Source organism: Amblyomma americanum, chromosome 1, assembly GCF_052857255.1.
Source record: "Amblyomma americanum isolate KBUSLIRL-KWMA chromosome 1, ASM5285725v1, whole genome shotgun sequence".
Lineage (NCBI taxonomy): Eukaryota > Metazoa > Arthropoda > Arachnida > Ixodida > Ixodidae > Amblyomma > Amblyomma americanum.
The window spans coordinates 79,302,876-79,447,054 of NC_135497.1; the positions used below are offsets into that span (position 1 = coordinate 79,302,876).

At 50.2% G+C, this 144,179-nt stretch overlaps 1 protein-coding gene across 1 annotated transcript; it reads right to left on the reverse strand.

Annotated features, from left to right (window-relative positions):
* Positions 1–911: 911 nt before the first annotated feature.
* fz2 (frizzled 2) lies at positions 912–55,217 on the reverse strand. Its single transcript, XM_077646021.1, has 2 exons — positions 54,964–55,217; positions 912–5,632 (listed from the first exon to the last, which is right to left on the reverse strand). The coding sequence occupies exon 2, from the start codon at positions 5,563–5,565 to the stop codon at positions 3,814–3,816; it is 1,752 nt and encodes a 583-aa protein (XP_077502147.1). The 5' UTR covers positions 5,566–5,632; positions 54,964–55,217; the 3' UTR covers positions 912–3,813.
* Between the last annotated feature and the right edge of the window lie 88,962 nt (positions 55,218–144,179).

Sequence of the window (144,179 nt, forward strand, 5' to 3'; positions counted from 1 at the left end):
TCGAAGCTAAAACACAGCTGCAGACCAGAGGCATCGTCGTATCAAGCGTCATGCTGCAAGGCTCTTACGCGTTTAAAATGGTCGCTGTGATATTGAATCCTTCCGCAGTGCATAAACAAAGGCTTCTGAACGGACTCCGGAAATGCTGCTCTTGAGATTGTGATGAATGTGTCGAGTAATTCAAATCATCGGGGAAAAAATCAGAATTGTTCAGTTCCCAGTCGCACTTGCCATTCACATGGCTCTTGAATAGTAAGCAAATAAGTTGATTTGATATCAGCACAGAAACGAGGGTCATAGCAAATGTGTTTCAAAATACTGCTGGCAATAAAAAAATTGAAGCGAAGAAGCCCGATTTATCGATCATTTTGCCGAAAAACCCGATTTGCACCCACATTTTGTCCAATTTTTACCTTTCGAATTGCGGAAAAAACAAAACGAAGGGCCCTGTTCATAATGCACCAAAACGCATTAGATGCTGTTCAGAGCGTTTTCCTTTTGGTTTCACGTGAAGCGCTCATTCGCCGCACCCTTGGGTCGCCCACAAGCTGCTGCTAAGCAGCGCAAATTAAAATCCCCCTGCAGCGCACACCAGCCAAAACCACCAATCGGGGCGTCAGGTCTGCGGCCGCTGTCTCGCGTTATTCGATACATAAATACCCCCAAGAACAGCGGGGCTCATGCGAAGCCCGCTATCACGGATTACACTTTTCACTATAGCTGGCAGGCGCTGCTGATGACCGGGACATGCGCGCAGCCGAAGAACGACGAACAGGAGCCCCGTAGGAGCCTCCGCGTAAAGTATGCACTTTCCTTGTTGGGTCTTTCCCGCCAGGTGCCGCCAAGAGTCCCTTCAACCGAGGAGCCAGGGGTCGAAGGGACAAGAGGCAGTAAAGAGAGCCACGCACAGCTTATATCAACAATACGTTTCTTTTCTTTAATGGCAATGTACATTAAATTATACACACTCAACGGATGTCCAGCGAACGTTGCGTAATGGCGACGGAAGTGACAACGTCTGGTGATAGTTGATAATAGCAATGACAATAGCAATATTTCATCCATATATACAGAAACAAAATGTACACGATTTATGCTACAGCTAAGCGAACGAAAAGAAAAATGGCGTGACAAATTAACGTGGAACATGAGCATGTATACATACACCATCAACGCACGGAATTGTATTTTTTTTCTTCGTCAGCGTAGACCCTGTGGTTTGTGCAAAGTGGTAGAGAAAGAGAGACACACAGAGAAAGTGTTTGTACAAAGACGCGACTCGTTTCCAATAGAGGTGTAAACTGTTGGCCACTTATGATATGTTCCTTCTTCTGCTGCCGTCCCGATGGCCGGGCCAGCGGAACTGCTTCGAAAGTTGGCCGAGCTTCGAGGGCGTTGCATTCGTGACAAAGTGAATGGGCTGTCGCTGAGGCGGCTCAGCTGCGGCAATACGTATGACGTAACAGGCGCCACCGGCCCAGGGGTCTGCAGGACGGCAGCGCCCCCTGGACCGGCGACCGCGATGACAACTCCCGACGACTGCTCCCTTCTGGGCCACCCCGCGTGAATGACATGTCCCGGCGGCCTCCCGAGGGCGCAACGAGCGTCGTCGTCTCCACAGACAAAGGGGGAGGGTTAACCGAAGCCGGCACCGAGAACAGAAGAAGGAAGCTGGTGTCGCTTTCCTTCCACACAGAGACCACCCGATACACACAACACATGCGGCACGGACGTTGTGGCGACATTTTACAAACGGGGGGGTCTGTGTACAAAGTTTTAACCTATGCACGTGCAACATTTTGGCGCTACGTTTTGAGCAAGTGCACAGAAAATTTCCTTCTTAACTCGCCTCCTGTAGACGCTTGGGCCAGCACAAATTACCAAAAGGGCATCGAAACTGTTTCACGCGTTTGGCCTTTTGGGAATGGATATATGAGGCAAGATATTTGTTTCAGTTGGGACAGCAATGAAAACTCGCATTGACTTTCTTGTCTCCGATTCCTTTCAGGGAGTAGGTCACTAGACGTACAACACTGTTTGCCATACACAGCCGCCGAAACGCACACGCGTGTCCGTGTTCTTTTGATGGTGACATCGGTGTGCACCGTCGCTAGCCAAAACGGAAAAGCAGAGAAAAGCTTTTCTCTAAGCGGCTCCAGTGCACCAGCAGCGAGGTACTCGCAAAGTCGGGGCCTTCCACAAACGACACAGGCTCCGACATCGAGTGCGCGAGCGTCTAGGGGCGAAGCGGTGTCGTGCGGAGGGAGCCGGGACGAAATAGGTCAGCCGAGGTACAGAGCCCGCGCGCCGCATACAAATGGCGGAAGGGCTCCTCGCTCTGACTTGAGGCTTTCCAGAGACACGGCGCGGACAGCTGGAGCCGCGGCGGACATTCCTGCGACCCCGCCGCCCTCGTGGCTTACACCCGGGCAAGGCACACCGCGAGGCGGCCGGCACATCCGGCGGGGCCCCCTTCGACGAGAGGAGCGCTGTCCGCGACCAGCCGCCCCTAGACGCGCGCTCTCGCGACGCACTCAAAAACAACACCAAAACACGCAGTCTGCACCTGAGAGGCTCGCTAGCTGCCCGCTGTACGGGGCAGCGAAGCTCCTCAGGGCTGCTCGACGTATCCCTCTGAACGGCGCGGCAGCTCCGGCCGTGCGCTTCGATTGCGGTAAGCTCCTACTACAGGAGAATCGGGGCATTCCATAGTGGGCGAGCCCTCAGGGACAGGAAGATATGAAGCCTACGTATAACAGACACTCATCGACAAAGTGTACGACAAAGGAGCGTCCGGCGAACAAGCCTTTGCCCTCTACCAAGGATATTCAACAATGCGTAGCGGCGCGCCATAGTATTGCGGAGTAAGCATGCGAAGGACCTACAGTAGGGCGTTTGGGTGTCTAAAAGTCAACAGTAAGGTATGAAGATACGCATGTAATGGAAGCGTTTTGTTCTCGTCAATTTCTACTCTACCCTTGCATACCCACTTCAGAATTAGTTCAACCTGCGACGAACATAAAATAAGCACGAGATGAGATACCTTCTAGAAGCAGTCAAGACGAAGGTATTAATACAACTATGCACAATTGCCAGAGTGAGTTTCTAAATTATTCTCGAATTTTTTATTTTCCTTCTTTTGAATCTAACGCATAAACCACTTTAACTGGTATATTGTTAATGCTCTGCAGTCTGCAATTCTTTCCTTGAGCACGAGGCCTGCTATCGCTTTTCGAAGGCGCCCAAAACGCTTATACCACTCATACACATCACACACATGGTAAAACAAAGGCGCGGTAGGTATTACAGTTATTACAGACGCACTGAAGCAAGCGGCTGCATCGAATGTACCTGTAGTTAACATAAGCTGTTGATCCACAATAGAAATGACGTGAACACGGACACTACAAAACTGGGAGGTCTGGCGGAGCTGGTCATGCAGTCTCCAGCACAGCCATGCGAACAGCTGGATGGAAGGCTCCAGTGACCGCTTCTGTTACGATTGCCGGTTACTTGACCTAGCGCACGTGATTGAAGTGAGTAGACTTACAAGTAACTACCGCATGGCGGACGTACTTGCAAGTAATTTACAGTGTAACCTCTCTCATAGAAAAAAAGAAAACGGAGGGGATCAGCAGTGCACACCTGGCGCACTGTAAAATTATTTCGCTGACCCGCAGCGTCTGCTGACGTCACAGGCGTGATTTCGATGCACAAGTGCTGCTTCCATGTGCAACGAGCATAAGCACGAATCCGGGCGGCGGACTAGACGGAAGATGCTGACGATGCGCCGGTTGCCAGCAGGGAACGTCCTCACACGTGAGACAGCGGTAGCTGCTTACCGCCATGGCTGGATAACTGCCCGATGTGGCTCACCGGACTCATGGACTGTTTGAATGTTCGCACATGGGGATCTGGAAAGTCGCCCACGCCTCCTCCGGCCACGCTGCGGCCTCGCCTTCGACGGCCTCCGCAGAGCCTGGCGTAGAAGTTCCACCAGGAATCGAGCGTTTTGCCGGACCATATCCAGAAGCCAGATGTGATGCCCACGACTAGACACATGAAGTACTTGACCATGAACATGAAGAAGTGCGGCCTGGGGGCCTCGTTGTTGCGCGGGCAAGGGCAGCGCAGGCGGCGCAGCCAGGCATCCCGGTAGTGGTGCTCGTAGAAGTAGCAGGCGATCACCACGGTGGCGGGAACCGTGTAGAGCACCGAGAAGATGCCGATGCGGATCATGAGCTTCTCCAGCTTGTCGGCCTTGGCGCGAGCCTGGGCGCGGATCACGGAGCGGATGCGGAAAAGCGACACGAAGCCCGCGAGCAGGAACGAGGTGCCCACCAGAAGGTAGACGCAGAGCGGCCCGAGGACGAAGGCGCGCAGGTTGGTGAGGTCCTGGTTGCCCACGTAGCAGACGCCGGCCACCGAGTCGCCGTCCACGGCGCTCAGCAGCACGGCCACGATGGTCTTGACGGTGGGCACGGCCCAGGCGACCATGTGGAAGTACTGCGAGTAGCCCGCAATGGCCTCGTTGCCCCACTTGAGGCCCGCGGCCAGCAGCCAGGTGAGCGTGAGGATGACCCACCACATGGAGCTGGCCATGCCGAAGAAGTAGAGCAGGATGAACACGAGCGTGCAGGCGAACGGCCGGCTACTCACATAGTAGCGGACCACGTTGCCGTCGCACGCGATGGGCTCGTGGCCCATGGCCAGGCGCACCAGGTACCCGGCGGAGACCATGAGGTAGCAGAAGGAGAGGAAGATGATGGGCCGCTCGGGGTAGCGGAAGCGCGTCGTGTCGATGAGGAACGTCAGCACCGTGAGGCTGGTGGAGACGCAGCAGAGCACGGCCCACGTGCTCACCCAGTACGTGGCGAAGGTCTGGTCGTAGCCGTTGAAGTACACCATGCGGCAGGGCAGCGCGCACTCGGGTGGCCGTGACGAGAGCCCGCGCGCATAGAAGTGCGGGTCCGACGTGTTGATGAGCGGCGCCTGGCACGGGCAGTCGCAGTCGCCGCTCGCCGTGCCCCGGCCGGGCTGGCGCTCGCGCTGCCGGGGCCGCGAGCCGCCCCGGGGCTTGCTGGGAGGAGGCGCCGGGGGAGCCGCCACAAGGCTCGTGTCGGCGCTGTCCGGCCGCGCGCCTTCCTTGGAGTCCATGCACAGCTGGTCCGGGTCGCCGTACTGCGGCAGCGCGTCGCAGTTCATGCGCTCGGGCCACGCGAACCCATACTGGCGCATGATGGGGGCGCAGCCCGCCCGGGCGCGCTCGCAGACGGAGCGGCAGGCCGGCACGCTGCCCGCGTACTCTTCCATGCAGATGGGCGTGTAGAGCGAGCAGAGGAAGAACTTGAGGTCATCCGAGCACTGGATCTCCACGAGGGGCCAGAACTGGTGCACCTCCATGCCGGCCTCGTCCTGGGTGTCCTGGTTGAACTGGTTCGGCATGGACGTCTGGTTGTAGCCGATGCCCTTGCACATGGGAATGGTGATGTCCTCGCAGCGCTCTCGGGACCAGCCGCCGCCAGCGGACGCCAGCAGCAGCAGGGGAAGCACGTGCGGACGCATGGCTCAGCGTTCACGCATGCCGGCCCCCCACTGTCGGTCGGCCGCGGGGGGCTGCAGCACCTGCCACCTGCGAAGGGAAAGCACAGCACGCTACAGTTACGGGAGAGCGCGTCCAACAGCTGCTGCTGCTGCTTGCGACACCAGTGGAAAATCTGGCCATTCTGTACTTCTATGGCAGAGGATGCCGATTTCTCGGAAGAAAGCGAACTAGCAAGACTACGCAAGTTCGCTAAACTCTAAATTAAGTGACGGAACAGAAAGGCGACGCCGCCGAAGTCGCGGATAGCCTTCTGACTGTCATTTCAATTCCAGGCACGAAAAGACGCCCTTTTGAAAATTCACAGGAAGGATCAAATAGCGAAACGGCTACGGTTAGCTACACCTCCTTTTCTTCTTTCCGCCATGGCCACTAAGTGCCACAGCACTACAAAAAATTAAAAGAAAAAGACAATTGCAGACTTGCCACGTCAAACGTCATTGACAGTCGACGGGAGCTGCTCTGCCATCGTGGGAAGCTATCTACGATGACGTGACGGCCTTTCAGAATTTCTTGGCCGGAGTTTCTCAATGATTTTCCGAACAGGTTAGCCTGATTTAAAAGAAAATCTTAACTACCTAGCTACTTCGCCTTAAAAGAAAACATTGATTAGATTTAATACAGTGCTATTCATGCCTCATGGTTTATATAACACAAAGGCGCCTTGCGCTTGTTTGTAATGCAACCACGACCTGTGGCAACCTGTCACGTTGTGCGACACACCTCGCAGTGACAGGTGACATCAACGCACGTCGCCGCCTTTTCACCGCAAGGCAGGGCAACTGTTCCACACAGCCAGACTTGCCTGGCAAAGCTGTCTTCGAACAGCCAGCATTTGGGTGAATGGCTAAGGAAGGAAGCCCCAAGAAAATACCCGCACAGCGAAAGGAAAAAGGATAGGGGAATGCTCTGGGAGAGAAAGAAACGCTGCGTCATGAGCGCGATTAACGGTCACGTGTGAGGCGAAATGACAGCAGCGAGTTGTTTCGGGCCCAGGATGCGGGGGCAATCGCAGGGGGGGGGGGGGGGGGGGGGGAACTGAGCTGCCATCACCTGAGCCGCTAAGTCCAGGGCCATTAGTGACCCCCAGTGTCTAATCCCAGCTTATCTAAATCCGCACTTCCGCGCGATAGCACCGGTCGGCAAATTCACGCCGCCCGAGGAAGGGAGAGTGGCCGGGGCAGGAAGCGGAAAGACGAGCGCCCGGGCCCCGGGCCCGCCGAGCAGCGGCGCGGGGCCATCAGCACCGCCTCGTGGCACTCCGCCAGGGGCGCCCGGCCTCGCGAATGCGCCACGGTTTCTTCTTTTGATGCACCGGGAAGCGAGGCACTTGACAAATGTGCCACAATGAAAACGAACGACGGGTGAGAAAAAAAAAAAAACAGCGGGAGGTCGGCACCACGGGACGCCTATAGAAACCGCGTTAGCCCTTGACGCTGTACCGAGCGTTTATGTTGGGCAGCGTGCGCAGAAAGTTGTAGCTCCGGGTAATGCAACGCCAAAGTAAAATCCAGCTAATCAGGAATATGCCCGGTTGATTAAAAGTTTCAGCACAGCCGTATTTACAAACGAGTAACGCTTTGCCATTACTGCCATTGCCGCGCTTGCACAGCCGTTTTCCCGTACAACCGTAGTTATCGTAGTTAGCGTATTTACTAAAAGAATCTGCTAAAAGATACGAAAGAGAACATCCGCTTATCGTTCACACGCCGTCTAGAGATCTAATTAGCATGTAGAGCTGCACTGTTCGTTCGTCACCATTCTTGGTAAGGACATCTTCGAATATCAGCGCATTCTCACTAACTTATAATTGCATGTTCCAGGCCACCAGTTTACGCGAGGCTTTCGATAGACACGGGTTCAAGTAGACGCTGGCATTAACGGAAGGCGCAACAGTTCCTTTCTGCCATTACTTAGGGCGAGAATAGCTGAGCGCATCCAGTCCAGGATTAACAGTAAGATTAACAGTTCAAGTATCGAGCGCGCACACATGGTTTCAGTTCATGTACCTATAGAAATACACCCCTGTCACACGCGCTCATGAGCATTCACCGGTTTGGTTGAGCTACACGGTAAGTTATATACGCAAAGTAACGGTTTTATGTTGACACATGCAAATATTAAGAACCGGCGTTTTCAAAGATGGCAGAGGTTACCCTCAAGCTTGGTGCAAGGCCTTTGGCTGCCCGAGTACATCAGAAAAAGCTTTGCATTATATCATCATCAGGACTGTGGGCATCAAAGCCGTGTCCTCTCTGCCCTCATTGGTACGCCTCTAACCCAGAGTTGCTGCGTTATCAACTAACCCGCTCACATTCTGCAACCTGTCGCGGAACTTCGCCACACGCAAAGTAAAAACAGAAACAGCCCACAGGTGTTACGCACGCCGAGGCACCCCATTCGAGGCGCATGCACGTACAGCCCTCGGGCGTGGCCCCTATCTTTACGCCACAGAACCGGTTGAGACAACCGCACAGCAGAGTGGAGACTCCTACTCGGTGAAGCGATAGCAAACCAGCCTCCCTGCTGCGAAATGAGACGACGATTTCCAGGAAGTTGTAACTGCATCCCAAGATCAAACAGCGTCCCTATGGCGACAAGCGCGCCGAATTTGCGTGCGGAGCCATTATTCACTCGCGCGGTCCTGCTGAAACACTGCCGCGCTCCGTGAAGCTGGCACGTATGTCGTCGCAATGCGGCCAGGCGCTTTTTTTCACGCAGGGAGCATCGGCAGCGCCTTCATGATGTCCTTTATTACCGACTGTTGCACCCTCGCGGTAATCGCGGCCGGCGAAAGAGCGGCAGCCGAGGGAGAGTTGGGGAGGCGTCACCCAGGCGCCGGCAGCCAGGCGTGGCGCGGCGTCAGGTGCCCGATCAATGCGGGGGCCCGAGCGGGCGGTCGCAATCCGACGCAACCCCCTCGCTTATTTCGCCGCGCACGCCAGGGACGGGGGGAGGGGGGGGCCGTAAATCCGGGGCTGCGTGATTTTTACGAGCTGTTAACGTCCCGGGCCGTTTTGTCGAGCAGAACCCAACAGCGTGTGATCGCCCGGGCGACGCGGCGGCCGCTTTTGTTATTGGCGCTGGTCACGCTCGCGACCGCGCGCTGCCGGCGATTTATGAGGCGCGAAGCTCAAGTAATAAGTGCTTGCTTAAGGGCACTCACGGCCCCGTGTCGAACAGCGGCGAGCAAACAGCCGAGAGGCAGGTGCGGCCACCGCGGCGACGGGTAGACCGCAGGACGTGCAGAGGGGGAAAACGTCAGGCGCGAGACTCTGACACGGCATCCGCGGTGAAACAATGAAAACCGCGGCACGTCGGTCCGACTATTAACCGTTACGAATGCCAATTAGAAAAAGAGTGCCTACTGTGCGCTGCGTTAGCACCGACAAATGGATTTCCACTGAGCGCAGTTTAAAAACTATCCTATCTGACGGCGTCGTACATGCGGATAAGAATGCGCTTTTAATTTGTATTTTCTTTCTGTAAAGTGCTTCCTCCTAGGACCAAGACAGTGGCTTACAGTACGGTTAAATAAATAAACAAATAAATATCCGTTTACAAGACGTGCTAAACAAGTACAAGAATATGCGCATACGTAAGCGCCTGTGGGCGTTTCCATCATTCATTCAGTCCTGCAAGGACGCGCCAGCACTGGTGGAAGCGCGGTTCGGGCGAGCTGATGCCGCCGACATCAACGCGCGTAGAACAGAAAGAGCGCTGCGATTGCAAAGATCATCCCCCGAGCGGCATAGTTGTGCCGTGAACTGCAAGTTTTTTCGTCGTATACGTTTGCTTGTAGATCGCCATCGATTCCGATGATGCAACGGGACTGCTGTCTTTGTTCAAGGCGATATTAAAGCAACAGCAGAAAAAGCACGGGGCGGGAGCAGCGCACAGCTTTCACGATTCAAGCCCCGCTCACCGGCGCGTCGCTGTCTTATCGCATCAGCGGATGTTCGCCGTGGGAGCAAACAAGACGGCGCGGAGAAAAACATCCGGGGAACGGTCCGTGCCTTTGGAATGGCACAGCCCTTTACTTTTTGCTCCCAGGCTGGGTGCACCATTTCGGCCCGCAGAGTGCTCTGGCCACTGCTCACGCGTTGCGTGTCGTAGTGGCCGCGATAGTACGCCTGCATGTCTGAATCGGGAAAACGTGCATGGGAGCGTGCTTTCTGCACTGAAAAACACGCAGCTGGCATTCAGGCCTTGCGTTTGCTCGTGGCGCCCCTCCATAGATCCCCGCTTGGTCCCACTTTTTGTGTGCTGTTTTCCAAACCTCCGTACTGCAGTCAGTATCTCGTTCTCGCGACGTACGCCAACCGTTTCGATTCACAGCATCTGGAATAAGCCTCGGTCTAACTGAAAGGCCGTAACATGCGAGGAATACAAACTGCTCGTTTTTTTTATTTTCCCAACCCTTTTGTATCTCACTCGAGCTCACAGCGCCATCCGGCGTGCTGAGGCCGACACTGCGTTGGCTGTCCGTTCCACGACGCCGGGTGCATAGCTTCCGACTTCACACCGGCGATAGGAAGGCGCGCGGCCCAAGCAGGGAGACTGACTGCATTTCACACCCGAAGCGGTTCCAGCGAGAAGACGGACGAGTCGGGCCGAAGAGGCCTGCGAGGCAGAAACCGCTTCCCACGACATTTATCACACGCGCTGGCTGTCATCCCGCGATCACTCGCGGAATCCCCACCGGGGCCGGCGCTGCCGAATCTCCCCCCGGTGAGCGATAAGATCTCCAACTTATCCGGGCCGGGGGGGGGCGGGGGGGGGAGGGGGGAAAACGGCTCTGCCTGTGGAGACGACATGCGCTGCTTTTTGGGGCGCCGCCGGTTCGGAGGCCGACGTTTATTCTCGCGTTAAATGCGAAGGCCGAAAACCGTCTGGTCGTTACGCCGGCGGCGCGCGGTCCTCTCCTAGGAGCGAAACGCTGCAAGGACAAAAAAGAAAGCAGGCAAAGCAGAGGGCGCATAGTTGCTTCTGCGAGGCACACGTTGAGCTGCTTACAGTTTTAGCTCCGAGTTTTATCGGAATATGGGGCGCGACAGTCTTTCACTGCAGACGTGCAGGCTTCGTTCGGTGTTGAGTACCGCCTACTGTGCAGGCTGCTGTACCGCTGAGCAAGGAGGTATACTGCGCACGTAGTTACCGCGTTTTAACGCGCGGTCGCTGCTCGGGACACGCACATCGTTATACGGATCCGCGTTTGCGAGGCACCAACACCAACCTGCAGACGCGCCCTTTTGAAGGACGTCGAGCACGCAGACACTGGGGCGTGAGGACTGAAGTGTTTCTCGCCTCCGCGTTCCGGTGCTTGGCTGACGAGGCATGCGGACGTTCAATGATCTTCGACCGAGTAGCAGGGCGGCAGCGGCCAGTGCATCCAGTAGCCTAAAATCACGCACGCACTTCAGCGAGCTTAGCGAAACCAGGACGCCTAAGAAGTATAGCGGCATAGTTAAGTCGTTGCCAGAGGCCACAAGTGCTATAACCTAACTGAAAGCGCAGCTTAGTGGCTTGACTACAACAGCGCTGCTACTGTAATCAAGTCAAACTAAAATTCAAAATTGATGGAACTAAACTAAAACGAGGCTAGCTCTGGCCTAGCAACGCACAAGCTTGGTCAAAAAATGACAAGCCACGAGGTTAGCCATTTAACCGCAGTGCGGTACTTTTGGCACCCCTGCAGCTCTATCATCTCTGCAGGGTGAGTAGAACCACTGCCCTTACCTTTCATGACCGGCTAGTCTTTGGTGGTGCCGTAAGTGCTCTTCTATACGGCTCAGAAGCAGACCAGGTGCGCATAGTGGTTCATGGAGCAGTTTCACCGCGCCATCACGAGCATTCAAGAGGCCGTATGTGGGGCGCGTCCCCCACCGAAACAGCTATGGCATTTCGATACAGCGGTCTCTAATAACAGACAGTTTTAGCTGTGCGTACGCAACGGCTTAGCGTACGCAAGGAGTTTGCGGGGACGGTAGTGCGCAAGCGCAGAACGCAAGCCCTGCGTCTTGCGTGCGTACGCTAGCCAGCGGACGTTGCGTTGCAGCGCTTGCGTACGTTAACGTTCACAAGATGGCGGCGCCCTGCTCGCCCGCTTCGGAATAAATACATGTCGTCGCTGGATTCTCCGACGCAATAGCTCGCTCTAATGGTAGCGGTTCGCTTTTATTTCGCCTACTCTTGCCCACACGTAGCGGTACAAGCGATAACTAGCCCTTGTTTTTCAGATAATTTGGCGATTTTCAAGCTCCTAGGCCTAACTAAATGCAGTGTGTTTTCCTCGTAGCAACGACACCTGACGAAGCAGTTTTCTAGCTTTTAGTCAGTTCTTACATGTTCTTCGGTTTGCATAGTTTTTCTTCTTGGAACAATAAAAGGCTCCCAATGCGCTCACCCTAGTTATCAGTAATCACGGATGAAATTTTCTTCCACCGAGCGTTGATGTGTTTTGACGTCTTGTCACTAGATGGCGCTACGGCTGGGCCAGCTAAAACTATAGACCTCCTTCACCCCGCGACGTCACGAAGATGCGGTGGCGCTGATGTCAGCAGCGACTTTCGCATGATAGGCAAAAGAGGTTCCGCCTGCCCGTGCCTACCGCAGCTACCGGCGGCTGCATCATGCCTGTGCACTGCAGAAGCAGCATGTATTGACCAGCTGCGTCACTGTTGGATCCGCGTAGTAGCATACAAGGAAATTTAAATTAGCCTCGATAATTTTCTCGCAGATAAATACCGCATTAGTAAACTGGCGCGAAGTCTGGGAGTCGGTCGGCACTGCCACTCAATGTACTTAATAGCATGCGAGTTACTGCGTTCATTCACCTGAACATCGGGATAGTAGGCTGATAATTGCACAAGAAAAAAAAAGCGCATATGTAGCTGCACACGTATTTGTCACCTTGAGCCGGTGTGCACGGGGCGCCGGAAGGTACACTCGCCCCCAAGGAATGCGTTCTTTTGTTGATAGCACAGCTTGTTTTGATGGCGCGTTTTGTGGCATTTGATATTTACTTGAAACTGTTTCTTAATGTCACCAACGGGATTATTCGATTCGAGTAGAAAGAAGTCTGGTAAGTTGTGCCAACCTTGCGCGGTCGCGTTGGCGTGCTTAGAATAGCGTACCTTAAGTGTGCTAAACACCACACGCTTTTCCATTGCATCATGCATGAGTCATGTTTTATGAGGTAGTACATGATCGCGAAGCTTGTTTGGAAAGAAGCAGCCGCAGGCGTGCTACTAACAGACACGTGGCGAGATTGAGAGGGGACGCGGAAATGAAAAGTGTTTTCGTTATTTATGCATGCGAAATGCAACTAAACTTGGTGCAGATATGAAATTGTTACGCTAGTTTCAGTAATGCCTTTTATTTTTAGCTATACCTAGTGCAGTTCTGGGTAATTATAATTAACACCCTCTTCAAGTCACCCCAAGGTCTCAAAAAAATTGCGCACTTTCTATTCAATTATTTATGCCTGCATATACATAAAACCCTGTTCTGTATGATCACACGATTAGTTCTTTTTTTAGATTATCAGCACCTATGCATGCATAGTTACATGAAAACGTTTCTTAGAAAAATAACTAACATGGTACTGCACGTGTAGAAAAAAAATCGAGAGATTTATTACGGTCCTCAACGTCTGAGGAATAGTTTGCGACAAATGGAATCATTCTATTTTCATGCGTCACGGAATTACGAAAGTGTGAGTGATGCCAGTCGCAGAAAATGTGAGAGGTCAGAAAACGAACCTTAAAGTTTATTCCCTCGTTTATGGCCTCTTCGCTGTCGCTTTGGTCAAAGAAATTCGGCACTGAAATCGATGAAATTACCTTACAATTTTCGACGACCACACATCTTGAAAGCGCAATTTATTAATTTGTACTGAGTATTTTGCTATAATTCTTCGTCACGAAGCAAGGAAAGAAAATAATTCCAGATATCAAAAATTTTCACCAAATCTACCAGTTTAACAAGGGGAGAAGTCGGCCTGGCTGGTGCGTGATCATACGGCTAAAAACAGCGCTTAAGCGAGACAGAGGAGATCGGGGACACGACGATGTCCCCACTTTTCGCACAGCGCGACACGTACGTCCACAGACGGTGAGCGCACGTCTGCTCCGACGAAGCAACGCCAGCACTTCCCCTCACTACTGTCCCGAAGTAAGATCATTACGGCTAGTGCAGACTGTCAAAACTTATTTTATTCAATGCCTAGCGTATAAATCAACGACAGAAACTCTTGCTACATGTTTACTACTAACCATATATACAATACACAGTGGCGAACTATTTCTCTGAATACGCCGCACGTGGCCAACGCGAGCTCGTGTACTTGGAGAAATTACTAAGTTGGAAGCATTAACCATTGCTGTGATTCGCAGAAACTGGAAACGCGCCTGCAAGCCTTGAAAACCCGCTCTCAACGCCTCTCCGCGACGCCACTCAATCGCCTTTTGCCTACCGCGAGCCCGCTAGCGACTGCAGCGCCGCCTCGTTTGTTTGCAAACATGCAGGGGGTGTATACTTCGGAGCGGACAGCTTAACGCACGCAGCGCCGTAGCGCTTTGCGTACGCACAGCTAAAACTGTCTATTACTTTCTGCGTCGTCTTTTGTCATTTAATCCTTACACACGAGCCCGAAAAACTGACAGCTCACTTTTCGCGTCTCAGAATAATTCAAGCACAGCTATAAAGACGGCACACCTTCACCTTCAGACGCCCTTGACATCAACCGCAGCTTTCATTTCGATTTGTAACCTTAACGACCAAGGGCAGAGATGCCCGAAGAACCGGACGAAGAGGTGTCAGCCGCTGGCCACACAAGGGGAAGCCCGTGGGACGGCCGACCACTCGGCCCGCGGTGTCAATGAGCGCAGCAGCGCCCAAATGGCGGCTCCATCTTCGCCAGGCCTCCTCGGCGTCCATTAGCGCATCGGTCGCCACACCGTGGACGCGCCGCCGCTGCTGTGGCGTCACATCGCGGGCCAGCTTCCCCTTTCATAAGTATCAGTAGCCACCTCGTAAAGATAGGTGGCGCCCGCCGGCCCCTTAAGTGGATTCTCGTGTTTGTCCCCATCTCTGGGGCCGATCGGAGACGCGCGCGGGGGGCGCTCGGCGGTCAATGTCACCGCGGCTATGACGGAGCACTCGGTTTCGAGCAGCGGGCCGGTTTTTATGCGCCGCCGTAAAAGCAAACGGGGGGAAAAAGAAAAGCGCCAGAACGGGCGGGCGGCCGCCTTCTTCGCAGCGGATGCCCCCATTCCGATCTTATCGCCGGGGGTCCGAAAAGTCGCGCCTCCGAGCGCTGTCTCTCAGCCCATTTAGAAACTAATCATGACGCCGATGGACGGGTCGATTTCAACACTTTCTTTTCGCCCCGGAATGGCACCACCACCTGGACGCTCTGCTGCTCGGTGTCAACGTTCAGTGCCGAGCTGAGCGGGGCCACGGATCTTTGGTTTCGACGCGTGCGAGCGTCCTGAACTTCGGAACAACGCACGGCGATATCAGCCTTTATTTACTGCTTCATGGCAGCACATTTACTGCCTTAGGTAAGCCGCAGCCACTTGACGGGTATTCTTTACCGAGGTATAAGGTGTCTGAAAAGGTGGCACCTTGCGATTGCTAAGTAGCTCGATAAGAAAATACTTCACAGGCACAGCTTCATCTCCGATTTAATTTTCGAATAACCGGCTCCTCGGTAGCCAGTCGCCCAACCTGAGCGTCAGTTATGACTACCGCTGTAGTAGCATAGGCTGGATGTCCGCACACCTGCAAGGCTGTCGGTATATTTGGTTTTTACTCCCGACTCTCAAGCACCAAATGCGCAGCCGCTCTCCTCTGCCCTAAGCAATCGGAATAACAAACTGAAGCGTTTCTGAAGCACACAGTTGTGTTGGGCCTGTCGCTTATCCAGGCCGCTTACATTCGTTCCCCCGGATCACGCGTGGCAACGCTCGCGAAGCGAACTTGCGCACAAACAAAACGGCAGACGTTGGGCCCCTCAGGACGGAGCCCGAATCCACTTCGGGGCCCCCGAGGCGCGGGACGGGACCCCGAGGCGGTCGAACCGGGAATGGGCAACGTCACCCCACGAGGCAGCGGCGTCGATGGCGGCCCCCGCCTGACACATTCTTGCCGCCAGCCGATCCATAATGGTCCTCCACTCAGGGTTGCTGCTAATCTCCAAAGCCGCCCGTCCGGGCCTCTCGCGCCGCAAAGCCAGCGCCTGGAGGGGACTCGGGAGAGCTGCCTGCGCGCGGTTTGCGCAACGGCGGGAAAAGGGACCGCGGAGAGCCGGCCAACTCCGTGACGGGAGGGGCCCGCTCAAGGTCGTCGTCTCCGGCCGCCTAGACGGATGCGCGCCTCCAGAGAGGCTGAAGGGGCCGCGGCGCTCAATGACAGCTTTGTGCGCGGCCAAGTGTTTATCTTCGGCCCCGAACCCTCGCCGCCGGCAGCGAGCGTAACGGGGATCGAAGGGGGTGCAAAGCGAGGCCAACAAACGATGCAGCGATACATTCTGGCGTCGACGCCTCGGCACTGAACCGCGGCTCTGCGCCCGCGATGTCGGGGTAAGGACAGGTGGAAAATGCAGCTGCAACGGCCGCACTGTAGGCTGTTCGGACGAAAAACGGCCTCTTGTAAAGAGCGAAGTGACTCAACTCCGAGCGGAGTGCAGTCAACAAAGTAGCGTGAACTTGATTTGCTGGATATACAGCTTAGCCGAGAGAAGAGAAAAAGGAAGCGAAAGCAACGCACGACAACTGGGGAGAAATGACAGGCGGAAGGTTGCTAACGGCGCGGCAGAGAGCACACTGCAGCTGCGACTTTGTTGGAATGCGAGCGGGTCAGTGATGAAATCCCTATTCTGGAGTGAAATCAAGTGCGCTTACACTGTGTCTCGCGAACTGTAGCCACTGCCGTGGAAGGTGCACCTCACGCCAGCAAATCAGGTGCCAGAGCTGTCCGCGTGTTCAAGCGGCGCGTGACAATAGCATTGATAGCTCGGCCCCTGAATCGCTGCATCTTTAATTGACTTGATTCGCTTGATATGCTACTTCGCTCCAGCGCAAGCATTGTCTCTAGAACCGTATACCTGCTTAAAAATTTCGCTCCCTTTGTGCGACAGGGCGGCGTTCGAGCACCCTAGACAGGCCTGCTGACGACTGCACATCGGGTACGTTCAACGTAAGGGTTTTCCGTTATCATCTGAAGAGGGAAGGAGGCCTAATCAATGCCGCCAAAGCGCGCTCAGATAGCGCAAACTTGCTCTCATTTCTTCTGGGGCTATATAGCTCAACGAATCGAAAAGCGTAGGGCACGCTTCCGCTGGCAGCCATACTCACCACTGCAGAACGTCATTCGCAATGTTAGCCCCAGGCATTCTTAGGAATACGTATAAGCGTATACGAAACACTCTGAAAACTGTGCCTCTATAGTAATGCATTAGTTTGCGCCAGGTGAGTGCCCAATAGTGCGCTCATGCGGACACTCGCGGTACTTTCCACGCGAGAGCTGCATGCAAGACAGAAGAGCGACGACGAAAAGCAAATCGAGGATCTGATATCGCGAGCGTACTGAAACAGCTAACTTTTAATATCGACGCTCTCCGCACCTGCTCTGCTGCGGAATATTCGCGGGGCCTCGAAACGAAAGGAAGGGGCTCGAGGGAACGAAAGCTTTGAGCGACGTTTCAGAATGAACCAACCTACGCCTCGCAATTCCGCTCCCTGGTTCTCGCCACTGCCCGGGAAATTACGACCACGGAAGAGAGATAGCAGTGCGAAGCGCTGCTCCGTTCCCCGAAGGACCGCGCGGAAGCGCAGCCGTGAGCGCGCACGTCGCACGCATGCCCGCGTACACAGGTGCCTACGCAAGCGGAATCGCGCAATCCTTGCAGCACCTCGAAGCGCGGGCGGCGAACGCGTCAAAGCGGTGATACCACCCACGCCGACACCCAAAGCATCAACGCGCTCGGAGAAGCGAGTCCCGGCGAAAGGTCAAAGGGCTTCTCTTTCCAGCGCGTGCAAGCCACCCCGAAAGGCTTCGCACGCGCGTCGCTGCGAACAGGCGCAGACATGCGACGCGTGCAAGATAGGCGCAACCTGTTTTCGTTGCACCAGAACAGTCAGCGGTTAAACAAGTTAGCCCCTAATTTTAAACTATCTAAAGAGAAAAAAAAATGATGCGCGGTGCGACAAGCTATCCTGCCGTTGAAAGCTGAGATGTTAAATGCCGTATAAAGTTGAACTAAATGCCCTGCTCATACACCCACCTCACAAAAAAGCGCGACAACAGCAAGCTCATCTCATGGAGTGTCGCGACAGTTAGACAGCCCTCTTTGAACAGCACTGCAGCCATGCTCACGGCAAGTGGCCTGCGGCGCCCGTTGGTCAAGCAGCCGTTCATCTGTCTCTTTTGACACGGTGACCGTTGCTTGAGCGATGGGCGCTGCCGACTGCCTGGATAGAAACTTGGCCATCCGCACAACGCCCCGTGCAGCTTGCGCAACCGCATGTCGACCACTACAGGCGCCCGCCGTTCCATTGCACGCTAGCGCAGACACAGCGCCGCCGCACGGTGAAGACTATCGCCTTGGGCCATAGTTAATCGATGCCGGAAATCAACTCACTCGCCCCTTCACAGCCTTATAAAAGCGACAACAGATTGCTGCACCGCCTCCTATGAGCTCGGCAGCACTGCAGCCATTGTCACGTCGATACGCTGCTCATTGATTTTGCTGGCACTAAGCTGTTGTGTTCATACTGCCCTAGACTGCTCTCAAACAATTACTATATCTGTCAGACGAAGTTGCTCTGAACCCTAAACCTAACACCCACTGCAGTGGCATACTAAGCCTCGCCACTAAATGACAAAATATTTCTGCCCACTCGAGGAAATTGTAAGCTGACTTGCTAAAACTGGAGGAAACAAACTGCTCCTCACTGAATGCAACAAAGAAGAAGATGGGCAATGTGCGATCATTAAACCCAGGCTCGATGGCTCGGAGGACGGAGCACGCCGATCGAACGCGCTATTGAGGACTGCGACTCGCAGTTGAACACTGACGTCGTGCTTTCGGGCAGTTTAAAAAGAAAATCCTACAGTAGGGGAAGTATAAAGCTAACGGAAACAGGTCAATAACTGCTAAATTTGCGCATTTTAAGGTCAAACAAAAAACTTGTCTCGTGCGAATACGTCGAAAGTATAAAGCCTCGGGAGACAACTCACCAACGCTTTCACCCTTAGAAGGCATCCAAAGAATTCGGCAAACCGCAAAAGAAAACAGATTTAGGTGTGGTAAGCCAACTATTGTGAACGCAAAATGCCCGTGCGATCGCAGCAGGTTGTGCTCCACCCTTTTTGCCCACACTTGATGCTCTTGGTAACGTCAATGGCAACAGAATCTTCACGCAACACGAGGAGATACGTGTCGCTGCAACAACTTTTCATGGACACACACACACAGTCTTCTGCTAGGACAGATGCGGATGCGCTTACAACAGAGCAGCATACCTCTTGTATGCTTAATAAAGGAGGATAGAAAAACGGAGAGAGAGAGAGAGAGAGAGAGAACGCGTGTATTTTCATTCCTTAGTGCTTGTTATGAACGGCATGCACACCAGCCGAAAAGGATTAAAGCGATGATTCCATCATCCGGGATGACCACGCGGTAGCGGACAGGTCGTTTGACCCCACGAGGACCCCACCAAAAAAAAAAAAAAGGATGTGCTGGGAACCTGCCTGCGGAATCTTTCCCACGCTCTTCAGGAGGGGGGAGATGACGTTCCCTTTCTCTGCAGTTTCTCGCAAGACGCGACGGACGACTGGGCAATAAGGGAACGGTGAGTTCCAGTAATTAACCGTGACTGACAAGAGCCATCCCGACCGGAGAGAGCCCGCCGAAGTTGTAGCCAGGGCGCCGCACCGGTGTTTTCGATGGACACGTGCAGCTTGCACCAATGCTGCACCACGGTGCGAAAAATCTGTGGACTTTCGTTTCCTCCTCGCCAGTTCCCACGCGTGGACTCTGCAACGAGTGCCTCCGCGTGCTATGTGCAGCGTCACTCTTCCTATATGTGCCTCGTGTTCAACTGCCACCGCCTTGTGAAGGGGCGGAGGCTTAGGGTATTCAACGAGCGTCCTAAGTGAGAACGATCGCTCTGGGCCTTGGCGACAAGGCTCATCCAGTCGCTCGACGCTATGAACTTGACTGTTCTTTCCTTCGTAAAATATGTGAATAAGTTTCTTCAGAATGCCAGTAGACCTGCTTGTTTTATCGCTTTCCCAAATGTCAGCCTCCATGCTTCCTCATCCCTTCTCCGGTCCATCCGCGCTACCCTGCATCACAACAGCCGGCCATGCTACCCGAGCCGTAACAACCGGTGCCATCGGATGGAGAGAAGCGAGCTATAACAAGCTGACAATGGGCTTAAGCCGCCCACAACGCGTGTGCGCGTCGACTATGCTCTGTCAACGTCACTAACGCGATCCCATCCGGCGCGGGAAAAATGATAAGCGACGTCGGCAGGGTCTAGGACGCACGTTTTACCCCTCTGGAGGAAGTGCCAAACATCCAATCGCGGCGTGCCGCAGAAGGACGAAGCCGGGGACCGCATCGCCATCGCGGGGACAGCGCCGGCCGCGGAGCTGCGGAACTTCACTGCTCGAACGAGGAGCGAAGATTGGGGCACGAGTGTCCTTGCAGAGTGCGCAGCCGTTGCCGTGCGCAAAGGAGGCATGCCACCAACTGTAACGGAACAGTAAGGCATTTAGTGCGCTAGCAGCAAGGCCCCCACGCACCGATTTCGCCGATCCTTTGTGCGCAGCCTGCTTGACGTAAAATATTAACAATAATGATAAAAACAATTACTGAAGGCACTTAAATACGTGCTTTAAATGCGAAAGCATTTGTTTTTTTACGCTTTTTATTTTTCCTTTATTTCCAATGACACACCTACGCAGCAAACGTAGTTGGAATTAATATTACTTCATATATGTCCCACTAAATATACCATTACTATAGTGTGCTCACTGCTTCAGAAAACGGCCTTGAAGGTTTGAGAGAAAGAAAAAAAGTGGTTTGTGTGTGAGGTGGTGGAATGAGTGAAACTGCAGTGGTCGACAAAGGACCCTATAATTCTGATTTTGAAATTTTGTGTAGGAGCATGCCGAAAATCGCAGATATTAGTTATTAAACGCTAAGTGGAGAAAATTGCTCTGCGATCGTCGTCGGCATCGTCTCATTCATCATCGCTCAAGCTGAGCCCACTCAGCCAACTTACGTGTGACTGCTACATGGGCGATCGATATTTGATCCCTTATTTGTGTTGCTTTATATACGATTCAGCAGCTCGCAACTTGTGCGTCTGTCCTTGTTGCAGCCACACGAAGCTGCACCATCGGGGACAAAAGACTGCGGGACGTGAGTTCTTGAAAAAAACAATTACTGAAGCTCCACTATGCAGGTATTAAGGGCCTAAATGCTCCTTCTCTGGTAATAATTTCAGGCGACTGGGTAGCGATCCGGAGCTACAATAAACGTTTTTCTAAGAACTCGCGTCCCACAAACTTTTGTCCCCAATAATACATATCCAAACTTTGGTACGGTTATGTGAGCCGCCAGAACATTGCCCTTAGTTTCAAATCGGCACAGTAGATGCCTTCCATCATGAACTAATCGCGCGCGCAATCTGTACACATTTCTTATTGTGTAAATAGTTTGTGTATATTACCTCTCCACCTATCCTCTCTTCCTGTCCCCTCGCCTGTTTAATTTCTCCATTCTGCGTGCTATCCTTTATTTCCGCTGCCCCAGCTCAGGCGCTTCAGTATCGATGGCACATGCCGGGGCTAGCAAAAATCTTCTCCTTCCTTTTTGCTATTATTTTAACAAAATCCACTTACTACTACCACAGTACGCCGAGCAACGCCAGCGCTCACGCTTTGTGACGGGTCCGATCGGAGCAACAGTTCACCCTGGAAGCCGGGCCACGCGCAGCCGAGCGATTCAGTGCATCGAGCGCGGGGAGGGAGAAACGCTTCTTCTTCAGCGACGCCTCCGAGCCAGACGCGCGATTGGACTTGCTCATTAGGGCGCCCCGCAGCTCTCGCAGGCGCGCGCTCTGTTTATTGGCGCGCGAGGATCGGACGCGACTTTTCTCGCTGCCAGCGATCGCCCGGCGTGCGCCCCAGTGTAAACGAAAGGGCCACGCCGGGCACGCGGGGAATGCGTCCGTCCGCGAGCGGTGGTGTAAACAGGGCGCTTGTCACGGGGCGCCGTAAATCACGCGCCGCGCGCAACCCCCGCAATTAACCCCTCATTTGGAGCCCGTGTAAACAGCGATAGGCAGTCGGCGCTGCGACGGCAGCAGCGCCTGCCGTGTAAACAGGCAGACCGCGGCGCGTGCGCGCACGCTCCAGAGATGCGCTCGGGACATGCCGTGGTGCGCTCACTTTGCGCGACGGGGGTCCTTCGGTGCCCGCGCGCGAAGGCGAGCGCTCGGGCCTCGAAGCGGGAACCGTTTCTTTTTTTCCCTCGCCGCCATCGCCCCCTGGCGGCTGGCTGGATCGTCTCGAGACGGGCGCGCGCGCGCTAACGGTCGGACGGTGGTGCGGCGTTCCATTACGCGTTTGTAAATGCTCTCGCCGGCCCGTCCGGCCCATCATGGTTAGCGCGGCCGGCGCTGGCCAAGAAAGCGCCTTGAATATGGAATTAACCTCCGGGCGCTCCCCCGAGGGCGCCCTTGGCAGGCGCCGGAGACGACGCGTTGTTTTGGGTCCAAATGATGATTGTGTTGCCTCGCCGTCGTTCCGAAAATGCCCGCACAGTGTCCCGGAATGAGCGTATAATAACAATAAACTGGATGGGCACTTTTCGTCTTTCTTTTTTGCGCGCCGCGGCTTGGAGCCCTTCTTAATATTCATCCTCATGCTTTCCTTGCTCCTTCGAACCTACAGTGTGCTTCACCCCCCACCGTTTTTTTTTTGTCTGTGCTTTGTTCGAACGTAGTGGAGGGATAGCCCGATTTCCAGTTCACTTGTAGCATTTGAGGGTGGGATGTTGACGAGTACAGTTTCGCGCGGGGCGCCGACTTCCCCCGGCCGCAGTGCATCGCGCACTCTAAGGCACTGTCGCTACGCTCGAATAAGCCGCCGTTAGCTTAGCGCGCTCCCAAGTTCACTCGTTCCCGGTAGCCTTCTGTGATACAAGAACTGCGCCATCTTCGCCCTGAACGTTTCGCCGGGCAGCGCCCGTCGGAGGTGGTATAGGCGCTGCCCCGAAGCATGGTCGAAAGGCTGGTGCCAGCCACGTCGCCCGACGCGCCAGATGCGGCTCCGGCCACGCTGACGCGTCCCCGCCGTCGTTCGGCGGACCCGGCACCATCGCGCAATCGAAGCTGCGGTCGCGCCCAACAGAACCCGCGGGGACCCGTCGTGTGTCGGGCCCAGCGGGGCGGGAAACGCGGTTGTCGCGGTGCATTACCTCAGACGCGACGCGCGCCCCGGCCTCCCTTCGGTGATCTATTGTGCTCAGCCGCGGAACTGATTTTCGCCCGGGCGCCGCATTCGGCGCACGCGGCAGCGGCCGCCGCCTCCCCGCGGCGAGAAGCCCCGCACCTACAGAGCGCGGGATGCGGGCTGGCATGGAACGCACCGGCCTCCTACACGCTGGTGAAGTCTGTTTTCCAGTAGCCAATAGCTGAATGCCGAGTGCGTTGATGCCGTCAGTCCTTGTGCACCTGGCCTGAATACATTGGCACCGCTTTAGTATAGTTAGCCACAAATTAGGCACTATATAGCCAGTCTGAATTTGAGGATGTGCCTTCTGCTGAGTCCAGCTGCGCACTAATGAGAGCCAGCCTTAGTTCTCCGCAACCTCTGTCCACGAAACCTTGCACGTTCTTAAGGGACGGTTCTTTGAATGAAAACGACCGAATGCACGCGGCAGATTCAAATGGCCTGCTGCCACACTGAAGCTTAGGCCTGATGAGAGATTTTAAGAAAGTACGCAAGCAACGTTCCGGACTTGTATTCAGTTCGAGGCAGCGTGCGGTGTTACACGCTCTCTAGTGCCATTGAACCGAACGCCCCCTCACATTTTGCGTTCTGGGGTGCGTTTCCGGGGAAAATGCCGTTCTTGTTCGTTCTTCAAGCCATTATTACTTCCCAGATGCACCTCAATAAGTAAACAAACAAAAACAAAAAGACCAACTGCAGTATTGGTAAAGCTGAAACGTAATTTGGGAAATGGAAGCTATATAAGGCCCTTCACGGTATGGTGTATTCATGATGCAAATAAAGCAGCCGTTACTGTTATTACTACTTCTGCTCGCGGGTGTGCGCTGCGTGCAGAACGGACAAAGAGCGTCGGTTGGTTCCTAACTTTCGCTGCATTCTTTTAACAGCAACAGCGCCAGGGACCCGAACGTGTATTACCTCTTCAAAGCATACCGATCACTGCGTTTCGCTTGGTTGTTTCCCACTTTTCACGCAGCAATTTTGCGCTCTTCCTGCAACTTCATGCTGCACAAAATACACATGTGCTCTGCATAACTGCTAAATGACTGAGAGAGATTTCATAGCGAAAGAAGCCCGCGCGAGGAACGGGATACAGGAAAGCACAAGAGTCGCCTGTCGCCGTTATTTTCCTGTGTCCAGCACATCGCGAGCTTGCGCGAATGGGTTAGTGGCTGTTTCGGCTGTTTTCCCAGAGGACACGGTGTCGAATCCCGGCATTGGTGGGCGCATTTTGATGGCGGCGAAATGCAAAAACGCCCGTGTTCTATGCGTTGCATTGTTCGAAATTATTCCGGTGCCCTCCACTGCGGCGTCTCGCATAGCCCCTGCGCACCTTTGGGACTTTCATCCAGAGCCATTATTTGCGCTACTCGTCGCACCATATTTCTCGGTGGTTATAGTGTAACATCCCCGAAGCTGCAAACGGCCTTACAGAGACGCCGTGTTGAGGGCTTCGGATTGATCTCGACTACCTGGGGTTCCTTCAAAGAGTATAGACATCACATTTTTGTTTTCGTATTTTCTTCTTTGAAATGATGCGTTAGACGTTACTGTATACATACATCACCACGTGGTATTCGCCTACGACCGTTAAATAATTTATTATGTGATTTCCTTCTTGATGTTTTTTCGATTTCGGTTTCATCAGTCCAACGACAGCTGTGACGTGTGTAGTTGATGTTTAGGTCACGTGAGCCATGAAAGAAAAAAAAGGCTATAAAATTGTTCATACGTCGTTTTTTTTGTCATTCAAAACATAGGTATCTGCGATTATATTTCAGTTTTTCAGAGCCTCGCGTGACCCAAACACCAACGGCCCGTCACAGCCATCGTTCAGTTGATGAATCCGAAACAGCATGAGGGAAAAGAAAAATTGAATTCTAAATTATTTAGTGGCCGTAGGCGAATGCCGCGTGCTGAACCATGTATTCTAATGTCTAAAGCATCACTTGAAAGAACAAAACACACAACTAAAATTAGGTGTCGATGGTCGTTTAAAATTACTCGGGTGACTCCGCATTTCGCCTCCATTGAAATGCAGCCACAGCGACCGGGGTCCTACGTCGCTAGCTTAGGCTCGGCATCTGAACGCCATTGCCTCTGAGGCATCGCGTGGAGTGGAAGGTATTGCAAATCTTGAATACTGGCGTGAAAACCTGCGGCCCTTAAACCTCGGAATATGCCGCGCGTCAACGGCGAACGTCGTATTCGCGGTAATAGATGTCTGCTCTGATTCACCCCAGGTTAACAAGGTAATGAAAAGCCAGCGCAGATAGGGCGACCCTCTCCAAAGAGAACAACACAATGGGGCCAGCCGGGAAGGCAGCCGCCAAGACTCGAGGCGCGTCTGAGTGACAGGGCCATTGTGCGCTGTTCGGCCGCACTGGGACGTAGCGCGATTCCTCCACGCGCTCAAGTGCCCCCTCCCCACTACTTGAGCCCGCTTTCAGTGCGGTGGCGCCCTCCAAAACGCGGGGAGACTGCTGCACTCGCGTCCAAGGAGCCAGAGGGGCTCTCTCGTTCAAAACACGCGTGATGTACGGCTGCACTTTACGCAACGTTAAGGAAAAGTGAAAAACTTCAAGGCACCGCAGTGATTCACGCGACAAACGCACACAAGTAGCAAGAAAAGCAGAAGGCGGCTGCCTTTTGAGCGCGGGCGAAGGAGCCACAACGAAGACGGGGACGAAAAAGCGCGGATTGGTGGACGCCGCGGCGGTTATTACCATAACGCATCGAACGCATTCTCGTCCGGGAGTCGGCCACAAACAACGCTTACGGGACGCAAACAATCTTCAGTTTGCCAGGGCACGCGGCTCGCCCGACGTTAAGGCGAGAGGCCAGCCGAAGCACGGAGAAGGGAGGAAGCGAGACCGATTCTTCCTTGACGCGTCCGGCGGAAGTGGACGGCGGGCGACTCGCGCCTGCTGCCAGCGGGAGAGCCTAATCGTCGCGATCATCTCAGCAACGACCGCCCAGGGCGCCGTACGGGACGCCGGCGGACTCCAGTTTGTGTCGCCTCCGGCGCAGCCCTAGCCGTGAAATAAGGCGTCCAACCGCCACAAGCCGGCCACTGCACCCGCGGGGGCCGTAAAGCGCGCGTCGCGAGCGCCGCCGCCTCCTATTTTCACGTCTCGCCGGAGTCCACTGCGCAGCGGCGGCGCGGCTGAGTTATGGTCAGGCCAAGCCGCGCCAGATCAGCGCATCCAATTGCGCGAGCGCACATACGTCAGGGGACAGTATGTGTGTGTGCGGTGTTCCCGGTGCCGGTCATAAACCTGTTGTTGCTCAACGGTTTCCCTCGCGGCCGCTTCTTTACGCGGGCCGCGCGATGCATATCCATAAGTCTCGATTTCCGGCCGAGCTCCGATCGGACTGGTGGGTGCTCTTTCCACTTCCCAGACCGGAGTGGCCACCACCGCGGTCCAAGTGAGGCGACAGTCGTTCCGGTTCCCGAAGCTTGCTCCGAACAGGCTGCGGACGGAATGGTTATGCACCTTGGGCAAACTACAGGACTGGAGCTCAGCTATATTCTGTTCCCACGGGGAGCGCGTTTGGACGCCAGCGGTCCCGGAAGATGGGTCACTTTTCACATTTAGACGCCTCCAGCGGCTTGCGAAGTATGTGATGTGGCGCCCTAGGGGCTGACACGAGCGCTAGCTCTGCTCTGAAAAACCCGCCAGTACAGAAGGAACAATGGATGACGTCGACGACTCACGATCAAGACGCTCGCCAAGAATTATCGCTTCAAGTTGTACCGCGGCAAGTACAATGAGACCTTCTGGACCTAGTCCAACGAGAGAACGTGCTCAGGTTAGACCTTTGGCAGAAAGCTGAAAACTGGAGCGTTATACTGCTACTACTGCAGGTATTAGTAGTGTAATAGTCTACCTTCAGCAAGTCAGGCGTACGGTGACGGCCAGAATCAACCGATCGAGTCATTTGCGCTTCACCAATACGTGCCGTGCAATCTTCAACAGCAGATTAAGCGATACGGTGTGTCGCAAAAGGAAGCGGAGTGAATTCGAGGTCCTAATCGGAAACGCAGAATCACACGTTCAAAGCGATGATAGCGAAATGACAAATCCCATTCAGCTATAGCTGCAAAGCAAGTATGCATTCCGTGTCTAAAGCTCTGTTCAGATTCCCCGCTCATGGGATACACCTGTGCATAGTTCCGACGAGCCCAGAAGACCTGCACAATGGCTTCAAGTTTGCGCAGCGGCAGACTACAAATTATGTCGGACTCTGCAGCGTGTAAGAAGCGTACGTAGGCGATCATTATCAACATCTTCGCGCGCCGTCTCCACAACGCGCTTTAACTCTCTCCAATTATGAATGAAAATACATCGCAGCTGTGGCCTAGCGGTTTGATCATCCACCTCGCAAGCGGGAGCTGAGGGGTTCGATCCCCAGTGGGTACAAGCTTTCCCCTGGCAAGGTGCTCGGCTTCTTTTGGGTCATAATTATAGTAAGGTGGCAGCTTGTGCTTGTTGCTAGCACATCACATAGAAAATAGTGCAACAGCACACAGGGTCAAGAGGAACACACGCGAACGCTAACTTCCAACAGTTTATTATGAACCGCGAGGCGGTTAATATACACGAAGTGGCCATTTACACTTCGCTATTTTGTATGTCAAGTTCTTCTGGGGAGTAATGCCCGGGAAATGGGTCTTCGGCCCTATCTTTAGTCGAAAAACACCTTGCGCCATGGCGCTCCTTGGCCACAGACTGGCATGCGCCATAGAAGTTCATCACCATCATCATCATCAAGTGAAAAAACTCCCGTTCAGTTACGCGGTGTTCGCTACTTACGGCTGACAGATGGCGCTAGTTGGTGATCAGCTGTTTAATCAGCACAGCCGATGGCCTGCGATGCCCAGGAAAGCTGGGCATGGGTAGCGGAAGATGTTTTGGACTCAGTGGAATGCGACCAGCAACGAAGCACGTTATGGATACGAAAGCACAACTCCACCTTTCAACATGACCACGTCCTTGATTCCGAGCTTAGCATGTAATTAGCGAACGCTTGTAGCCATGCGTAGAAGTTCACCGCGCGCCTTTTGTGACCGTGCTCGAGCGGTAACTGCAGGCGTGGAGCTCTCTAGCGATTAAAACACTCTCCAAGAACTCTCTAATATCATTCGCGTCACCAAGACATGTGTGGATTTTTACTTCTGCAGGTTCTTAGTACGAGAGTCACCGCGGCTAGCAAGCACGGCGCTGGCTAGCGTAAATTCACATCTATACGTTTGCTGCAGAGTGTGGTGCGCTCTTGCGTATTAACACTAAGTCCGACACGGTTCCACACGTGACGCAGAATCCTGGCCCATAACACTATCTATGCCAGAAGCCTGCACACAATTTTTCTGGTAAAGCTAGCACCCCAGATCAATATTTTGCTCGATAATTCTGTGGAAGACAGTATAACAGGTGGGGAGCGTTCCTTGTCTTCTCCAGAAGCTGCCATGTTTGACACGCATAATATTTGTAAGAATAGCACCTTGGGCGTGTTGGTTACCCCTTTGTTCCCTCGTGGAGATCGATTCGCGTTCGAAAACAAGCCGTGGCTTGGGCGAATTCAGTGACGACGCAAGGAGAGCGCGCCGTGATCCCTGAGTCGATTCGAATAGGTCTCAAAGTCACGCTCGAGATGCATTCGATAATGTACTGGTTTGGTTTGGTTTATGGGGGTTTAACGTCCCAAAGCGACTCTGTCTATGAGGGACGCTGTAGTGAAGGGCTCCGGGAATTTCGACCACCTGGGTTTCTTTAACGTGCACTGACATCGCACAGTACACGGGCCTGTAGAATTTCGCCTCCACTGAAATTCAAACGCCGCGGCCGGGATCTAACTCAAGTCTTTCAGGTCAGCAGCCTGGTGCCATAACCACTGAGCCACCGCGGCGGCAGATCACTTTTAGTGCCAACACTATTGCTGGATGTCATCAACTCTGATGGCATGCTTGCTGCTTGTTAAATTGTGGCCTTCTGTAATGAAGTCCGCAAGAGTATGCAGCAAATGAAAAAAAAATAATGAGATAAGGTTGTTCATGAACAAGAGAATCGCCGCCGTCCGTGCGGAGGCCAAGAGTGCCGCTTCAAGAAAGCCTTTGTCTCATCGGAGCGTTCGGCCAGTGAGAATGCGGCGCTTGCCGAAACGTGTACGGGGGTGAGTCACGCGGAGCGCGTAAAGGATGTACACAGTTTCATTTCGCTGCTACGAGTGGCAAAGGGCCGGTCGTCATGCCGTGCACTCGGCGGAAAGACGAGACCCCGCACCAGCGGCGTGCGCGAGGGAAGAAGCCCGCAAGAAGCCCGGATACAGCGCCGCCGGGAGGGATCGAATGAACGCCGCCACGATCACGGCAGCGCCGGCTGCGAAGCACCGTTCGTCAATAAACGCACGTTGGATGACATTTTATAACTTATATCGAAGCCTGCTTCAATTTCCTCCGGGAGATTTGATAACAGGCATTTAAAGACAAAACACGCTCTGTGGACAACCGTCAGCAGGCCCATCACATCGGCAAATGTTGAGCACAAAAATTTTCGCGAAAGTGTTACCAAATCGACCGCAATGCGCGACGCGGGATCTCATTGGGCCTTACCAGGCGTGCAGTTTGAGAGGCCGCTCCATTCAAAGTAATGCACATATCGCGCGTTCAATTCTCGAATCGTGCTCCTGCCTGCATGGGCAGCCTGCATGCTGACAAGAGCATGCCGGCCAATAAAATCGTTTGGCGGCTGTAAACAAAGTGTGGCCGAGCTTTTTGCGAAGGTGTTTCCACTACGTAGACACTTTTTTTTTACAGCCGCCTATCGGTTTTAGGCCAATCTTTTCATAGACCTTTGGCCCTGCAGACCACGTGTCTTAGTTCACTTTTTTACCTTTTTTGAAATTCACGTTTTTAGTACATTCACCTTATCATACGTGTCTTTTATCGCTTTTATGGCCCTCTACACAGTGCGACGTTGAATGTCTCAGATTAGCGGAGCCCCTGTACGCCTATATATTGTGTCTTTCCTTCAATAAAAAAAATCAGCAGTCAGTAAGCGCTTGTCCCTGTCACAGTATTGTGTTTGTTCACGTTGGCGCTTTTTCTTTCTGTAATTATCTCACGCACCATTCACATTATCAGAACTGGTACAGTCTATTTATTGTAACAAACAGGCTTGTCGGCATTGCACTGCACAGAACTATGATGATAAAAGGTAAACAATATAAAAAAAATGCAGGAATGCACGCACCTTTCCTCTCCTCATAACCTTGTCCTCCTCTGCTGCTAAGCTCTTCTTTCTTCTCCTCAGTGATTTTACAGAGAACGGCGGGACACGAGGCCCTCAGAACACGCTAAACGCATTCCTGAATAAAAAAAATTATACAATCTGATTACTTTCAAGGGAATAGGTAACAACACTGAATGCGAGTGTTACCAGAGATGAAGTGTGATTGTGAGCGTCTATACGCTGAGAGAGCGAGGGAAGTACTCCCTCTGAAAAAGGATTGCCCTCTATTTTTTTTTTCTTTTTAGAACAGCCTACGAGATCTAGAAAGGTCCTCCGCTCACGCGTACAGCAGCCCCCCTGGCTATCATCGCCGACGCACATGCACGTCTGGGAAAAAAAATTCGGCAGAGACACGTGCTTACGTGTGAGAATGCGACAGCATTAAAGTGCTGAGTCATGCTACGTAGCAGAATGACTATGAGTACGAGACATGACTATGCATACTTTGTAGAAACTCTGTACACCTTACATTACGTTGCTTGTAAAATACTGAGTCATGCTATGTTTCAGGATGAATATGAGTCTTGACTATGATTAACCGTCATGACTATGCATACTTTGTACAAAGTCTATACACTTTACATTGCGTTACTTTCTAAGTGCTGAGTCATGCTGCGTTGCATAATGACTATGAGCACGAGACATGACTATGCACAGTTTGTACAAACTCCATACACTTTACATTACATTACTTTTAAAGTACTGAGTCATGCGTAATGGACTACGCGTCATGACTACGTTACTTGTTAATGGCTTAGTCATGCTACGTTGCAGGATGATTATGGGGCTTCACTAAGACTACGCGTCATGACTACGCATAATTTTTACAAACTCTATACGCCTTACATTACGTTACCTCTAAAGTGCTGAGTCATGATACGTTGCAGAATGGCTATGAGTTATGACTTTCAAAAGTCATAGCACGGCACATTTCATCATTCATGACTATGTTCGCTTACATGTGTTGTGGCGTCTTAAACCACCATACTGCATCATCCGAATTTCGTGCCCTACAGACGGCCGCGAACGGCTTTTGTGCTAATGGGACATACAATGCTTTCGCATTAAAACATTCGTCACCTGATAGACCACGTGGTGCAGCGGGTGTGGCACATGCCGAGGCGGTTCTGATTTCGAGAGAAAGGACGCCGAAGAAACGCGTGAGGACTTGAGCGAGACACGTCGTAGTGGTGATGGTGACAGCAAGAAGGGTCGGATACTCGATTAAAACAAACATCGATGTTCGGCGGATCTGCAGAGCGCGGGAGGACTTTGCTGACGCGTCTCGTTCTGTCGGCTTGGCTCTAGCTCTGGAACCATCGTGCTTGTTCTATTCATCCTGTCCTACGCATCGTTCTGTTCCCACCCTCAGTCGTCGTAGCTCGAACCATGGACATGGAAGCCTCGCGTTCCATGGAACCCATGGAACCGCGTGATTCGTGGAGACTCGGATGGGGGGCGTCTCGTGACCGCCGCGCAGGGACGTTAAGTGTCTTAGGCCCGTGATGAGTCCGCGTGACGTTTAAGTCATACAAATGCGAATGCTGACAGTGGTGGTGGTGGTGGTGGTGGCCTTGGGTTATTCTGGGAGAAGATACAGGACGCTGGTTGTGGTGGCCAGGTGTGGCCACGTTGGGAGCTTTGCCGCATCTTTTGAGCATGGCCGGAGCTTTCTCTTTCAGTGACACCAATCGTCGGCACCGCCAGAAAGATGGCAGGGTGCGTATAGCGTGAGTAAGCGTGACAGCAGGCTCTGCGTGAGAATCCAGACGTCGCCATCCTCAGCGCGTCACAGCGCAAGTATGCGCCTTTCCTTTGTCCGCTAGCTGACCGCCCACCGTTGGCGGTTCCATCTGGCGTTGTCGTCGGAGGACGTCGGAGGAGCGACTTCCGCTCCCACGGCCGATGCCGCGCTTTCTTTCTTTCTTCACGCTTGCATTCCGTTGCATGTGATGAGGATTTCCGTGATGTACAGAATATAGATGAGCCCGAAAGGAGGATGGCTCCCCGCTCCATAAAAGTAACGCGGGTTCCGTGACGTACAGAAGAACCTTGGGAAACCGTGGGAAACGTGATACACGTTTTTCTTTTTTTGGTGCGCTAAAAGAGAACTCTCCAGGTTTTTTCCGCTGGACCGAAGAACACGTGACAAGAGTTTTAGCATAGCGTTACTGTATGCGGCAGCGCTATCTTAACCGCTCTAGCTGCAGCCGAATACGGCACTACACCACTGGTCACCATGAGGTCCTCCAGGGTGCCTCGGCGTCACCGTACAAGGTAAATACCTGTGCAACACTTGGGGCAGAGGCTCAATGTTGCGGAAAACGGCATTTCGGCCATTCATTACTGCTGCTGCAAGGCGTGAAATTGTTATTTCATTTCTGTGACCCGAAATTTCCCCTTGCGATCAAGCAATCGACGTCACTACTCTGAACGGCGGCGCAGGCATCGAGGCATCCCTATAGAACGCACCTGTTACCAGGACTCCACCCGAAGACCAAATGGTTGGCTCACTATATAGGCAACACTCAGAGCCCTTTGATCGTGCCATTTACGAAACTACGCTTTGAAGCCTGGGGGTTAGCAGGTTGTGGTGGCAGCGGTGACAAAACAGCTGCCGTTCGTAGTCATTACTTTCAGACGCGCTGAAATTAATTGCCTCTTTTAACCTTTAATTTATTTCTGTGACTGCGCTAACTTTTCATATCTATTACTGAGTCTGTTTCACTGACTTAGCTGTCAGGCTCTAGTGCAGTCATCAATCATATTTCAGAGTTCGTAACTCGTATACAGTTATACTGCCCAAAGGAGTCGTGACAGGCAGCTGACTTCTCAAGCTTTGTACCTATCAGACAGCCTGATTTCAGTACACGGGCCCCGCAAATGGTATGATCAAAGAACGGTTGGCAACGCTGCCTTCAGGTTGAAAGTGAAGACGGGAATTTTCTGTTCAGAACTCCTGTTCTATCCCTGATAAAGTCCCTCACATAGCCGTAAGGGCGCAAAAAAAAAAAACGGGCCATCCGCTTTTGCACAGCACGCGTGTATGTACGCAGTAAAGTTAGAGCACAGCTGAAGCCTCGACTTCCTTCGGCCGTCCTTGCGTTCGTTATTTTCAAACGAGGAATTCGTTTCGCGCATGTACATTGAGCCTGAGAAGCTTGCGCTAGACATTAACGCGACATTCGCACCTGAAAAGTAGGCCAGAGTAAACTAATACCAACTTTTTGAAAAACTATAGGAGTTATCAATCGTGCAAATAGTACCATTTCCCACATTCCACCCAAAAGCATGCAAAACTATGACGCGCACGGTAGCAAGGCTACTTTTGAAATTCTTAGAGGACACCGGCCTTCTAAAGAGGAGCTAGGTGTTATATTTTGTTTAGACCGTGCAATGACACAGGCTAAGCGATTGCCAGCATTTTCAAGGTAGAGCTAACCCCGCCTGCCTCTCGCCACCGCCACCTCCGGAAAGATTCATGAAATCGAAGACAATGCAAAGTGTTCATCTTTGGCTATACAAGAACCGACTTAAGTTTTCCGTTCGTATGCTTTCCAATGTGAGACACTTCTTGAAATCGTTCGAGCTGCGCCCCACGTTCTCTAGAAGGGCAGAAACGCCTTCGGTGAGGACCGCATCCGTGACGTCCGTGCAGAAACTATAGCCGCTCTGAATGGCTCGAACGCTTTTCCGAAGACTGCATACCCTCATTGACGTCATTATCGACGGGTGATCAAACGCCTGAACTTTCAGATTTCTACAAGTACTACTTTCTGCACTTCGGTAACACCCAGGGTGCGCACGGCCGGTATCGGTCAGTGTCGGTGGCGTCAGTGCCTTCGCAGGGTGTGCCGAGAAGATTTTCGAAAAGCATGAAATGCTCTTAGCTCACGTTATCGGCAAACCCGGGCGAGCATCGTCCGAAGCTAGAAGAAGACATGAACCCGAACCTGGACAAGAGCATGAAGCCGAACTTATTCGAACTTCTCCGTCCGAATGAGAGGGAGCAAAAAAAAAAAACAGCAAACTTCACATGCTGGCTTCTTTCTGCATACGTGGCTTCGCTCGCGACCCAGAGCAGGATTCGAACCCGCAGTGGTGCAAACAGGCCACCTTCTCTTCCCGCTGCCACTTGGCCATCGCCGCAGACTCTCGCGCTGTTTTCGAAATCGTCGCCTTCATCATCGTCCATCAGTTCGGTCTGTGCCACGGACGTTTCCGAAAACCGCTGAGCGAAACTTTGCTTTCGAGGAAAAGAAAGGAAAGGAAAGGAAAGGCGCAGTAATTATCTCACTTCTCAGTGCACACCTCAAAAACGCCGTGAGGAATGGGATGAACCAGCCGCGGTGGCCCAGCGGTTAGGGCGCTCGACGACTGAGCTGGAGTAGCCGTGTTCGAACTCGACCGCGGCGGCCGCGTTTCGATGGAGGCGAAACGCAAAAGGCTCCCATGTGCTGTGCGATGCCAGTGCACGTCAAAGGTCCCCAGACGGTCGAAATTATTGTAGAGCCGCCCACTACGACACCTCTTTCTTTCTATCTTCTTTCACTCCCTCCTTTATCCCTCCCCTCACGGCGCGGTTGAGGCATCCACCAAGAAATGGGTCAGTTACCGCGCCTTTCATTTCCAGATAATCCATTAAAAAAAGGGATGGGATGAAAAAGGAAGCGAAAGAAGAAAAAGAGAAAGAATGAAGGGCCGTAGTGGAGTATTCCGGGTTAAAATTTGGACCACCTGGGGATCTACTGCACGACCGCGACCACATTTCTTGCAGTTGCGACGACATGCTGGTCGACTGAACGGTGGCGACATTCGGCCGAGGCGAATGATGATAATGATGAAAACATTTCAATTGGAACTAATATAAATGGTCGGCCCCCCTATGCCGGGAGGCCACTGGACTCTGCAGCCGCTCTTGCCCTTCCCCGGGTCAGCTCCTGCCGAACATTCGGGTCCGAGCTGGTCAGCATGTCTTCCCATCGCTCAGTCGTCGGTTCTTTTATCCTTTCTATTGCTGCGTTGTTTTGGCAGGCCCGTAACGTCCGCCTGTATGCCACAGTGTGGCTCATAGTTCAACGTCCTAGCGTTCTGCACAGCAAGTGCTCTTCAGCACGCGGCGAGCGCTAGTCAACCTGGTCGCCACGCACTGAAACAGGCGAAGGAGGCCGGGCGCTCGCGAAGAAAAGCTAAGGAAACTAAAGTCGGCGAAAACGGAGGCTCCTCAAAACTCCACTGCGCCTACCACCACTACCTATGAGCCGCCCTAGAAAACGCTACGCCTTCCCTGCAGTGCACTTCATGCTCAATCCACTCTCGAGGACGAGATGGACAGAGTTACTTTCAGGGCGCCTAATCTTCCCATCAAGGATCGCCGTCGTTCCCTCAACTCAACGCGATCACAACTGTCGAACGTAATCAGCTACAGGCGGGTCCGCGTTGTTTAGAGTAGCAGTTGCTCGCTTTTCACAGGCACTTTCGAGAAACAGTAGCATGGCCTCTGGATGCACAGTCAGCCCTCGTTGGGGCCACGGAGGCAGTGCACACAATGGCGGTGCGCACGTTCGCTCCTTTCGCGCCGCGCCCCACCTGGTGGCGGTAATGCGCCTACGCGAGCCCGATCGCCGCGGAAGCTCGGGCGGTGCACGAGGCAGCAGTCCACCCGAACTGCTCAGTATGCGGGGCGGCACATGTGTTGCGCGGCGGCATCGCGTGCGGGGGACAGCGGCCGCTGCCGATCGCGCCTGAAACGACTGGGCGGGGCCGCCAAATTACGGGAAATGAGTCGGCGCTGCGCCGAGTCGCGTGTCGCTTCGACGAGTGGGCCCGATAAATCGGGGCCACCGCGGCGCGTGCCTCTAATCGCGCCGCTTTAATTAGCGCCGCCTTGTCGACGGCACCGGCCGCGTAAATCAGGCGAGGTGGTAGGCGCTGGCCGCCGCGGCGCAAGGCGCTCTCCGCCGAGTTGGGCCGACTGCCTTGCCTCTCGGCCAGTCAGCCGCAGCAGACCAGCGCAATCTCGCTTCCCTAATTGAGCAGCTCTTTTTGCCGTTGCTTACTGTTACTAGCTGGTCCTTAGGATGCGCCGCCGTTAGGCATTTTTAACCAGCTAGTGTGGCCACCCTTTAATCGCATTTCGTGTGGGTCGCGCAGGACCTGTCGTGGTGGTAGGGACGGTTACAAGCACGAGAGGAAAACACTCGAGAGAAGTGCGTATAGCCAAAATATACCCGGTTCAAGGAAGAAGTTGCCCTCAATCAAGTTGCTCGGTCCAGTTTTGTTCATTAGCCATATCTTGATTAGAATCAGGCAGGTTTCAGTCGAGCGGAGAGTCTGGATCTACTAAACGGGTAATGCGTGTTTGGCCAAGTCCAAGTGTTTCTTTCAATTATATATAATTTGTTTTCCGGGGTGAGATGCACGGCAAAGTAGCGCGTCCAGTTTTAGAAACTCTCGTTCATATCGCCGCAAACAGTGTCATGCAAGAGCTAAGAGGTAATAAATAATGATCTCTTGCAAGGTGACAAGCAGGAAACATATGTGGTTAAACTTCCAGGAACGAACTCTTGACAGGAGCACACTTTTCAAAATCCATCACCAAAGACAGCTAGAATGCCACTTAGCCCGACGAGGCAGCGCAAATTATGCTTCAGGTAAGATATCTGCCGGCTCATATTCCGTGTTTCTCGGGATACTGCGAATTCGAAAATCAAAGAAATACTTCCGGAGTCTTGACTATCCCCACCAATAACCTTAAATAATAGACGGGCAGTCATTTTGGTGCAACACGGTATTCGACAACGACACTCGGCACACGCGTCATTTCAGCCAACATTTTGCCCTGCTGTGTTTACTGAGGGAGAATTCCATAGCAAAATGAAGTTTTTGGAAAGTTTAGAATGGTCTGTGAAGAACCAGACACTAAGCAAAACTGAAAAACAAAACATGGTAAGGCGGTGAAAAAAAAATTAATTACTTCAGCCGCGGTTGTTTCGCTCAGCGCTCATTCCTAAATGCTCGAAATCCCACATACGACGCAGTAAAATGTAGACTCGCCACAGTTTCCTTCGCTTCACGAGTAAATGATTGTGAGACGGGGGATTTAGGAAAGATTCTGAAAATGAAATAGGCTGACGCAACGGCCTCTTTTTGTCCCGGAATAATCAAGGAAGAATGTGTTCGTTAATCACCCTCTTTTAATCAGTTCGTACGCAAGCTGATCTCTGTCTTAACTGCATGGGTCAGCGCTCTCTTCTGCCATTATGCCGACTTGAAAGCGCCAGAGGTTGCGCCGATCGGGAAGCTGGAAGTCTCAAACTATTATTGAAACTCGTCCCGCCAGTCACATACATGGAAAACTGAAGTAAAGGCCGTTCCAGTGTGTGCGCTTGTGTTCCGTGTAAAACAGAGCGAATTAATTTAATGTTCGGTGTTTACAACGCGCTTGCGGCGAAGGCAACGTGGCTATGAACGTTGGAGAGGACCACTTCTTTGCTTCGTCGCTTTATTCCCGACTTCAGAAGCATTTGAAAACTATGGAGCGCACTGAGAGCATATGTACGCATGATTTACGATCATCCATCCTTACACTGCGTCGCCTCGCTCCCGGCTGCGTTGTTAAATTTGCTTCCCAGTAACACCTTGCAATCTTGAGCTTTTCACGGTTAGCAAGCCACCTGATCCCTTAATGGTCTCGGATCAGGTGTACCGGGGACCAGCGCCCGTAAACAAGCAAGTACTCAGCACTTTGTTTACAGCATACTGGCATATGGAACGTACAGGGTGAGGCATCAGACACCTTCCGCGTGTCGTGTGCCTCTTGCAGGCGTGGGAGGAGGTTTACGGGAAAGTAAACAGCAGAGAAAACTAGATACTTTTATACGGTTCTTCCACGAAGCTTTTCACCATAAAAGATACTTCTGTGGAAATGTGTGTTTTTAAATACTCAGCATGTAAACTAAAGCCGTCTCTCGTAATTTCTCATATCGAGTCGTGTAACGATTGGTGTTATCATCCTAATTTAATTCATGAAAGCAGTGCCCGGTGCCCAAGATGTGTCGAGATGGACTGTTGTGCGCATCAGTGCTCGCGATCAGCCTTTCATACGAATCAAGTCTGCCCACCTATCAGCACAGGACTCGTCCGCCTTTACTGCGGCAGCGGATCTACGGCGCTACGCTAAACGTTCATCTATAGTCACGGACGGCGGATGGCACCGCCACTTTAAATTCGCGGGCATTAAACGGCAGGCCCGACACAAGCAAACCAAACAATAGAGAGCCCAGCCGGCGGTGTAAAAACAGCCATTCGCTCGACCCGTGCCTGGCACCGGCAGCCGCTGCCGTATACGTTCAGGCGCCTTCCCGCTGAAAACTCGCCCTGCCCACATCGCATTGCCCAGTTTCGCCCCAACCCGCGGTGCTGAGCTTATCTGGGCCCCGAAAAGCAAAAGCCAGCGGCCCGAGGCGGCGGCTGCGTTCGGGAAGAGCGCGCGCGCGCTTTTATCTTTCGCTTAATTCCAGCTTCCCGCATATTTACTCTCGATACGAAAACGAGCCGAAAACGGGAGCCAAAATGTCGTCCGCGGACGGGCCCCAATGGTGCCACCGGGTACCGCGATAGATACAAGGCGCGCAATGGCGGCATTACAGATAATTAAAACCGGGACCCTCCTCCCCCTCCTACGGGTGCCCTCGCCGCGGCGATCGATGGCTCGACGCGGGCCCGAGAACAATCGCGCAGGGAGGAATGCCCGCCGATTTATCATGTCGCCGACGGCGCGCGCCAGGTCCGCCGCCGACGACCGGGGTGCTCCCACACATGCCGGCTACGGGCGCAGTGCGTTGTCCGCACTGCGTTCTCTCTGCACGAGGTGTGCTGTGCGTGGGCGTGCTTTGGATGGCGAGGATCTTGGGCAATACTGCTACTGCGCATGCGCGCACATTAGCCCGAAACACACAAAAAAAAAACAGCTGCGTCAGCACGGTGCCTCACAGCCCATGTCAGGTGCAGGGCTGGAACCGTATAACTGAAGATTCACCGAACCTAGTTTGCAAGGGGACGTCACAATGCAACGGCAGGCAGCAACATACGCTAATCATTAATCAGCTCCGGTTACCGAAGAGCCCTTCCTACCAACAAGTCGAATGACGCATAGCACTAAATAAAGGCATTTGCTTTATCTCGCTGTGGGGAACCTGCGCTGCAATTGCACCATTCGGTGACTCAAAACTGCCTTTGTCAGCGGCGTGGGCCGCTACAAACGCGAGAACACAATCTGCGCGATTAGATACCTGCGTTTGGCTGACAGCATTCATTGCCTAGATTCTCTCGGCGTAGCCCAGATAGCTGACTCAGGGCACGTGCGCCTCCGACAGAGGGCGGAGGCTCACGCCAATAAGCGCCTGAAGGTGGCGCGGAAAAGTACTAATAGTACTACCCAAAACTGCTTGCTCTTCTCGCTAGGCAGTGTGTTATGGCGCTGCAGTCGGCACCGCAAACTTCGGCGCAAGTTCCCCATACAGGTTGTTTCACTTAAGATTTTACACAAATCTTAAAAATAGGCTTTTCGAGTTAGAAGAGCGCTTTTTTGGGCATAGCATTGTCAACGGTGTAATACATCAGAATACACCCAAGACGTGCAGGCCCGTTAACTAATATCGAATAGTTAACTTTCGAAATATTATTGTTAGGCTCCTTAATTATTGAGGTGTGTAGTCCGCCGTAAGTAATATCGCATACATTGCGCCAAAACACATGCACTTTCGAGAAGCTTGCAGGCATAGCAACCTCTTGCACTTAACTCATCGAAAAAGCCAAAATTTGTTGAGCCACACCGCCGAGGGTAACCGCGTTTTCGAAATTCTGTAAACTGATATGGATATTACTTACGGTGGGCTACACGCCTTTCAATAATTAAGGGACGTAACAGTAATAGGCAAAAAGTTAACTGCTCGATATCAGTTAACCAACCTGCTAATTAGCCCGTGTTAGCTTTACTTTGATGCATTACGCAGCTGGTAATGCTATGCCGAAAGCAGCGTTCTTCAAACTCCAAAAGCCTGTTTTTAAAATTTGCGGAAAGTCTTAGGTGAAACACCCTGTATAAGCCACTGGGCATCCGCAGGAGTACAAGTGAACTGCGAGCACAGGGGCGGTGACTTATAGTCCCGAACCGGACTGCAACGGAACCGGATTCTGCCACTCGCTAAATAGGAAGGAAAGGCTGCATTCGTTTCAGCATTCTAAAACCGTCATGTGACTGAAGTTCCTTATGCCAGAAGCATCAACTATCTTCCTCCTACCAGCCGCCACGGTGGCTGAGTGGTTATGGCGCTCGGCTGCTGACCCGAAAGACGCGGGTTCGATCCCGGCCGCGGTGGTCGAATTTCGATGGAGGCGAAATTCTAGAGGCCCGTGTACTGTGCGATGTCAGTGAACGTTGAAGAACCCCAGGTGGTCGAAATTATCCGGAGCACTTCACTACGGCTTCCCCCATAGCCTGAGTCGCCTCGGGACGTTAAACCCTCATAAATCAAATCTAAATATATCACTACATAGAGACATACTGCTAGCGACAACTTGACTCCGTTGTCCATACCGCTTTTCCACAGAGCGCGTCTCCAGCCGCATACAGCGGCGCTAGGTGCATGCAATGGAGGCAGCTAAAACGGCGCCAGCGAAAAGCAGCCTATGATAGGGTTGGGTATTTATTCATCTATTCCTTCTTCCCTCTCTCCCTTTCCTTTCCCTTCCTTCCTTTGTGAACATTTAAACGCTTCTAAGAAGTAACACCACACTTTTGCAAGCTCTCGCTCCAAAAGCACTTTTTCCTTTGTCCCTGCGCTCTTAAAGTAAACACGGCAAGCCAACAGAATGCATTCTGAAGAAGCAGCGATGACGTCAGACGCTTTTCAGCGCATTCAGCCGACTGTAAACACTCTCGTCTTGTGGTCTTTTTTTATTTGTTTTTAGCGCTGCACGCGCATATATACAACTCGGGCAGAAATGTTTCAAACAGGCATCCCGCGTAGTCCGCGCCAGTACTCTTTAGAGGGGACCACCCAAATCATTTTTTTTTCGGCATTTTCGTCTCTTTCTAGGCGCGACAAGCCGACTGATGTTGGCGGGATTTCACAAGTTGCATCTCTTGCATCGATCGCCCAGAAGTTTCAGAAGCAGTGATTACAGTCGGTTAATTGCAGTTTAAGATCAACGCAGAAGACGTGTGTACGCAGCCCCTGAAATACATCCAGAATTAATTGACCTGCACGCAAGCGCGACGTTAGTGCTAGAGCCACGATGCCTGCTTACTCAGTTTTTATGGCGAAAAGAGAAAAGAATACTGCTTCGGAGTGGCGATCATTTCTTGGGTCCCCGTGACAGTACTGATTTCACCGATAGTGGCAGAGTCGTAACGTTGTCACAACTATGAGATTAATCGTTAAATTTGCTTTCGACTGTATGGAGAGCGTTTCTTCGGTTTGTTGGGTGCGGATGTATGCTATGGAATCATTCGTATAAGTAAGGAGACAAGGAGACAGCTCCCACGAGTGAAATAGTTCGTGGCCAAGCGCAACGGCTGAGCGCGACTGAAAGCGCTGAAAGTCGCCCTAAAGTTGCTAGCTCGAGAATGAAGAAGAATCGTACCACGCGGCCACCCGTCATAGCCGCCGCGAGTGGCACCCACTGCGTCGCCGCAGCTCAACCGGCCTGTTCGTCGCCCAAAAGCGCCGGTTGTAACGAATGCGCGCAGTCGCACCGGACGCGAGGCTGGCCGACACGCGCCTCACCCCAGGTGACGCGGGCAGCTGCCGGCGAGCGATGGATGGGGGCGGAGGAGGTCGGGGGAGGCCCGGCGGTCGCCGCAAGTGCCGCCGGCGCGCACAAAGGGGGCCCCCAGTGCTCCATCACGGGACAGAGACCGCCGCCCCCTCTCCCCTCCGGGTTTACGCTCGGGACGCGCGCCCCGGCCCATTTATATGGATCAGGCCGCGCATAGTGCGGGCGCCTCCCGCGGACTCCCCCGCGGCCTGCCTCTCCGAGCACGCGTGGCCGCCGCCGGCCCTGCGAAAGCGACGAAACACAGAGACACGCCGGCCGCGACAAATGCATCACGCCCTGCGAATGAGGCGCGCCGGGACGCTTGACAACAAAACAAAAAGATCTGCCTCGTTGGCGAGTCTGGTGAGACAGTCGCCCTTTTCTTGCACAAGTCTTTCAACTTTCGGTAGCATGACCAATACGGGCGCCTGACGTCAGTGCCGTGGAAGCATGCCAGCATGCAGCTCATCAAGGGAAGTGAGCTCTTGTTACGAATGCTAGCGTTTCAAATTCATTGCGGCCGATGGTTGGGTCACGCAATCTGCGCATATTGTCTCCCTTAACCTCCCCTTTCCCTGGGTGTTCCTTCCTGCCGCAACATTGTTCCGTCTCGCACTTTGGTGTCGCGTAACGGGCGCGCAGCGGTACGGCCGGCTCTCTCCGCGTGGTGCGCAAGCTCAGGTGAGTCAGGGAGCACAAAGGGAAAACCCCATCGCGTCCCATACACAAGCAAGCTATCAAAAGTTTGCCCAATGATGATTAGTAAGAAAAGGCCGATTTGCACTATAAACCACCAACTTGTTTTCACCCGTTGCACTACTAAGGTAGTGTACAGCATTCCACTCACTTGCAATAGAGTGTACATTGGTCAAACGGGACGCTGTTTTAATGAGAGAGCCAGGGAGCATTATAATCTGGTGAAACAAGGGAAAAGTGGCCATCTTGCTATCCACTGCCGGGATTGTAAGTGTAAACCCATATTCCGGAAAGCTAAAATTCTTGGGCGTGGAAGGGATCGGATGGAAAGAGAGATTATTGAAGCATATCACATCAGAAAAGCAGGTGGTCAGTGTGTCAGCACGGCTTCCTTGTCTCTTCTTGATAATGAAATGGCGTTTTTAGATCATTGCGGTTGATTGCCACGAGGCGATAGTAGCGCTGTATGCTTAAGCGTTGGTATTTCTCAATAAAATTCAGTTGGAAGTGCAGCATTCGTCCTGTCGTAGGTGTGTCTTTTTTTGTCCCCGTTTTTTTCGTGCTGCTTCGTGTTCTCAAGATGTCCCATACGGACACATTCAGCCCAAGCACCGACGCAAGTGGCGCGGTACAGACAGGCTTCTAAGCTTCGTAGGAAAGGCACGCCGTTGGGCTTCAACACATCGTTCAACGCATAAACAAGACCAGCTATCGAGCACAGATAGACGTCTCGACCACGCATAGTGGGCGCGCATGCGCGCGCACTATGCGTGGTCGAGTTGACAACTACACAAGGGCAAACAACTGCACCGACGACAGCGCCACAGTGAGAAATACGGTGCCGAGACGCGTGTTTCGACGAAAACGGGACGTCACTCTGTCAGCGTAACGGGGAGCCGCCGAAAGCGTCACCGCCAGAGACAAAGGGAACGACGCTCGCTGAGGCACGGCGGGAGCTCTCCCGGAAAGCGGCGGTGATCTCGTGGCAACTGAATAGCTGCGCTTGACGGATCGGCGCCTGCACCGGCGGTCCTCTCCGGCAGCGTACACGCAAAGGCTGTAAACAGTACGCGCGACAACACAACAATAGGCCCTCTTGGCTGCCTGTCTACTCCGAGAGAGCGGACGAGCAAACCGTGGGAGGATTTTGCGCGGACAATATTTTATTCGGAAGCAAAACAAAAGTGGCAGCGGCGCCTTCGCTGATGACAGCAATGACGGGTAAGAGCGAAATGAAGCGTGCTTAAGCGAGCGTACAAAAAAAAAATCGATGAAAGCGGCAGCAGTTCGCCACACTGAAGCACGAACGCGTGACAGCCTCCTGGAAGCAAGTGTGACTCTTTGCGATGGCACATGTATGAACGGGCTCAACGTGACGTCACCGGCGCCATGACGCTGCATTATGCACTGTTTCCATGTCGCAGACGGCAGTGACCGGAGAAGACAGATTCGCAAGCTTCTGCCGCGCTTTTGGTTCTCCAACGGGCACTACGACGTCAGCGCAGGATATCCATCTACGGGCTTATGAAAAATTGACAGTCTCAACGTTTATACCCTGGTCGACCTTCATGGCTTTCCTAGTTTCGTTTTATCTTCATAAAAAACGCCAACTTGCTTCAACGGTGAGTTTTGAATATATACCTATACGTACGCTTTTCATGCTTCCAAGCGCACGACTGTGCCTCACGGCGCATCAAAGTGGGTGTGTGCGATCGTTGGAGCGATGTGAGTTTTCTGTGTGTGTCTGAGCAGTCTGAGCCGTAGAAAGCGGATTCTGTAATCCGGTGTTGCAGGAGGTAAGGAGTGAAGGGGGGAAGGGGGGGGGGGGGGGGGGCGTACGCGTGGAACGCCCATCTACGATCCTGTTTAAGAGTCGCGATGCCTCGCCAATGTGCTCACAGCATCCGGCGGCCTCGGGGCGCCCGCTCGCCCGCGCAATCGATCATCCCTTCGTCCGCGTGAAACCCTTTTCATGCCCAATATTTGAGCGCCGTTGCAGGGGGTGGGGGGTGCTTCCGAGGAGCGGGGAGCGACTGCACGGACGGTGGAACTTGGACAAACTGAAAATCCCCAGACGACGCATTCATTCTCAGGAACCGGGGAGGATGCGGTGGGAGAGCCCCTGTGTTTCTATTCCTTTAACTTGTTTTCGTCTTCTGGGCGCTCACTCTCGGGCCGCCCGCCGAGTTTCAAATTGAAGGCACCGGAAGAAGACGAAGCGCGTAGCGGCCGTATCGACAGCAAGAAGAAGGACGTATATTCCGATAGAAGGGCCGAGTTTGGAGGGGGGGGTCCTCTATCGATTTATCGATACCCGCCGCCGCGTGGCCGGGCGCTGGGCTCCGGCTCCCTCCGGCCGTGCCAACGACCGCGAGCCGTGGGCACGGGACGGCGTAACCCTGCTTTGCATGCGCTCCCGTTCCGCGGACACATTGCACGGCCCCTTTTTCACCCCCCCCCCCCCCCCCCCCGGGCTCCGCGCATCTGCTCAGGCGCGGACGCGGCCAATCGGACCGCAACTCAGCGAGGCCGCAGACAGCGCAGAATGCGACGCCAAGTGCAGGAGAACTGCAAAAGGGATCCTAGTGAATGTTTGATCTCACTCGAAGGCCAAGTCGCCAACTCTTTCTGAAACCATATGAAAGAAAATTGCTCGAAAGGGGGCCTAAAATATACTTCTGGAAAGCTGAAGTGCGCGAACAGTGCCGCAACCAAGAATCTTCTTTTGACACCACCTTGCAGCATTTGCTCCACTGATCTGCTTTTCGAGACCCGCCACCGCCTGCGCTGCTCACGTGGCGCTTCAGTCGCAGCTGCTTAATGTAGCATATAAATGTGGCGCATGAGAGAGAGCGAATAAGCGGCGTTTCATTAGTTTAAGACATGAATGTTGCGGCCGGCGTGGAAATTACACGCATTAACATGTGCTGGCTACATGAAGTGAATTCAAGACTAAAAGAATATTACGACGTTAGGCATACCAGATGTTCTACTACTGCAAGAATTTTTAAACAGCTGAGTAAAGGAATGCTTTTACCTGCTGTTCCTGGCATGACAGTGCTCACTGGCGTACTGCCATGCACTTGGAGCGATTTTACCATGAAGCTGCCCTGCCTTCAGGGTTGGTTTAGGATGAGCGCAATGGCACATAGGCTTTTGCGATGTTTCGTTTTCACCCTGACTGAGCACACGTCTTAAGAAAACAGTAAAAATCGGGCCTGCGGTAGCCACTCTTACCTACGTCGCTTTTTGTTTTCGCAGTGGCGAGTCTTTCCGGAAGTGGGCAGAACTTCCGGCTAGCCGAAAAGGACAGGCGAACAGAGGTGTGCGGTCAGCGGCGAGGGTAATTCCAAAGATGGACGACGCGCTTAAAGAAACTATGCTGGGAACTCTGGCACTCCACACCAGCAAATCAGGGTGACTTCAGAGGAGAAAGCAATGTCCAGACTCAGTTCCTTTCTTTGTCAAAGAGCACTGCATGTAAGAGTGCGGCAACAGCCACGCACAGACATTTGGTAAGAATTTTTTAAGTACGAAAAAAGCAGCAGCAGCCTTGCCATTCCCACTGCTTTCCAGTTCTAAACTGTGCACTTGGAAGTTCTATTGTCAGTGAGGGCAGTTTTGAAAAATAACAAACAAATGCGCAACTTATGGAGTAATAAAAATAGTTTGAAAATTATTATTTCGTGTTTGGTGGTCCGCGCTGACGCACTCATTTCCGTATTTTGAGTATATGGGACTCAAGTGTTACTTTCGCGCCACTCGGAATGATATATCGCTGCACAGTGTATCCCGTCGTCACCTTAGACACTTCAGCATACGGCAACCCTATCGATTAGGGGGATAGGGGAACAGCGGCGTGCTAGTGCCCATGCGCAGGGCAATTACCCGAGGTGTGTTATTGTTCTGCGAATGCGCGCCGGCACCCTGCTATTCCCCTATCTCCCTAATCGATAGCGTCGCCCTATTATAAAATTCCCTACTATTATATTGCAACTAGTAGGGTTTCCTGCAATGCGATCATGACGCTCGTATGTCCTGAGCGCTCTTCTGTGCGCAGTGCGTTATCGGTGAAATAAATAAGTAGCATATTAATGTGCACCCTGCCTGCGATTATCAACAATTTTTAATCAGTGTTCCTCTTGCGCGTATGGAAAAGCTAGTTCATTCGCGGTAGACACGAATGCCGTTCTGAAAATGGCGAATCCCTAAACGTACGCACACTTTGCAACGCCTCACAGATGTGGTAGCCGGATGTGGACTGTTGCTCTATTTTGCCCCACCATCGCGCACAGAATGCGTGCGCGTTTGTAACACAAAAAAAGTGGACGAAAAAGGAATAAAAGAGAAAAAAACCATCATATCTACTTTTAATCGCTTTGGTTAGCAGGCTGGCGCACGGCAGAGAAGGCCTTGTCCAGCAGCAGCTACAGCTCCGTCGTGGGAGCTGCTGTGGCAGCGGCGGCAAAAACTGCCGGCTTCTAGTGTTACACGAGGGACTGCTGCATGTTTGACGACAGGCGAGCTTTGCCGGAAGCCCCTTGTCTCCGCCACTCCCTTCCATGATTCCCACAAAGCGCGTATATGCGAACCACGCATGCGCACAGAAAGAGCGCGCACGTTGCCGTCCGCAGACACCCTCGTCTTTTATTATTTTTTGTCCGGCACGTTCTCGGCTGGTATGTTTAGAAAATACGCCCTAATGAGTAATGAACGGCGTGACGTCCGCGTATTAATGGGGCGTCACTGAAGCAAGATTAATGCGCGCGGCCATTGGGCGCACCACGATGGACTTCCGGTGTCCGTTTCCCATTTGCCTCGGCAGAGAGACCACAGTCGCTGCACTTGCCCTCGTGCCGTGCACATTTCATTAGCCTCCGCTATGGGGCTCTACCTCCGCTGTTCTCTTCTGTACGTGTGCACGTCCTCGCAGAAAGTAGGGCTTTCGGAAAGCGGATCAAATTTTGCCTACGGCATCGACATTCTTCCGTTCTTCCCTCCCGAAACAACACCGCCGCGTCCCAGAGTGCTGGAAGGATACCGATTCGCAATAGGAGTTGGTGTACACAAGGTTCCGTTCGTAGAGCCTCTTCCATTTTCTTTTTTTTTAATGTTAATGTGAGTGATGCAGCAAACCTCACACACACACTACACTTTTTGCATGCTACACTTTCCTACTACGCTTAAGACGCGGAATTTCTACAGGTAGGGCTGCAGACCATTTACAAAGGAACATTGAGGAGGTGTATACTAACAAGCTCAGGACAACCCTGGTTTAACTGAGAAGTCCTCATGAGGAGGTTGTTTTAAAAGAGACTGTTGTCCTCCGCGCTACTTCATGCTCCAGATGTTAGTGCATACCGCTACCTTTCTCTGAAACAAATAAACATCTGGGCACACGTTTCTACAATAAAATGTTTTTGGCAGCCCTTATTGACATCCTCATTAAACGTATCCGTGTAGTGTTTGCGCATCAGTGCAGGATAAAATTTTAATTTTATTTAATTGCGCAGGAAGCTTTGAAACCTTATGGGTCTTATGCTCTGTCAAAGATAAATCAAATTCATGACTTATTGCAAATGATACAGATTGATATTTTGTGTGGTAGGTCTGTGCAGGGCTTGTATAGCACAGCAATGATGACTGCAGCAGATGTTTACTTTCTGATTTATTTATACACGCAGCAATTAGCAGAAAATGCTTCTCAAGTCAGATTAAAGGGGCCGTGAAGGGGGTCTCAACAAAGATGCGCTATGCCTACGATGCTGAAGGACGCGGCTTCACAAATATCCTCCAGCAAGAATTATTCTAATGCATTTTGTGGAAGTATGCAGAAAAAATTTGAACTTCCGCGTCTTCGCGCCTTTCCCTTTCCTCTCGTCTCTTTTTGCACGCTGAAATGACGGCGCTCCGCCGCCGGTCCCTCGCACTCGCCCCCCCCCCCCCCCCTCCCCCGGCCGGCTGCCGACGCGCGCGAACCAATGCTAGCAGTCTGCTGCTGACGTAACGAGCGCGATGCTGACGTAACGAGCGCGGATTCGGGCGAAAGCCCAGCACCGCAGGTCGCCGGCAGGCGCGGAAGCGGGAGTTTTAAAAATTGTATAGTAAATTATCGGCTCGCTTTTGAGGTCTTGTGCGCGGCATGAACGCTCGTTGGCCTGTACTCTACATAATGCGAGCATTTTATAGACAACCTCAAACACCCTTTTCAGTGACCCTTTAAATATCCCGAAAACAAGCCAAGAATCAGAGTTACGCAGTCGATCAAGTTCCCTGAATGCTTATTATAGAAAAAGGTACTGAAATTCCGATTTCATGTGTTACCTTAATTAGTGTCTGCTGAAATTCTGTCATTAACAGTCCTTCAAAGAAGCCATATTCAAAGTAAAATCCTGGCTGATCACTTCCAGAACATCGTAAGAGCCGCAGAGAAAATGATTTAAACACGTCCGAAGATTCGCTGGTGTGCCTTGCCTAATTCAGGTGTATTGTTTGTTTATATCCTGCGTTGAAAAGCGTTCTTTATTTGCAGGGCACACAGATGTTGTGTTCCCGGTTTCGTGTTGAAACGTGTTCCTTTGAATTTGCGCAGTTACTGCTCCTCGCTGGATTTTTTTTATTACTAACTGAATACTGAAGCACAGCCGTGAGCAATATTACCGGGGACAGAGTTTGAGCTATCATTTATAAATTAATCCATCACTATTTGTAACAAACTCAATTTTTTTGTTGCCGCTTTTTAACTAGTTTTCCTCTTGCTGCATAATATCCAAAAGTAATTCTCAACCTTATTGGAGAAATAACAAAAAAAATTTGCAGTTTTGTGCAAAAAGTTTGCTCCCTGTCATACTTCTCACGATTGTACAGTCAGGCCGGAACGAATCGCGAAGCATATGCCGTACTGTTTCACTTCGCAGGGACATACTCGCTTACAACCGGTTTGTGAATATGCACTTCGGTAGACCCTTTGCCCAGAAACATGAATCAGGCTAACTGTGCACTGCAGCTGAAAGTACACGACAGGTGAAATATTTTGTTCAGTTCGCAGGCGCTGTTCACGTTTCATTCTGGCCTGACTGTACACTGCTTTGCTGATGAGACCGCAGATCATATGACAGCCGTGACTCATGCACGAGAGCCCCTTGTTTCTCTCCCGCTGGACCGTTTTTTCAAAAGACCTGTACATGTGTTGTACGTCCCTGCATTTAAAATGTGGATTTGAAAGCTCGACTTGATTTGGTATAGGAAGAGTTTGAGATAAGAAATCTGTACAGAGCTAGTGGGATAGAAATCAAGAAGGTAGCAGCAAACGACCCTCAAAGGATGCCCTCCAGCCAATGGCGTCTGCGGATTGTCATGACTTCGTGGTTAGTCCCCTTGTACCTGCTAGCCTGACATCTCAGGGGGTGGCACATGAAACGGGATTCACCACGGCTTAATCGGATTAGCCGCAGTGTCATAGAAATTAGCCGATGATCAGAGGGTGGCACATGAAACAGGATTCACCACGGCTTAATCGGATTAGCCGCAGTGTCATGAAAATTAGTCGACGATAATGGCTGGAGGGTCTCGTTTCAGGGGCATCTGCTTCTTTGTATCCGACTACAGTGCGACAGCCATGACGCCCTTGAGAGTAGTCAACTAAGACTAGCAATTACGGTGATTAAGTTTAAGGCTCGACAGACCAGAGAACGCAAGTACGAAGCTGAAGTAGCTGGTTGATTACCTGCCCAAAAACAACACTAAAAGCCGGGACTCGGATAAAACAGGAGCGCTAGGAGCATATAGAGCCAGATGAACGAGAAATAAAATTAATCAGGGCTGGGCTAGTTGTTTCATCGCTACCAACTGCACTGTTCCTCCTTTCTGCGCCCCATTTTTTTTTCTTTTCATACGCGCAAGCCTGCCCGTGAAACGACAGTCGGGGCATATGGCTACTTCGGTCAGCGACTATAAAGTATTACTGGCGTATTCTTTCAAGCACAGCTTGCCGGCGTTCAGCTTCACACTAATTAGCGAACAGATGCAAACCCATCGGGCTATCTCCCGGCTTCCTTTTCTGTTAACAGCCTTCTACGGCGCCCGCGAGGTAGCAACGATCCCGGCGCCTGGCTCCGAAGCAGCGCTGACAAATAACACGGCGCGAAAAACTCTTTCGCGGCAGAGGCGCTCCCTGCTCGGGAAAAGGTAGCCGCCCCCAGCGGAGCCGGGAGAACGCGGGATGGAAATTGGCCCCCGCCGCTGTCCTCCGAGATATGGATGGCCGTCTTATCCCGGACGGGTTGCGCGCCTCAGAAGCGCTCGCTGCGATCGATGGTCGTTAGCGGACAGCGCCGAGGCCCGGCTGGTGCCCTCCTCGTCTCCGGGCTGTTTGCGCACCCCGCGGCCAGGCCCCGCCGCTCGTCATGTGAGACGCCGCGAGAGGCACGTCTTGCCGCTTACGGGCACCCCGGGGCGAAACGGGGGTCACGCGAAAAAACAGGATCGCATTACTCTCCTCCTCATAACCCGGCCTCTTTTCGGCCGGCACAAGCCGAGAGATTGCTTCGCAAGGCTAGGGCTGATATGCCTCCGTTATGTGCGACGCTCCGAGTGTCCCCGCGTATGCATTTCCACCACGCGCCAATGCGGCCGTCAGCAGGCGCCAAGTCCCGGGGATCGTCTGGCGCGTCCGTAACAGTCAGGCGTAACCATAGGGTTTATTCACCCGCTACAAAGAGAGCTCTAATGCTTCTCGTTCGGCAGACTGAAACAAATGGCAAGGAAGAGAAAGCGCCGTCTTCGCCCGGTTGATTCATCTTTTCAGGGGAGTTGTTTCGCTTTCGATCTGACGCATCTCGGCCCCCCCAACCGGCCGCACTGCTCCCGTTCGGAAGGCGAGTCGCCTGCCTATACGGCTTGTGCCGCTCAATAGTCGCCAGGCCTCTTCAGCGGCCAGCCCTAAAGCGCAAGCGGGCGTCGCGATGGCCTTTTGGTGGACAGAGAGAAGTGGCGAAAAGCCCCCGTTCACTTTCTCAGCGCAGCGTCCTCCGTCTTTTGGAAAAAGTACTGTCCCGCTGGAAATAATGAAAACCACTTTTCGCCATCTCGCGTGCCGCGAATGCGCTGACAAGCACGCGAACACACGCAGAAAGCAGTCGTTCCGCAGCGCGGCGAGACAACGAACGGCCGTGTTCGTTTGACGCGGTGCGAAAGCACCAGGCAAGTGCTCCGGCACAAAACTTGCAGTGTTCGTGATGCACGGCACTTTGGAAGGCATGTCCAGCGGCATGCTCAGGTTGCATGCAGACCACGGTGCGACAGTGAGAAACGGCCTAGTGTTGAAAACTGTTGGTTCGTTCCGGACATAAGCGGCTCTCTAAATCTTAACACGCTTTCCGCAGCACCCTTGCTGCGCCTGAACACTGCAGGCAGTCATTTAAAAAAAAACGAGGAGGAGGGAGGGGCTAGCTGCGTCTCAGCGCTGGTCAGCGGCGCGTTGGACCCTTTTCCTAACTGGCTTCACCATAATGTTGCGTGCTCGAACAATTAGTTATCGTGTCCTATTTCTTTTGCACTGGATTAATCTGTTGATGTCAGTGAACCGACCAGCACAGATCAAAATCCTGATTCAACCAACTAATACGGAACAGCAAATTTTGAAAGCAAAAATATATAGCCGCAGACATGTAAGCGTGGTTCCTGCGACAACACCACATGCACATTACAAAGAAGAGTACGCTTTGAGCATTTTATCATCGTCTTACTGATGGCCATTGACGCCATTGTCAGGGTAGAGCACAACGTGGGGAAGCCAACCTGACGAATTACCGATGAGAGGGGGAAGGGGGCACTTTCTTAGTTACCTACAACTCAAGTGTAACGGCAGCAGTCCGGTTTGTAGCCCTTCCCCCGCCAGCACATGCTTTCGTCTCGCGTCAAAGTTCCAAAAGTAACGCAAAAATCATCATGGCTTCGTCCTGCAGTTACCGATACCCGCAGGTGTATGAATTCCTAAAGTTCCTTGACCGAATGCTGCTCCACTTCCAAGGTTTTCTTTTTGCTAACTCTCTAAGTAACACGCACTTGCAAAGAGGTCACTGTGGCCAAAGACCAGCTTGCATGCAAGATTAGACAGCAGTTACTGCCAAGGCTCTGAAACGAGAAACCGGGAAAGAGAGAGAGAGGAACAGAAGGATGGAAAGGCAGGGAGGTTAAGCAGGCGATGCCCAGAAGGCTACCCTACACGCGGGGAGGGGAACAAAGGAAAGAAAGAGCTGCAACGACATGAGTTTTTCACGTGTCCATCGACCACTATGACAAGGGGACATAGGGCGTAAGAGCACTTGCTGCTGGGCTAGGGCGCACACTTAAAAGCTTATACTCGAGAACTCAATCCTGAGTGAAAAAAAGACCTTGAAAAGTTACTTAAATACAACAGGTAATGAAGTAAGTAATGAAGTAAAATGCGGTCGACGTAATGGTGCTCAATGTTATTAATGCAACTGCGGAAGTATTTTGCAAGGGAGGCACATTACGCAAGGCTTGGAGCAAAATAACTTTTGCAACTGCGATTCAGCGAACAGCACAAACTTCGAACATATCCGGTAATTAGAAACATCGCTCGCTTCAAAACGAATATAAGCGCACGCGCGGAACGAAAGACGGATGCGATTAACGTACATTATCTTCCAGAGAACTCGGTGGCAATTTGCCATTTGATAAGACGCACGCTTTGCTAACGCGCACTTCAGATGACGCACATAAATATTATTTGCGTCGTCCAATTCAACTCCTCCCCATACCTAACCTGCGTGCATAGAGATTTGCGATGAACAGGGTGAATACAAAGGAATGACTTCTTTCCTGTTCGCTTTCACGATTGACAGCAACCACGTTGTAAATATTATGAAAAACCGAAGTGGTGAAACAGCTCAACACATTGCTGCTGACCAACACGCTCTCGGAAACGCTCTTCACGATTCGATAAATAGGTGATTTTGCTGCTTTCACTCCTGACAACACAAACTGAATCAGTAAAGGGCAGTAAGACTTGAAAAAAAAATATATCCAACAATCATTCGGATGTTGCGATGACCAGTCGCACGTCTTGCAAGACATTGACGGCCTGTTTGGCAAAAAAAAACTCCTCATCCATTTTCTTCGGCTTATTCAATCTGCTTTCTGAAGCCGAACCTAGATAATTTCTCACTGACCATACACCGAAATGTTAGCATGCACATGCAGCAATACGACCTTACCACGTACTCTGGACCACTCCACAAACAATCCAGCCGAAAGATGTGGCGTGCAGACAAGGGCTCGAACCTAAGTTCGAACCTGCGGTACTTCGCAGGCACATGCCAAAAAAAAAAAAAAAAACTAGCTTCGATACTCCCAGACGTACTGTTTACATCAGCAATCCATGCGATTTTTCTCAAGCTGAAACACTTGGCTCTCAGAGCAAAGTATTTCATCTCGAGACAATGGTTCACCGTGCAGGGTCCCGGGTGGTCGCGCTCGAGAACGGGTTGCAAAACGCCTTCGCGTGTCGACCCCCTACGCGGCTTCAGCAAGGCGGTAGTGATTCGCTCCAGCAAGGGAGAGCGGAAGAATCGGGAGGCCTGTGCGGATTGACGTGGGGAGCGACCGAGGCAGGGAGGGAACAGTGACTGGGAGAGAAAGAACTGCGGGAAACGACATTCTTCGCCCAGCGAGTTTCCCCTCCAGCGGGGCGCTTTTTCTTTACCTGCTCGGAGAACCAAACAACGCGCACAGAGCTCCGCACACGTGCTTCCGCGCACACCGAGGCAGCTCGCGCATGCATCTCAGTCCTCACAAACGCGTGCCGCGAGGTTCTTGGTGCTCGGCCCGAGGCGGTCCGGTGACAACGGCCGCTCTTTCCGAGCCGCGGGCACACCGAGCGGGGCCGCCGAATGCATCCACCATGCCGGCGGCGCGGGGTCGCGCACGCAGGGCAGCGAACCCGGCGAGCAAAGCCCGGGCTGGGACGCGCGCGCGGCGTGGGCGACTCACCGGCATGCCACACCTCGGGCGGCGGAGATCGATGGTGCCGGCGTGCGCCGCGTGGAAAGGCAGCCTGGGTTCGGGGTCCGCGGTCGCCGGCGCGCACGGTGGCGGGAACTGCAGGCAGTGCGTGAGCGCGGCCAAGTCGCGCGGCGGCAGCAGCAGCCACTCCCAGGGGCAGCGCGGCCACTCTGCCCGCCGCTGCGGCTCAATATACCGGACGACCCTTCCCATCATCGCAGCGTCCCTCTCCCGCGCCGCCGCTGTCGCCCCTGGTGTCGGGCGGCCGAGGCGGTTGCCACGACGACCGGACGGCGGCTCCGTCGCCCTGGCAACGGCACGCCGGAGGAACCTGCATCGCGGGCGGCGCCAGCAGGATGCAACCTGGATGAGGGGAGAGCACCCCCCCCCCACCCCCCCCTCAAAGCCCTTTTCTCTTTTTCTCGCCAACGCCTCACGTATTCGATCAAGATCCGCGGCTCCTCGTTTTGCCGTCGCCGGCGCTACGTTGCGCGACACCGAGTGGGCGCCCGCGGCGCGATGTCGCTTCGCGCCGACGGTTCATCGCCGCGCGCTGGCGACATTCGACGGCCTGTGTCGCGCCGGTGCCCGCATGTGCAACGCGCGCCCGTCCGTTCGTAGTCGCAGTGTCTCTGCCTATGATAGCAGAATATGTGCAATGTTCAAAAGAAAAAAAAGATTGCAAAGCTTCGATCGGAAGGGGCAATGCAGCATTAAAACAACGAAAAGCGGTTACGACAACTCACGAAAGCCAGTATTTAAGGTACAGACCAACGTAACAAAATAAATATAAGCATCAGCTTGCATGCCCACAACTGACATAAAAATATGTAAAAGTGCGGTGATTTTATTATCCTAACCGACATTTCATCTGGCTTGTTGCTTTTGACTTCAGGTGCCTTGAAATAAGTTGACAAAACTGAGCTCGTTCAGACTCCTTGATATTGCGAAATTTCCGTATCTCGCGTGTTGCAGAAAACATTTCAAAGCGGTTAATCTTCATGGGGTGTTTGGGCGTCCAGCTATCTCTACTAAAACAGGCATTTGAATCATATTTAGGCCCCACTGCTCATTGTTCTCGTTTCTTAAAAATCTGATAGGCTCTTCGAAGTTCCTCCTGCGAAGAAAATCTTGCTTGCACTTTTCCTTTCTTGCGGTTTTCAACAGTTTTTACAAAAAAAAATTGTCTTTATAGGGGCTCTGTTCAGTGACAATGTGGTGTATTGTTCGACAAAATATGTAACTGCCTTTTTTCAGCAAAATTCGATTGCGGTAGTGTAAGCTGTTATGAACGGGGGGCACAGCAACCGAAGAAGATTAAAGCGAAGATTCCATCGGCCGGGATGACCACGTGGTAGCGGAAATTTCGACAGGTCGTTTGACCCCATCTTTCCCACGCTCTTCAGGAGGGGGGGAGATGACCTTCCCTTTGTCTGGTTCGCCGCGAGACGCGACCGACGATGGACAAGACGACGGAGGGAAGAGGGGACGGCGCCTTCCTTAAATTAACCGTGTCTGAGAAGTGCCATGCCGACCGCAAGGCGAGGCCGCCGAAGTTGTAGCCACGGCGCCGTACCTGTGTTTGGATGGGTACGTGCAGCTTTGGGCGAAGTAGCAGCGGACCTCCGAATCCTCCTCGCCCATTCCCACGGTGCTCCGCGTGATCTGTGCCTCGTGTTCAATGGGCTACCGCCTGGTGAAAGGGGCGGAGCCTTACTGTATTTAACAAGCATCCTGAGTAAGAACGATCGCTCTGGGTCTTGGCGACAAGGTTCATCCAGTCGCTCTTAATTTTTGACTTTTTGTTCTTTCCTACGTAAAATATGTAAATAGGTTTCTTCAAAATTAGACGTGCTTGTTTTTCGCTTTCCCAACCATCAAGTTGCATCTTTCCTCAGCACGAAGGCTCGGACACGCTACCCGAAGGAGCCCGGATTAGAGTGAGCCGCCGTCCCGTAACAAAGCATAGCCATTTTGATGTGCAAGGTTTATTCTGATGATATCTCTCTCTGAAAGTATTCTGAGTCGGAAACATTAACGTTTACAAATACTTCATACCATCCTCTGCCGTCGGGCTGGCCGATCGGCATTGGGTGTCGCTTTTTTTTTTTTTCCACTTGCGTATTGGCTACAAAAATAACACACTTTCCAGGGAGGATTGTTATGGGGTAGGAGGGAACGGGACTGCTGCTGCCCTCTCTATAGTAATGCCATCCTGCCGTGAAAATATGAATTTCCTCGGAGCTGTCATCGTGTTCTCCTCGCTTTCGTGAGGCGAGTTGCCCGCGTTTTTGTCGCGTTCACAGAGAACATAGAATGAGGCGGTTTGTTTTTGTGCCGTCGTTTTCTCAGTCAGACAACTCAAAGGGGAAAAAGAAAAGTCTAGAAAAACACTCAGTCAGTTATTTATTTATTTAATTATTTATTTATTTATTCAAAATACCCCTAAGGGTTCTCAGTTTGAGGGTATTACATGGGGGGGGGGGGGGATACAGGCATGTAATCAAAAGTAAACAAATAAACCACAATTTCAAGAAACTACAACAAAACACATAAAATCATATGAGTCTTTGCAAGAAAATGCAAAAAAAAACATTGAAGCATAAAGGGGAAAAACAAAAACATGAACAGAGCAGCAGACAGCAACGTTAATACAAGTTATACAATGTTTCACAAGCAACGGCATGAAAATATAACGGTAATCATCAATAACAGAAACCTAATGCATTAGTAAGTTAACATTGTACCCAAAAAATTTAAGCAGAGGTAGTAGCCCAGTCGTCATGCCCAGTCTATGGCCTTTTAGCCGACCGGGTATGGTTGGCGCTTTTGCATTTATCAGACAGCGCAGGATCTCAATCTAGCTAGACGCTTATAGCTTTAAATATGGGCTCCTCGCCAAACATTAACCGCTGGAGCTGATGCCGATTTGTGTAGTATACTCATGAACAAACCTACTTTGTGCCACTGTTATAACGGCAATCTCAACGTTTTGTCATTTAATGACAACATTATGCGCACTAACGCACTCGGAACATAATGAACTTTGATAATGATATTTTTGCTCAAATTTAAATGGACTTATTTTGCCCCAGGGAAACAGGTTCCAAGACGACGACGTGTAATCACATGGCAAATTTCTCCCCAATCAACTCAATTGGTTATAGTGCTTTTACGTGCCGAACCAACTCTATGAGCTACGGGACATGCCATATTTGAGGGCTCCGGATTTATTGCCGGCAACGTATGGGGTTTTGCAACGCGCAGTGAAATCAGAACACAAGACGCTTTTGAATTTCGCCTCAATCGAAATGCGGCCGCTCCGTCCTTGCTTCTCCTTGTCCATAGCAAGATCACCAATAATGCTGGGCACCTTGCATATGGAGCTCGGCATTATAATTTGCAAACTAATAAAGATTTCTACAAAAGGGCTTGTCTTCGTCTTGCGCAGGCAGGGCTTAAATTCGGGGTGGTCTCGGGGGTTCTGAGACACCCCGCCCGTGTCGTTAAGGGATCTGAGAACCCCCGTGTTAGAATGTACGAACTGCGTGAATCCGAAGCAGGCAACCATTTTTTTTATTCTTTTATTATTCTTTTATTCTTTAATTTTTTATTCTTTTTTTATTTTTTTATATTTAGTAAGAATCGTTTTACATGTTTTCTAAAACCAGAGACGGAGAGAAAATAAAAGTTGGCAGCACAACACAAAGGCTGAAAAAAAAAAAAGGTAAACCCGTGCCATCACACCACGAGTCAGTCCAGAGCTGGCCGCTTAGCTTCAAGGCTGCAGAGCAACACACAACAACGAGTACGCTGGCAGATAGTATACGGATTGTTTGTTTCAGGCCTGCGTCGTAAGGTGAGCAGACAACTGCCTCTAAAAATGATTTCTTCCCTTGTTATGAACCGATGAGTAAAAGAAACCGCCAGCGACTTCCTCTCTCTCCACCTACGCTCGAATCACTTGGGACCCCCTTGGATGGAGGCAGACTTTTTATAAAGCACTGTGCACAGGCGAAGACAAGAAAATAGCTCGTACTGTTTTAACAGCCGCCCTTGCCTTCAACTACCTGGCATCAGACGTCTCTTCCGCAAAGAACTAAAGCAGGGACGTATAACAAGTAACCTAATTAGCTGTAGCTTTAGAACCAACAGAAATATGCGGTCGACGTTTCATCAGCTACTTTCTTCGAAGTATAATACCCCTGTCACACGGGCACTTTCGATCCTCATTGAGTCAATGCTCATCGAACTCAATGCAGATCGACGGTTGTCACACGGCCACTTTCAAGCGCAATCGAGCTCGATCCTGCTTGACTCGATGCCGATTCCTCAAGAGTGCTTGAGGTTCCAAGCACAATCGAGAACTCTCGCTCTCATGAAGCTATAAAAATAAACACAAGTTAACAAAACCAAACCACAATTGTTGTTGTTGTGATCGATTAAAATGTAATACAGAACATTTTTCAGGTACTACGCCTGCTTATATGCAAACATTTGAAAGTAATCTCGACATCACGCTCCACGCTTCGCCGTCAGTGTAAACAAAGATGGCGTCCTCCTGCTCGTCGGAGCGGAAACTGTGGAGCGAGCGCGAGACAGCCGCTCTCATCGACTGCTGACAGTACCGCCTAAATGATTTGCGGCGCCAGAAGAGAAACGCCGCAGTCTATGCAGAAATCGCGGAGGCGTTGCGGGCCCTTGGGTTGCATCGCACAGCAGCAGAGGTGCGCCACAAAAACCTGGCGCAGATACGCAATGTACAGATTTGGCTACGGATTTGGCTGCCGCTGCCCCCGACTGCACAGTGTTGCCGGACATCGCCATGTTATGGCTGTCGGCGGAACATTTGGCGCCACCTAACACACATGAGGGAAACTTCTCAATGAGCATTGAAAATGCCCGTGTAGCAACGGATGTTTCGAGCGTGCTCGAAAATCTCGATGCAGATCGAGCTCAATGAGGATCGAAAGTGCCTGTGTGACAGGGGTATAACTCTTGCCTTTCTGGAGCACAGAGCAATTGCGATTACCGATTTGTACAAATGAATAAATAAACAAATAAATGAATAAATAAATAAATAAATAAATAAATAAATAAATAAAGCTGTGCCATTATACTTGGTGTACGAAACGGCCCTGTATTTCTCACGCGTCGTTTAGTAACCCGAAAGTTCGTCACACAGGTGTTCTACAGCCCCGTTCCAGCTTTTGTGCGTTACTTATAAAACGCGTATCGTAGGTTACGTTACTTATAAAACGTGTATCGTAGCTTAGAATGCAGCATTTTATTTGGATCGCCGCAATGTTTAATGGTCAATGTGTTCAAATGTGTCCTTACAAACGATGTTCTCAATATTTTTCTCCTCTTATGCATCCCTACGTTTCTACCCTTCGAACTCAACGGCAGCTGGTCGTTGAATCATCCATACACCTGCTCAAAGGAGTTGGTGGCGGAGCTGTATTCCCACCGTGATGTTATGAAAAACATTAGCATATAAATCGTGACAGGGGACAATGTCCGCATGGTTTACTCACGGGAGGTAGAGACAGAGATCCTCCGTACACCCCCACCCCTATTATCTCTCCCCATTTTCAACTCCTGACTGGTAAAACTACTGCTCTAGATTTGTCTTCAAGCTGCCGCTCGAAAAGTGAATTGCGTGATGCATTTCAAAGCAGATCATCCGGGTTATCAGTTCGGAGTGTGGATTGCGGAGAACGCGTGGAGCGGCGCTGAACGACGCGGGGTAGGCCCGATCACCTCTGCGGTTGTTGTCCTCCCCCGGGTCGCGGGAACAAGAAGGCACCTCTCGACCACACGGAAGCCGTAACTCCCGCCGACAGCCGTCCGCTGACGAGCGTTTACGACGACGGGGCCTTATCTCCGCCCGCTTTATACGTGCGCGGCTCGGGCCGCGGGTCGTCTAGGTGGCCGCCGCTCGGCCAGGGCCGCAGCTGGTCGCCCTCCTCCGCGCGGGGGCAGCAGCGAGGGCGACCGTCCGGCGACGCAGCTGCAGCCGCCCGCGCGGACGCAGGTGTTCCGCTGTCCCGCCGCGCCGGTGATGAGCGCCAAATTCGGAGGAAACGAGGTTCACCGCGGAACCGCTGACCAGCGAGCTTTTCTGGGTTGCTTGCTCGCGCCCATGTGCACGTCACGCATTGCGCGCGCCCCCCTCCCGCCGGTGATGAGGGATGACGCTGCCGGTTTCCCTCTGCGCCCTCTCCCTTCCACTCTCCGCCAGCGAGCAGCATGCGGGCTCTCTCTCTCCGAAAGCCTCGTGTCTCGGGGTGGAATAGCTTTCTCTGTCTAGCTTTCCAAAAGGGGGGATTACAGCTCTCTCGAGATCAACATACTGCACGACAGGTTGACAGGAAGCGTGCACGGTACTCTACCTCATCATGCTCCAGTTCTGTGCTGAATTCATCGTTTTTTTTCTCTATTTTCTGTCTTGATAATGTGCTTGATAAATTGCATGGCATGCGTAGAATGTCTGCGCGCGCTAACCAATTTAATTGTTTGTTTCATTGGCTCGCTTCCATATCATGCTCAAACGCCTCGCACACTTTACGTGTCTTGTAATGCTGAATAACGTCCACGGTGGCTGTCTGCTTTCCCTGCAGAGAGGATGTGCTATTGCAAATGTTTAATATGGCCGAGATAGAGTGTCAAGTTATGCGTGGCAAATTCGGCTTGTATACATACATCCCGAAGCATTATCAAATGATCATTTTTACACGAGTAAGTATACCGAACCCCGCATCCTTCGCAAGGTTCAAGCGAATGTCCTCACCACCCCGGTGCGTCTCTACCTCCACTGGCACTTTCGTCTCGATCCCTCGTGCCCCAACCTAACCGGCTAATCTAGAGGGCGCTCTCTTATCCTTTGTCCTGTCGCTATTCCATCCCCCCACCGTTACTCATCCCCCCCTTTCTCTGCCTCTTGGCGTGCTTGGCTGAAGTCTTCCGCACAGGGGGACCAGCTGGCCCTGGCCCTGCTGGGCACTTAATGTGCTGCCTGAATATAGCGTAATAATACTATTACCGAAGTGCCACTGGGAGAGATTTCGACATGGACGAGCACCTGGTTAAAATTTTTGCAATTTCTCGCCTCAAGTCACCCGAATGGAAATGAAGCAGTGTGACACCATCAAGCGCAGGAGAATTGCATGGATTCGCGGCTGCAGCATTTTTTCATTGTGACATAATAACCACGGTGACATCATTCGAACCGCCATTGTATTAAATGTTAGAGCGACGATAAGAAATGATAGGCGTCCCTCGTAGCCTGAGTCTCTTTGGGCCGTGAAACCCCCATAAACCACAAGAAATCATACTGGTGCACTGTTCTATGCGGTATTTATAAATATATTTTTTTTCTCTTTTATGATCACCACTGTATTCGCCAACAGACGTTTTTAGCTTTTCCAATGGCTACTCACATGCGGTAGCGTTTATCCTTTGCAAGTTATGGGCATCGAAAAATAACCTATTGCCTTCCAATAATACACAGAAATGTCTGACTGATCTCAATATCAAACGGGCAAGACAGCGCTGTGTTCATACCAAGTCCTCATGCGTTCATTCCCATGGAGTGTTGGGTGTCAATCGTGCACTTTTTTGCTTTATGGCTATGCCGGTATATGTCAGCGAACCCTGGCGTTTATCTTCATTTTGTTTCAAACAGTGTTAGTAATGTGGGTATCTTTTCCTGCAGGCTACATGTACAACGATTACTTTTCAGATTGGTGTTATTGTATTATTTTATTCTGACGTTGCAGTGTGCTCGTTTGCGGTGCCGATGCGTTGCTGGACGGGGTATAGTTGTTTAGGTTTTTCTGCTCCCTTAGTTTATTATTTAAGCCCTCCGCTGCCTTGCATACGGGTTCCTGAACCACGTCAAGCCATGCTATGCAGCCTGTTGCCAGGAGCGCTTTAATGCACGATCCAGAAGAAAGGAAACGAAAGTTGGTTTCAAATGCCCAGATGCTAGAAACGGAAGCGTCAGTTCTGCGGAGAAATGAATAAAAGCGTATAGGGGAGTACACAGCGTGTCTTCTTTTCTTTTTGGTTCTTACACCCACAGACTCCCTACGTTATTTGTGCTTGGAGCGATGGAGATGGGGATCACTTCGCAAAAGATTCGCTGCTTCCAAAAGTAAGCTCCCTGTCCTTTAAGACGGGCTATAAATCGCTCGATACTAAGTAAGCTTCCTGCAGCGCGTAAGTCATGCTGCATGCAAAGACAAAGCAGGATCGCTGATCACATCGGCGTCTCGCGTTCTCAGAAGCTTTAAGGGCAAGCGCGTCTGCAGCCACACGGATCGGTCATGTATGCCTGCGCTATACAGCGAATTACAATGCACAGTGCATTCCTACCAACCCCATGCGATGCCTGAGCGCTATGACTATTTCGTATATGATGCGTAATATCTCTTCCTCTAAATCCTGCAAAATTATACACTTTTTTTTGCCTGCAGACGAAACACAATATTAGAGGTAGCGAGGCTGCGTTGGTAGAAAACTGTCCAGGGGTACTCCCCCAATGGTATAAGAAAGCCCAAGCTTTCAAAACTGTCCTCTTAATTCTTTAGTGATGAGGCCGAAATGCGTTCTTGCAGCCATTTTGCCTTATGGGGATAACTAAAAATGCATGGGCAGCCGACCATGCTCTCTATTGAGCTGACTGACGCAGCTGGCCCCCTGTTAATTATGAAGGGGACACAATAGAAAAAAAAAGGCAGAGCTATTAAGGCAAATGACGCAAGGCTTGGATTCAGTGCCGGGACACCTTACATGCCAGTAACAATACGCGCACGCAATACTGAAGACAGCCTGGGGTCACGCTATCAGCGGCACCTGACGATGTCGCAGCACGCGACGTGGACTCCAGGAAATAAGGTCACACATGTGTAGGCTAGCTGTACGGAACAAGATGAGACCATTGCCGCTGCCTATAGTGGGAAGTGCTGTGAAAAGGGGTCGCGCGGTTTCAACTTCACATTCGCCGTTGCCAGCTATAGGTCACTCAAGTCGCGAGAAGGCTTGGAAACTTCCACACTTTCAAAGGCGTAGCAGAAGGGGAATGCAACTTAAATGTTGCACCTGAAAAAGGTGTCCTCGCCCTCTGCCTCGACAACAAGGTCCACAAATGCAAAAAGAAAGAAAACGCATGCAGCGGGAAACGCCCAGGAAACAATGCGAAATAAAGAGCAGCAGTTCGCGTCGCGCATGCGGACTGTGGCGGCATGTTACGAATCAGTATCAAGCGGACTTTTTTCCGCGGGCCCTTAAACTTACACTTCTGCCTACAGATTACCAGCATGAGAGCGGAGATTACGTGTATTGAGCTGGAAAGGGAATGAAGTAAGCTCTGAGGCAAAAAAAAAATGATGAAGAATGAGGAACGACACAAGATTAAAACCGCCCGCTCTCTACTAACATTGCCGTGACGGATGCACACAGCAACCAAGCTAGGGCGCAGGGCCATTGCAACATGGCAGCTACTTTTGAAAGACTTCAGAGGACGCGCTGGTGTCGTTAAGTTGTATTGTGATAGCGCCCAAAAACTAACTTGAACCGTAATGTTGGGGAGGTATAGATGCGTGATTGTGGCTTCGTGCGCGGGCTATGTAATTAAAGGAGTTAATAGAAGTTTCCATGCACGAGAAGGCTATTTATAATACTAGTCTTGAGTCAGGACCGCTCTCGTGTTATACACATGTCGTATTTCACACGCCGTACACCATGTCGTTCAGGACAGCTGCTTCACTTAAAGCGGGAAAGAAGACTCTGACGTAAGGTTTTACAAAGGGCGGCCACTGCAGGCACGGTAACTTCATTAAGCATAAGCTCGCTCCTCCCTATGCCTTTCAAACTGTCTAAACTTAGTTCCGACGATTACAGAGCGCCGGCACCGCATTACAGTGCGCCAACACCGAGAGTGCTGTTACACCGCAGGTGTCTACAGCACTACACTTACACTACAGCTTCACTTGCGCCATGGTGGGCTACAGAGACCGCGGTTGCTGTACGCGGCCGGTCTAGAACTTTCTGATAGCTATGGGTCAAACTCGCAAAGCCGGCTGAACACAAGTGAGGCCGGATGCTGGTTGCCAGGCCACTGGTTATCGGGCACAAGTATACTTCTCTTGGCGGAGTGCCCTTTCCCGCGCTAGAACGGTGAGACGACCGCCGCTTCCCAATGTTTGAATCCCCTGGAAGTGGTTCACTATACGAAATCGATCATGTCGCTGCTCTCTCCACATGCCATCTCGCGGTTTTCGTGATGAATACAAGTTAATATAACCCAGTTAAGGAGTAGCGTCGTCCCGAAGAGGCAGCAAAGTAATACGAAAGACTGCCGAGTTCACACGAGTCCCTCACAGTGCGGACATGGAGCGAGCATGAAGTTTTGCTCCACACGGTGTCGAGGCTGAATTTCATCTGAATGAAGGGAGCAGCATAATAGCCGGCTGCTTTCTTCGTTGCAGCATAAAGTCCAGCACAAAATCCATCGCAGCTGTCGGCGTCATAATTATGGTAAATTAGATGCGGGTGGACATTGCTCTTCTGCCGCCTACTCTACCCGGATTGCACGGAGTTTCGGTAACAGCAAGGAAGTCTGCACCCTTGATTGCACAGGTGAAACAATCGACGGGCGGCATAACTTGCCCTTACGCATCTGAAGAAGTCTACCGAAGCAGATACGTGAGATATATTCGCACAAACTTTCCCACGGAATGCCTTCTCATCCCAGGTGGGTTTGACAGAAAGTTGTTTGCATATATGTGGCTGCTTCAAGTGCCTCAAGTAACAACGCACTATACAGAGTACGAGAAAGAAGAGATCCTTTTCTTTCTGATACGTGATAAGTTTGGCAACTGCGCAGTATCATTCTAGTATAAACCTATTTACGGCGTATGCTTCTAGACACTTAAGTGGTTTGCACATTGCTTGTAGGAATTACGGAATTCCAAGTTGTTGTTTTTTTTCCCCTAGCGGGCGAGGCGTGCCGTGGAGAAGGAAGGGAGCAAACACTTTCCTGCCTCTCCAAAACCGAGTAGCCAAGGAAGGAGCGCTGCCTCCCCCCTCTTCCCCAAACCGGTCGCAAGTGCTCATCGCCAGCACCCCAGAAGCGGACGCTGATTGGCCGAAAATGACGACGGGAAAATGCGCCGAAATCGGCAGGGAGAGAGACGAGACCGAGCCGCAACAGCAAGAGGACGCAAGGTAAACACCTCTGCCTCTTCCACTGTGGTCTCCATCTTGCCAGTCAGCCGCCAGACCAAACCAAACGGCACGGGTCGCGGATGATCTCATCAGCCAGCGGTCTTTCGGGAAAGCCCCAATAAATGTTTGGCACCGGGCAATGCGCCCCGTTCTTGTTGTGTCCTGCGTCGCATGCGTATACTTAAAAAAGGTGAGGAAACACGCCGGTGCTGTCTAACAGTGAATCAGTCTTCCGGGCCATTGCAGCGCTGACCTTGGAATGCCAAGTTCTATCATTTCTCCACAAGCAGCAACGAACCCTCGTCAAACGCAGTTACTAAACGCAGCCCTGTTCGCTCATGTAGGAAAACGTATTGAAAGAAAATGGCGAATCTTAATAACAATTTACAACATAATTAAACAAAAATAAAGACAAAAAGCCGAGCACGGTGGCATCTGCCACCACCCCGTTTCAAAGGGGACGCTCCTAACTTCCATCCATCCTTCCATCCAGGGATGTTTCCAGAAAGAAAATATCTGCGGATGTTAGAATTTGGTCTTCTCCACGTTTGCTGAGCCCACCGATGTAAACACTTGAAGCTCCCGTAGCTGGCGCTCTCAAGTTGAACATTGAGGCAGTGTTGGCGGATAATTTTTTGTCCTTCGCGCGACGGCATCTAGGCACTCGTAGAGACCAGAGATGACATTTTACAGCGCACGAGTAATGGGCCATTTTCGGAAAAGCGAGCGCCGCCTGCCGTGCAAACAGGGAAGCTCCGCTGGCACTTTGGTTGGAAAGGGGTTCTCGAGCACGCGTGTGCAAAGGTAGATTTCAGCTGTTCACGCGCGCTTGTTTTCTTGTTTTAGCGTTGTTTCTTCGCCGGAAACGTGCGTTTGCTAACGAAAGAGGATGATGGAGGAGGAGAACACCCCATTTCCGTTTTTAGAAACGGGGTGGGGCGAAGAGTTTTCGAGTTGTAGCCTGAAAAGCGACCATGTGTGGCTAAACCTGCAGTCTACTACCTCACCGGAACGCCGAATGACCAAATGAAAGTGTGCATGAATGTGCGCCTATGTGCGGGCGAGTGTAACAGCATAATGAAATACACTTTCCTAATGCCTACAGACATTTATGTTCGGGCTTCCTTGATACGGCAGGAGTTTGTGTTAACTTCATGCAGCACCTTTTGCCGCAGGCCACACTTAACTGATTAGAGTAAACGACCCGTTGTACCATCTCAACCCCGGCTCGTGCTGATACGATAGAGCATTGCTTTGCGTGCTGACAGGCCGCTGGAGCGTTAGAATGCGCGGATATAGGCGAGGTTGCGCTCTGACGCGTGCTTCCGCTGTTGAGGTAGCACAGCTTGACATTGTAGCATTTATGGTGAATGTCCATACTGGTATAAATAATTTGGCCTTCACCGAATACGCACGTGGGTCGATGGCAAAACTCTTCTAGAACGACCGAGCTGTGCGCACTTGGGAGCAAGCGCGAAATGTAGCAGGAACAGTCGTTTCGAAACGTGCTGGATGCGCGAATTGCTGGCTCCATTAACGGCTTCGTCTTTTGCGCGTTGTATCTTGTCGCGGCTTTTATTACGTCCAAGTATCGCTGCTGCAAAACGCGTGGTTAGTTTAGTTAGAAACGCGTTGCAGTTACACGGCAGTTACGTGGCGGTTACAGCTCACATCAGTCGCCGCACTACAGCGCTGGAATGCACGGCCAGCTCATGTTTTCCAACCAAAACCAAATCGCTTACAGAGGGCGCTAGCTGCGCCTTCATCGGGCATGCGCAGAAACTTTTCCGAAAATTGTCAATTGAAAACTGAAGCGTTTTACTGTGCTGGAACTGAATCCGCAGTTTCTCGCGCAGGCCGCTAGGTGGGGAGCTATGATCTGGGGTTGCGAACAAAGCCTGTACCCCATGTAAGCGAGAACGCTAGCGACTCCGGCCGCCGCGGCGCAAAAACCTGTCTTGAGTCGCCGCGGCGCTCGAGTGGCTCGAGCGGCGAGGTTCCAGCAAGTTGAAAAATTTTCGCCGCGAAGCGCCGCGAAGCCGCTCAGTTCGCTCAGTCGTTTGCATGTGAGCCAGCCTTAAGACGGCGCGCAAACCGTATGTCGCAAATTCGGGACACTAGGCAGTGAAGGGTGAATGGCGTGCCAGGGACCGAATATGCTCTAGAGCCCGGAATTAGCGAGTTGATATCGTCCTTTTATCTGTGCTGATCACACGCGCCGTCATGTCTGCCACATTCACATGGAAGTTGAAAAAATAATATAATCCACGAACTTTTTACATGAAGGCTGCGAGTTAATTTCGAACACCTGGGGTCTTTTAACGTGCACCAAAATCTGAGCACACAAATGCTTTTGCATTTCGCTTCCTCCGTTGAAATGCGATCGCCTCTCTCGGGATAGCTGAAAGAAAGGGCCACAGGAGATAATGCCGTTCCAACGTCGGGAGCACTCTGTGTCCAGGGGCGGATGGCAGTGGCTGAGCCTGCGAAACGATGATGGGGGCTCCAGACTTCCCTAGGCAATCGCCGCTTAGGAGAAAAAAAGCCATTATCAAGACGTAGGATGAAGCCATGCCCGATGAGCTTACACACAGGGACGGCATCAGGATAATCGTAGTGAGGTGGCCCGGAGGGTCATTTAAGGGTCGAGTGAAATTTCGGCTGGGCACGATGCCTCTGTGGCATTGTTTACAGAGATAATACAGTGAACAAAATGCAGCGACGACAGCTCAGTAGCACACTCGCTTGCCACCGAGGAGCCTAATACGGGCTACAGTATTAACGCCCTCTCCTCGCCAGGGTCTGAAGGATGCTCTCGGAAAATTGGGGGGGGGGGGGGGGGCAAGAAATATTTGGGATAGTCGACGCCACCCGTCGTCTCCTCTTGGCACTACACACAAAGCCCGCTGAAAGCCTGCAAGACAGTGTGACGAAATCATAAGGAGCAAAAATCACGAAATGGAAACTGTGCCAGAGGTAATTTTGAAGAAAATAACCGAAAAACAACCTGTGAGCCGGTGAACTCATTGCTCGCACAGAGAAAATTGTTGAGGTAAGGAGAGGCGCTCGAGTCAAACTTTAGGGGGAAAGGTTTTTGGCACAGCCAAAGCGAGTCTTGCTGTTAACCGACGATCCAGCACTGCCCATCCGGAAAGAGCAGATACTTTACTTTAATTCCGCTTCTCTTTTTACTTTTTCTTGCCATTTTTTCTAGCCGGCTCTTTTATTAGCGAAAAATGAAAAAAAAACGAAATCAGGTTGTCTTGCAGCACGGTACAGTTCATTACATGCCTTGATTAAGTACTAATTAGTCGTTTGGAGACTGCACAGGCAAGCACGCGAGATATTAAAAATAAAAACGGAAATAAACGGCCATGATTCACACGGTTTTCTGTCGTAGCGAAAAGAGCCACGGGCCAATTTCCTGCTGCGCGCACTGAGTGGCATACTTCACCCTGGTGCTTAAAGTAATGTTTTTGACGCACTACACTGAGAATCGTTGGTATTTTTAGCTTGCACCAGACTAATATTGGCCTGATGATTGAACGCGTTACCAAACTTCTAGTGATTATGGTAAATTAGAGTTGAGGGGAAATTATATACGTGAAGCCGCCTACCTCTATTCACGGACAAAACTACTGAGGAAATAAGAAGAAGAATGGCCTGAAAATATGTGCTTTGAAAAAAGCTGCAAAATATGAGCCCTTGCCGTCTCAAAGTAGATCTGCATTGCAGAGTCCTGTTTAGGTTCGCAGAAACCGCAATTTGCAGCCCCTGCGCTTATGCTACCATGACAGAGCTTCGGTGAGCGGAGATGGCAGCGACTTCCTTTCGCATATCACAAAAAGAAGAAGATAAACAAATAAAAAGGCAAATGTTCGCGCACTAAATGCGTATGCAAATAACAAAGGGCGGCGGACTGCTTGTAGACCTCTTTTCGGGTCACCAGGTTTAAGTCTTGTTTATTGAATTCTGTCTTTATCGTGTCGAGGATACGCGGCGGAAGAAAGCATTACACTGGTGTAGTGCACCCGACGACACTGCTACGAGCGCATGCCGTGCAGCAGCGTGGCAGCGGCCGCGATGCTGGGAGCGCGCCTTTTTCAATTCCCCCGAAAGCGTCTGTGGGGTGCATTCATTTCGTCCAGGCTCCGATAAAACAAAAAGATCGTAATTGGCCGAACGAAATTTTGGTTTGGACTATAGTTTGTTGTCCGAAAAACACAAAAAACTTGGGGTACAATTATAAATTCACGGTAAAAGAATGACGCGATAGCATTAAAGGGTCCCTCGCTTGGTTGTCCCCGTGGCGCACCCTTCCGCGGACAGCGACACGCTTGTTGGCACCACCTGCTGCTTTATTACACATAATCGTCAATATTAATTAGAGATGCTTTATTAGTGACTTTAATAAAGTAATATCCTTTCTTTTACGTTTCAGCGAAACTGCATTTCTGCGCCACTTCCCTCTCAACCAATCAAGATTGTCCAGTCACGTAGACGCCGAGTTTTCCTCCGAACAGAAACTCTGTCGCGTTAAAAATACAGCGTCCGTATGCCCTAAACAAAGCTGAGGACGAACTCAAGTTGGCCGTATGATAGAATACCGCGTCCTAATGATGGATGGCTGCTTTCACTGAAAGCTGGGCTCATTTAAGCCAGAAAAGGTCAAAAAAGCACATTTGTCACAACTAGCGAACAAGCAATATTTTGGGCACGCGGATCTCTGAGGTATAGACCCCACCGCCATCCACCTCCAGACAAATATCACGGCATTCATAATACTCTCGACGTCATCATTAACGTCACGATGTTAAATGGAGAGGTGGGAAAACGTATTCCCCTTTCAAACTCAAATTTCTTCTTGAATACGTCTTTCGGTGTCGAACGAACACCCCCAGAGCCATATAAAAAGGCAATCAATCGAATCCCGCTGAAACTAAAATTTGGATGGAGTTGTCCTCACGTCTCTATAGGTGTTTTTATTTTTTCGCGTCCCGTTGATTGCGCTGCTTTCTGAATGTAGCGCATCGAGCCTGAAAGAAGGATCAAACAGAATTTATAGCTACTTTTACTTCCGTTTGAGGCGTCATGAAAAGAAGCCTTCGTTACTGCTGTTTGCAAGACTTCCTGCGTAGCATTCTCCAGTCCAGCACTTCAAGCCCTGCTTACAAGCCCTTGACAACAACTATCCCTCGCCAAGAAACAGATTTGCTGCTTCCAAGGGCAGGGAGTGCTCCGACTCTTATGGAATATTTATAGGAGTGCATTTTTTTTGTGCGTTTCGTTAAATGCAAACTGTGATTATACCCCCGCATGCCTGCCTGTGACTTGTGTAAAAGGCGCTGCTGCATTTACTGGCTGTTGCTCAGGGCGTGTGTAGAAAACGAAGTACAGCGTAAGAACTCCAGGGGCCCATCGGATTGCAGTGCTTGTATGTGCGCACCCGTTTCCTGCGCTGTACTAGATTCACCTTTGCCTTCGATAGAAGGCGGAGGGAAAAATAGGTGGAGCTAAGTTATCCAGAAGACGGTACGGTTGGTTGCTCTCCAATGGAGGCAGGGGAAAGAGGAATGCAAAGAGGAAAGGGAGAATGTGGTGCACGGGAAAGAGGGAAAGCGGGCGGCACTGCCACAAACTATTCCGCGAGCCCGGCGGTCTCAAGGAACGGGGCCGATCGGAAAGCAACGTCGAGGCAGCCCTTACTGTATGTACCGCTGACCAGCCTCGTATTGTTGCTCTCTGCTCTCAAGCGGGGAACACGTTTGCGAACCCGGGCCGCTAGGCGGAGGCATTCCTCTTTTGCTTGGTGAGTGCACTGTCCCTCTCCGCTGATCAGCTTCTCTTCGTAGCAGTGAAGAGGAGCGACAGACGAAAGGAAAACACGCACGACACCGGTGGCGGTCCGGTGGATATCAAATGCATATAGGCGTTTATTGCGTGATCACACGCAGAGAAACATACGCGCATGAAGAGAAGGGGACATTGCCATTTCCACCTACTTTGCTAATCTAATTCCTCGTAGAATTATGAGGACTCTGGGAATAAAAAGGTTTCAAGGCACTTGCTTTTCTGGCTTTCTGACTTCGTAGAAAAGTGAAAAGACGAAAGCGAACGTAAACACCCTCTCTCTTTTTATTATTATTATTATTATTATTATTATTATTATTATTATTATTGTTAATATTTTCTTGCATTATGAATGAAGAGTTCGAGTAAGTGCCGCAGGGAAAATTACACTGAAAACGAGTTTTGATTGCACTTTTTTCAGCTGATTTTTTCGCGATTTAATTCCGCGCTGAACTTCCGGAGTAATTCGCGAGCAAAATTTTGCGAGACAGCCAGGACAGATACACCGATAACGCTCAGACCGAGCGGAGCCGAAGCGGGGAGCCAGCGCGCGTATCGAGCGACGAATCACAAACACCAGTCTGTGGGCAGGCGCGGCAAAAACCGCGCCACAATGACATGCAAGAGAGTGTGGACCAGGACCGAAGTGCGTCTGATGTCAGCGCGGGCTTACACTTGCTACCACGAAGGCTGCGGACGCAGTTTGGCTTATAAAAGTGCACTACATGGATATTAGGGCTTGCAAAAGCGTGGAGCATTGCATGAAATCATTTGACAAAATATCAGTTCCAACGTTTGCCACTGTTTTAGATTCTTTAAGAAGAAGCGACCTGTTCATAACGGGATGAAAATCTCTGAACGCGCCTTTTATCGAATTTATTCTGATTTCATGCCCACATTCGCGACATACCGTTTGCGCACCGTGTGCTCTCATTACTACATGTACACCCTGTATACTAATTTTGGTCTAAGCATGTTCTCAGTAGCCAACGCTTCCCGATCAAACTGTTTGGCGTCACTGTGTGCAAGCTCTGGGAAGAAATAGTGGACTCGAATGTGCGACTTCCAGCCAGCGTCCAAGAATTTCTTGTCTCTCATTTCCTGAAAAAATTTGTGGAGAATATAGGAAGGAATTTGTAGCATAAAAAGTTGTTCACTGTCTCTGGCCCTTGCAATTGTTTCGAGTCCTTCTATTTTGTCTTGCACACAACTCGTACTAGCTGTACAAAATACACGAAATGATAATTGTTGCTAATTCGCGACAAACTGATTTCTCAAATTTTAGGGGTGCTACAGAAATTTAATGTGGTTTTTGCAATGTGAGTACATAAGTATGCATAATATGAAGGTAATTTTGGTTTGTGGTTTTCCGGGGGTTTAAGGTCCCAAAGCGACTCAGCCTATGAGGGACGCCGTAGTGAAGGGCTCCAGAAATTTCGACCACCTGAGGTTTTTTGACGTGCACTGACATCGCACAGCACACGGGCCTCTAGAATTTCGCCTTCATCGAAATTCGACCTCCGCAGCTCGGATCGAACCCATGTCTCGGGTCAGCAGCCGAGCGCCACGACCACTGAGCCACCGCAGCGGCAGTGTGAAGGTAATGATTTTTTTTCCTTTGATTCCTCCACAGTTTGGAAATTCAAGGGTTAAGCCGAATATCACTTGCGTGAGAGCTCCACTTATTCGCCGGGCTAATGTGTCGCGAATTGCACGCCATTTGAGAAAATTGCGCGAAGGAAGCTTTTCTGAAAACCGTGTCGTTCTCAGTGACTGATCCCAATTTGTCCGCACGAAAACCCTGGTCAGCAGCTCCGGAACGTCAGAAATTTCAGGATGACATGCAGGTGGTTATTCGGAGTACGGTAACGAAATGCTTTTGTCTAACGGGAGTGCAGACGCTGAAAGAAGAGAGCATCATGAAAACGCGACACTGTGCTTCTGCTTCTGTGCTTGTTCACATACAAATACAATTTGCTGCACGGTTCTTCTATTTCTCGCTTCAGAGCGCTGTGAGAGGATATATGTAGAGGTTTTATAATGCGTATACACTTGTGAAATTTTGTGATCATGAACACTGTACTGTGGAATAATATGGTGATGAGCACTTAACCTTATCAACCTAAGATGCCAAAATAATGTCTCTGGTTTCTAGCTGTTATTTAGAAGAAAACAAAAAAAGGCCTTAGATATTCTAAGCTGCCACTTACGACTTGCGCTTCGTAAGTAAACGAATACAGTTATGCCGTTCGAAGAACTCGACACTTTTAAACCACTGCATGAAGGCAGAAGACGTGTCAGCAATGGTGGTAGCCGTCCTCAGACAGATGGAAAGTTTTAGCAGGGTCATTTGATACCCTTGCTCATCACAGTTTCACACGGAATCACAACTATAGCTTCGAAAGGCTACGAAAGGCGCAGTAGCGAATGAAGGGTGGCATGCTGCCGTTCTGTAATGGAAGAACCCTTGCACACGGAGACTGGCGCGTTTATGGTGTCACAAAGAACGGGTCGGTTTCATTAGGCTAAGCACAGCGTGGAACGCACTTAGGCAAAAGAGTGCTATATTAATATTTTCCCAGTGAATGTAATTTAGAGACAAATTCTGTGCTTTTGTAGTGATTTTGTCGTGTTGTACAAGATTGCAAGAAAATGATGACCTCTGAGGCTGTGAGTGTATGGAACAGCGTTCACCTCTGTGCTTACAGAATGCTGTGCTCTTCATTCGACACGGCGCCGTGGCGGGGTCAATTCAGGCGGCATGCAAAGCTCTCCCATAGCGTTACGCAGGAGTTTCATGATCCATCGAGAAAAAAAAAAATGAAACAGCTACGGTCTTAGCCGGGCACATAGCGAGAATTTTAGTAGGTATTTTCTTTTTGTATACCTAGGGGCGGAGTGGTGGTTGCTGCACGTCCAACGAGAACACTTTCCAGGAGGACTGGGGGGTGGTAGAGTAAGCTTGATTTCAAAGGGAGGATGGGCCTCCTCAGCCCCTCCCGCCCTGGTCTGACCTTTGCTTAAACTAATCGTCGTGAATTAGGCTCCTCTTATTTGTTTCCCTTAGAAAGCAATGCGCTGAACTTCTCTGTTTTCATATTTTCATGGCAATTTCAGTTCAATTCGAGAGGAAGACAACACGGTGACATAGGAAGTTCGTCTTAAGCATGACCAATCCGGTCAACGCAGCGTGGGAGGCGCGTCACCATCACATTTCTGACGCAGCATCCAGTGTTGTAGTGCGCTTCCTTACTTCCGGATCCGGTGTAATGCTTGAAGCGTCTTTTTCCCTTATTAGCGCACGCTCGCCGCGGCACGACGAAATAATCATTCTGAAATTTATAGCGGCATCGCAGAACAGTGGGCGGTAGCACGGCGCCGTCAAAGGACGATAGGGCAACGGATGTTCGATTAAAGACGGCGCAGCCTGAACCCCGCAGAGGCCCAACTTGACCGCAGCACCAGCGAGAGGCAGGCACGAAACGCTGCCTGATCAGGGCTCAACTGAAGATTAATGCTCCGTTCGCAGGTTTTTGGGCCAGCTACAAGATCTAATTATTTGCCGCAGTCCAAGAGGGTCATATGTTTATAGCCCGCAAATCCCCCTGCTAGAAATAATTATTGCCATAAGAACCCGCGCACATGCTCCTCGTTCCTTCCCTTTCTTCGGCAGATCGACATTTTTCGGCTGCGTTTTATTTTTGTGTCCACGCAGATGTTTAAAATATTGCCGCCTCGCTGGCTGTAATTTATGATCACCACGTATTTTCAGCTCAGTGTAGTTTTTAATACTGCGCCGGACGTGCTGCCGAAAACGCGTAATCTGCGAAATGTCATCTTCCCGTTCGCTGCCAACTTTTCTTTACCATCGCCGTTATATCCTCGGGGTTCCCGCGAACTCGTCTCGTAGTCGTGGGATTAAGAAAGTAGCGAGCACCCGGCTTTTGCCGCTTTTTTTCTTCTCTCTTTCCTTTGGGTGTGCGCGCAATGTTAAAAGCGTTCCTGGACGGTTCCCCGCCTTTTCCTGCAAAAACCCCGGTGAGCACATCATCCTTCGTTTCATCTCATCGCAGGAACAGCCAGACAGAAAAAAAACAAATCCGAAACGGCGCGCCGAAGCATCAGGCCGTCTACTGCTTTTTGTTTTTGTTCTTTCTTCTAATAGTTCACGCGTCCGCACAAATCATTAAGCTCCTCTTAAGTGAGCCCTGCCGGGTCTGGTCAGTTTTTTTTTTCCCTTGGAGAGAAGGAATATAAGGTGCCGGGTTAGGCGGAAGGGAGTGAGCAGCTATACCTACCACCGAAGGAAGCCTGCTCTGCACTGCGAGAAATCGATCCCGTCGCTTAAGCGAGAGCCGAACCCTCTCTGCCGAACACAATGACGACGCTTCGATCAGCGGCAATCGAACCCGAAGCAGTGCTCGGCCGGCCGTTGTTCCTCTTGGCTCGGCTGGCCAACCGGAGAGTAGAGGGCGGCGATTGGCAGCTCGGCTCGGCACAGCCACTATATATGCTCCCCGCCTCCCTCGTCGTCCGCCGTCGCCGGCTAATCGCAGCGCGCTCCGGGAGTCCGCTTAACTTTGCGCCCCATTTGTGTGCTTTACCGTCGCCGGGGCGAAAATGGAAGCGTCTTTCTCCCTTAATGAACAGCGTCATCATTAAGCTCAAATAATTAATTATTTTGGAGCGTTCGTAATTAGGATTAGATAAATTAGCCCGAGCGGGAGGACGCGCACACTTTTTTTGGGATCCAGTTCCCTCTTCACGTCCTTCCGTTCTTACTCCTTTGTTTTGCTATTTCGCTTCCCAATGTGGTTGGAAAATGGATATTGACCGTGGCGCGAAAGGCTCGTCGCGACCATCTTCCGTGCTATGCTCGCGGTCTGAGCGAACACGCGTGTTTCGGGCTGCAGCATGCACGTTCGGGGGTGCGGTATACGAACGGCTCTGACTTCGCTAATCCAGTCTGTATTATTGGGGACAAAAGGTAACTGCCCCCCCCCCCCCCCTCTTCATGTTAGGAACCGTGCCGCGGTGCATGCGGGCGCCAGCTGACGAGAAAGGGGGAGGGGGAATCAGTTACCTTTTGTCCCCGATAATACATAGACATCACCACAGAAGGGGGTAAGGGCGGAGAGAAATGGTCTAAAGCGTGAGTGTAATGTATCTACACTTCCTCTCTCATGTACAGGTGCGCCGCCGCAGCGGTGGCTGAGTGGTTACGGCGCTCGGCTGCTGGCCCGAAACACGCGGGTTCGATCCCGGCCGCGGCGGTCGAATTTCGATGGAGGCGAAATTCTAGAGGCCCATGTACTGTGCGATGTCAGCGCACGTTAAAGAACCCCAAGTGGTCGAAATTTCCGGCGCCCTTCTCTACGGCGTCCCTCATAGCCTGAGTCGCTTTGGAACGTTAAACCCCCATAAACCAAACCATCATGTACAGGTGCGGATAAAAGTGAACGCAGCGCGCAGTTGTATTCGAATATTTTTCCCTCGCTGCCTAATTGAAATTTCCAACAATAGTATGTGCATGTCGGTAGTGGATACGTTGGTGCGCTTTCTCATAGACAAACAATGTTTCTTCATTTACAATAGGAAATGTGGGATCGCAGTTAGAAGGGAATAGCGTTCTCCGTTTACTTATGTCCGCACTCGAATATGCTTGGCAGTCCTTTTACGGCCGTACCCATGTGGTTTCACAACCATGCCTGTGCCCCACAAACGCCCCCTCGGGCAGGATATCTACAGGCTGTCTTCGAGCAAACATGGTCTCTCCCGCGGCCTTCCAATCTTAGGCCGAGAGGAATTGTGTGTATGAATGCTCCGGGCCTTAAATTTTACGCTGTGACAGGAAGAAGGGCTATTACTTCTCACTGTGCACATTTTCAAATTTGTCCTTTTGGGCAGATCCCTATTACCACTGGACTGTGCGATGGGCGGGTTTCACCGAGACAGCTCAGTGGGCTTGCGTCGAACAGTCGAGGAAGCACGTGCGCTAAAGGAAACATTGAAAAGCTGTATCCTGCCCTTTGTGGGAGAAAAATTCACTTATACTGATGCCAGTTTCTCTGTGTAGTGTCGTGCACTTGTGCGTGTTTTACAGGGATAACGAGAGGGCGTAAGGCCATGGATATGCTTACACAGTCGATGTCCTTTCCTGGAGGTTTACCAACTGGTGTTTGGACTTGTAGGGTTTCCGGGACGGAGACAGGCGAACCGATTCTGCAGCATAACACTGCGCGGACGTTGGGTGACGATACGGTTACTACCTATATATAAAACATAAATGGTGTTGTGGACTGCTATTTTTGTTGTTACCGCAGATAGGTACTTACATGAAGGGTACCTAGGACAGATACCTGCGGTCTTCGCCATTAGCTTTTGTTTCAACCCCCCCCCCCCCTTTGATACTGTTCATCTCCTGCCTGTACACGTCAGTTATTCTACTACTACTGCTTGTACTACTACTACTACTACTACTACTACTACTGCTGCTACTACTGTTACCATTACCAAATAAAAGAGTTCTTAAACGCATACATGAAGAAGGTAATATCTACGCAACACTGCAAAATTACAGCGAAGTACTGGCTCCCTTTCCTTATTATCCCCTAATGCACGCAGCAATGTAAATAAAAGGGAAAATTTGAAGAAATCTTGCTACTACTGCTGTGTCTCTACCCCTCCCTCATGTTTGTTTCCGCCACAGCAGTCTTCAAGTATGCCACTTATGTCCTGCTACTTTGGCGCTTCTCGCAATGCGCGCTCTCAGGCGACCAGGAATGCGGCGACGTTCAGTCTGGCCGACCCACGCGCATCCTCTGAGGCTATAGCAACGACCCAGCGACAATGGACCACTACACGCATGGGGACGAGGGCTGTAAATCATCCGCGCTTCGCTTGATTAACTAAAACCCAGCTGCGTTTGGTTACCGGCGCCCACTTGTCGGCGACGAGCTCGCCTGTGGAAAGGATACTTTCGGGACAATTATCCCTGTGACCTCGCGAGGAAGAAGATGGAAAGAGGAGCGCCGTCAAGGCTTCGGCTAGCTGGAGAAGTCAGCCCATGAGGTCGTTGACTCCACCCAAAGACCAAGTCCCTGTGATTGGACGCTAAAGGCGGGGAGACGACGGGAGAGGATATTTAAAGCGGTCGACACGTTCGTCGAGCAGCGATTTCCTGATACATCTTCTCAGTTTGTAATTTCTTTGTTCTTGCACAGTCTTTTTTTTTCCTCTTGCTTCTCCTACTCCCCGTCTCCGGCCCACGTTCCTTCCTCCATCGGCACTGAGCGGCGGTGTTCCTGTACCCGATGCCTGGTGAAACACGCTACTAGCTTGGCAAGTCATATCAGCTGGTGGCAGCGGTGGGGGCTACCCGAGTCATATCAACTGGGGGCAGCGATGGGGTGCTACCCGAGTTATATCTCTACACTCTCCTGATATCATGGTCATTACGAAAACACGGCTGCACCCCGAGGACCATGATTCTGAAATAGTTGTAGCGTCTTGTGGCCTTTGATGATGGCCTCGTGATGGTTGCAGTGGAGGCGTAACCCTAATAATCAAGAACAACGTTTCATTTCAAAAACGCTTATGCACAGCTGGCCACGAAGGTGCCTGGTGCACCCTGTTAAAGATGGCGACAGCAAGTTTAGTTATTAGCAACGGCGACAGCAAGTCTCGCCTGTTGGCAGCTAACACCTATGTTTCTGCTGGTTGGCTCCGAGCAACTCGATGGTGATCGTTCTCAGGCCTGCAGTCAAGGACTACACGGAGAGGGCCCACGTGTGAGCTGGTTCCAATTACCGAGCTTTGCGCGGTCGGAGTGTGGGACCCGAAAAAGCGGAGATCTGAAGTTTGAGCACAACCGGACACCCTTCCGAAGTCTCCGACGCCGCTGCAGCGAGCAAGCGGCCATTATCTTCCCCAATTGCCGTTACCATGTCGGAGGAGAAAAGGACCTTGTTTACGATGGCTCTGGCGTTGTGAGCACCGTGGCGAACTGGCGGTCATCGCCCCCAACCATCGCAAGCATCTCTAAGTACAATGGACCGCTTTCGGCCTCTCTTCCCGAACTTGCGTTCCGGCCTTGCGCGTCGGTTGGCATCTAACGAAAAACAGGTGTCGGCAGCGCGTGGGAACCTTCGGCCATGGCCAGAGAAACGCTGTCGACGTTACCTCGACGGCATCCTGCTCGCCCTCGGACTCAACACGTGACGGGGGCGTGTCCATAAGTGCGGCGGTATGAGTTTGTGCGAGCAAGTGAAAGTTTGAGGCCACTCCCACCCCGGCGAAGGCGTCCTCAACCCAGGGAATTTAGGGAAGAAGAACGCTATAAAACTCGACCACGAGTGCAGTTGAAGGAATCGCCTGTTTTTCTCTTACGCTTATAAAAATGTAAATAAACCCACTCGTAATCTTCCTCCCATCACCCAACTCCCTTAACTCGTCGCCAGTCCTGTCCTGGTGGTGGTGGGAGCGGGCGTCGTCTTGACCGTGGTTCCGTCAGAACGCGACTCCGAACCCACATGGTGCGGTATTCACGGGATGTTATAGTACGGCACTTCACGAATATCCTGCAGCAAGCATTTTTTTTAAATGCGTTTTGGCCCTTTATTAATAAAGTAACGACTCGACTACTTTATTTCTGAAGACACATTTGCCTAGTATTTATAATTTAAACATTTTTTTTCATGTATTGGTTGCTTTTGTTATAATCTTTATAACAGCGTTTTTTGTTTGTTTTTGTTGCTTTTATTCTTTTTGCTTCAACCCGTATTTATTCTCTACACACACTGGTGATTGTGTATTTGTCTGTTCAAAGAAGTGCCGTCGCATGCCACTGCCCACTTGCTGTACAGGGGGTGGGGACGTTGTCAAGCGATAACCGCTCTTATTCCCTTCCCCTCCAACACTGTATGGTGATGGAAATAAATCATTATTATGAGAGGAAAAAATATTGTTAGCCGCGGCATCTTCCATCGAAACCTGAAGCACCTGAGCTGCGGCTAGCGTGAGTGAAAGGACACGGAGAGGGCAGTAAGAGGGGAAAAAAGAGGTGAGCGATAGAAAGAAAGGGTAGTCAAAATTTGAATTTCAGTGCCTACGTGCCTTTCCCTCTCCTATAGGCACTTTTTGTACGCTCAAAGGCCGGCGCTCCTCTGCCGGTCCCGCCGAAGCGACGCTGCTAACTGGCCGCGGCCATGGTAGCTGCGTTGCGCCTGAAAGAATCTAACCAATAGCAGTCTCTTAACATAATTACGCAGCAGCGTGCGATGAATGAGGGCATCAGCATGAAAGAGTCGCCGGAGAGGACTCGCGAACTTTCACGCGTGATTGTGGATTCTATGCTGCGCGTATAAAAGTGTATTATTTGGCTCAGGTGTTCATGACAAGAGAACGTAGTGATTGAACGAGTTTATGTACTCTCCTCAGGAGGAGTTTCAGAGCCCCTTTGACGTATGCAGTACGTCGGTTCCGATAGGTGGTGTGTACAGGTGTTCTAGCTGTCCTGACTTTGGGCAAGTTTGTACTGATTCATGGTTTAAAAATTGCGGAAGGACACGACAAAACGAAGGATGTGTGTTGTTCTTGTGTCTTCCCGCGCTGTTCAACCATGTAACACGACAGCATGATTTGCATGATTTTCTGCACACCAATTAAAGTAGATGTAAAAACTAACTGGCATTCAACAGCAGTTCGGGATCCTAGCCATGACTGCTTAATTACTTCACTTCAACGTGTTCAAAATAACTCCGCTCGTTTTATTCTTTCGAACTATAACCGAGAAGCAAGTATGACGGAAATGAAAGCTAATCTGGGCCTTTAGTCTGGCTTCGCGATGAAAGGTTTGTCGGCTAAGCCTATTTCACAAGTTATATTATTATTCCAGCCTACGCAATAATTTCTTTCATAGACCCTATTACACATCGCGTCGCAATGACCATCCCCACAAAGTTGCCATCCCCTTATTCAAAACAGTTTCTTTCTTACGCTCATTTGTTCCCCGTACTTCTAAAGAATGGAACAATCTTCCCAATGAAATGGTATCTATTACTGACATAAATCTCTTTCGTAAAGCTTTACCTAGCGTTGTATAAACTCTGACCGTTTTGTTCTGCACTAATGTATTTATTGCCTTAGTAACATTGTATATACAGGATTAATATTTTATGTACCCGTTCTTTTTTTCTAAAAATGTTTTCTGTAAATTTTTCTGCCCTCTCTCCTCTAAAATGCCTGTACAGGCCCTGAGGGTAAAAATAATTAGTTAATTAACCGGCAGTTCTAATCCTGCGGGAATAGACGCGGTCTAGCCCTACGATTGGGAATGTGGAAAAGGAAAGCTGTGATCTGTTGATCAACCTAATGTCTTGTTTTTGATTATTTCAGCTCAGCACCCAACACGACAGAAGGGGGATGTCGCGTCAGTGGTGGACCTTGCATTTGTCTGGAACGGTCTCAAAACAGAAATTAGCGTCGAAGATGGCATCTTGGATCATAGCACGATTTTACTGACTTTCCGCGAAGTAACGCCACAGACGTACAAGAACCTTCCGCGCGTTGAAATGAAAGATTTCAGTGGATGACGTCAGCACTGTAGGAAATTTAGACGCTGTTTTAGAGCATTTTTCAGTATTTCCTTCAAATGATGTCAACAGTTTGTTGGCAACATTTAAGGGTGATTAAACACTCTGAGGAATACTTTAATCCTTCCTTATGTACAACAACAAAAAGCGCCCTGGATACAATATCTTATACCAACCCTCGAATTAATCCAAGATCACCTTGCTCCATTCATTAATTCTTTCCAATTATTCTCATTTAGCCAGTGTAACACTCATGAATAAAGTATTAAATATTTCTGAGGCTTCTCTGCGCCGTCACGTTTTTCGTTTGTCTTTTTGGCAAAATTTATTTCACCAATCAAAGGCTAAACAATCACTTTTTATCACCCCTACTTACCTGACATCCCCCATAGACCACCGATTCAAGGCCAAGCTACAAAATAGATCTTTATTGCGAGTCTTTTTGTCCCAAAGACTAGCACGGACTGGAACTACCTTTCCGCCTCCGTAGTGTCCACCACCGCACCCGACGCCTTCAAGTGTGCTGTATCTGATCATCTTCCTTAATCTGCTCGGTATACATGTGTGCTTTGTTTTTAGCTTATTCACCTCTGAGCCGCCGCGGTGGCTGATTGGTTACGGCGCTCGGCTGCTGGCCCGAAAGACGCGGGTTCGATCCCGGCCGCGGCAGTCGCATTTCGCTGGAGCCGAAATGCTAGAGGCCTGTGTACTGTGCGATGTCAGTGCACGTTAAAGAACCCCAGGTGGTCGAAATTTCCGGAGACCTTCACTACGGCGTCCCTCATAGCCTGAGTCGCTTTGGGACGTTAAACCTCCATAAACTAAACCTATTCACCTCTGAAACGCTGATCGGTCCAGAAAGTAAATAAATGAAATAAAACAAAATCACCCACAGTATCATCCCCTTGAAAACAAATTTGCAAAGGAAGGGCAGAAAAAAATAAAGGAATTTGTTTTTCATCGCTCACCTGTCTAGACCATTCAAACTAGAGCTAATAAGCGAAAGATAAATTTTTCGAACACTGAAAAAAATTTCATCCATAACCAGCCGCAAAAATTCTGGCACTGTCTAGCCAAACGTCAAAACCCAATAACACAGATAAATCGCTGCATCCGTTACGAGTAATGCACACGATAGAGCTAATGCTTTCAACACCTTTTTCCAGTCTTTGTTCACATGTTCTTCGCGTCCAAGAGACCTTTCTTTTGTGCGTGATTTAGTGGTGCCTGATTCGTCATAACTGAGCCAGGTATGCTGAACCTTTCTTTAAACAGTGATGCGAAAAAAAAAAGCGAGCGGCTACCGTAACGTCTACAATGTGTATATGTAAAACAGCACGCCGCGCCACTGCCCTGCGACGGAAGGTGCTCCCAGCGGTGTGCCTTGTGCGGTCCAGGTTTTTTTTTTTTTTTGTAGCGATAGCTACATTACGGTAGCATTTCGAGCCTCAGCGTGGCGGCGCAGTCACGTGGTTGGTCACGTGGTGTGGAGCAGCTGCCGGCGGCGCGGCGCCGTGGCTGATCACGTGGTTCGTTACGTGGTTGGTCATGTGACCAAGTTCCACCCGGCCAACTGTAGCTATCGCGTCACTCCAGGTTTAGCCAGAGCTAAACTACTGCGAATTTTTCCCCCAGCGGCCAATTATTAATTTAACTGCCGCCTGCCACGATGGACAGTTCGCTCACTATCCGTTGGGCAGGTTGTGATGACGCCGAAATGTCACGTGACCTAGGTGGAGCACCTGCTTCCTAGGTCACCTGCTTCTGGGGACCACCTGCCAGAGCCATGCCCGTCATTTCTCGCCACAACATTGGCACCAACAACGCTGACACCGGATTTTCTGGTGAACGGAGCGAAACATACAGGAAATCTTAGGACACTCTATGAAGGATAGCTATAATAAGTTCGGTGCTTTTGCTTTTCTTCCCTGAAATGAGGCCACTGCGGCTGCATTTGAACCCTCCGCCTCGAGATCAAGCAGCTGTGCAGACGTTGTAACCGCCCGAAGGTGCACAGCAGTTACGGCGATTGTTCCGTATCGATTGCTATACTCTGCGCTCGAAGACAGTATTACCGGAATCGGCCGACGGAAGAGTGTGCCGCGCCGAGGAAAGCCACGAGCTTCACTGTGATGCACCGTAAATTTCTTCTTCTCTCTTCTGCCACGGAGTGGGGCTGCGGGCGTGGTTGCGGGGGTCCGCGCGGAAGAATGGGCGCCGGCACGCCAGATGTTGCGTCGGCAGTGAAGAGTAATGCTCTCTTTCGGCTCCCGCCTCCCCGGCCCCGCCGTGTTGCGACACCAGGGAGGGCGCCGCGTGCGGTATGCTGCTCGGCCGGTAGTCGACCGGCCGAGCTGTGATCGATCCTCGATCGACAGTAATTTAACGACCATCAATGTTTCTTCGATCGGAGCGCACCACTCAGGGAGACCATAGACGGGGGGCGGGGGCTTTGTCTTGGAATGCCGCTATAATATGTGTCCCATCACGCGGAGAATGATTTTCTTATTGACGCGTCTGCCTTGCCTGACGGGGCGCGCGGTGGCGCTGAGTGTGAAGTTTAAAATGAGAAAATTCTTCCCGCGTCAAGCTTTAATTACGCGCGCTCGTGTCACGTACGGCGGAGATGTCGGCGCGGCAACGGTATCGCGCGCCCGACAACAGGCTGAGCGGTGCGAGCTGCCGCGGGAATCGATGCCGGGCCTCAGTGCCGCAACCCCGGCGCGGGATAAATCAGCGCTGCTCTCGGCGGCCGCATTCTCCGCGAGCTTCACCTCTGCCCGCGCGCGAAAACGGCTGCTGTGGATGAAGAATGCAAATTCCGCGCACGGCCCCCGTTCGGGTCGCTTGCGCATACGCGCTAAACATTGGAGCCGCGTTCTGCTACGACGAAAAGTGGTAAAGAAGGCAACCGCGTGCCACCCTTATCGGCTGCCAAAACGTATTTTTACTGGAAGAATTCGCTGTTGAGTTGAGCCCGCACTATTAAACGACAGCTTGAGACAATAAATGAGCAACATCATCCTGGGAATAAGTGTTCGAGGTAGTAGCCTTATCCTCGTCAGATCCAGTGTACACTGTAATGCACATTTCTCTTGTAAGGATTTCTTTAAAAACGCCTCACGCGTACAGGCGAAGTGCCATTCAAGGTCAGAGACCACTGAATGTGCTCCCACGTAGTCAGCTTTTCAAAAGGTGTGAAACGATAGGGGCGCTCTGAGTAGCCTCCTAAGTATGTGGATTTGTCTAAACTAGATTTCTGCCCAAGACGGCCGAACACCTCCAAAGTCGCTCGGGTTTTTCAATGCGATTTCTTGGAATTTCGATAATACGCATCCTCTTCTATTGAACAAAATATACGCGATAAAACGTTGTTGCATGTTTATGTAGGCCCAGAGGCCCGTAACGGAGAGTATTGAGAAAACTATAAGAGGAAGAGCTGTTGGACTTAGGACTGCCAGATTTTTTGCGCACATTCACGGGACCACCGAGACTTGAGATGTGTATTTCGATTGACGCTAACAGTGCGAACTTTTGCTCGGGTCTGACAACGTTATTGGTGGATCCGTGGCTTACAGCGCCTTGTACAACGCTAACTTTATTCTGCTGCCAGTGTGTCCGGCCATGCAGTCTGTACCAGAGTACATGCTCTTCCATACTTATTCGCACACTCATCGAGCAGACGCACTTTTCGGGAGTATTTGAATAGGGCCCGATAACGCGCGAGCTGCGTCGCGCGTACCGCTGCCAACTTCCGCACAGGCGCCGTCGGTCGTCCCATCCTCCGCTGGGATTCGGTCGAATCCGTCTTGGAGTGCCCTGGGCAGATTGCGGGCGGCGGCGACGGGACGCTTTGATGCCTTTGTGTCCGCGCGGGGGCAGCGAAAGCCGGCGCGCTTTTATCGAGACGCCGCCGAGGGGAAGTTGCTTACGAAAAAGCCGCATCGAGAGGCCGCCCAAAGTGGCCCACTCGTCCGAGACAGCGGCAGCAGCACCGCGGGCTCGCCGATAAGCGCTTCGGCGTCGGCGGTGGGCGCGCACGGCTATCTCGCGAACGTGAGACGCGGCCGGAGCCCCGGAGGAGGCTGTCACACGTAGCGAGCTCCCGCGTGTTTTGGTTTACGTCTTGGGCGGCGCGCGCTTCACTGCAAGCGCGCTCTTTGCCGCCGCCGCCGCCGCCGGCGAGGGATTCGCTACACGGAGCAGGCCTCGAGAAGGCGGCGCTGAAAATAGCCGTCTCGCGCGTCGCTCTCGCGTCGTCGCGGGCGCCAGGTCCCGCGCTCTTGGGCCGATCGCCCAGCACACGCGGCACGACCGATCTGTGGGAAGGCTGTAACGACGAGCGAAAAACGCCTTGTGGGAGGATCAAGTCCCGTGTTGCCCTCGGGCTTGATGCATGTATAGCGCGCTGGTTTTATACGCACCAGCTTTACGCGCGTTATCGGCGTACAGTGCTTCTGGAAACAGCTACCCTGCCGCCGAACAGCGGCGTCGAGAACAGCAACCCCTGGCGGGGTCCTTTCGTCATCGTTATTAACGGCACTCACTTCTTTCAAGAACTCCCTTTCCAACGGGGAAGGCAACAACCTTTTATTTCACCGAGACAATGCGGTGCTTGAACGAATGGCCGGAAGTGGGCGGAGGATGAACACGAAGAGGCTGGCGGCTCATTAGACAGCAGTACAACGGCAGGATTAGATCCACTGCAATCGTGCATTGTACCTCATCAGCAAGTATCAAGGTTCTTAAGGCTTTCACACTGGACACTAATAGTCCACACCGCGGCACCTTGACGCTGAATTTTGATACAGGCCTTTGAAGAAGGAAAGAATTTAGGAGGGGCCGTTACGTCCAATTTTTAAATCCGGACGTGAGGGTTCCCCTCGCTACTTCACCGCCTTCTCAGCGCGCCTGCACACACGCAGCAGGGAGAGGGGCGGGCGGTCATAAGAACGGACAGGCAGGGTGATTAGCAAGGCAATGCCTGGCTGGCTACCCTACGCAAGGAGGAGGAGTGGGTGGAGGACAAGAGAGAAAGTTCAGTTCGCATCATGGAGCGCGCCCATGTTGTCCTTTGGTCTGTGAAGACGTACGCACACACAGTACGTTGGCAGTGTGGCGCTCAGACCTGTGCGTTTAAAAAATCCGAGGAGCGCCTTAGTGGCGGTTCCATCTAACGAAAGCAAATGATACGGACCACAGAACTTTATCCTCCTAACGTAGGCGTGCTCTATCATCTCTGCGCAGCTACAGTACCCACCCGCTAAAGAGTCTGCCATTGGACTTAGATGGGAATAAGCGTCTGTGGACACCACTCCCAGACCACAGGCGGCCAAACAGCGTCGCATCGCAGTGGCAAAGGCCGGCTTAAGCTGCAATAATGGGTCGATTTTGTGCAGGTAACGTCCTGAGCTTCCTGCAGCACATTATGACATCAAACTCGAGTCGCAAGAAAGCGCATGAATCTGCCCTCAAGAGTCGGCTCTTGTTAGTGAGGCGCGGAGATTATTTCGCACTGCCACGGGCCAATAGGGCAGCAGTGCTATAGCATGGTCATTACCCACAGTGCCGCTGTAACTTGTAAGCCACTGGAAGGCAATGCGATGACATTTTTCAAGTACAGACCGTTGTATATATTGCCACTGATTTTCTTGGTGAAGACGAGGTGAACGAAGTGCCTCGGAGGCGCGCGTGCTCCGGGCTTGGGTGCTCTGTGCTGTGCTCTGTGCGGGCCCTGTGCTCTTGGCCTGTCTGCTGTGCCCGGGGCGTTCTTGTGTCGTTCCTGTCTTGGACCACGTAACAATATAAGAGAAAAATCACTTCATTTCTAATGATGCGGCTGTCGTTTGTGGCTTCAAAAAAAATAGAAAATAAGGTTTGGGGATTCAGAATAAATTCTGTGATCATCTGAACACAGAGAATGTTACGAGCTATTATTATAACAGAGGTGCAAAGAGGGTGGGTGGCGTTGACACGCCGCCCTACCTCTTAACTTACTTGGATTTACTTAACGATTTTAATCTAATTCCCTATTTAATGTCCTCATCTGCACCCCTTTGAATCAGCTCTGTCTTTTCCTAGTGTTGCATGGGCGCGTGATTCTTTACACTGGTTTCCTTGCGCTCTAGGTGTTTTTTTTTTTCGCCACCCGTAGTCGTCCGCACCTCCCCGCAAAGCTTTGGTGTCTAACAAAAAAGCTGCGCAAAGTGTTCGGCAGGGTGGTTGAACAAGCGCTCTGTAAGCGGCGCGCACTGCGGCGTGTTTAACACACAGCTTTCTGCAGCGCAAAGAAATAAAAAAAACATTCACATCTTATCTGCACAGCACAATGTGTGGCCTCGCTATATGATCTAAGCTGTGCTGCTCATTTCTGGTTCCCGAGATATACCGCGACCGCCACCCTTCCGAAGCTTCGCCGACTCCCACAAGGTTAGAGTGTGTCGAAAAAAAAAACAAAACAAAAAAACTTACCGCGTAGATGAAAAGTTTGTTGGTCAAAAGCGTTCCTCTCCTTTCAACAGACTGCCGCATTGACTGCCAACGAAAAGCGACATAGCGCTGCGACGACTGCGCCGTGAAGTACAAATCAGCTCGCCAGCTGTGCCATATTGCGGTTGGATGGAGGGGCCGATTTATGGGCGCCTCTCGAAGCGGGCAGTTTCATTTAAACGAGGCATTTCTTCACCGCAGAAACGAGGGTCAGGGCGTTTTTTTTTCTTGTTTTACAGTGAGTTCCTTCGTATACATGAGGAAAGGAAAGGGGACATCACCGCACTCTCTTCCTAGCCCTCTGAGCATCCTCCTTTGCTTAGATGTTGGTTTATTTCATTTTAGTTCCTTCTTTAAACGGGTTCCAGGAAGATTATATCAGTGCACATTCATTTGCAAGTTCTACTCGACCATCCTCAGCGCAGACCGTGTGAAAATGTAGAAAATTCTTCAAGTTGGTCAGGTCATCCCGTTTGTTACCTTGCGGTTCAAGTGACAATGGAGGTGAAAATTTTTCCCGTAACAGTTAAAATTATCAGGACTTTTTCTTTATTTGTCGCTTATCAAGCGTGGAGTAGCGGCATAGGTTTTTACACCGCGATGCGATGAAGCCAGCGCCTTGTGTCTCCCGCGAGTCAGCGCAGCGCCAGGGTCATGCATAGATCTAGCCAAATCGAGAGAAAGGAAGTTCGCGTGAATTTCTCTCGCTAAACTCGCGTGCATCAGAATGATCCAATTTAACTAAGAGATGCCAACGATTTCGTATTGGGGGGCTTTTCTGGGCGTTGTTATTGTTAGCGTACGGATACAGAGCGAATTCACTCAAGAAGGCTCCCTCAAGATTGGAGTGGGGGAGTGTTGTATCGCAGTTGAGAAATGGAGACAGATTATTGCTGAAGTGCGCTTATCCTGCGGAAAAAGAAAGCGCAAAAAGAAAAAACAAGATGTTGATGAGCCTTTTCTTTCTTTTCTTTTTGAGATTCATTCGTGGATGCAGATTTTGTGCGAATTTGAGCAGTTGTGCATTCGCCGTGTACGATTCCGACTGTCAGTGGCGGTGAAAATTGAAAGCTTTGGTTGTGTCTTTTTTTGTTGTTGTTGTTGTTCCCTCAGGAAGTCGATTTATGCGTTTGGACCCGAGTCGGAAGCTGCATCCAGGCGTATTCTCAATCTCGTGGCAGCACAAAAAAAAAATGTATTTGTTGGATGCAAGAAAAAGAAAAGTCGTAGCGCACCACCGCGAAGTTTTCCCGGACATGCACATAAAACACACGCTTGTCGACTGTAGTGATTGCTTGCTCAGCGACAGTTACGCTTAGTAGCTCGGTCGTAAATAAGATTCCCTCATTCATCATGCAGTACGTAGAAGTACACATAGCCTCGTATCAACTACGTAAGAAAAAGCTCAACTTCCTTGAAGCTGTATACAGAGGCGTTGATTTATGGGCTTACTCACCAGCGAGATAAAACCCCCAGCTGACTGTTTGCCAAAACACTGCACGGAGATGCGCGAGTCAAGGCGGGTCTTTCGACCAGATAGTCTTAGTACCTCGGCTGTTCCACTTGAAGTGACTTGACCACATGGTAGATCAATGCATTGTAGCGCAAAAATGCACAGCTTTATACCATCTTCGGAAAAGATTTTTCCTTTGCATTCAGGCATAGACGTCCGGTCGAGATTGCAGCGAGCCAATGGGAGAGTCGGCTCACCAGTGGCGAGCTCATGACCCAAAGGGCCTTAGTGCAGCACGCGAATGATGCAGCACGACTCAGTGGAGCCTTGGAATAGGGGCCCACCCTTGCTGACGAGAAGCCTCAAGTCGCCAGCGGCAGAGAAGACGACGGAGACTTCATAACCGCGAAACCCTTGAAAGATCCAATAAAGTTTTCATTCACTCACTCTATGCCATCGAACTACCAGCGGCTAGAGCACTGAACTTCGAGGCGCTGTAAGTAGCAGCATGTCTATCAATTTCGGATAAACATTTTTAAAATTCGAAAAATGTAAGATACTTTTACGGTATAATTTTAGATAATGGTCCATTCTTCTGATATGTAGCAACATCTTTCTTTTTAAACCGTTTCCATCGGTCTCATCGAACAGTTAAGGCTGCCATAGAAAACCAATGGATAACGCTTTTGACGATAGCAAAAACGTTAATTGAAAAAAAAAAATGCGTGATCTGCGGATATATTTATTGTTGTAGTGAAATCTTACATTATATGAAAAATTGCGTTCTTAAATGGTTTCCCGTTCAAAAAAGGCTTTCGTCCAGAATTGCTGGATGAACGTGGAAACGCGGGTGCTTTTGTTAACACAGAAAACTACACGGCAACATTTTACAGTTGTTGGAGGGCGCTCCTGATACCCTAATGAGGACTAGATAATTGTGAGCATGCGTGGTAAGTGGCCGTGTCATGATTTAATCGATCCGCGTCAGATTTGCCATTGCCATATCAGAAGCAAAGGTTTCTTCACTGGTCTTTGCAAAGCCTGCCCCTGTAACGATCAACCGCCCTGCTTGCTCACTCTTGGCACTACCTGTACCTAATATCTGGCAGTGGTTTTCACTTGTTAGTGCTGCTGGGATTCACGATACAACTTCCAGCCGTATGCGGACCACTCAACGAACCACTCCCACGTTGATGTGCGCAGCGGAATGTGCGGACTGAAGTTTCAATCGTCGTAGCTTTTCAACAGAAGCGAGACTATTCGGGCTAGTTAGCTCGTTGCTAAGTTTAAACTACACGAAAACGAACAGGCACGATGGAACACATACGAGCTGTACGTGTGCAGTCCGTGTAGTATAAGTGTTTATTTCTTCGTCCACGTATTTACTTTTTCTAGTTTACTAAATTTTACTTAATTTGCAGCGAGCTCTCTCATCCACCTTTGCCCCATTTAAGATTTAGCGATTTAAACTTTGACCAGCCCATAATTCCAGTCATTGCAACGGGGCATCCAAGCGCCTGATGAAGTTGCTTTGGCTGCTGACTGCGCCCACTCCATCTCTCGAGTTCTGTGATTCATCGGTAGATCTCAGGCTTCGTTGCTATCATATCACAAACCTGCAAAATTGGGTAACTTCATTACGCAGCGCAGGATGAAATGAAGACAACCAATTCCATGAATGACGTTTAAGAGCCGCCGCACAGACCACTGGGAGTGACGCTAACGTCAGCCATAACCGTTTTTAAGTGTTTCTCCCGTACGCACTGTCGGCTTGAATGTAATGCAGAAAAATTAGGTGCATTACGGACACGTACACTGCACTAGTATTCATGTCGCTGACATGACATAGATGCGAAGCCTGTTGCATAACGTGTAGTACGACTTGGAACAGTCAGGCGAGGTAAGGGTACGGGGAACTGTGCTTTGTTGCTCGGAACGTCCCAGCAATGCTTTCCTTTGTTGGGGGATTGGTGCTTTCGGTTTGTCTTTGGAGTTGATTCTGCAAGCCAGGAAATCAACGTGGACGCAAGCCCATCTCTTCATGCCCAGCAGTTGGGAGCGCTGGCCAGTCGAGATTTTCCGGGCCGCGGAGGTGTTGTTACATTCGAGGGCCCGCCCGTCTGGGTTGGCAGCGTCGTCGGCAAGGTTCACCTGCTGGAAGCCATCACTAAGCATCTTCGGGATGGTCCCGAGCCACGCGATAAGAATCGCTCCCACGTTCCCGGCCCGAGTACCCCGAAAAGCGTCGCCCAGGTGGACTCCGGGCGAAGCGGAGAGGCCGCCGCAGCGAGCCAGCGGCAACTATTTTTCCCAAATGCCCGTGACTAAGCTGAGGGAAATAATGCGGCCTCATGCACGGTACTAGGCGGTCTGCGTGGGAAAATGGCGGCGGATTAGCGGTCGTCGGCCGCCAGTCTTCGCAGGCGTCGCCAGGAACGAAGCGACCCTTTCGGCTACTGGACCCGACCGTGCGTTCATGTCCGGGGCGTCGACTGACATCTAAAGAACAGGTGTCGGCGGTGCGTGAAATCTTTCGGCTGGCTACGAGATCATCTCTCTCCGCCGTCGACGTGGACCCCAGGGCATCCTCCTCTCTCCCTGGCTCGACACGTGACGAGGGCGTGTCCCTGTGTGCGGTGGTGCGTGTTTGTGCGTGATGATACAACATAGGCCACTCCCACCCTGGAGGAGACGTCCTCAACCTGGGGAATCTAGGGACGGAGAACTGTATAAAACTGCACAGCGAGTGCAGTGAAGATGGTGCTCAATTTGTGTGCTCCATTTAGGGATCATGCTCCTCTTGCGTGCTCCCTTTTAGCGTTCCCTTCTGGGTGCTCCCATTGTGTGCTCCATTTAGGAATCGTGCTCCCTTTTAAGGTTCCTTTTAAGATCCTCTCTTCGGAGAGAAGTTCCTTTTGACCTCTACCTATGTAAATAATGTAAATAAACTCCCAAGTCTTCTTCCTCCCATCATCTAATTCCTTTAACTCGTCGGCAGTCCTGTCCTGGTGGTGGTGGCGGTGTTCGGAGCAAGCGTCGTTCCTGACCCGTGGTTCCGTCGGGAGCTACTCCGAGCCCCACATCCAACAACAGGTATGGCTGACAGCCTTGCCTGCGCAAGCTGGAGGTGTGTCGAGACGATAGAACACGTTCTCTGTGCATACCCTGCATTTAGTGTTGAAATACAATTGCGATGCCGCGTGCTCTGCCCGGTCTGATTTCTCGCCCGCAGGGTAGAAAATTGAAAACACATTCAGTAATAATTGAGAACAACATAACAAGAGCAATGAGCGCGTGAAATTCGGCATGAAAGCGCCTTAAGTAAAAACTTGCTTTCTGGTTGAGTCCCTGGTGAGTGGTGCGCCGAATGTGTTTTTTTATGGTTTGCATACTGAACAGTCTGTATGCCCTCGCCGCGAGGATTAGACATAACGGATCAAGTAGCATATATATCTCGCTGCCGCGCGAGCATGCGGTTTGGTAAGACTGCACGTGAGCCACCTAACTAAATCCAGCCTATCCAGGGCAATTGCCTGTCGCGACGAGGCAAAGCCGGGCCCCAGGATTACTTACGTAAAGTCGGGACGGCCCTCAGAATCCTGGGTGGTTGGCAACACTAGTTACATGCGCCTTTTCTTTCTCTATCCTAGGTGCACTGCCCCTCAGGCTGTTCTATAGCCTTTCAGTTAGCCCCCAACTTTCCGCCCTGTAGGCGAGTACTTTCTTATGCAAATTACTGACGTTCCATTTTAGCCTCGCAGCAGATGATAAGCGCGCCATGTTCAAAAGCCACACTTTGCCGCGCGACCAGTCCGTCCACAAGCCGTGCCCGTCCACACGCTGGCCGCTGTGTCAGCGGTCGAGGCGGGCGACGAAAAGCGGCCGGAGAGCGGCGTTCCTGGCGACGCGTGATTTACGAGTCGCGGCGTTCGGACGCATTTGCCGGGGCATTGAGACGTTCCCCCGAGGGCGAGTGTGGGGGGTGGGGGGGGGGGGGGGGGGGGGTGGGGGGGGGGGGGGGTACTCTGCGCCCAGGTAGCGCGGCCGTGCAAAGGCGGCCGGTAAAACAAAGCTCGGTGAGCGAGGTCCCAAACCTGCTACGAGGCACCTCAGAAGGCAATGAGTGAATAAAAAGAAGCGGCGAGGGAGGAGCCAGTGTCAAGGGAGACGAAGAAAAAGCGCCCAAGAAGGAGCCATTGTTGCCGGGGGTGGACGACAGGGCGCATGGGAATGCTGGCAGGTGACGGGGCGCCCCCAGAGTAATGGCTTCAGCCCGATAGCAGCCCCTTCCAGGACTGCTGCTGGCGGGCACCGGTTGCAGGCGCCGCGCAAAGTTTCCTCCCGCCGTGTTGTGCGTCTTGTCGTGGCTGGCGCATGGCGCTGCTGCCTCGGCACCAAAGCCCCGGCACCGATCTGGGAGGCCCCACGGTGGTTCCGCACGTTGGGTTTACGCGCACGGTACGAGCAGTGCGTGTGCATGGGAAAAGTACGGTCGCGAGGCCTGCGTTTATAGGCTTCGTTCGACGTCGAAAGGATCACGCCCAAGGTTTACGCTCAGCGCACGAGGTCTCCGGGAAATCCCAATCATGACAACAAAAAGCAGCTCTAAGCCGTATACCCTAAGCACAGCGTGCGCCACCCCCCCCCTCCAGACACTTCGTCCCGTTACGAGCCACCATGTCGTAGCGGAGTGTGAGCCGGATAACGTGAAGAGCGGGAAGCATGCGCTGGTCGTCAGGCGCCGATAGGGTGCATGCATGTTAGCGCGTCTCCAGGAGCCCAACGCCAGGTTTCGAACCTGGGCTGCTTTGTGAAATGCGAGCAGACTTGTATGCACTTCGCCGTTAGCCCACGTAGCCCGCGCTCATGAGCAAATGATACTCATCCTGCTTATGCACTCAATATACATACATCACTACACGCACCCTGTCTTCCCCGTCCAGCTACGTATTCTCAAGCGCACTCACGAAGATTTTCTCAAAGTCGACTGTTCGAAGCACCCCTAGCGCAACTCAGGTGAAATGGAACAAAAATTGTGGCAAAATATATGTCATCTGAATGCCAATGGGCACGCTGTGATACGCAGCACAGCATACTATGCCTTTCAGGAGCATACCTTTCCCTCTTGGGTGTCGCCATATTGCTCGCTGTACTGTGCACACCAGTCCACCGGGCAACGTGGCGACGCCTTGGGAGCTCCTACATTGTTTCTCCAGAACGCTTCACAGTGTCAAAATGCACTGATTTAATGGCAGTGTGCAACGCTCCTGCCTTTCGGAAATGCAGTAATTCAGTAACGAAGGCAATCCTTGCCTCCCTCTCTGTTATTACACAGACAATGAAATATAGAGTATAAAATTCTACTTAAGCTGTCGAGCCATCTGCTGCACTGTTTGGAGCAGAGTGAACACATCTGCAGGCCACTGCGATGATTTTTGGTCAGCGGCCTCTCGCAAATTAAGCGCGCCCAAAAGGTAGAGGCTTCTTAATGTAGACCTCATCGGGGCACAAGTTATTATGGAGTTATGAATGGAAGCACAGCAGTCTAGGACATCAACGGACGAAGAACGAATAAAAATACTCCCCTATTTTTTTTTTGATTCCACTAAGCACAGGTGCATCGCAGGGGTTTCATTGGAAAGCAGCGTAGCCGCTCCCAACGGGTTTTATAAGCACGTTATGCAAAAAGAAAGCAGGAAATTTGGTTTCGAATGTCACCTATTTGGCTCACTCCATTTTTGGTTTCGAATGTCACCTATTTGGCTCACTCCATTTTTTCTGTCGATGTGAATTATCGCAGCGAGCACGACGGAACGCTATCGACGATATGTATAAACTCCGCACGCAACGACTTACGGCAGAAATTCTGACGAAAGGAGTTCGTCGGGAGACAATCTACCGAGTCGCGAAGCTTATTCTGAAACTAGCGCCAGCCATCGAGGAGCCCTGTTCGAACTCGACGGCGCCGGCGACCCAATCGCATCGGAGCGGCGCATCAATTTTGGCGTCGCCTCCGCAATAGCGCGGACATATACTTCGATCCAATTTTGACGCAACGTGGCCCCCAACTGCACCGCACCGCCGCCGGTCCTGCGAGCGGGGGCGGCAAACTGAAAAACAGAAGAGGACTTAATGGTCACAGCGCGCGGGACCCGAAAAACAGAGGGCTGGAGCCACGAAGCGCCTGCGCGACGGCACCTCTCCTGAGGAGTCCCCGGCACTCCACGGCAGGAGAGAACACGGCCGAATTCAATCCAGGGACGCTGTTCCATCACCACGGACTCCATTCTTGTCTACTCGCTGCGTCGCTTCCTTTCTGCTTTTGTCTCGTTTCTTTCTTCTTTTTTTTTTTTCAGCCACGGTGGAACTGGAGAACTCCTGAAGGTGGCGTGCACGGTCGCTCGCGCACCTTTCGGGAGAGCCCTTCCATCGCAGCCACTGCTGCCATTGGGGAGACCTGCAGATCTCATCGAGAGCCATCCGTTCGCATCTCCTTCCCTCTCTTAGAATTCGGGCGCTAAAAGGTGATCGAGGAACTGGCCAGCGAAGAAAAATACAACTTAAACGACGGAAGGAAAAGCTGGGTGCGGGCGGGGAGAACTAAAGATATACAAGATACACAAGAATGGAGTAGTTTTTTTTTTTTTTGCCACGGCAGGCAGGAAGTGAGAGAGAAAAAAAAGAAGAGAGCCGAAGTCGTTTTCTTCATCTTCCGCATCAGCCACTCTCTTTTCTGCTTTCGGCCATTTAGGAGAGCTGTCCGTGCGAAAGTTGAGAATCGGCAACGAGCTGCCGGGCACTGACCGACGCCGCGGCCGCGGCAACGTTGCCGGCAAAGTAGCTTTTCCAGAAGCTGGCACAGCTGGGCCTATCACACGAGACCACGGTTCTGTGCGGTTGCTGCCTTGAATCCTTATTTTGCAGCTAAAAGAGGGGCGCTTTCTGACACCCATTGCTTCTTGGTACTCAATGCATGTAAAACGATAGCGGCGGAGTGAATATTTTGCCTGATATTGCGTTTGCCGCTAACACCTGCGCTCTTGGTACGTGAAACAATAGCTGTTCGATGCTGGTCTCGGCAAGAAGGGCAAGAAGGACTCTGTGGGCATGATACCGGGTGTTTCAGCGAAGGTGAACCGGAATTTTTATGCAGAGGCTGCTTGAGGTACGAAGACGGCTTCTGCGGCACTATAATACCTGCGTCGGCGGACATCAGGAAAGAGGCAAACAACGTTAACTAGTTAGCCGCTTATCTAATTTATGATAACTAACTTTCTAACTATCACACATAGGCAACTGGTTGCAATTAGAGATTTGTAGCCGGTCGTTAGTAATAGCTATGTCAGTTTTTAGAATTTCCAAAAAGGCGGTTACCCTCGCCGCTGTGGCTCGACAAAATTTGGCTGGATCGGGCGAAAATACGCGCGCTTTCGAAAGCATGCAGGCAAAGCAACGCCTCCAGTGCACGTAACTAGCCGAAGAAGCCAAATTTTGTCGAGACACAGCGGTGAGGGTAATCGCGTTTTCCAAATTCTAAAAGCTGGCATGGCTATAACTAACGACCAGCTACAAATCTCTAATTGCAACCAGTTGCTATGTGTGATAGTTACGTGACTTTTGCATTGACAACGTAGCCTCACGTTTCTGATTTCTTCCTTCTCGCTTTTCAGGGAGAAGATTTCACGTCTGTCCGATGGACCTCACTCGTCATGGCGAGGGTATAAAGCAGCAGAAGCTAACGCTCCAGACTGCTCACGTGCTGCCACGAGCCATGCTAGAGGCGTATCTTGCGAAACTGACGTTTGGCTGGGCGAAAGGCTTAATTCCCTTTAGAGCTTCAGCTGCATTACGGTGTCTGTAGTTTCTATCGCTGCTGCATTAGTCTCATTTCAGATGCCGTGCAATGAACGTGAAAGACTGTGCCTCAACAAGTGACTCACAGAGAACACGCAAGTTTGGCATGTGTGCATGGTCTGTATTATGTTCTTCATGTGAACAGCGTGAGGAACGATAAGGACGACAGGAAGCAGGCAAGACAAGCGCTGAGCGACGCTAAGCTAAGAAGTGCTGTCGCCTGCCTCCTGCCTCCGGGCTGTTGGCACCAAGGACGAGTTGTCGACTAGCTCAATTTTCGGTTCTGCTTGTGGCTTGCGTGTGCCACTTTTGCAAGCACAGTGCTGGGACGCCTTGGGCGATTTAGAGTAGTTTGGGTTGTTGTATGCCCACTCATCCTATTTATCACCCTTGCTGACAGAAAACAAAATATAAACCTTTCAAGCCAGTGCCATCGGTAGGCACCCTATAGTGTGACGCACTCTCTAAATTGAAAAAAGAAGAAGGGAAAGAAAAGATAGAACAAAATAAGAAAAAAAAGATAGGTGTCCCGCCCGTTAGAAAGCCATTTGCAGTTTTCTGAGCATACGTGGTGCTAGTTATGCCAGCTTCATAATGCAAGAGAAATGTTAAGGACGGAATGGTAGTAGGCATGTAAAATTACGATGTGTTCAAGGGTCCCAGCAACACTCTGTTAACATTGTTGATGATCTCGGCCAATCGTTCGATCTTGCTGTCATGAATATGTCAGCTACATATTTCGCCTCCACTCGCAACAGAAAACGCACAATGGCATTCCGGTTGGCTCGCCCTTTCAATCCACGATTTAAAACTCGCACCTCTTTCTGTAACGCGTCTACACATTCTGTAGGTTTCGAGATGGTTATGCGTCAGATGCTACGCTATGCGTCAAGCGTCACATGAATGTAACGCGCCAACTGCAGGGAAACAGAACAGTATCTAAAATAACGAGCATACGAAGATGGCCGAACACTGTCAGCAGCCCGACGAACGATGTGTGCCATGACAGTTAAGTGGGTACCTAGCGAGGTATACAAAGAATAACGTAGAAAACACGGCATGATTATCTATACGAAGCCGCTTTCACTGTGGGGGGGGGTCTTTGAGCATGCAAGGATTCACGAAAGGAGAAGAGAAGGTGCGATGAAGGCGAAAAGGTAAATTTCGGCACTTCACCTATGCATAAAAAAAAATCTAAAAATTGTGAGGAAGGGAATCGAAAACGTGTTTCAGGCCTCTTTTAACAGATATACGCTGTATAAGAAAGAGAATAAACGAAGAATCCTGCGTGACTTCGTTTATCACAAGTGCAATATTTTGACACAATATGACCCCGCTACGGTTTCAACAATGAAAAATCAAGAACGAGGTGTCATCTGTTGAACAGGAGCTTCACTGAGCACGCCTTAATGTCATACCTTATTTGATAATAATAATTGGTTTTGGGGGAAAGGAAATGGCGCAGTATCTGTCTCACATATTGGTGGACACCCGACGCGTATCGTAAGGGAAGGGATAAAGGAGAAAGAGGTGCCGTAGTGGAGGGCTCCGGAATAATTTCGACCACCTGGGGATCTCTAACGTGCACTGGCGTCGCAAAGCACACTGGCGTCCTAGCGTTTCGGCTCTATAAAAACGCAGCCGCCGTGGTCGGGTTCGAACCCGGGAACTCCGGGTCAGTAGCCGAGCGTCCGAACCACTGAGCCACCGCGGCGGGTGCGCCTTATTTAAGAAATGCATTTTCATGTTCCCTTTGCCAGCTCACGCTCAGAGTCCTGAAGACCAACTTCGTCCAGTACGCATGCATTTTGTCGTCTATTGTGAACTGTTGATTCGGCATGCACTATCTAGAACGACACAGGCCTATGACAGAGGACGCGCAACAGAAACATCTCCTCTCCTTATTTGGACGGAGATATGCCTTGGTGCGTAGCACGCCAGCGCAGAGCCAAGATAATTACAAGCGGAAAAGGGCAGCCAACTCACGCTCCATGTGGTGCGCGGAAGGATTTTGCTCGTCGCTGCACGGAGCGAGGCCCCTCCGCCAGACCAGCGGGTGTTTTGAGAGAAGGTACGCGTGAAAGGGGGCTTACATGGGGCGAAGCCGCCGCATTCGATGCGCAAGTGGCTCAGACACGGGCTGCACTTGTCCAGCCCGGGGCGGACGCCTCGCACCGGGCCGGACAGAGGGGCCACAGCCAATATCCAAATGGGAAGAATGCCGGCCTCGTTGGTATTCGTGGCCTGGCCGCCGCTCCCCGCGCGACCAAGGAACAGCGGTCAAGGAGGATCCCGCAGATGCTCCTCCATTCGGGAGATTACGTCCCGGGAGCCGGGCTGCGTGTCAATGGGGGGAGGGCTCCCGGCTGCGGCCATGTCCTCCTGCGCACTCGGCTTGGCCGCCCGTTCTCCCCTGGGGGACAGCTCCCTTCCCCTCGAGCGGAGGCGCAAACGCGGGCAGCGGTGGTGGGCGCGAGGCTGGTTTCTGCCCACTCCTACGAGCCCGCCACGGCCGGCACCCACTTGCGAGGTCACACTGGGTTCCAGTAATCGCAGGCACAGCGGGTGAAAGCGCAAATGCTTTGGAATTGCGCACAAGGAGTGAAAAGGGGCGAGCGCATTTGGGGAATGACTATAAAATGAAAAAAAGGAGGGGGGGGGGGGGGGGAGCGTTCACGTTATGTTGCACGGATGAGGTTCAGTATCACCTGTTGATGGAGTCATGTTTATGCAAGGGGTTCAATTGGTTATAATAATAATAATAATAACTTGTTTATTTCCATCAGTGATGGGGGAGACTGCGGATAAAAGCCGCTTGACAACAAGCGACTTGACTGAAGCCCGCAGCCTCCCTACAAAGCAGGCAGCGATAGGACAACAACAACAAAAAAATAAAACAAAGAACTCGCAGAAAGCACAATATTCAAAATTAATGCACGCACACTTGATAGTCACAACAGGTAAACATAACAAAAGGCAAGATAACACTTTTAGTTGTTATTGTAAGCAAGGATTGTTAATGAAATGTTGGCGTAGGGTTCGTACAGAAATCGTATGCAAATCTATACCTGATTTGTGAAATGAATTTAAAAGGGTTGGCAGTGTGTATGACACTTTTTGCCTGGAATAATTTACCCGCGCAGTGACCACTTTCCACGGTTCTGTGTAACGGGTGGTGTAGGAATGAGACTCATTCAAATCTATCCAACGGGTAACACAACCGATTGATCAGGTGGCTAATGGCAACAATTTACTTAAATGAGCAAATTGGGTCATTTCATGGGCAAGACGACCAAGAGATCTCGGGGTAGTCGTCAGCTCTAAACTATTAGTTTACGTAGATAACAGCCAAGATTGAAGGAGTTGAATGAGAAGAATGAGAGTCGTTATGGCCAAGCATTCCCATCCGCCCATCCGGAAAGAAAAAGAGAAATACAAAGAAAGCTCGAACGCATTAGGGTTTGCATATTGGCTGCGCGTATTTGTGTATACCTGGGCCACCATTACGCCAGAGTTGTTACGACTGAAAACACAACGTATTTCTTAGCACAAAAAGAAGCAAGTCGGTAAGAAGTTGTATTCGCAGCCTGAGCCTGAGGTCACGCTTACAGTTCTACTGTTCTTTTGCTTGCATCATTCGCGCTATAGAGGCGCATTTTCGCAAGTTAAAGCACTGGCGCCGTGAAATTTATTGGTTATCCATATTTTATTTATACTTTTTTTTCAAACACACAGTGCGCATGTTCTCCCGTAAATGTTACTCCGGACATTGCAAGTACCAAATTTATGCAGGAGTTGTTTTCTGTCTATTCAATAACTACCAACTACTGTCATAATCTTCTCGTCTTCGAAAGTTAAAAAAAAATTGTTCATGAAGCTCGTAACGTTGCCGCCAAGTGCCGAACATGCAAGACACTTTGCAAAGAAGCTTCGTTGCATACAGGGAACGGAAGTCTGCGTATACGCATCCATTTAGGATGCGGCAAAGCGAAATATATTCATGCTGCCTTCATTTTACAGTTACAATATCTCGACATGGCAAACAGAACAGACACTTACAGTGCTGGCAGCGGTGTCTTGGAGGAGAGCCACACAGCGGCTGCCCATTCCTCAGCTGGAGATGAATAGGGGGGGGGGGGGGGGGCAGAATTTCACCGGAATGTGATTAACTGCAAAGGCGATAGGACTGATACGGTATGGACAGTCTGCAGGAGGTATTCACATACGTCACAGCGTTCTCCATTTTGTTGTTCTAGCGCCGTTGAGTGTACTGGACGCACAGTACATTACTAGCGGTCTGGATACCGGGCCCAGTTGGAGCAAAGAGAATATGCATTCGGTCGTTCCAGCGACGATGGCGGCGCCACGCGGCCTCTTCCTGAAGTGGCGAGCCGGTGATCGCTATGCGCGGCGTGTGCAATCGCAGTGGTTTGCAGCGTATGATACGCGTCAAAAATGAGCATATTCTGTTATTCTACGATGTGCGAACATTCCAAACAGCAAACACGGGGTTTCTGCGAACACGCAAAGAGTTCAAAGAGTAGTGATTGCGAGCATTCTGCAGGTTGATAACGTGTTTGAGCCCAGTGACCCATCTGTTCCTCAGCGACGCACTCTGTTGACGCCACGACACCGTGTCGTCAATGCATTCCTATTCGGAGTTTTGTTCATGTGACCAACGTAGCCTATTACAACTGCATGAAAGTAGTGAGGTGCTTAAATACTGAGCTGATATGAAGTATATTGGTTATATTTTAAGGCGGACGTTTGCAGAAAACAGATTTTTCATCACATTTCAGTCCATTCTGATCTAGATTAAACACGGCTTTCTGGCCCCAACATGACTGATAAATGGCGGTATGAATGGCAAGAACTCCACAATTGTACCTTCAGTTTTCGGACATAATGCGCGAAGTGGATGAATAACTGCAAACGCTTCTTGGCAACTGTCGCCTGCTCACTTGATCAAAGCGTTTTCCTCCGCTAGTCAAAAACACATTTTGAGCGCTAATTTAGACTGTCGTATAAAGCTCGAACGACCCCCTGGCTGCAGCTTCAAACAACAGCTACATTGCCTCTTCTTTTACCGCGTATGTGACCAACGTATGCGGCAGGTGGACTATAGTCGGACACAGTTAAGTCTGCAGTAAGGCTCCACCCACATTCAGCACCACCGAACAGAATTCCTCCGCGAGAAAATTGAGACCGCTGGTAAAACTTTTCTATTTACCTAAACAAGCAGCCAATGACGAGTCAAAATTGTAGGCCCAAGGGTTTTGATCTTTCTGGCTTCATTGATACAGCCACATTAAAAAGTTGATTTTGATCACTGCTGTATTTGGTAAGTGGAGTTATATTACGCCATGGACCGCGGCCAGCGTTTCAAACTGCTGATTTTTTGTTTTCAATTGTGTCTTTATAAGATCAGCGCGCAATAAATACACATACCGTATTTATGCTGGTAAGGGCCGCGCTCGTGTAGGCACGAAATATAGCGTCAGGCTGTTTGAGTAATTAAAGTAGTTTTTTTTTCAGCTTTCGGGTGAGTTCCGAAAGAACAAGAAAGTGAACGCGCAAAAAATTGCAGTTCAAAGTGTTTGTCGCACTTTACTGTGCTGAATTCGCAAGTTTCGGAGTTCTTGCGGCACTTGCGAACTAGCGATTCCATGCTCATATCGATAAAAAATTAATTTGTGCCTGTAATGCAGCCAAACTTAAGCATAGGATCTTATTAATAACCGACAATGATGTACTGCTGCTTATCTAGACTCTAAAAATCGCACCAAAAGTGCCACAACGTAAAGAAGCCGCTTTGCTTCAACAGAGACGCAGGCTATGGCATCGGCGCCATCACCGCCTTGTCCGCCATGTCGTGCTGCCGTCGCGCCACCTATAGGAGCTGGAATGACTGAATGACGTGCGGTTCCCGCAAACTTTGTGCACACTGCTATCGTTGGCAACACAAGCCGTGCTCAAAGCAACCGAAGATTAAAACCAGCGAGTTCCCTGAAAACGCCCCAAGGTGCGCTTAAATGAGTGCAAGAAAGTGTGATCTGAGACGCCTTGAGAACATCGATATAGACTCGGAGGCCGCTGTCATGAACATACAGCAGGATATGGAAGACGTTATGAAGAGAGGAAAGGCCTCTCGATTCAAGCGAAATGTGAAATCTCGCGTCTGCTCTGCGATGTCGATCAATCTTAATTAAAAACAAGGACCTTAGAAGGTGCAAGTTTATCCTAAACCTTCCACAACAGTGGAACACTTCTCGAAAAAAAAAAGCGGCTCCTATCTCTTTTACGATCTTTAACTTACTCCTTCATACCTTCCCTCACGGCGCAGTTCAGGTGGCAGCTGCGAGTAGGAGAGTTACTGCGCCTTTTATTCTCGCATATTCCATACCCCTTCCCCCATCTTACTTCCTAGTTTACAGATACAATATAACGCAGGCATGCCTATCAAGGCTTTACCGGACATCCATTTCATAAGAACCAAAGGTTAGACTGATAAATGATCCGCATTGAAACAAAAAAAAAATAGCAGTAGCTTAGCTCGGCTATGCCAGGGTATACGTAGCGTGAGCAGCAATTTCGCTCTCCTTCTCCATGGCTATATATACCACACTGGCAAACGCCCCGCGCTATATGTATACCCCCACTAATACCTCTGCGCATGCGCACAAAATGAGAGGCGCTATCAAGTGGCTCCGGCGCAGCGTCAGACTTGGCTACTGCGCAATGCAGGCGCACAGCTGGGCACGCGCCGGCGCCAGTGCTTCTGCCGCGGCTCTGACGCACTCTTTGATAACCGGCGAGGCGAGCGCGCGCGGCGGCGGCGGCTCCGGCTCGCCAGCTGTGCGCCGTGTGACGTCAGTGATCCTCGCGCATGCGCAGCATGGCTCTCCAGGAGCCACGGGAAACAGCTCAAACTCGGCCAGTGTAGCTCACGCTACAAAATTCGCAAATAAGACTTCCTTGGTGTGGGTCTGCTCTGTGGCAACACAACAGTTCTTGCCGCACAGTATACGGCGGCGTCACATCCTGGATCTACACAGTTCTGCTTCAAGTCAGCCAAGTTCGCCTGCTTTCTCGCATACGGTTAGTCTCCTGCGGAGGAGACGTCTGCAGGGCAATGGCGATGTCACGTGCTACGTGCAACAGTTGCTCCCCGTCGTCGGAAGGAGCGCATTATAGCATGATATTCACATCTGGAAAGGGATCAGCCTCAGCAACGACTCCTGTGGTCGTGCTTTGAGAAGCGCCGAAAGTACGCACAAGTGAAGGTCGTCACCCTGCGGAATGCTCCCGCGGAAAATAAAGCGATAAAAAAAATAAATGAAACGTGGTGACGTCTAGAGCGGCTCCTCTTTTGCCTTCAGCGCATCACTTCACATCCATTGTTGCGCCGGATTTCTCGCGCCGGTTTTCCATCGCACTCAGAGTGCAAAATATGCGCGCAAGCACCAAGTGGTCGGCCGGCCGGGTACCGTCGAGAGCGGGCTCCACTCCGGCGGCTCTTTGTTGGATGCGCCATTTGATCAGTCCGTTGCCCGTCGACGGGCTGCTACTATACAGAGCCGGACCCGCGCGGGGGTCCGAGGCTGGCACTCGGGGGGCCACCCGGCCGGCTCCTATGGAGTTGCTAGCACGGCGCATGTGGGCGCGCGCTCTCCTCTTCGGCGCTTGTTGCCTCCTCGGAGCGGCGCGTGTTTGTTTTTCCACTTCCGGCTTCGAGCACAGGGGACGCTTCGCAGTGGCACTCCTCAGCCAAAGGGAGAAGAAAAAGAAGTCCGAAGAGAGGCAGCCTCCTTTTTTTATGCCCGCTCTGCCCTTAACTGTCTGCCTCTTCCCTTCTTCGTTCTTGTTCCAACGGAGAGCCGTTGGCCTGTCGTTTCCCCGCGTCTTTGCCTATGTACTACTACGCCAAGAGTGGCGCGCACGTGTTTAAGCGGGGACCAAAGTATGCGCTCGAGTACAGGAGCGGCCTCGAATTCACTTAGTGTCAATCACTCGCCCAGCGGAGCGCCGCGCACAACGAGCCTGGTGGGCCCGAACGCTGTCGCGGTGCCGTGCGCTGAGCGGAATGCGGAGAGCGCCGCGGTTCGGAGGGCCCTTTTTCTAATTGGGGCCAGGGGCTGCTGCGTGACACCTCCTGGCAGGGCTGCTGCTGACGCTGCTCCTTTCGCCCGTGCTCCCGACCGAGGCGTGGGGACGGCGTCGTCTTTCGCTTCCGTCAGGGCGCCCCGCCGTTCCGGCAGGGTCCTCGCGCGGGGACAACGGCAGTTGACGTTCTCCGCAACACTGTAGGGTTTAGTTTCCCTCACGTTATTCCCTTGTTGTGCCTGAAGCGTCATGATGGTTCTCGGAGGAACGATGCAGTAATGAGAGGTAGTCGTTTAATTTCTTTTTTTTTTTGTGCCTTTCATAAGTTACGGGCAGCAGGCAGCAAGCTGGCGCTTGGTATTACGAAATACACAAGAAAATTCATTGAACGACTTTAAATAAGGCAGAAATTCGGGAGCTTTGGTACGTCATTAGTTCCAGAGTTCGAACCCGACTACGGCGGCTGATTTTTATGGAGGCAAAACGCAAACGCGCCCGTGTGCTGTGCGATGTCAGCACACGTTAAAGATCCCCAGGTGATCGAGATGATTCCGGAGCCCTCCACTACGACACCTCTTAATATCTTCCTTTCTTCTTTCACTCCCTCCTGTATCCCTTCCCTAACAGCGCGGTTAAGGTGTCCGCTGATATGTGAGACATACTGCGCCATTTCTTTCCCCCAAAACCAATAATTGTTATTATTGGTTCATCATTAAGGGTAGTAACGGAATATTAGTTTAGAATGGGTGGGATGTCTGGTTCCCTGGAAGTCCGCAAATGTTATTCATGCTTTCAGCTATTAGGCTATAAAAATTAGCCGCGTTTTTTGCGAAGTCAAGGAGAGAATCGCATCGAGTTGCACAAAGAATCGCACCGCCATGTGCACAAGGAACAAACGGAAGCCGTCTACTTTCTTGGGCTTATCGCCACCCGAGGTGTCTATTCCCCTCTTTGATTTCGAGAGGTTTAGACGCGTCCAACCCCGAACACAGGAACGCATGTTTTCACTGTGACTCTGTCAGTACCACTGATGCATCTGCAGTGCTTAATCTGAGCGAGAAGTACAGAAGTACCTTTACAGGGAATGGCGAAGGCACTGGTGACACTCAAGGGCAGCAGTGATATGCCTGGCATCCATATCAGTGTCGCGGCCCCGCCAAAGCAATTTAAAATTTCGGCCAGGCTTGTTGGTCGATTCACTGCAGCACAATACACGCCAACAACACTGAACCACGTGGTTATCAAGCAGCCATTGTCTACGGTGCACACACATAAAAACACTTATGTTACTCTTAGACGTAGAGTTCCTTAGTGTAACCTAGAGGGAAAGCTGGCGACTTTTCACTTCATCCACCATGGACGCCCGAGGCATGCTGGGAAGACAGCAAACTGGATTGACATCTAGTGGCTTGTTGACTGTGCTACAGATTGGAATTTTTTGGTTGTCCGGTTTCGCTTTCACTACTATAGTTTTCACTGATGTTTTGTTATCCTTGTGGTTGTGTACTGCAGCTACTCACTCAGTTCGTCTGAGATCCGAAACATCCGAAGGCGCTTGACTCGAAGTGAGCAGAGCACAGTTTCTGGTGCCTGCTGGGCCTAAATTCCGTTTGCCCCCTCACTGGGAGCCATTTATGCAGCAAGCTGGGTTTTCCTCCGCGGGAACCTGTGCTACTGAAATGTGAAAGAAGGGAACAAGTTTTTTTTTTGTGTGCGAACTCACAACGCAACGGTGCCCTGCTGTGACAACTCTGCACATTTCTCGTAGCAGTCTCGGAGACAATTTAAAAACGCAAAATTAATCACGCAGGAACGACTTCCACTTCTTGAATTAATTCACACAAATACCTGCATGTTGCACTTCTCGGCATGAATACGGCCGTCACTTACTTGTCACAGGAGAGGTTTCTCTTCGTAATTGATGTTTTTCTTGGCAAAATCTGTAAGCGCAACGCCAGGGCATGCCGAGAGCCGGCACTTAGTGCACGCAACCTAGTTTCTCATAGAAAAGCGGAGGCTCGGGCAAGTTTCTCACGGCGCGAACGTATAGCCTATGCACGCATATAGGGCGCGTCCCGTAATAGCAGACTACACCAATGAAACGTTTAGATTTTTCACACTTGGAAAACAGAAGCTTCTAAAAAGTAGTATTTTAAGCGCTAGAAATTTTTTAAAAAGAATATTTGCTGTGAAAGGTGTGTCTCTTAAACGCAAAAATTATTTTCCACGGATCGCTACATTTGGCGCAAGAGAAAGCCCTCTCTCCTCATTGGGAAATTCGGTGCTTCTGTGCTTTTCGGCTCATTTAATGGAATGTACAGTAAGCATATTTTATTACAGGACATATTGATTGCAAAACAACGCTTCCTTGCAACATACAATTTGCGAAAATTTGTATTTCTGCAGTCGTAGTCCCGTTTTAGGGCCAAACCAAATGCGCCTTGCTGTCTTCCCGGCATTCCCACGGTGGAAGAAATGTTTCGTGGCTCCTTCAGAAACTCGCATAGACGGTGGCGCCAGCTTTCTCTCTGGGTAATATTTAGAAACTCTATGCTGTTAGAGGACGTCCTCTTGTTGCGTACGCTTGCTGGAGGGAAGGACTCATGTTTACCTCCAGGATCAGTGTCTTTTTTTTTTTTGCGTCGGACAAGTTACTTGCTGGCTATGAAGAGGTGGGTTATGCATACTTTTCAAATTTCATGCCTTTAGGTTTCAACCGAGAACGACAATGATTTTGCATCGCAAGTTTTTACTTTATCTCACACCTTATGCATCTTTCACTGCTGTTTCTTTTCACTACACACATGTGCCTTTGCTCATTTATTTACGGCGACAGCTGTTATTTATGAGGAAACCCAGTGGATGCGCGTACGTTCGCGGGACGAAATCTGGGACTTGGCAAAGGCTTGGATAGGCCAGAATTCGTTGCGAGAAAAGATGCAATAATTGTCTTACTGTTGGTGGACACCTCAGCCGCATTGCGGGAAGGGACGAAAGAGCGAGTGGAAAAAAGATGAGGTGCCGCACTTGAGGGTTCCTAAAAATTTTGATTACAATGGGTCCCTTAACGCGCAATCAGATCACACAGCACACGGGCGTGTTATGCTTTGGAAACGCCGTCGTCGCGGCCACGATTTCAGCCTGTGTACTTGCGATCAGCAAGCAAATGACGTAGAAGGCGCTGCCACGGAATGAACATAGAACAGGTGTTTGAGGGAAGACTCAAAGGTTTTTAAATATAGGCTTTTTGGGGCAAAAATTTGGCTTTTTCGGAATAGTATAACCAGTGCTGGCGGACACCTGAAAGCCGGTGAATTATCTTAAATATTAAGCTAGTCAACTAATTTCTGATAACTAACTTTTTAACTATCACAAATAGGCAACTGGCTGGAATTACAGCTTTGTAGCTAGTTATTAGTAATAGCCATATCAGTTTTTAGAATTTTGAAAACGCGGTTACCCTCGGCGCTGTGGTCCAACAAATTTTGGCTATATCAACGAGTTACGTGCACTGAGGAGGTTGCTTTGGCTGCAAGCTTCTCGAAAGCGCATGTATTTTGGTGTGATGTATCCAAAATTTCATGGGCCACAGCGCCGAGGGTAACCACGTTTTCAAAATTATAAACACTGATATGTATATCACCTACGGTGCGCTACACGCTCCTCAATAATTATGGAGCCTAACAGTAATAGTTAAAAAGTTAAGTGCTCAATATTAGTTAAACAACCTGCTAATTATCCCGTCTTAGCTTTACTTTGATGCATTACAATGCTGACAATGCTATGCCGAAAAAAGCGCTCTTCTAACTCAAAAAGCCTATTTTTAAAAATTGCAGAAAGTTTTTGTAACGTTGACACGAAACCAACCACAGAAAATCGCGTAGCGTTTGCCTTGGGGAAAGGACCTTCTTATTATTGACTGTCTTAATTTAGCACCCATTTCAGTTAATCGTATACATATTAAGTGCGGTGATAAATTTCGCATGGTGATATGGAGTGTGTGTTCTGACAGTGTGTCTCTATATAGTGTGTGTGCTATTCCTCGGCGGGATACGGCAAGCAGCCCGCAATTTTTTAGTAGTCTCCCCTTGGCACTGCCTTTTCTTCGCTGTTTTTCAACGGTGTTGTGCACATGTATGCACCTTTATTTCTATTTTATTTTTATCCTTCTCTCGTGTCGCCATTGGTTCTTGAGGGCATGAGCTGGTTTGTAAAATTTAGCCTTTGCTTTTTCTTGATGGCCTACTCTCTTTCAACGTACTGCCAAGATTTTTTATTGGTTTGGATTTTACGCCTTGTCTCTGAGGGGAACTGTGGGGCTTTTTGGCTTTCGCACTGTGTCAACAGGCCACCTGATAATCACGTGGTCCAGCTTTATTCGTATATACTGCGCTGGTTATCAAAACAATAAAGAATTGGTTGTCAGCGCCCGTCCTGTCTTCTGTGTGCGTCTTTCGTATCCTTGTTTAATTGCGCGTTTTTTTGTTTGATAACATCTATGCAGTCACTTCTCTACACAGACTGCAAGGCGCTGAAGCGGAACACAATGGCTCTGCCTTCTGTGGCATTGCTAAGCTGGGAAAGATCGTTCCAAAACTAAGCCTGAAGAAGTCTTTTCCAGTTCAGGATATCATGAGACGTTAAAGAGCTGCCAAACTTAAAAAAAAATTATGTCTGGAGCGAGTGAAACTGAAAGAAGAGGGATTGAAAGCGCATTACGCGTGCCCTCAAGTTTCCATCATGCCGCTATTTTACGTCAAGCATGGAGATTTGGTGCATGTTTTGGTCTGCGAGAAATATAGGAGAAAGAAAATTAGCAATATTAGCACGAAGGGGCATGACCAGATAGCTTAGTTGACTAGGTGGGAACAAAAGTAGAAACAAACTTGCACGGAAGCGAACGTAATGCAGTTTTAGCAACCCAACAAGGGCGTCACATTTTACTTGTGTAACGTGTGTGCGCGTGCGGTGCTTCTTCTTTTTTATTATTGAAATGTGGCAGGAGCCAGGTAGTAGTTATGCCCACTTGTAAAATTTTCGAGTTTCTACGATACTTCAGAATGCTCGCGCACGTATTCGTTCTCGTTGTTCGCTTGCCTTGCCTTTTTGTGTTGGGCACCTTTCTTTCCTTCAATTATCCTACTTTATTTCTTCCGTTTTGTTTCAGTTTCAGAACTCTTAAAAGTTTTCCGGACGCCGCTGTAGCCCTCCCGTCTGCGTGGTAGACGCTTCTCCGTCCTCCTTTCCCTCTCGGGGGCAAATCTCCCGTTTTTTCCTCTCCGTCGAAGTGGACTTCACGTGCACGCGTCTCGGCCCAAGGGGCGCGCCTATAGCCGGCGCAGGAGTTGAGCTGCTCCCGAATCAATTTCCAACTCCTCTGAGAAGTATGTCGCCCTGACCGGCGCCTGCTCTCGGAGGGGGGGAGCGCTTAATCCGCGGGGCTCCCGGCCGGGGGCCCCTGTCACCCTTTGGCTCGTTGAACGAATGTCTGACCGGGCCGGTTCGCTTGTCCGTGTAATTATTATGGATTCCGCCGGACACCGAGCTGTCACGCCTGGGCCCCGAAGAAGAGCCTTGTCTCGGCTTTACGGCTGAGCCGGCTGCGACCGATTAATTTCGATTTGGCCGAGCAACGGCTTGGCGCAGGGGATGCTGCGAGCTTACCGCGCGGTAGAGAGAGAGAGCCACGCGAAAGCGAGTGTCCGCAGGTTCAAAGCTTCGATCGTTCGCGGAGAGCTAACCAGACAGCCAAGAAGTTTGTACAACTCCCGAAGAGAGTAATAGAGCCTGTACTGTAGCTCAGAAGACTCAAACCCGGGCTCGGCAGCCGGGATAATAGGCTCGGTTGTGTGGAAAAACTGCAAACGTTTGAAGTTACATGCATGCTTATTTACTAACACAAGGCAAAAGCGAACTGCGTTCTAGGCGACGAAACTCTCCGTTTACCGTGCGTCTAGTCCTGCGCAGACAACGAATTGAGGGCAGTGGAGGGCGAGAGACAAAGACAAAGAGAGGAGTCTATGGTGAAAATAAAATTGGTGCTTTCTTTTCTGGCCCTTAGCGGGTAGCGCTGCTCGGCACCTATGAAAAGAGGATGGCAGGGGAGGGGTGCAGATAGAAAGAATAAAGAGGTGAATGTCTGCAGAAAGTCGATTGATTGGCTGTTTTTTACGCATAGCAAGTGGGAAGACCTCACCGTCATGGCTGCAGTTATAAGATTGAGCGCACATCGTACCTCCTATATTCAACTGTTATGGAAACTAGACTGCACTGGAATGCAGCGTAATAGCTGTAGGACATTGCATGCTCAATTCCAGGAGACAGCGGATACAGCCTTCCGCATACCTGAGAGTCATGGGCCAAACTTCTCGCTGATGCTTTTAGCCGCAGAGCATCATGCGCATGCTTTCTTCTTTTTTGTGCGTTTTTATGCGCCTGGGCAGGCTTCTCTAGAAAGAAGGAGCTTTACCGTTCTTTCTGTATGTCGCGATCTTGAGTTCGTTAATCGGTATCTGAAAAGCTTTCCTGGTGACCAGCCGGCTTTAATTTCTGTTTAATTTCTGTTCGGGACAGATGATGCTGCTGCTGCTACTCCAAATAGGGTGGTGCGGGCCTGTAAAGCTGTTATCTTTGCATAGGGATGTGCTAACAATATTACAGAAGGGATTAAATGCTGTCTTATGTCGTCCTTTCTGTAATATTGTTAGCGCACCCCTATGCTAAGATGCACGACTCAGTAGCCCCCTTTAAAACTTCCCAAACGTCAAGCTGTGCACGGGTGGCTTTGTATTGCAGCTCCCCTTCACCCGTAAAGCAGCAGGTTGCAAAAATAAATTTTGTTTTGATTTTATTTTATTTGAATTAGTCCGGCCTGAAAACGCCCTCCAAGGCAGTAGCGGACTCAAAAGGAAAATAAATACGGAGATCAAACTTCCGACGCTCGAAAGCTGTTAGATCGCACAGTGTCAGGCTCTGACGTCGTTCAGCCTGGAAAGTGAATAGGGTATATTTCTCACCATGCGAGACGTACAGTTTGCACTGGTTGGTACGGCTCCGCCGCAGAACGAAACAGCGCGATAAAAGATGCAAGTCGTGGAACGTGAACTTACACGCGACACTGTTTTGTATTTAAACATTTGTTGTGCCAACTTACTTCTAATCTTGCTAATATGAACTGAACATTTTTAGATTACGCAGCGCACTTTTCCATACCCAAAGGCTTGCCAAAAAGACAGCCATCTTAAAATCATGAAGTCAAATCGGGCCACTTCTACACCTCGAATGCCTTCGCGAGAAGAAATTAAGGAACTTGTCCAGGGGACACTTAGCGAATTTGTGAGCGAGCGTGTTTTACCCTCTAATTTTTGCCCTTTCTTCATCTTTTTTTTTTTCACACGTCTTTTGAGCCCTCCAGGGGGTGCAGCGTAGAGCATGGCGTGTCGAGGTGAAGGCGGGCTCAGTCGTCACCTGACTGAAAGTGAAAGCACCTCTATCTAAAATGCCCTTTAAGTTAACTGAACGAAACCTTGAGCAGCACTTTTTCGCCCCAGCGCGTTCGTGATGAGCTATATAACATGCGCTTGCTTATCTGTGCAACCGGAATCTATCGTCGGCAGCCACTTCGGCCACGGCAAAAGCGAGACTCCATTTGGCTCATTTTGATGCGCTCGACACGGGCATCGAGGCGCGCGTTGAGCGGGGACTCCCGATCCTGACAAAGGCTTCTTCCTCTGTCCACTGGATGTGTGTTAGGGCGCTGCGGTCGGCACTCAAACCTCCAGCACACGCTCCCTCTAGCACTACTGCATGCATCGTCAAATCAAGTTCTCAGTCCTTGTGAACAGTACCGGTGTACTGGTCTGCACACAGGAATTCATTTCGGCGGTACTGAGGCTACGACGTTTTACCTTTGGTCTCAATACAGTGATCGTGGTCTGTCAAGTCTGTTTTCTTCCATAGTAGTTTGTGGTTGTCGAGGTGTGCTAGCTGCGGTATCATGTACTGCGCTATCCCGGACAGAAAGGTGTGGATAATTTTTTACTATCGTGTACGTGCAGTTGGTTTCATCGTTTTATCATTAATCGTCGACCACAATTTAATTTGTGCTGCTATGCCCCAAACATTAAGCTAGGTGCTGTTAGAGATATGGAGTTTTTACTTGCCTTCTCGCACGTCTTATCCTGGGTTACACGGTACCAAATCATGGGCATCCGTACGCCTTCCGCATCTTTATGCCGCACACTCGGAGGAAAAGGTCTTCAGGACGCATAGTCGCCAGGATCTAGGCGCATGGCGCTGTGTCTGCTATCACCTCATTTCGCTACAGACTATAGAACACATGAGAGCACGCGAGTGCGATCTCTAGCTCCACTGGTGTTGTCGCAGGCTATCGGCTGATAACACAGCTAGGTTTTTGGCCACACGTACACTGAAAACTTTTGTCCACAATAGCATAGGCAGCTCTCCTAACGTAGTACGCATTTCAGGTTATCGACCCCTTCGCAATCGATACTCAGGGAGTGTTTCGGAGGTCACCCCGTATTTCTCGCCGGGATTCGCCACAAACGCATATCTTTCGCTGCTGCACAGCCCGAGAGCAGTTCTACTGCGGCCGATTGCGGGACGCAGATGATGAAGCTGAACACTTACTTGCTTCTCTCGCTTTATGCTTCAAGTCGTTTTTGCAACGCCTCATCTGCTCGTGGTTTTTTACTCCAGCCAGCGTCATCCTTTCCACGCCACCTCATCCTCATCTGCCCGGCCGGTCAGTGCCCGGGTGTGAATGGCGTTTTCTCTTCTTTGCGGACCGACCTTTCTTATCCTTCCCGGGTCTATCCTGGCCGCCTTTACGACCCGATGCTGAAGCCGCTTTGTGTCGCGGCGTCATTCTCCCAGGAACCCATCCTTCTTCTCACCGTGGCTGCCGCTGGAATTTCTGCCGCAGCGTACACGCAGATGGCCACTGGTGGACCCTTGGCCTGGCCCGGGGGCGAGAGGCGACCGCTGCCCCGAGATGGCGTCCGCCATAAGGCACCACTGCTGGGTGCCCACGGCGAGGCATTATGGAGGGCTTTATGGCCCGTTTGCTCTGGATTATGGATGTAGCACGAATGCATGGTCCAAACCACGCTGGACGCTTCTCGGCGGGTCGCTACCCTGGCGACTCCTATCTTTTTCGCACTCGCTGTTTATTCGTTGTATTGTTTTCTTTATCCCGAGGAAAAAAAAAAAGGGGGGGGGGGACTCATACGACCGTGATAATGAGAAAAGTGAAAGAAATAGCATTCGAAGAGATACAACGCGCGACACGAAATATCCCCGCGTCCTTACTTAACGCGTTTTTGCCCTTTCTGTGATCCTCTGGCATTATTTCATTCTGCAAATCGTTCCATTTGTGATAGCTGGCCATCGAGGTTGTCCACTAACTTTCTGCTACATTTTCAGTTCAGTTTATGTTGACGTTGCGCGTTTGGTCATTGCTGTACAGACACCACCGTGCCACTTATGCTCGAGTTGTATCTTGGTACCATTGCACCTTTCTGTCGCTCCGTTCTCTGTCCCTTCGGTGTGGGGCCGTCAGCATGTCTGGCTCTTTTGGGCATCTCTGGGCCTATTTCAATTCACAGAATCACTTCCGTTGCTAACTGCCGGATGGCAGCTCTTTAGTTGACGGCGTTTTACGCATGTATACACCTGTCGTCAAAAGTTTATGGCCAGCAGCATTAGGGAAAAAGAAAGTTTTTTTTTTCAGCTCTGCTTTTCTACATTGGGCCCAGAAAAATGTAAAGCTTATCAGAGCTTTCTCCTCTGGTGACCTCTTCCTTTTGTTCCGGCGAAAATAAAAGCTGATTTCATTGCCGTGTTTGCTAAGCAGACTAGATTAGAGACATGTGAATGTATGATGCGAATGTACATGGAAAGAAATAAACTTTCTCTGCCAAATTCACCTTCCACAAACCTTCTGGAGGGGGGTTGTACATTTTTTTATGATCGAGAGCTGGCATGGCATAACGTGCACAGCATTCTTCTTGTGGCCAGGAATATTCGTGGATCTTCACAACAAAAATTGTGAATCACACGGAAAAGCAGAAGGGTCGTTATTTCGGTCCTGGGAATAAATTAATCTCGAATGCTCCTACTCCTTCTTGCTCTGGCTAAAATTGTGCGTGATGTGAGCTTTGTTGGCGCGAGTGGTCAAGAAACGGTTAATTGCGAGCATATGACACTATGCTTTTAATTAAGCTTCATCACTGATAAGGTGACTCAGATGAGTGCTTAATTAAGTGACGTGTGGGCACGTATTTTTTCTCTCGGTTTATCCCGTCCATTTGTGGGCAAAGGTATTTATGCATTTGCCCCCCCCCCCCCCCCCCCCCCCCCCCCCTTGTTGTAATGCCATTAATAAATGCGGTGCATGTACTCAATAAAAAATAATGGCAGCCGATTCGCGTAGGTGATTCAATGAGAATTGGGTGCGCTATCCCTTTAGTTTTCACTTCGGATTCGGTTCGAGGCTCGGTTTTCAAGGTCAAGCAGTAAGACGACAACGATCGGCGAAATCGGAGTTAACCTCGCCCTTAAAGGTATGACGCGGTAGCGTTAATGGGATAATGCCCGCATATGCGGAATTGGTCATTCTCTACTTTACATTCATATATCGCTGAGAGTTATCTCAGCACTCCTGACGCAGTGGTGCGGCGGTTAAACGATGCGCCACTGCCACTGCGATGCGATGGCAGGTACTGCCACCGGTGGGGCTTGTGAGACCCAGGTTGCTCTTCTTGAGCAACCTCAAGGCCATCACAACCTTCCATCACAACTTGCTACCGCACTAAAGATTTCGCACACTTCAATGGTAGCCTTGCGTCGGTATCTTCACGATCTCGCGATGTCAGACTCTTTTTAGTTAGCATATATGCTTGCAGCGTTGCGTCAGGATTTTAACAGTATGCGAACAGAAAAATTGCACTTCAAACACTGACTGTATGCTGCAGCTATAATTTACAGGCTTAACTGCGCCAGCAAACAATACAAGCTTCTAGAATGCTAATACGCCAGCAACCTCTGATATGAGAGTATTGAGGTAGGAAGATATCGCCTCTTCTTTTCTCGTGTGGCTCCGGAGGCACCAGCTCACGAGGGAGCAGACTAGGCTGGCTCAGTGTGCCGTGCATTTAAGAGTCACAAATTCGAGATGCTCTACGCATTCTAAATGATAGCCCTTCCGCACTGGCGGGCGACCTCGATTTATGGCCCTGCCGAGGAAGAACTGTTTTTGAGTAGGACTGCTTCATTCAAACTAGTTGAGTGTTGTCAGGGCTCTGAAATTTGTCTGCTCTGCTAGCTTTTTTTTTTCATCCTAGTGCCTTTTCTATACCTAAATTATGTACTTTTTCTTTCTTTTATCTTAAATTTCAGGTATCCGCCTAGTCGTTAGGAATTAAGCATGACTGTGAATTACTTTTTTTGTTTTCAAGACGAAAAGTAGCGAGGCTTGCTTGCCAGCGCCATAAAGAAAAACAAGTGACTGCAGCGCAAATCTCTGAATTGCCGCCAAGGCGTTGAGGCGTATGCACGTGAACTCCCCCCCGACGACCTCAGTTCTGGGTGACTCCGCGTCCGGATCGTCGCATGACAGGAGGCGGGCTGTCGTGTGGTCCACGGCGCATTGTAGCCATCAACTGAACGGCCCCTGGCACGGAGGGTCCGCATCCGCTTGAAAATTGGCACCGCGGCCATTACCGGCGCAGATAGGTCGTCCTGGTCCCCCTTCTTCACGAAGATTTTTCGTATGGGACCCGGGGAATAGCGACTGGCGCCGGCGACGGAAGCCACGGCATAGCCACGCACGCTCATCCTGCCGTGGCCGTGAAAACGTCAGGGCGAAAGGAAGTCACCCTCGAGTTTAAAAATCTGAAAGAAAAACGAAAAAGAATATATTTGTTGAGAGGAGGGCTGGCGTCGGAAAGGAGATGGCAGATGGGGGGGGGGGGGGGTAGTAGTGGCGAGGACGTCCGTCCTTATCAACTGGAAGCGGCGATGTTGGCGAATCGATTTCGAAAGCGGCCTCGTGCACGCTCGGTGCCGCCTTGTCCCGCGAGGAACCGCAAGGTGATTCGGAGGAGGCGCACCCGAACGGCTCGCCATCAAGCCGCGGAACTCGCGCAGGAGAGAAATCTGCCGCGGGCGGCGGCTGAACAACTGCCGGAACTGAGGCAGTCGGACGTGCCCAAGAGGCCCCCGCCCGAATAAATGGCTACCAGCTCGCATCGCCGTTTCTTACTCTTCCGGAGAGGAAGGCGAGACGAAGCGCCGGCAGACGCTGGGAATCGGGGGCCGAAGTTGTAGCGGCGCGCACCTGCCTTTCCCTGGAAGTTCCTGCGCTCGAAGCATTATTTAAGCTGCACCCGAGAAGCACTTCCACTGACAGTTGGCGAAGAAGGCGTTTTTTCGAATTAAAGTGGGCAATTTATACACTACATGCCGGCACATAAATAATAATAATAATTGGTTTTTTGGGGAAAGGAAATGGCGCAGTATCTGTCTCATATATCGTTGGACACCTGAACCGCGCCGTAAGGGAAGGGACAAGGGAGGGAGTGAAAGAAGAAGGGAAGAAGGAGGTGCCGTAGTGGAGGGCTCCGGAATAATTTCGACCACCTGGGGATCTTTAACGTGCACTGACATCGCACAGCACACGGGTGCCTTAGCGTTTTTCCTCCATAAAAACGCAGCCGCCGCGGTCGGGTTCGAACAGGCACATAAAGCTCGCTCGCGTTTCTTGCTGGCCCCTGGCAATGTTGCTTCACTGCGATTAGAGCCGCACTGCTAGGAAGCCAAAGCGATGTAGTAGGCGCTAGTCACTTGTGAAAATGCTTACGAAATTCGGCTTTGCAGGCGGTAGAGGCTACGAACCAGCTTTATACATGGCCGTGAGCAGGACATAAAAGCAAATTTTACCTTGTCCCTTGCTGTGCTATTTTGGCAGTATGTAGACAGAGAGAATTACCGGAAGAGTTGAGAGATGGTGACAGGGAACCCGTGTGAGGTGCCGAGTATGTGCTCTCATGGTGTGAACAGGATTGTACGTAGTAATTGGATGTTCCCGGGCGATGACAACAATTGCTGCTGTAGAGGTGCATTTAGGCAGTCCAAGGTACATACGGAGAGCTTGCGCTTCCACACCTTGTAGAGTCCGGACGGTTGTCTTTCTAATGTTACTGAATATTGGTAATCTGTACCGCAGGTAGCCCAGAAATAGTGAGCGGCACAGTTGTAACATCGAGCGCACTGATACGCCCCGGGACTTTCCCCTGAGGAAGGAGAGGACATGTACAATCGCCATCTGTCTCTGTCTCTTGTGTAGATGAGGTCTCATCTAGAGATTTCTGTCGATGACTGCACCAAGGAAACGAAGGCTTCTCTCATAGGGGACAGTAATATTGACACTTTTATGCTGCTGCGTGTCGCTTGTGCTCCCAACGAAGACGACGACGTCGACGACTAATAAAAAGGCTCAAGGTTGAAAAATGAAAAAAAACAAGATTGAATGAATTTTATTTGGGGGTAAGTACTTAAAGTTTTTTATCAATTCGACTCCGTCCTACATTTTGTTAGCTGTCCTGGTTAGCTTAGTTGGTACAGCGACTACCCGGAACTAGCGCTGGCCCCGGTTGCTATCCCCGGAATAGGACAAATTTTTCTTCACGTGCGAATCTTCTGAGAAAGCTTATACCATTCCTCTGTAGCTGCATGGCTAGCTCAGGTGGATGTTAATGAGTAATTACTCCAGAAGAAAATGAAGCTTCAACACCGGGCTGCTGAAGTTCTCGATCGCCCAGGGAAACGCCTATTCCTTCTGTCTGCTTCCAGGCAGAGGTTTATTGAGTCGCAACAAATATCATGTAAGCGTAGACCGAACGGTCTGATTGAGCGCCCCATAACGGAACACAGCGGCGCCAAACGGGTGGGGGTACGCGCAGGGCGCATGCTGGTTGCAGCGTCATCTGCAAACCTGTTCTACTGGCGCGGCACAAGCCCCGCGGCTTTCTTGCGTGCCTGCAACACAGACATGCCGACGGCGTGCGTGGCACCGTTCATCGGCAGACGTGGAGTTTGGCGAGCAGAAGTGGGCATTTGACCTCAAACCTGGACCTCACCTCAAACTCAAAAAGAATTTGCCGACCTCATTCAACCTCAACCTCATCAGTTGAGGTTGAGGTCTCCCTTGAGGCCCTCGCCTCACTTTTCCTGAGGCCACTGCTGACCTCACGCAACCTCACCTCAACGTCAAATTGTAAGGTTGTAGGTCGGCTGCTCGACCTCAAAAAACAAATGAAAAACAAACAAAAAGCGATTAAAAAGTTTTGCGGTTAAAAACCATCCTGAGAATCCTGTCAGACAGGAAAGCCAAAACGATGATGGAGGTTTTAATAATTTATTTATTTGAAATACCTTACAGGCCCGTAGGGCACTGTATAAGGGGGGGGGGGGGGCGGCAAAACATCAAGATCAAATTTAAAAGGGGACAAGCAAAAACAGGGAAACAAGGCACTATACATGATCAGTGAAAATTTTAAACACCTGAATATAATACAGAACAGTTGACATAGGAACACCGAAATAGGAACGCATGATAAGTAAAGGTAAAGTTGACATAAAAACACCAAAATAAATTTAAAAAATGGCACAGAGTACATCACACACAACAAAATTAAAAAGCACATGGCGCGTTTACTAGTGTGAACAAAATTTGGAAACAGGAATACAAACAAAAAGAGAGAAAAAAAAAGTAAACAAAATGCGTAACAGAAAACATAAAAGAGATTGCATCAACATGTTAAGATGGCTTCAGTGAAATGTGCAATGAGTTGGTGATGGAAGGTATCAGGGTTAGACAGTGGGGCGATGTTGTCTGGGAGGTTATTCCATAATCTGATGGCTCGCGGAAGTGCTGATGAATTGAAAGCTAATGTGTCACCATAGATGCGTGTAAAACTGAGATGATTGTGCAATCTTTTGGATCTGCGAGATGGGACATCTAGGGGAAATGAGCATGATCTATTGGAGTGCACGTACTTGTGAAATAATGTTAGTAAAGCGATGTCACGGCGTATGCCTAAAGATTGCAAAGAAAGATCGGTTTTAATCTGAGTGACGCTTGAATGGTAGTTATAGTTTTTAGAGATGAATCGAGCTGCCCTATTTTGAATGGTTTCTAATGTGGTGGCCATGTTGTAATAAGGAGACCAAAGAGAGGAAGCGAACTCAAGCTGTGGTCGAACAAATGTTAGGTGTGCTAGTTTCCGAATATTAGCAGGAGAATTTCGTAAGTTACGGCGTATGTGCCCTAATGACTTTGAGGCCACAGCGCATATGGATGTGATATGAAAAGACCATGAAAGATCGGACGAAAGGTTAACACCAAGGTATTTGTAAAGGGATACATGGGAGAGTAAGTCATCTTGAATATGGTATGTATAGTTAGAATTGTTATGTTTCCGGCTGAATGAGCTGATTTTACATTTTGATACGTTAAGGGTCATTAACCATTTATTGCACCACTCATTAATAAGATGAAGATCTGATTGGAGTACCAGATGGTCGTTAGCAGATTTAATAGGGCGGTAGATAATACAATCATCCGCGAATATTCGCATAGTGGAAGATACGTTAATAGGTAAGTCGTTGATGTATATAAGAAATAATAAAGGGCCGAGTACACTGCTCTGCGGCACACCGGAGGTAACAGGGGAAAGGTTAGAGGACAAATTATTAACAAATATGAACTGTTGGCGATCTGTGAGGAAGTTACGAAGCCGTGATAAAGTTAACGAGTCTAGACGGAGTGATCAAAATTTAGGTAATCATGCGGCAGGGAGCTACGCGGTCGAAGGCTTTTGCAAAATCAAAAAATATACAATCAGTTTGCAGGTTATCGTTCATTTTAAAATGCAACTCAGTGGTTAGTTCGAATAACTGTGTTTCACAGGAATGACCCTTTCTAAACCCATGTTGATTAGGGTAAAGAAAGTTATTGTGCTCAAGATGACAGAAAACATGAGATGCAATTATATGTTCTAGCATTTTGCAGCAGACGCATGTGAGAGATATTGAGCGATAGTTTTCGACTGAGGTTTTGTTTCCTGTTTTAAATATAGGTATTAGTATAGCTATTTTCCAGTCAGAGGGCAGAATTCCTCTAGTTAGTGATTGCTGAAAAATATGGAATAAGAATTTACTACTGACTAAAATGATATTTTTTAATATTTTAGAATTAATGCCATCAATACCAGCTGAAGTAGATGCTTTAAGATTATTTATGAGACACATAATACCTTCCTCAGTTATTTCAATGGCTTTTATGTAGCTATAATCGAGATCGAGAACTTCGGGTAAATTAGAGTGGTCCTCAGAAGTGAACACAGATGAGAAGAAGGTGTTAAATATTGCGGGGCACTGATTGTCTGGAATGGGGATGTTGTTAGTTTGTAAGGGAAGGGAACTAGTGTCACGACTAGGGCATATCTGCTTCCAAAACTTTTAGGGTTAGTTTTTATAAGTGATGGAAGATCGTGTGTGAAATATTTATCCTTTGCTGATGATAAGGCAGAGCAGTAATGTTTTAGGCAGGCACTGTAACCCAGCTGAAGTAGATACCTTAAGATTATTTATGAGACACATAATACCTTCCTCAGTTATTTCAATGGCTTTTATGTAGCTATAATCGAGATCGAGAACTTCGGGTAAATTAGAGTGTTCCTCAGAAGTGAACACAGATGAGAAGAAGGTGTTAAATATTGCAGGGCACTGATTGTCTGGAATGGGGATGTTGTTAGTTTGTAAGGGAAGGGAACTAGTGTCACGACTAGGGCATATCTGCTTCCAAAACTTTTAGGGTTAGTTTTTATAAGTGATGGAAGATCGTGTGTGAAATATTTATACTTTGCTGATGATAAGGCGGAGCAGTAATGTTTTAGGCAGGCACTGTAACTGTCCCAAGCAGAATGGGAACCTGCACGCTTAGCAGTCCGGTATAGCCTCTTTTTCCTGTTCCTTAGTTGCTTAAGTCTCTTTGCAAACCAAGGGTTAGTTTTATCTTTGGTAATTGTGATCAGAGGAACATACTGGGTGACCAAGGATGAAACGCTGTGTTTAAATAGTATCCAGTTTTCTTGAACTCTCCGGCTGTTAAATGAGGGTAGAAATTCATGGTAAAAGAAGGTTTGGAGTTCAGTGTTGATAGCTGTGAAGTTAGCTTTACTGTAGTCGTAAATTTTTCGTCACATAGCCCATAAACGGAAGCAGAATGTCTAAACTTAATTGAAGTAAATTAAATGATGATCACTAAATCCTTCCAAGTGTCTGACATCTCGTATCGTATCGGGTGCTGTTGTAAGTACTAGATCTAAAATGTTGTTTTCGCGGGTTGGTTCCTTAACGATTTGAAAGGGGTTGTAATCGAGTGACAGGTTACAAAATTCTGTTGAAATATGACAAGGTGATAATAGTTGAGCCCAGTTGATTAAGGGGCAATTAAAATCTCCTCTTAGATAGGTGCTATCAGCAGGACATAGTTAGTTTGCCTTAGTAACACTGCTGCGCAGCGCATTAACGAAAGACTGACTAGAATCAAGTGGACGGTAACAAGCGCCTATCAATAACTAAATGGAAGACATTAGACGCGTGAATTGTTGGGCGAGTTGGTACATGTTGACGTGAAAAAAAAAACCAGCGAGAAAAGACGCAAGACCAGAGGAACACACACACAGACTGACGCACACAGACGCGACAGTCTGTGTGCGTCTTCCTCTGGTCTTGCGTCTTTTCTCGCTGGTTTTTTTTTTTTCACGTCAAGACATTAGACAGGCTGCCCAGACAATTTCAAGATTTGACTCGGTGTTGATTGCATATGATGATATTGCCTTCTTTATTCCCAGAAGAACGCCACCGCCTCTTTTATAAATACGACCACGCTTGTATATGTTGTACGAATATGCACTAGGAGGAATTTCATCGTCGGTAATGTTAGGGTTGAACCATGTTTAAGTAAGAATGACGATGTGCGATTCGCTATCTTCTAGAAACGAAGAGAGCAGATCGCGTTTTGTGTACATACACTACTGATGTGCCCGCAATAAGAGAAGCTCATAATCTGGGATGAGCCCTCAGAGAGTATATGGCCTGCGGGCAGTGGTGTCCCATAAGCGGTTACCACCAGTACGTCGCTGAGTACTTTGTATGTATCAAAATTTGGCAACCGGCTTCGTGTATACTTGTTCGTATTGAAGCCTCTCGCTCATTCACACACGAACCGGCAATTCACAAACACAGACATTCTACACCATCTACCAGAAATTGGGAGGAGGGGGGGGGGAGGTATTCACGATGCTATTTTCAGGCTTGAGTATAATTACCGAACATAAGGAAACTGGTCGTCGATGTACGTTCCAATGCGACGGTTGTGCAGACGCATACCAGTATATTTCAATTTTCTAGCTCTATCTGGCATAGCGAGAATGCTCTTTTGAGTACTCTGTATGTTGCCTTCGAGAGCACTTAACAAGCTGCGACTGTAGTACGCCAGCAGAGCCACGTTGTATTAACGCGACAGCGTTAAGGACCCCGTGACGCAGAAAAGCCGGTGTCGCCGGCGTCGGCGGCGTTGGCCGTGAGCGAAATATCCCGGAAGCATTAATAAATAAAACCGAGTATTGGTCGATTCGGGGAATCGAACCAGGGCCTCCGGAGTGCAGTGCGAGACGAGAAAGCTAACCACAACATCACGCCAGCTCGATGGTTTGGAATAAACAAAGGCGCGTCTAGTGAATACGGTGTTGTCTTAGAAGGGTGCTTTTCCTTCACTTACGGCGCGGTTTGAGTGCCCATCGACGTATGTGAGACAGACGTCATTTACTTTCCTTAAAACCAATTTTATTTTCATTTTCCTTGCCTTACGGCGTGGTTCGTGTGAAAAAAATTGAAAATTAGTTTCTGTGGAAAGGAAATGGCGCACTATCTGTCTCACATGTCGGCCGACACCCGAACCGCGCCGTAAAGGCCGATACACACGACAGACCATTCGCCCGCGGCCCGCGCATCACGTGTTCGTGCGCCACCAAATTTAGAGGCGTGCTGATGGCCCGCGGACTGGACAACCAAGGGAATTCAAGTGCCTCTCCCCTCGCAGGAATTAGCGGCGGCCCGCGAAGATGCGCGCTCTAGCTCTGGCAACCACCGCTCTTCCTAATATTTCGGCTGCCGCATTTCGCTGAGTGACGTTGAGCTGGCGCGCTGTTTTCACAAGCTACACTGCGTTCGCTACCACGACAAAGCGATCGACGGGGCTACCAAGAAGGCGCAGGCAATTGAGAAATGGGACAAAGGGCGGCACCTGCACCATTCAATCGCAGTCATGGGTCGTATATGCGTTCCAGCGCTTCGGACCTCTTTCGTCTTACCTGCCGCGGTGGCTCAGTCGTTAGAGCACTCGGCTACTGATCCAGAGTTCCCGGATTCGAACCCGACCGCTGCAGCTGCGTTTTTATGGACGCAAAACGCTAAGGCGCCCGTGTGCTGTGCGATGTCAGTGCACGTTAAAGATCCCCAGGTGGTCGAAATTATTCCGGAGCCCTCCACTACGGTACCTCTTTCTTCCTTTCTTTCGCTCCCTCCTTTATCCCTTCCCTTACAGCGCGGTTCAGGTGTCCGCCGATATGCGAGACAGATACTGCGCCATTTCCTTTCCCCAAAAACCAATTATTATTATTACCTAGCGCACACCCTGCAGCCAGAAGGGACGCTCTTGGAAAGATTGCGGTTATATGTGTCGTTTCGTTATTTGAGAGATGCGTATATAAATAAAGTCATTAATTAAAAGCTATACGCAAGTTAAGTAAGTCCATGTTACCTGTGTGTAGTTGAGTCATTTTACGCGACTACACAGATGAATTTAGGGAGCCCCTGAAAGGTTAGCAAGCCTCTGAAAGGGTGTTCAGAAAGAAGGCCTGAACTGCGAACAGTTTTAACAAGTCCGCTTGGTTAAAGGTACATGAGGGATGACATGAGTTGAGGTTTGTTATTCGGGCTCCACAACCGGTGCCCCACCGTCCGAGACGGTATAACAGATGAGATCCGGCAACACTTGATTGAAGGAACGAAAACTGATACTTTATACAGGAATTCACGTATTTACAACAGAATAAACGGCAAGCATGATTACATGGACCTGGCTAAGGGAAAATCTTCCCTCCTTGGCGTCGCCGAAGATGCAAGGGGTCTAAACTCAGAACCCCTTTTCCAGACTCTGGGGCCCAGTTTTAAAGACCTAGAAGCCTGGCCCATCCATTGCATTACCCAATCACAACAAACTAACACATGATTGGTTTACGAACTGCGTGACATGCCTTCCAGTTGCGGCAAGGTTCTAAACCGCCTCCCTAAAATACGCAACACGAAAGGAACATCAAAATTGCTATAAGAATATGTAATTCCGGGAATGGACCCTCGAAATGATTGGCCAACCAGGTTTACGTGCCACGCCCCATACATCCACAGTATTACTCAAATTCTCTCCCCCAGAAGAAGAAGAGCAAAAACAACCACACAACAGTCCCCGCACGTGCAATCGGTGTCGTCGAAGTTCGTCCACCCTGACGCCGTTCCGCAATTCGAGCTGTCATCGGACTCCAGGGGGGCGCTTCCGCTGTGCTCGACTGCCAATTCGGTCCCGACCTTCCCAGGGTGATTAGCGTTCTTGTGAGCTTACGCGGCTTAACTTGCTGCCGCGCCTATCGGCTTGCCAACGCCCCATAGATACCCGATCGCTGGGGTTAACTCAAATGTTGCATTGCTCCCCTCCTTGACAAGATTACTATTTTTCAAGGTCTTCCCACGAGATGTTCGTCGCAAGGTCGCGTCGCTTTTGGTGTCGGTCAAGCCGAGGGGGCTTCCGGCGCAAAACAGTGAGAGGATCAAAGCACGCGGCCGTCGCTGTCAGGGGCGCTTGATCCCAAGACGGGCGCTCCTTTTCAGCGCGGTCCGCCGCCGCCTGTCACCGAAGGCGGGGGGGGAGGGGGTGGGTCAAGGGTCGGGGGGGGGGGGGGGGGGGTCAAGGGGGGGGGGGGGCTGCCGCGGGGAGGCACCGAGACCGGGCAACTGGTCCTAATGACCCCGCGGATCATCCGATCCCTTACAACATGTTAAATCATACGTTTGACAGTAATAAACAACTCGTTGTGTGTGTCCATGGAAGACAGTCCCTGCTATGGTGCGTGCGCGAATAGCGCATTTGCTTCAAAGGGGCAACTATTATAACAGAAGAATTCAGAGCCGCAGGCACCTTGGGTCCCCCGCACGACCCAGATAGCTTAGGTGTTTGCTACCTGGTTCAGTACGTCATGCTTGGATGCCTTTGGTACCACAGTCACATTGTAAAAACCGCCCCTTCGTGACATAACACGTATGCTGACAACAGATTTTTCTGTTTTGGTTCATGCTGTGGATGGACAACCATGGGAGAGGGGCGGTTTTGCCTTCCCAAATTTGTCCCTCGCTTCCTCATTGTTAGCTTCGAAGGGCATTTTACGCAAGCAGCATTAACGCAGCGGCGTTCTCGTCCCATGTCAGTCTTAAAAGAAAAAAAACGTGGATTAGCTCAACTAAGTCGTAATATAAAGCGAAAGCTGTCGGAGTTCATAGTGTTCATTGCCATTGGCGTTGACAACATTCGAGACATCGATGATTTTTGGGAAATGGACAGCGCATAACTGGCTACCTGGCTCAGGTGGTGGTAAAAACTTTATTTTCGTCAAAATTCATTCAAAGGTGCTCTCTGTAGATCGAGTGGGGTCTCCATTGCGCTTTTCTTCTTTCCCTGCTTCACTGCTGGTCGCGTGATGTGGCCAGGAGCCCTGGGCTCTCGGCGACTTCCAAAGCTCGGCTCACGGCCCGGAATTGGGTCCCCGGGTCGGAGCTCAGCACCGCAAACTCCCACTCTTCGCGGTTCGAGAGCGCCAGGTCCATCGGCGGTGTGTCCCGTGGACATTCATGCAGTATATGAGCTAAGTCGACCCTATCTTGACCACATAGCTTACACTGGGGCGAGAATACTCCCGGGTACATAATGGAGTCTTTATAAGGGTTGGGGAAAGTGTTTGTCTGGAGTTGTCTCCAGGCCACCTGCTGAGGTTTGGTCTAAGACTTATCGGGGGGTGGGTATTTCAGTCTGTTATTACTATAGTGCATAGTTATGTCGTTATACGTGACCATGCGCTCCCTGGCCGACCTCAGGTTTGGGAAGGCCACAGACCGGTTGACGAATCCTCGGGCAAAATCGTGGGCTGTTTTGTTAAACGGGTGGGACGAGTGCGCATGCGCCCAGATAATTTGAATCTGGCGGCTAGGCGCTAGATTGGACTGTCTCTCAAGAATAGGCATGGTGGCAGCGTGGACTCTCCCGTTCGTAAAACTTCGTGCGGCTGTCTTGGAATCGCTGAGAATATATTCAGCTTCCGTTGAGGCGATGGCCAGTGCGATAGCCGCCTCCTCGGCCTCTTCCGCATGTTTCACCTTAACAGTGGCTGCTGCAAGGGGGTCGCCCGAGTTGCCGACTATCCTATCGCGAAAGCCGCTTCTGGATACTCCGCGACATCGACGTAGACTGTCTCCTGGAGCTGAGAATAGTTCTTGTGTAGTAGTTTTGAACCGCGCTTTTCGCCTTGCGGCGTGGTGTTCAGGGTGCATGTTTTTGGGGATGGGATTAATTTAGAGCTGTTTGTGTATATCCAGGGGAGCTGGCCTACGGGACTATGTGTGGATTCGTATCCAATCTGCAATTCTCGCAGTATACTTCCCGCTGGGGTTCTTGATAGATGCTCGTACGGAGCCACACGATGGGCTTCAACTAGTTCCGTCGTCGTATTGTGTATCCCTAGCTGTAGAAGTCTCTCAGTGAGTGTACACTTAGGGAGATGAAGGGCGGATTTGTAAGTTTGCCTGATGAGGCACTCTGTCCTTTTCTGATTGATGGAGATGTAAGTAAGGTATAGAGTAGACGATACGACTCAGGACGAAGGCTTGAACCAACCCCCTCAAGTCCGCCTCCTTCATACCCTTGTGCTTGTCCGCAATACGCCTGATTAATGTTTGTCTGACTGATGCAGGCAATGAGTTTGTTTGTAGTGACGGTATATTCCTACCGTTGTTTTGAATGTGCATGCTTAGAACACGAAGGGTAGCTACCTCGGGAACCGGGACCCTGTCTACATGCACTAAAAATGATGGGGGAGTGCTTTTGGGCTAAGGGCGACCCCTAATCACCAAGAGCTCCAATTTCTGAGGGTAACATGAAAGACCAACGCTGCCGGCATAGCGGACGACGGTGTCAGCCGCCGCTTGCAACGTCTCCTTCATTTCTCCGATGATTTTTTAGTGGGCGCTTCATTCGCGCTTTGAGGTACGTGGCGTCGCGGTACTGAGAGAGAAAAAAATGGGTTTTTCTAGAAAGGAAATTGCCCTATAACTGTCTCACATATCTCGGTGGACACCCAAACCACGCCGTAAGGAAATGGAGAAAGGAGGTAGTGAAAGAACAAAGGAAGAAAGAGGTGCCTGAGTGCAGGGCTCGGGAATAAGTTCGACCACCTGGGGATTTTTAACGTGCACTGACATCGCACAGCACACGGGCACCTTTAGCGTTTCGCATCCATCGAAACGTGGCTGCCGCGGTCGGGTTCGAACCCGGGTACTGAGAGAGATGTGTGCTGCATGCATTAGCGCTGGGAAGGTTGTGGCAGTGACGCGGCACTCCAGCAATAGGGCGCAGCGTTCATTGCGGGGGCCAACCTCTCGGGATCAACCTTTAAGTGCCCCCTGCTGGTAGGACAGGGAGGGCGCGCTATTGAGTGTGCGGAGCGCAGAACTGGAAATTGGTGTTTGAGGAAAGGCTCGCATATGTCGGTGGACACCCGAACCGCACCGCAAGGGAAGAAAAATGAAATGAAAATTGGTTTTAAAAAGAAGGAAATGTCGTCTGTCTGGCATATCTCGATGGACACCCGAACCGCACCGCAAAGGAAGGAAAATGAAATGAAAATTGGTTTTAAGGAATGGAAATGACGCCTGTCTGACATATCTCGGTGGGCACCCGAACCGCGCTGTAAGGGAATGATGATGAAATAACTTATCAGAGGGCGGTGAAGTCTTGAGACTTGACCGCAGTCATCTTCCTCCCCGCGGTGTCCAGGGCCAGACGGATGACTTTTTAACGCGATAGCGTTAAGGATCTCGTGTAGCGGAAAAGCCGGTGTCGTCGGCGGCGTTGGCCGTGAGCGAAAAATCCTCCTTCTCGCACTCCTCCTCCTCCTCCACCACCACCTCCTCCTCCTCGCAATGTACCCCACTGCCCCAACAGATAGCGCGTGACGGCAGCGCCTCCCGCTCGTCTCGTTCGGCCACAGTGGGGCCGTGCGGGCAAGCGGTGAGCGGCGAACAACGCAGCGCTCATCCAAAACGCGTTCACCACGACGCTTGCGGCTTGCTGCCCGTTCGTTCGGCGCGGAAGCTATGCTGGCGTTCGTGGCATCGGGTTTGTCGAGAACGATGTGCCGACGAACTACGACTGCAACTTGAGTCCCGCGCGTTTCGGCAAGGCGCCTGGCAGCGCTTCTGCGTGGTTTGCCGCTCCGCGCGTCCGTTTCACCGTACGTACAGAGCGATTTGTCCAACGGACAAGGCGTCGCGCCGAACGGGTGATGGCGTTCCGTGGACTCCCTGGCAGTGCTGCAACACGCTGTCGTGTTCCACTGTCAAAGGCAAAGCTTAAGTGTCCCCTAATTTTTGTTTATGTCTGTGTAGAAGTGAGCGAGTCCTTTTATTAATGCGAAAGCATTAAATGGATCACTTTCAAGGTCATATCGGCAAAAAAGTGTCTGCAAGAAATGGCGCCAGGTGACGTCACGAGCCTACGAGTCATGCTGCGAAGATGATGATGTTACACAATTAATGACAATTAAGTTAATTAGATAGCGCTAAGACTAATTGTACAATTAGTGGTTACACCATATGAGCGCGACATCATACCAGATCACGTGACAGCGATGTATTGTGCCATCAAACCTAGTCACGTGACGATGCTGTAATATGAGATCACAGCTACTCACGTGACAACGATGTAATTTCTCGTCATACCAGGCCCCCATCCACCCTCCTTCCGCCCCCATTTCAAGATCCAGATGGATCCCACATCACTACACATGCGCGCATGACGCATTACAAAGAGTGCCCACAACCCGGTCCACATTAATGACATTAGGATTGTCCAGCAGGTAAACGCGCCAGTTCTTATGTATGACCTACTGCAAAGATCATGTAACGACACAAGCCTTTGACTCTCGAGATGATGGCAATTGATGATGATGCTAACAGTGTATCCTTATGAGCCCGGGGAAGTTTGATATACCGCTACCAAATTAAATGTTGCCAGAATATTGATTAATTTTGTACATTGCCCAGAAGCCGAAGACAATTATTGTGCGGGAAAATAGGAATACCTGCCGCTAATAAATAGGGTTGATGATGTTGATGTTCCTGTGAGGGCAAGACCCTCCCCCGTTTCCGCCACTTCCCTCCAGGTGGCGATGGTAATGGTTTCGTAATCCTGGGAGTTCTCCGATGACTCGGTGATCCCGCAGCATTTTGAAAGAAAGGGCTAGATTACGTCTTCGAACACTGTGCCAACTATTAGCATCACGCAGGTCAAAACAACAACTGGCCTAGAGTGGGCAGCGTGAACCGCTCTCTCTGTCAAGAGCACTATGGCCCTCAGCTCAAGTTTCCCCGCAGCGAAATATTTTTTCGGGGGGGGGGGGGGGGGGCGGCTCGAAAAAATGGGGGGGGGGGGGGGGGGTGCGCCTAAATACTCATACACCTCAACAGAATTCTGAGACAAGCTGCTTTAAGTCAATCACTTGTTTTCCTTCAAAACTGAACTAATAAATGGTACGCCAGCATCCTAGACGTTTTTTTACCCACGAGCACCGCGTGAGCATTCTGTGAAGCCGTTTAAAGTGAACGATGGGTCTCTGCAAAATAGTTAAAGGAAAGATAACGTGTAGTGCCTGGCCGTCTGCAAGGCAGGCCGCCAACCTAACTGATTCCATAGAGAAGAGAAAAAGAGAATGATTAGAAACATTACAAACAAAAATCGCACACTAAAACAGAAGCGAGCTTAAGTGTGCCCCATTAAACGTCATATCAGAGGGTTTGAAAGAGCGACTCAGCATCACAGCCGAAGCATGTAAGCAGTTCTATATCTTCATTAAAAAAGGGGGAAGAAAATCAGCTACCACATCACCATACATTCATTATAGTTTTGCACTTATTCGCCGATGTAACACCGCTATGCTGGCGTTTTCGTCTCGTGTTACGGTGTTTCGGCATAATGAGCGAATTTTCGAGAAGGAACAAGGAACCGGAGAGCAAAAGAGAGGTTATTCAGAAGGAAAAAAAGTGAAGTTATGTTTTCATCTGCTTCCATTACGGAATGGGAATATACAGAATTAGTGTGAGATTCGAAAGGGGAAGTCACCGATCAAAGGCTTCTACGGTGTTGTACAGGTTTTTCTGGCTTCGTGCTTTTTTAATCAAATAAGCAGATGTCGTCGTTAGGAACAGCATGAATCATATTCTCTCGCCTGTGCTGACTACTCCAGTTTATGTTAAGTCATCTTGTAATAATAATAATAATAATAATAATAATAATAATAATAATAATAATAATAATAATAATAATAATAATAATAATAATAATAATAATAATAATAATAATAATAATAATAATAATAATAATAATAATAATTTATTTCGGGGCAATTGTACACGATAGTAACCAGTCCGCTTCAGCATTGATGCTTGTGAGCGTGGCTGGGCAGTACAGCATGACTGCATCAGGACAAAGACTTGCACAAAAACAAAAAAAGAAAACATAATATTGAAAGCACATAAGAAAATAAACAAATACATGGATGTCGCAAAGTAGCGAGACTAAGAACAAGGTATTAGTACTGGCATAGAATATGAATAAGATTGTATTTTCCTCAATACACATAAAAAAACCAGGCAGGGCATTTTTGCAACTGAATTATCTTTTTACCAGTACATACCAATAAAGGGCATTGTTCCAAATTAATTGTCTAATAAGGGCAGCATACGAAAAGCACATGGTGTCATTCATTTGACTGCACAAATGACCGTCTTAATTTTTCCGCCTTAATTTTTCGAACAGAGCTGAAGGTGTTGTCGGTTTCAAGTTTCTTGAAACATGAAGGTACATAAAATGCGCGGGTTCTCTTTCCATAATTAGCGTACACACGTGGAATACTAAATTTCTCTATGTGTAGAGCAGGATCCCCTTTATTCGACTTCAAGGCGAGAGCCACGACGTCTACGCCGGCAACGAGCATGAACACGAAGCAGTCTTGCTTGGGGCCATCCGCGCTGCGACGAATTTATTGCGTGCTTGTTGGACTGAACCTATTTGTTTGCGGCATCAAACAGAGCTACCGCGGGTCAACGTGAGATGTGCTTTGCGCGCTCTCGGGAGTTTGAGCCGACCGGCAGGTAGCTACGGGTGCTACGCCAGCGGGGCAAGGGGGAGGGAAAGTGGCGTGCTGTGACAGTAGCACTCCTTCCGGGAAGACCAGAGGGGTGCGTCTTCCTGTAGGCTCGGACTGAACGGACATTACGGCGCAGCACCGGAAGCTAAGAGGGAACTGTGGCATCCGGCTGTCCAAACAGGGGAAACCGAACACCAAGCATCATTGCATGAACATTGCGGTGGTGCGCTGCAACTCCGCTTCGGAAGCGGCACTCGTCGGAGTAAGACGTGGCAACTGGCAAAAAGTCTCGACCTCAAAATTTCGACATTACTGAATGACGACCTCACTCAACCTCAAACTCACGCGTGAGGTTGAGGTCTGATTTGCTGACCTCACTCACGAAATTTCGAGCCGTCGCCGACCTCACCTCAACCTCACCTCACGACGTGAGGTTGAGGTCATTTTGAGGTTGAGGTCGACCTCATGAGGTTGCCACCCTCTGTTGGCGGGACAGAATCAGCGCTATTTGCTTCATCCCCTTTCTGCACGATCGCTGCTTGTTGGACGCTTGGCCAGCGCAAATAAAACAAAACACATACAACAACTTGAGATCAACTAAGTTCATCGACCACTTAAACAAGATGTGTAGTCACCTCAGCTACCCCCCCCCCCCTTTTCTTTTAATAATGGTTTGAGATCATGCTGCGGTTGGCGAGTCATGCGCTTTTCACATACCAGCACAGAGAGAGAGAGAGAGAGAGAGATGAACGGAAAGGCAGGGAGCTCTGTTAACTAGGCGACGCCCGGTATGCTGCCCTACACGTGGAAAGGGGAGCGGAGGGAGATATAGAAAGGAGAGGGAGCAAAGGGAGATCACTTTTTCACATCTCACCAGCACAGAGAGTTGTCGGATCAATTATATGCCCCGTTTTAAGTCTGCTACATTTTTTTTATGAAGATATAAGCACAGTGAGCCAGACGTTCACAGTGTTCGCAATGTGCGACTTGGTCCCAGGCATAGTATGCCTTGCACTGAACCTCCACACCTACGCCTATCATCACAGTTGTTCTCCCCCGGACAGGCGCGGTTATCTTGGGCTGCCAAGCCAGTGAAAATCACGCATGCCCCAGGGTTCACTGCCTGGATCGCCAAAGCTGGTTGGTTGGCGGTCCCTGCTTTTGTGGTAGTTGGGTTTGAGCTGGCCCAGCACAGTAGATAAGTTGGCTAGCTGTTGCGAGTCAACAGGACAGCCTAACACACGACGCTGCTACCGGCACGCTTTCTGCACGCACGTATAGTGTTGGTCAAAAGTTCCCAGGCCGCTCCGCCAAAACCTGGAGCGGCTGCTCTCCACTGTCGCGGCGCTGGCATTGCAGACGCGCCGGCTGCGAGGGCTGAGAGGGTGTATACGTCTCATATCCCTTTCTTGCTCTCCTTGATAACAAAGCCGAGAAAAAACTGGCGCGGCCTGCGCTTTCACTTTTCGAATTCCGCTTCGGAGCAGAGCGTAGCGTAGCAGACGACAGTTCCCTGGAAAGTGACGAACTATGCTGGTGGCCATTCTTATTTAGACTCCGTGTGCTTCTCTGTACTTTTCGGCTTCCTGGTACACGATATCGTGCGTTTATCTCCGCATGAGCGCAGCTGCGGCACTCTGATCGAGCCACCTGTGTACATTTCATGTGCCGCATTCTTGCATCTTCGTATGCCGGAAATTTACAGCAAATAAAATAAACAGGGTCAGAGCTCTGAGTCAGGAGTGCTTGCTTGCGTTACCGAAGGGGTCTTGTTCGCTGCTATGTCGCCGACGTGCCGTCCTGAGCCTTGTGCTAGCGATTAAGTTCGGACCCTGCGCGCAAGCAATGTTGGTGAAGTCGCTCGTGTACTGGAGCAGATAGAACATCTTCTGGAAGCATTTTGCGAAGCGTTTCGTGCGCTCCTATGCTCTACGTTCGATGCATCAAAGCTAAGATTTTAGCGCTTACGCGGGTCGCCCTGTGCTCACGGGACGGAGAAGAGCACTCGCTGAAAAATAGCGCCCAAAAATAGGGAGAACACCGACCAGTGCTTTGAAGCCCGAGCCTATAACACGAGTTTCGTCACAGATATTGCTACAAAGCTAGAATAATTCACGCTTTCCTTCTCGCCACGAAGTTCCGCCCTGATCTCGCGCTTGAAATTTTCAACAACCTTGGCGAATTATTTTGACACGTTGCTACAACTTATGACCAAAAGAATATCATCCAAGTTTGGCATCAGTGCGTTGCAAAACAAAATGAAAGTATTACAAGTTAACAAATTTGCTTACCTGCAAAGAGCAGTACATGAGTGACGTGCGTACGGCCTGCGCGCCCCTGCCACACTGGTACGGTAGACGAGATGGAGTCCACTTTTAAAGGCCGTCCGAGCCGGTGATCCCTCGCTGATCGGTAGCCGCAGACACCGGTCAGCGCCGGCGTCTGACGTCCTGGTCTCCTTGGCTCTCTTAGCATCGGCCACAGCGCTTTGCGGAGGGGAGGCTTGGACTCCACCTCTGAGTAGGACCGCATGTGGGAAGAGGCCACCATTGCGAGAGGGTCACGACAACACCGACACAGTAGCATGAAACCTTAATCAGGGTTCCTGAAGACGCAACAGTGGGCGTAAAACGGAGCCTTGCGCTGGACCAGAAAATGCGCCGACGAATCGCAACGACGACAGACGCGCTGTATTTCTTTGTAATCATAGGTCAGCTGGTTGGGCACAGGCGACCCCGGCTTCATTCCGATGCGGACCTACCGTGTGCCGGTCGTATCGGTAGGACTACGGCCCATGAGGCCTTGGTGTGGAGGGCCTCGCCACACAAACAGTGGGTCTTGGCAAGGGCGTCGCTAGAGACGCGGGCCGGTAGAAACAAAAACACTCACCTGAGTCATTTGCTTGCTCTCGGCATAAATGAAGGCGCGTTCCTGGCTGATGGTCGAGCGAGACGCGTCGATGACTGCAGCCATGGTGAGCTGACTCTTCACTCACTTGGTAGCGAAGCGTTGAACGCAGAAAACCTTTCAAGACCAACAGCGGAGGATGCCGCGTCAACGATGTATACTCCGGGCGAGCGCCCTCACAGACAATGAGGCCTAAGGCCGAAGCATTGTACACACGGCTGGCTCGCCACGTTGAGGCGCCTGCCAAGCGATGGACTGGCGAACAAAGAAAATCGCACGAAGAACAACACTAGTCACCAGCGCCAGCCGGCGGACTGAACGCACGAAGCCAATCGTACACCTTGATCCACAGATATTAGCAGCCAAACACTGCATTGCGTGTTACCGGGCGCACTTTGCATGGCTCGACTTAGCTCGCAGCATTCAATATGCCTTCAAGAAAACCTCCTTATTTTTGTGTATTGAAAGTGTATTCCACCGAATGCACCGGGATATAAAATTAGTTTTTGTAGTTAAAGCACAGAACAGAAAAAAAAGACACGTCCGCGATTTGCTGAATGAGACTTCTCCAGGAATGCATGCGCCTTTTCACATCCCTTAACCATCGCCTTCTCACAATGCAAAGCCCTTCAAATTCGATGTTTTAGGGCGCCTTTCCTCTCCAGATAACCTCCTCCGCTCACTCCGCGCAACGCTCAGTCAGTTAGTGGTTAGGGCGCTCGGCTACTGAGCCCGAGTACTGGGTTTCAATCGCGGCCGCGTTTCAGGGGAGGCGAGATGAAAAAGATGCCCGTGTGCTGCGTGCTATCAGTAAACTTCAAATGGTTTTAAGCAACCCGGAGCCCTCATCTGCGGCGTCTCTCGTAGTACATGTGCAGGTCTGAGAACCCGAGCCCCAGATGCAATAGCGTGCCGTTAGAGTGGCATTCATGTTAAAAATCCAGTCTTAAAAACATTTTGCAAGATCACGCCGCACACTTTAAATGAAACTGCCCCCCTTTTTTTTCGAACAACGGCTGGTCGTTTCTTTTTTCGGACACAATGTTCCAGAGCGTACGTGTACTGTTCCAAGTCGGGAAGGGACAGTACATGAAACGACATTCATGTTAAAAATCCAGTCTTAAAAACATTTTGCAAGATCACGCAGCACACTTTAAATGAAACTGCCCCCCTTTTTTTTTGAACAATCGGCTGGTCGTTTCTTTTTTCGGACACAATGTTCCAGAGCGTACGTGTACTGTTCCAAGTCGGGAAGGGACAGTACATGAAACGACATTCATGTTAAAAATCCAGTCTTAAAAACATTTTGCAAGATCACGCAGCACACTTTAAATGAAACTGCCCCCCTTTTTTTTGAACAATCGGCTGGTCGTTTCTTTTTTCGGACACAATGTTCCAGAGCGTACGTGTACTGTTCCAAGTCGGGAAGGGACAGTACATGAAACGACATTCATGTTAAAAATCCAGTCTTAAAAACATTTTGCAAGATCACGCAGCACACTTTAAATGAAACTGCCCCCCCTTTTTTTTGAACAATCGGCTGGTCGTTTCTTTTTTCGGACACAATGTTCCAGAGCGTACGTGTACTGTTCCAAGTCGGGAAGGGACAGTACATGAAACGACATTCATGTTAAAAATCCAGTCTTAAAAACATTTTGCAAGATCACGCAGCACACTTTAAATGAAACTGCCCCTTTTTTTTTGAACAATCGGCTGGTCGTTTCTTTTTTCGGACACAATGTTCCAGAGCGTACGTGTACTGTTCCAAGTCGGGAAGGGACAGTACATGAAACGACATTCATGTTAAAAATCCAGTCTTAAAAACATTTTGCAAGATCACGCAGCACACTTTAAATGAAACTGCCCCCCTTTTTTTTTCGAACAATCGGCTGGTCATTTCTTTTTTCGGACACAATGTTCCAGAGCGTACGTGTACTGTCCAAGTCGGGAAGGGACAGTACATGAAACGACATTCATGTTAAAAATCCAGTCTTAAAAACATTTTGCAAGATCACGCAGCACACTTTAAATGAAACTGCCCCTTTTTTTTGAACAATCGGCTGGTCGTTTCTTTTTTCGGACACAATGTTCCAGAGCGTACGTGTACTGTTCCAAGTCGGGAAGGGACAGTACATGAAACGACATTCATGTTAAAAATCCAGTCTTAAAAACATTTTGCAAGATCACGCAGCACACTTTAAATGAAACTGCCCCTTTTTTTTTGAACAATCGGCTGGTCGTTTCTTTTTTCGGACACAATGTTCCAGAGCGTACGTGTACTGTTCCAAGTCGGGAAGGGACAGTACATGAAACGACATTCATGTTAAAAATCCAGTCTTAAAAACATTTTGCAAGATCACGCAGCACACTTTAAATGAAACTGCCCCTTTTTTTTGAACAATCGGCTGGTCGTTTCTTTTTTCGGACACAATGTTCCAGAGCGTACGTGTACTGTTCCAAGTCGGGAAGGGACAGTACATGAAACGACATTCATGTTAAAAATCCAGTCTTAAAAACATTTTGCAAGATCACGCAGCACACTTTAAATGAAACTGCCCCTTTTTTTTTGAACAATCGGCTGGTCGTTTCTTTTTTCGGACACAATGTTCCAGAGCGTACGTGTACTGTTCCAAGTCGGGAAGGGACAGTACATGAAACGACATTCATGTTAAAAATCCAGTCTTAAAAACATTTTGCAAGATCACGCAGCACACTTTAAATGAAACAGCCCCTTTTTTTTTTGAACAATCGGCTGGTCGTTTCTTTTTTCGGACACAATGTTCCAGAGCGTACGTGTACTGTTCCAAGTCGGGAAGGGACAGTACATGAAACGACATTCATGTTAAAAATCCAGTCTTAAAAACATTTTGCAAGATCACGCAGCACACTTTAAATGAAACTGCCCCTTTTTTTTTGAACAATCGGCTGGTCGTTTCTTTTTTCGGACACAATGTTCCAGAGCGTACGTGTACTGTTCCAAGTCGGGAAGGGACAGTACATGAAACGACATTCATGTTAAAAATCCAGTCTTAAAAACATTTTGCAAGATCACGCAGCACACTTTAAATGAAACTGCCCCCCTTTTTTTTTCGAACAATCGGCTGGTCGTTTCTTTTTTCGGACACAATGTTCCAGAGCGTACGTGTACTGTTCCAAGTCGGGAAGGGACAGTACATGAAACGACATTCATGTTAAAAATCCAGTCTTAAAAACATTTTGCAAGATCACGCAGCACACTTTAAATGAAACTGCCCCTTTTTTTTTGAACAATCGGCTGGTCGTTTCTTTTTTCGGACACAATGTTCCAGAGCGTACGTGTACTGTTCCAAGTCGGGAAGGGACAGTACATGAAACGACATTCATGTTAAAAATCCAGTCTTAAAAACATTTTGCAAGATCACGCAGCACACTTTAAATGAAACTGCCCCCTTTTTTTTTGAACAATCGGCTGGTCGTTTCTTTTTTCGGACACAATGTTCCAGAGCGTACGTGTACTGTTCCAAGTCGGGAATGGACAGTACATGAAACGACATTCATGTTAAAAATCCAGTCTTAAAAACATTTTGCAAGATCACGCAGCACACTTTAAATGAAACTGCCCCATTTTTTTTGAACAATCGGCTGGTCGTTTCTTTTTTCGGACACAATGTTCCAGAGCGTACGTGTACTGTTCCAAGTCGGGAAGGGACAGTACATGAAACGACATTCATGTTAAAAATCCAGTCTTAAAAACATTTTGCAAGATCACGCAGCACACTTTAAATGAAACTGCCCCTTTTTTTTTGAACAATCGGCTGGTCGTTTCTTTTTTCGGACACAATGTTCCAGAGCGTACGTGTACTGTTCCAAGTCGGGAAGGGACAGTACATGAAACGACATTCATGTTAAAAATCCAGTCTTAAAAACATTTTGCAAGATCACGCAGCACACTTTAAATGAAACTGCCCCCTTTTTTTTTTGAACAATCGGCTGGTCGTTTCTTTTTTCGGACACAATGTTCCAGAGCGTACGTGTACTGTTCCAAGTCGGGAATGGACAGTACATGAAACGACATTCATGTTAAAAATCCAGTCTTAAAAACATTTTGCAAGATCACGCAGCACACTTTAAATGAAACTGCCCCCTTTTTTTTGAACAATCGGCTGGTCGTTTCTTTTTTCGGACACAATGTTCCAGAGCGTACGTGTACTGTTCCAAGTCGGGAATGGACAGTACATGAAACGACATTCATGTTAAAAATCCAGTCTTAAAAACATTTTGCAAGATCACGCAGCACACTTTAAATGAAACTGCCCCTTTTTTTTTTGAACAATCGGCTGGTCGTTTCTATTTTCGGACACAATGTTCCAGAGCGTACGTGTTCTGTTCCAAGTCGGGAATGGACAGTACATGAAACGACATTCATGTTAAAAATCCAGTCTTAAAAACATTTTGCAAGATCACGCAGCACACTTTAAATGAAACTGCCCCCTTTTTTTTGAACAATCGGCTGGTCGTTTCTTTTTTCGGACACAATGTTCCAGAGCGTACGTGTACTGTTCCAAGTCGGGAAGGGACAGTACATGAAACGACATTCATGTTAAAAATCCAGTCTTAAAACATTTTGCAAGATCACGCAGCACACTTTAAATGAAACTGCCCCCATTTTTTTTTTCGAACAATCGGCTGGTCGTTTCTTTTTTCGGACACAATGTTCCAGAGCGTACGTGTACTGTTCCAAGTCGGGAAGGGACAGTACATGAAACGACATTCATGTTAAAAATCCAGTCTTAAAAACATTTTGCAAGATCACGCAGCACACTTTAAATGAAACTGCCCTTTTTTTTGAACAATCGGCTGGTCGTTTCTTTTTTCGGACACAATGTTCCAGAGCGTACGTGTACTGTTCCAAGTCGGGAAGGGACAGTACATGAAACGACATTCATGTTAAAAATCCAGTCTTAAAAACATTTTGCAAGATCACGCAGCACACTTTAAATGAAACTGCCCCTTTTTTTTGAACAATCGGCTGGTCGTTTCTTTTTTCGGACACAATGTTCCAGAGCGTACGTGTACTGTTACAAGTCGGGAAGGGACAGTACATGAAACGACATTCATGTTAAAAATCCAGTCTTAAAAACATTTTGCAAGATCACGCAGCACACTTAAAATGAAACTGCCCCCCTTTTTTTCGAACAATCGGCTGGTCGTTTCTTTTTTCGGACACAATGTTCCAGAGCGTACGTGTACTGTTCCAAGTCGGGAATGGACAGTACATGAAACGAAAATGTTTTGAAGTGATGTTTTCATCTCTAACAGATCTGTCCCTGTTCCAGAGCGTACGTGTACTGTTCCAAGTCGGGAAGGGACAGTACATGAAACGAAAGTGTTTTGAAGTGATGTTTTCATCTCTAACAGATCTGTCCCTGTTCCAGAGCGTACGTGTACTGTTCCAAGTCGGGAATGGACAGTACATGAAACGAAAGTGTTTTGAAGTGATGTTTTCATCTCTAACAGATCTGTCCCTGTTCCAGAGCGTACGTGTACTGTTCCAAGTCGGGAAGGGACAGTACATGAAACGAAAGTGTTTTGAAGTGATGTTTTCATCTCTAACAGATCTGTCCCTGTTCCAGAGCGTACGTGTACTGTTCCAAGTCGGGAATGGACAGTACATGAAACGAAAGTGTTTTGAAGTGATGTTTTCATCTTTAACAGATCTGTCCCTGTTCCAGAGCGTACGTGTACTGTTCCAAGTCGGGAAGGGACAGTACATGAAACGAAAGTGTTTTGAAGTGATGTTTTCATCTCTAACAGATCTGTCCCTGCCCAAAGCACAGCATTTCTTAAGGCGGCCGCAAATAGTGGCGCAGATTCCTATGCGGCCAACGAGACATCTTCGAGCTTTCACGTCGAGACGAAAGCTCACGGTTACTGGAGCGCCCTTCTCGGTTCGCGCTTGGCTGGACACGTATTGCTGCGTTGTGCAGTGCTTATCTGCGGAAGCAGAATCTCTGGCTGCTAGCGGGTCGTCATATCGAGAACGAAAGGAAGGGAGATCGAAGAAATCCGGCTGGGCTTCGCTAAAAGGGAGCACGAAATGAGGCCTCCTGGGATTGCTCCAATAAAAGAAGGCGCGCCCCAAGACGAAGCTCTTAGAAAGTAGAAGCCTCAAAGCTTTGCCCGAGACAAGTTGAAATACATTTCTTTTCGTTTGGATTGAAACCTTAGAACTTGACTCGAAGCCTCGCCATCCCCCGAGCAGAGCAAAGGAGAGAAATAAAGAAAATGGAGCAGCTTTGTTCCTAGGTTTGTTCACTCATTGGAGGTCGTCATAGAAAGTCCGATAAATTCAGAACAAGAAAGAAATAAACGAGATAAGAAGATACGAAGAAGTAAAAAAAAGGGAACCCATGAACTTTAAATTGAAATTATCCCGACTAGGAAAAAAAAGGAATTCGGGGGAGGGAGGAGGCGGAAGGAGGCCGGTTTTCGAAGAATCACCCCGTCAACCGCAACCTACAGAGGTTCGGGAAAAACAAACCGGTTTTACATCGAAAAACCGCACATCGACGACAAGGAACGCCCGGCGTGGGGCTCGGATTAATTTCAACCACCTGGGATTATTCAACGGGCTCCAAAGCACATGTACTCGCTCTTTTCGGCATTTCGCCTCTGACAAAAGCGGCCACAGCGGCCGTGAAATCGAGCCGGATGCATCGTGGCTCAGTAGCATGGCTCTGTGGCACGGAGCAAGACTATATAGGTGGTGAAACTCCCGTCAGCTCGTGCGAGCGCAGGCGACCAGATAGTCACAATTGTATGCCCCGACGGGGTCGCATGCAGTGGCGGCGCCATGCGGCGCCTCGTAGAAGCCGCAGCGAAAAAAAAAATGCAGCGCCCCGCCAGGCGGCTCTGGCGGCGCGCGCTCAAAGCAGACGACAAGCAGACGACACTGGTGTTTGCTTCAGCAGGCACGCCGTGACGTTGTATTTCTGCGCCCTTAAAGGGAAGCTGAAACGGTTTTGAAATCGCATGAAACGCTGTGGTTGGGAAGAAAAGACCTTGAAAATCATGTGTGTAAATTTTTTCCCGATTCTGTCCGCAAACAGCGCTGCAATCGCTTCTTAAAAA

What these genes read in the sequence shown, in the direction of transcription:
- fz2 (XM_077646021.1), bottom strand. Translation starts at nt 5,565, where the DNA reads ATGCGTCCGCACGTGCTTCCCCTGCTGCTGCTGGCGTCCGCTGGCGGC.